The 144,179-nt window shown below is 41.5% G+C and overlaps 8 protein-coding genes and 1 pseudogene across 13 annotated transcripts; 5 read left to right on the top strand and 4 right to left on the bottom strand.

Annotated features, from left to right (window-relative positions):
• Nucleotides 1-15,263: 15,263 nt before the first annotated feature.
• Nucleotides 15,264-27,134, bottom strand: LOC103721718 (4-alpha-glucanotransferase DPE1, chloroplastic/amyloplastic). The gene is made up of 16 exons (XM_008812028.4): nucleotides 26,651-27,134; nucleotides 24,789-24,851; nucleotides 24,309-24,397; nucleotides 24,158-24,218; nucleotides 22,880-22,958; nucleotides 19,825-19,961; nucleotides 19,578-19,736; nucleotides 19,398-19,474; nucleotides 17,451-17,590; nucleotides 17,288-17,319; nucleotides 17,127-17,201; nucleotides 16,922-16,994; nucleotides 16,427-16,515; nucleotides 16,211-16,255; nucleotides 15,921-16,070; nucleotides 15,264-15,628 (listed from the first exon to the last, which is right to left on the bottom strand). Exons 1-16 carry the CDS (start codon nucleotides 27,032-27,034, stop codon nucleotides 15,524-15,526), a joined length of 1,758 nt encoding a protein of 585 aa, XP_008810250.2. The 5' UTR covers nucleotides 27,035-27,134; the 3' UTR covers nucleotides 15,264-15,523.
• A 2,323-nt stretch (nucleotides 27,135-29,457) lies between these two features.
• LOC103721719 (E3 ubiquitin-protein ligase RKP) lies at nucleotides 29,458-57,653 on the bottom strand. Of its 4 annotated transcripts, none has more exons than XM_008812029.3 (11): nucleotides 57,379-57,653; nucleotides 55,507-57,161; nucleotides 49,902-50,729; nucleotides 44,420-44,580; nucleotides 43,208-43,346; nucleotides 42,830-42,913; nucleotides 38,985-39,263; nucleotides 38,750-38,881; nucleotides 37,934-38,133; nucleotides 36,005-36,209; nucleotides 29,458-30,350 (listed from the first exon to the last, which is right to left on the bottom strand). In XM_008812029.3, exons 2-11 carry the CDS (start codon nucleotides 57,004-57,006, stop codon nucleotides 30,030-30,032), a joined length of 3,849 nt encoding a protein of 1,282 aa, XP_008810251.2. In that variant the 5' UTR covers nucleotides 57,007-57,161; nucleotides 57,379-57,653; the 3' UTR covers nucleotides 29,458-30,029. The 4 variants fall into 4 exon arrangements, with proteins under 4 accessions (XP_008810251.2, XP_026666065.2, XP_008810253.2 ...); XM_026810264.2 differs by having other exon boundaries at nucleotides 38,762-38,881; XM_008812031.4 differs by lacking the exon at nucleotides 57,379-57,653 and having other exon boundaries at nucleotides 55,507-56,326; nucleotides 56,434-56,925.
• A 10,019-nt stretch (nucleotides 57,654-67,672) lies between these two features.
• On the top strand, nucleotides 67,673-75,717 carry LOC103721729 (annotated as a pseudogene).
• A 2,375-nt stretch (nucleotides 75,718-78,092) lies between these two features.
• On the top strand, nucleotides 78,093-79,808 carry LOC103721721 (15-cis-phytoene desaturase, chloroplastic/chromoplastic). The gene has a single exon (XM_008812032.4). It carries the CDS (start codon nucleotides 78,331-78,333, stop codon nucleotides 79,741-79,743), a length of 1,413 nt encoding a protein of 470 aa, XP_008810254.1. The 5' UTR covers nucleotides 78,093-78,330; the 3' UTR covers nucleotides 79,744-79,808.
• Nucleotides 79,809-82,645: 2,837 nt separating this feature from the next.
• LOC103721722 (putative MYST-like histone acetyltransferase 1) lies at nucleotides 82,646-97,773 on the top strand. The gene is made up of 9 exons (XM_008812033.3): nucleotides 82,646-83,037; nucleotides 85,192-85,280; nucleotides 85,570-85,629; nucleotides 86,444-86,656; nucleotides 92,301-92,369; nucleotides 92,745-92,906; nucleotides 94,960-95,053; nucleotides 96,159-96,301; nucleotides 97,338-97,773. The coding sequence occupies exons 1-9, from the start codon at nucleotides 82,671-82,673 to the stop codon at nucleotides 97,539-97,541; spliced, it is 1,401 nt and encodes a 466-aa protein (XP_008810255.1). The 5' UTR covers nucleotides 82,646-82,670; the 3' UTR covers nucleotides 97,542-97,773.
• A 15,501-nt stretch (nucleotides 97,774-113,274) lies between these two features.
• LOC103721723 (uncharacterized oxidoreductase At4g09670-like) lies at nucleotides 113,275-115,307 on the top strand. Its single transcript, XM_008812035.4, has 2 exons — nucleotides 113,275-113,943; nucleotides 114,445-115,307. The coding sequence occupies exons 1-2, from the start codon at nucleotides 113,482-113,484 to the stop codon at nucleotides 115,057-115,059; spliced, it is 1,077 nt and encodes a 358-aa protein (XP_008810257.1). The 5' UTR covers nucleotides 113,275-113,481; the 3' UTR covers nucleotides 115,060-115,307.
• Nucleotides 115,308-116,949: 1,642 nt separating this feature from the next.
• LOC103721724 (uncharacterized oxidoreductase At4g09670-like) lies at nucleotides 116,950-120,411 on the bottom strand. The gene is made up of 2 exons (XM_008812036.4): nucleotides 119,882-120,411; nucleotides 116,950-117,703 (listed from the first exon to the last, which is right to left on the bottom strand). The coding sequence occupies exons 1-2, from the start codon at nucleotides 120,347-120,349 to the stop codon at nucleotides 117,083-117,085; spliced, it is 1,089 nt and encodes a 362-aa protein (XP_008810258.1). The 5' UTR covers nucleotides 120,350-120,411; the 3' UTR covers nucleotides 116,950-117,082.
• An 8,445-nt stretch (nucleotides 120,412-128,856) lies between these two features.
• On the top strand, nucleotides 128,857-133,084 carry LOC120111485 (glycine-rich cell wall structural protein 1.8-like). Its single transcript, XM_039128541.1, has 2 exons — nucleotides 128,857-129,249; nucleotides 133,004-133,084. The coding sequence occupies exons 1-2, from the start codon at nucleotides 128,857-128,859 to the stop codon at nucleotides 133,082-133,084; spliced, it is 474 nt and encodes a 157-aa protein (XP_038984469.1).
• LOC103721727 (shikimate kinase 2, chloroplastic-like) lies at nucleotides 132,947-137,882 on the bottom strand. 3 transcript variants are annotated; one of them, XM_008812039.3, is made up of 11 exons: nucleotides 137,720-137,882; nucleotides 137,246-137,568; nucleotides 135,453-135,511; nucleotides 135,248-135,302; nucleotides 135,058-135,130; nucleotides 134,868-134,955; nucleotides 134,584-134,666; nucleotides 134,363-134,492; nucleotides 133,819-133,897; nucleotides 133,353-133,417; nucleotides 132,947-133,273 (listed from the first exon to the last, which is right to left on the bottom strand). In XM_008812039.3, exons 2-11 carry the CDS (start codon nucleotides 137,460-137,462, stop codon nucleotides 133,202-133,204), a joined length of 921 nt encoding a protein of 306 aa, XP_008810261.2. In that variant the 5' UTR covers nucleotides 137,463-137,568; nucleotides 137,720-137,882; the 3' UTR covers nucleotides 132,947-133,201. The 3 variants fall into 3 exon arrangements, with proteins under 3 accessions (XP_008810261.2, XP_008810262.2, XP_026666064.2); XM_008812040.3 differs by having other exon boundaries at nucleotides 137,682-137,873; XM_026810263.2 differs by lacking the exon at nucleotides 137,720-137,882 and having other exon boundaries at nucleotides 135,453-136,294; nucleotides 137,246-137,378.
• Nucleotides 137,883-144,179: the final 6,297 nt, after the last annotated feature.

The raw sequence follows: 144,179 nt of genomic DNA, 5'->3' as shown, positions 1-144,179 counted from the left end.
CCTTTCTCTACTCTCTTCCTACCGGTTAAAAATATTTCTTCCAATTTTTTTTTTAAACGGGCTTGCTGCATATTGATTCTGGGTTCGAAGCTTTCTTTGATCTGTGCAAATCATCGAGGTTGAAGGAACGAGAGGCTGTTGTATCTCAGAAGTAGAACGCCATCCAAGCCTAGTGCACCTGTAAGGCGGCGAAATCTACTTCAAGGAAGTGACCAACATACCACGCCTCAGCATCTCGAGTTCCATTTTTCCTACTTTTACTTTTTAATTTTTTATTTTAGCCTATTACTGCCTATTATTATTGAAGTAGAATAGTTTAGTTTTATTTCTGTTTCAAATATTATATTTGAAACAATCTTGAAGTAGATTACCCTACGTATAATAGGCTAGTAATTAGAGTTACCCCAATGGCCAATGCTGTTGGGGTATGTGGAGACCATTGGTGATGAAGAGAATTGAAGGAGAATCAATTCTGCATAATTCTATCGGCGAACTGTCGGAGTCGACTCGAGCTACAGTCGAGTTGACTCGGGGAACAGTCGAGTCGACTCGGAAACAGTCGAGTCGACCCGGGAGGAGAAAAGACCAGAAGACCGAGAAAATCATGTTTCTGTCTGGACTGTTAGAGTCGACTCGAGCTACAGTCGAGTCGACTCGAAGGCATCGTCGAGTCGATTCGAGCTACAGTCGAGTCGACCCTAGATCGTTGCCAGTTTTGTCCAGACGTGCCAGAGTCGACTCGAACCACAGGCCGAGTCGACTCGGGCTCGCGGAAATCGTACGGACGATTTTCTTTTGGTATTTTGGTAGCGTTTCGACGGCTATGATCATCTGAAGGTCTTGAGACTATATATAGGACTCATGAGAGCCCTAGGAGTATAGAGAAATTCAAGGATATTTGAGAGAGACTCTTGTTTGTGCGGCTAGGGTTCTAGAGAAGAAGAGGATTGGGATCTACTTCTTGTGCAAGGGAATTCTGTGTGATCTCTTGCTAGATCGATCGCTTGTGATCGTCTTGGTGTGTGCTATCTCTGTAATCTGTTCATCCTAGTTGAGATTTGGAGCGGTGGAGGACGTAGGCTACTTGTAGCCCGAACCCTCGTTACATCTTTGTGTTTGCTTTTGCTATTTTCTTCCTTCTTCTTCCTTTGATCTTTGATAATCTGAGTTGCGGTGCTCAAGTGTTTTACCCTACTGATACCAGGGGTAATCTTTTGCCCTTCGCAGCGGAAGCGAAGCGGTGATCCCTTGAGTCCGGTGTCGAGGGAGCGAGAGAGTGCTTATCCGTTGTTCTCTCTTTGCTTGTCCGATGTTGGTGTGTACCGGTGTGAGTGGGTTCCGGTGGGGCGTCGCAACAAGTGGTATCAGAGCTATTGGTATTTTGCGATGGCGGAATGAAGGAAGTGCGAATTGAGAAGTTCAATGGCACGAACTTCTGGTTTTGGAAGATGCAAATAGAGGATTACCTTTACCAGAAGGATCTCTATTTATCTCTTGGAGTTAGAGCGAAGAAACCAGAGAAGATGTCCGATGAAGACTGGGAGGTCCTCGATCGGAAGACGCTCGGCACCATTAGATTGTCACTTGCATCCCAAGTGGCATTCAACATCAAAAACGAGAAGACGACAATGGAGTTGATGGCAACATTGTCGTAGATGTACGAGAACCCTCAGCATCAAACAAGGTATTTCTCATGAAGAGGTTGTTTAATCTTCGTATGAAAAAATGGCGGCAGCATAGCAGAATACCTCAACGAATTCAATGGGCTCACGGCCCAGTTGGAGTCAGTGGAGATTAGTTTTGACGATGAGATTCGGGTATTGCTATCCTCTCCGGATTGCCTGATAGCTGGGAGGGCCTGGTGATGACGGTGAGCAACTCTTCGGCGACGGAGAAGTTGATCTTTGATGACGTTGTGGGAGTGCTTCTGAGTGAGGAAGCAAGAAGGAATCTTCTGGAGCTATGGAGTCGTCTGGAAGTGTACTAAACACTCTGACCGGGGAAGACAAAAGAAGGACGGTCGATTTCGAAGCGACTCGAAGTCGAGATCCAGCAGGTCTCGAGCACCTCAGAATAAGGGAGTGAAGTGCTGGAACTGCGGGAAGACAGGGCACTTTAGGAGGGACTGCAAATCTCCTAAAGGGAAGCAAGGCGACCACACCGAAGGAGTCAGCAAGGATCTGGCAAATCTTGCTGAAGACGGTGACATGGATGCCCTCGTTCTATCTTTATCTACCGGTGACGAGTCTTGGGTGATAGACTCGGGCGCGTCTTTCCATGCTACATCCAACGGAAGCTTCTTGGAGGATATGAGAAGGAGACTTCAGCAATGTCTACCTAGGGGATGGAGAGCCTTGCACCATACAAGGAAGGGGAAGCGCGGAAGTGAAGTTGATTTCTGGATCTTCACTTAAGCTTGAGGACGTACGGCACGTGCCTCAACTGCAGAGGAATCTGATTTCTGTTGGACAGTTGGCGAGCCAGGGTACAAGACTACTTTCACAGCTGATCAGTGGAAGATATCCAAGGGTTCGTTGATGGTGGCTAGTGGCAAGAAGGTTAGGACACTTTATGTCGCCAACGGCACGGAGAACTCTATTGGAGTTACTGCAGCAGATGTGGACGCCAAGTTATGGCATTGCAGACTGGGCACATGAGTTATCAGGGACTGGAGGTGATGCACCAGTTGGGAAAGCTGCAGGGTCTCAGGAGTGTTGAGATGGACTTCTGTGGGATTGTGTTCTCGGAAAGCAGAAGCGTGTTTCATTCAACAAAGAAGGTAAACCTCGGAAGCAAGAAAAGCTAGATCTCGTGCACACGGACGTGTGGGGGCCTGCACCAGTTTCTTCCATTGGTGGATCTCAGTACTATGTTACTTTTACTGATGATGCTACCAGGAAGCTTTGGGGTGTTCTTCTTGAAGCACAAGTCAGAGGTATTTGGGGTCTTCAAGGATGGCAGGCGATGGTAGAACTCGAGACAGGAAGAGGTTGAAATGCCTGAGATCGGACAACGGTGTGAGTATTGTAGCAGGGAGTTTGAGGACTACTGTGCAGATGCTGGAATCGTCAGGCAGAGGACAGTTCCAGGGACACCACAACAAATGGAGTTGCTGAAAGGTGAACAGAACAATTAATGAGCGTGCCAGGAGTATGAGGATACATGCTGGATTGCCACAGCAGTTTTGGGCGGAAGCAGTTAACACTGCTGCCTACTTGATCAATAGAGGGCCATCAAAGAAACTTGAATTTGGGATTCCTGAGGAAACATGGACAGCGAAGAAGATTGGATTTGGCACACTTACGAGTATTCGGTTTGTACTAGCTATGTCCATGTTGATTCCAGTCAAAGAAGCAAACTAGACGCCAATCAAAGAAGTGCATTTTCGTTGGATACGGAGGTCAACTATTTGGGTACCGGCTTTTGGGATCCCGAACACAGGAAGATCATTCGTAGTAATGATGTGGTATTCAATGAGAAAATGGCAGCAGAGCTATGAATTAGAAACAAACCTGTTGAGCCGTGTTTTGTGGATCCTGAAGAGGAGTCTACAAATTCTGGTCATAAGACTCAGTCAGAGCAAGAACCTGAAGCATTGGCACCCCCTCCACAACTAAGAAGGTCACTCGTAGTATCATGGGAGCCTCCTCAAAGGTATGATGGGACTCTTAGTTATTTGCTGCTCACAGATAATGGCGAACCTGAATGCTTCACGGAGGCATTGGAGGTTGATACCAGGAAGGAGTGGGAGTTGGCCATGAATGTGAGATGAGTCATTGGAGCAGAATCAAACGTGGGATTTGGTGGATCTGCCCAAGGGAAGAAAGCACTGTCAAACAAATGGGTTTACAGGCTGAAGGAAGAGCAGAATGGGAAGAAACGGTACAAGGCCAGGCTGGTTGTAAAAGGATTTCAGCAGAGAGCAGGTATCGACTTCACGGAGATCTTTTTCTCCTGTAGTCAGATGATTCTATTCGGGCGGTGCTGAGCATGGTGGCATAGAGAATCTTCACTAGAGCAGCTTTGATGTGAAGACAGCTTTTCTTCACGGAGATCTCGATGAGGAGATATATATGCAGCAGCCGGAGGGATACGTTGCAGCTGGCACGGGTGACTTGGTTTGCAAATTGAAGAAAAGCCTCTATGGTTTGAAACAGGCGCCCAGGCAATGGTATCTCAAGTTCGATAGTTACATGCTTGAGATAGGATACAGAGATGTCAGGAGGATCATGTTGCTACTTCCGGGACTTCGGTAATCTTACATTATCTTGCTATTATATGTTGATGACATGTTAGTTGCAGGAGCTAGCATGTATGAGATTGCAAAATTGAAGCTGAAGCTGTCAAGAAAATTTGCATGAAGGATCTAGGAGCAGCGAAACAGATCCTTGGGTGCGGATCAGCAGAGATAGATCTAACATATCCTCAGACTATCTCAGCGGAGTACATCAGCCAAGTACTCAAAGAGATTCTGCGCATGGGAGGGTGCCAACCTGTTGGCACACCACTAGTTGCCCACTTAAAGCTTTCAAAAGGACAAAGTCCGAAGACGCGTGGTGGAGGAGCTCAATATGTCAAAAAATTCCCGTATGCATCGGCGGTGGGGGAGCTTGATGTACGCTATGGTCTGTACGAGACCTGACATTGCTCAAGCAGTGGGAGTTGTGAGTCGCTTTATGAGCTGCCCAGGCTTGGAGCATTGGCGTGCGGTCAAATGGATACTGAGGTATCTGAGAGGCACGGAGCACATGTCATTGTGCTATGGAGGTTCTGAGATCTGGTTACAGGGCTTTGTGGACTCAGACATGCAGGGGACTTGGAAGGCAGGAGGAGCACGACAGGGGTACTTGTTCACCTTGGGCAGTGGAGCCGTCAGTTGAATTTCCAGGTTGCAAACCAGTTGTTGCATTGTCGACTACGGAGGCGGAGTATGTGGCAGCACAGAGGCGTGCAAGGAACTAATATGCTTCAGGGCTTGATGAAGGAGCTTGGAAGGAGCAGAAGGATTGATGTTATATTCAGATAGTCAAAGTGCATTCATCTGGCAAAAGAATTCAGCTTTCCATTCAAGGACGAAGCCATATTGACATACGGTACCACTTCGTGAGGTCATTGCTCGAGCAGGGACTCGTCAAGTTGGAGAAGATTCATACAAGTCAGAATCCTGCAGATATGTGACGAAAGGTCGTCACGGTGGAGAAGTTGAGGAGTTGTTCAGCTTCTGCTGGTCTTCATGCTTGAAGACGTTGGAGGAGGCATCGTACCTATTCTCACTAGGATGATTCAGTTTCAGTGGGAGCACAGAGGAGAGCCAAGTAACAAGAGGATATACCCAAGGTCTCCAAGTGGAGATTGTTTGGGGTATGTGGAGACCATTGGTGATGAAGAGAATTGAAGAAGAATCAATTCTACATAATTCTGTCTGGCGGACTGTCGGAGTCGACTCGAGCTACAGTCGAGTCGACTCAGGAACAGTCGAGTCAACTCGGAAACAGTCGAGTCGACCCGGGAGGAGGAGAAAGACCAGAAGACCGAGAAAACTATGTTTCGTCTGAACTGTCAGGAGTCGACTCGAGCTACAGTCGAGTCGACTCGAGCTACAGTCGAGTCGACTCGAAGCACGTCGAGTCGACTCGAGCTTACAGTCGAGTCGACCCTAGATCGTGCCAGTTTTGTCCAGACGTGCCAGAGTCGACTCGAACCACAGCCGAGTCGACTCGGGCTTGCGGAAAATCGTACGGACGATTTTCTTTGGTGTTTTTTGGTAGCGTTTCGACGGCTATGATCATCTGAAGGTCTTGAGACTATATATAGGACTCATGAGAGCCCTAGGAGTATAGAGAAATTCAAGGATATTTTGAGAGAGACTCTTGTTTTGTGCGGCTAGGGTTCTAGAGAAGAAGAGGATTGGGATCCTACTTCTTGTGCAAAGGAAATTCTGTGTGAATCTCTTGTAGATCGATCGCTTGTGATCGTTCTGGTGTGTGCTATCTCTGTAATCTGTTCATCCTAGTTGAGATTTGGAGCGGTGGAGGACGTAGGCTACTTGTAGCCGAACCTCGTTACATCTTTGTGTTTGCTTTGCTATTTTCTTCCTTCTTCTTCCTTTGATCTTTGATAATCTGTTGCGGTGCTCAAGTGTTTTACCCTACTGATACCAGGGGTAATCTTTTTGCCCTTCGCAGCGGAAGCGAAGCGGTGATCCTTGAGTCCGGTGTCGAGGGAGCGAGAGAGTGCTTATCCGTTTGTTCTCTCTTTTGCTTGTCCGACGTTGGTGGTTGTACCGGTGTGAGTGGGTTCCGGTGCAGGGCGTCGCCAACAAATGCAAGTGATCCGGTTCCTCCTGAAAAGTTTAATGGAACTAATTTTAAGCGTTGGAGAGAGAAAATGGAAATCTTTTTAACCACTCTTGGATTATTTTCCATAATTTTTGACTCTCCTCCAAATGAGGATGAGAATGAATCGGCTAGGACTTGTAATTTAGAGAAATTTAAGAAGAAAGACTACCTGTGTAGGGGTAGGATTTTTGTCCTATCTTTCTGATCTCCTTTTTGATGTCTATTGCACTCTGAAACCTCTAAGGAGATTTGGGATGATCTTAATAAAAAATATGGTATCCAAGATGCCGGAATGGACAAGTATACTGCTAGTCAATTCCTGTCTTATAATTTGGTAGACACCAAGCCCATAATTGACCAAGCTCATGAGCTAACAGTGATTTATCATGAATTAGGCTTAAGGAGAATGGGTATAACTGAGAGCCTTCAAGTTGCTTGTACCATTGACAAGCTTCCACCTTCTTGAAAAGATTTTGGGTTGTCCCTAAAACATAAGACCGAGGAAATGAGCATGAAAACCCTACTATCTGCCATTAGGATCCAAGAGCAACATCTTGAGAAAGACAATGAGCAAATCATGAACCCTGAGTTTCTAACTAAGGTGAACTTTGTAGAAGGCCAGAATAAAACCTATAGGTTCAAAAACTCCAAATTTGAAAAGGGTGGACCTAAGAACAAAGAAAAATCCATGAAGCCAAAACACCAAATTAATAAGAATGATCGGAGGCCGATTTGCTACAATTGTGGAAAATCCGATCATATGGCAAGAGTATGCCGGATGAAGAAGAAGAAGTATCAGAATTATGAACATGCACCTTCTCAACCTGCCAATCCACAAACCAACATGGTGTTATCCAGTACTGGCCCTACTAGTACTGATGATCAGTACGTAACTTTAAGTTCAGAGTTAAATTTGGCAATTCATTCTACCGATTGGTTAGTGGATATAGGTGCGAATGTTCATATGTGTACTGATCGTACCCTTTTTACTGTTTATCAGATCCGGAGCGGCCCTAACAGTGACTATGGGAAATTCTACCTCGGCACGAGTACTTGAAACTGGAAAAGTACTTCTAAGGCTTACATCTGAAAATGTGCTTCCTCTATTTAATGTGTACTATATGCCCGAAGGAAGGTGGAATCTGATCAGTGGATCTCTTCTAATAAGAAGTGGCTATTCTTTGTTATTTCAATCTAAGAAAGTGATTATAATAAAGAATGGAACATTTGTAGGCAAAGGCTACGAGTGTGATGGCTTATATGTAATTAATAAAATGAATGATGTACCTTTGGATATTCCTTCTTATAGCAATAATAAAGTTATTCTTTCAATATGTTCTTCATTTCTTTGGCATGCTAGATTAGGACATGTGAATAATAATACTATTAAAGAATGATTAGTTCTGGTTTATTGCCAATGTTTCATTAGATGAAAAAGAAAAGTGTCTAATTTGTGTTCAGTCTAAGCAACCTAGAAAACCATTTAAAATGGTAAATAGAAATTCCACCTTATTAGAATTAATTCATTCAGATGTATGTGAACTAAATGGAACTTTGACTAAAGGGGGAAGAAGGTATTTCATAACCTTTATAGATGATTATTCTAAGTATTGTCAGTTTATTTGATGAAAACTAAAGATGAGTAATTGAGATATTTAAGTCTTATAAATCTTTAGTAGAAAATCAACTTGACAAAAGAATAAAGATTCTCAGGTCAGATAGAGTAGGAGAATACACTTCTAATGACTTGAATGAATTCTGTAGAATTAATGGAATTCTACATGAAGTAACACCTCCCTATTCACCTCAGTCTAATGGAGTGGCTGAAAAGAAAAATAGGACTTTGCAAGATATGGTAAGATCTTTGCTTGCCAACTCAGGTTTACCTGAGGTTTGGTGGGAGAAAGCAGTGCTTACTGCATGTTTCTTGCTTAATAGGGTTCCATTTAAAGGTTCTAATGAATCTCCTTATGAACTTTGGAAAGGAAGAAAACCTAACCTAAACTTCCTAAAAGTTTGGGGTTGTTTGGCTAAGGTTAATATTCCTTTAATTAAGAAAAGAAAATTAGGACCTAATACTTTTGATGCTATATTTCTTAGTTATTCTCTTAATAGTGTTACTTATAGATTCTTAGTCATTAGTTCTGACATTAATGGCATAGATAAGAATACTATAATTGAATCTAAAGATGCTTCTTTCTTTGAAGACATTTTTCCTTTTAAGGATAAAATAGAAAAGCATATAATAGATAGATCAAATAATGAATCATGTACTTCACCTTCTAATGAAAATGAAAATGAACTTATTGATGTTAATGAACTTGGTAGAAGCAAAAGAATTAGGAAAAAGAAAGATTTTGGATCTGATTTCTATACCTTCATGGTTGAAGATGATCCTAAAACATATAAAGATGCTATGAACTCATTAGATTCTATATTTTGGAAGGAAGCTATTAATAGTGAAATGAATTCACTTATGACTAATGAAACATGGTTTCTAACTGATTTACCACCTGGTAGTAAGGCTATAGGTTGTAAATGGATCTTTAAGAAGAAATTAAGACTTGATGGTTCAATTGAAAAATATAAAGCAAGATTAGTTGCTAAGGGCTTTACTCAGAAAGAGGGTATAGACTACTTTGATACGTATTCTCCTGTGACTAGGATAACCACTATCCATACTTTAATTGCACTGGCTTCAATCCATAATTTGATAATCCATCATATGGATGTCAAGACTGCCTTCCTCAATGGTAATTTAGAGGAAGAAATTTATATGGATCAGCCAGAGGGATATGTGGCTCAGGGACAGGAAAGAAAAGTTTGTAGGTTAGTCAAATCCCTTTATGGTTTAAAACAAGCTCCTAAGCAATGGCATAGAAAATTTGATGAAATAATTGTTTCTTATGGCTTTAAAGTAAATGAATCTGATAAATGCTTATATTCTAAGTTAGAAAATGATTCATGTGTTATTTTATGTTTATATGTTGATGATATCTTAATTTTTGGTACTGATATGAATATTATTACTGATATCAAGAATTTTTTATCTAATAATTTTGATATGAAAGATCTAGGTCAGGCAGAGGTAATGCTTGGTAATAAGATTACCAGAATACCTAATGGTATAATCTTTGATCAATCACAATATATTGAGAAAATTTTGAAGAAATTTGATAAGTACAACTGTAAACCAGTGAGTACACCTTATGAGCATGGTTTGAACTTGAAGTGCAACAAAGGTGATCCAGTGGCCCAAGAAAAATATGCTCAGATTATTGGGACACTGATGTATATTGCAAATACAAGTAGACCTGACATTTCCTATGCTATAGAAAAGCTCAGTAAGTTTAATAGTTGCCCTAGTCTTAGTCACTGGGAAGTACTGGACAGAGTACTTAGATACTTGAGAGGTACCATATCTTATGGTTTACATTACTCAAGATTTCCCGCTGTACTTGAAGGATACAGTGATGCTAGTTGGATCACTAATTCAATGAACCGAAAAGAAACTAGTGGATACATATTCATGTTGGGTGGTGCAGCTGTTGCTTGGAGATCATCCAAACAAACTGTGATCACCAGATCCACTATGGAGGCTGAGATTGTAGCCTTAGATTCTGCATCTCAAGAAGCAGAATGGTTTAAAAATCTTATGTCAGAAATTCCTATTATGAAAAAGCCTATGCCTGCTATCTCTTTGTTATGTGACAATGAAGCTGCAATTAATACTTGTAGAAACACTGAATATAACAAGAGAAACAGAAGACACATTAGTGTGAGACATAAGACAATTAGATACCTAATTAAAAATGGTATCGTGACTTTGGAATTTGTTAGATCTGAAGGTAACCTAGCAGATCCTTTGACTAAAGGACTAGCTAGAAGCAAAGTTATAGAAACATCAAGGGGGATGGGACTGAAACCCATAAGGAATCATTGACAATGGCAACCCAACCTATTTTGAGAGGAGATCCCAAGACGAAAGGTTCAACGGAAAAAACAAGTTGTTTAATGATTAGTTAGCACTATTATTAAAATGACTTTATATCATTTGGTCTCTTCCTATGATGTGAGTGCTAAACACAGCAGAGGTATACGGAAGAGTTAAAAACTCTGAATGAGTCCGAGTCTATGACAAGGTGCTGTGCTGCGAGCACCCTTGAAGGATTCACCTATGTGAGTGTGACTGTGTGGCCGCAATCTATGGGGATAAGGGTTTAACCCCTAGAACGCTCATGAAACTGAGATATTGGTGCATGAGGCCGAAAAGCACCACCTATGATGAACCCAGAATTTACATTTGTCATGGGTGAAGTATCTGGAAATCTGAACCAAAGGAATAGCTACCACTATTCCTTTCAGATGTAAGTATACTAAAGGTTCAAAGCCGCAAGCTACCTTTACTGAAGTCGTGACATGAAAAGCCCGGTACGACTATTTTTTATAAAATCTTAAAAAAATATTTTAATCAGGTGGGGGATTGTTGGATTTATAATGATTAAATGTTTTAATTTTTCACCATTCTTTGGTGGTACGGCTGGTTTGTATGTGGGTAGTTCTCACAAGGACTTGAGTTCGAGTCCTTCTTCCCATGGGTTTTTGTGTCACCCTTTTCATGCTTTTCCTCATGTTTTATGTCATGCTTTTACGTCCGTGCAAGAGGGGAGAGGGGATTCCTTGCACGAACGTAAAAGTAAGTGCTCTTACGGCTTCCTTGCACGAACGTAAAAGCAAGTGCTTTTACGTCCGTGCAAGAGGGACACGACCGTGGCTTCGCGGTATCGCGCCTCACGCGAAAGATCGCGCCCGCGACCGGTTTCGCCACGCGAAGAATCGCGCCTGCGATCGTGAAGAGACGCACACCGTGAAGAGACGCACCCGACAGGCCCTCTCGTAGAGGTATATAAATAGACGACCTCTACAGATTAGAAATATATAATTCTTTAGACAAAAAGCAAAAAATTCCAAATTCTTTTCCTTTCTCTACTCTCTTCCTACCAGTTAAAATATTTCTTCCAAAATTTTTTTTAAAACGGGCTTCCTGCATATTGATTCTGGGTTCGAAGCTTTCTTTGATCTGTGCAAATCATCGAGGTTGAAGGAACGAGAGGCTGTTGTATCTCAGGAGTAGAACGCCATCCAAGCCTAGTGCACTGTAAGGCGGCGAAATCTACTTCAAGAAAAGTGACCAACATACCACACCTCAGCATCTCGGATTCCATTTTTCCTACTTTTACTTTTAATTTTTTATTTTAGCCTATTACTGTCTATTATTTATTGAAGTAGAATAGTTTAGTTTTATTTCTGCTTCAAATATTATATTGAAACATTCCCAACCCTCCGGCAGTTCCAAAGGAGGATCTTCATAATTCACCTTGATTTTTGGCGCAGCCCTCTCCCTCAAGGCCGCCCCCAACAACTGCAACTCAATCCCCCCATAAGATGACTCCCCTGCATTAATCCCCATCCAAATCCCATCTGTTTCACTTGTCCCCTCCTCCACCACTCTGGAATTCTGCAGCACCTTCTGGAGTAACATCATCATCTCCCTGTGCCTCATTCCAATTGGGTCCAACGTCTCATGGTTTGCGCCCTGAGCCTACTTTCTTCCCCGACCAATGTAAGAGGCATTGTCGCCTCCCTCCTCCCAGGTGCAGATGCCTCACCAGCCATCAGGCACTTGCCCCATTTAGATCCAGGTAGCTTCTCCAGACCCCCCGCTCGGCCAAGGGGACTCCTTCCCCGCGTCTTCGCCCCACTCCCGGCCGCTTCATCATGCACCTGCTGCCGAGAAAGGGTGTCGCCGACCACCCGGGAATGGACACCCCCCTCCCATGATGCCCTCGTTTGGAGGAGGCAAGTCCGATCCGCCGAGGCGGCCAGAGGGAGGTTGCCACCCCATACATGGAGTCTGACTCCTCCCTGGGATGTAGTGCCCGTGCCCGGCACGGTTGGCACGGGTGACTGGCACGGCCCATGTCTTTCTTGGCGGGCCCCTATTTCTCTTCAGCAGGCCAGTCCCGGGAGATAGGCTCGCTGCGCCCGAGCCGGCCTTCACACCCTGGGCTGCGCCCAGTTCCTGCACGCCCTCACCCTAGCTCAACCCGCTGGGTTGACTCGGCCGCTCTCGCTCCAGTACTGCCTCGGGTTGGAGCCGAGTCTCTACAGTGGTTTGGCTCGCCGTCTTCTTGGGCTCCGGTGAGCCACCCCCCGTTGTCCTTTCCCCATAGAACCCCGCCGTGCCACGCTCCGTGGTTGTTGCCAACCGTCGAAGTCCGGCGACGAGTAGGGTGGCGCCGGCTCGCTCTGCAGAGGGCTCGACTAGGGAGGGCTAGGGTTCGGAGCCGACTTCGGTTGGATCTCGGTCTCCTTCCCCGCCTGACCCTCCGGTCCAGCGCCTCGGGTCAAGCAGACAGGACTCGTGGAAAGCCAAGGGCCGAAGAACTACCTGTTGATGCACCCAGTCACCGTCATCCCAGGCCCCTCCTGAGGAGATCCGGAATCCTCTTCCACCTGTGGCCCGGGGTGGCGACATGCGTCCTCCAAGTGCCCCAGCCGGCCACACACAAAACAAAACGTCGGAAGGTCTTCGTACACGAAGGCCTACCAAAACCTTCCCGATGCACCCTGGAGGAAGATGCCCGGCACGAGGGGGCGTTGGGCATCAATTTCTATCATCACCCTCGCATACCCCGCTCGCCGGAGTTGATAGGACACCTTATCGATATCCAAAGGCCAGCCAGCCTCTGCAGCAATATCAAGCAGCGAGTCCTTGTCCTAGAATTTTAGGGAGAGACTAGAGAGGCGAAGCCATACCACGGTCCGGCTCACCGTGTTGATGCCTGGCACGAAGTCGGGCCTCCATGCCTCCATCGCCATGAGTTGGCCAGCCACCCGCCATGACCCGCTGGCCAGCGCAGCATCACGATCTTCCCCGCTCTGAAATCAGAGAGTCATCAGACCCTTCGCCATCGGAACAAAATCCACATCGTATTCAGCTTGCCCCGGCGCCGTAGGTTGCATGCTACCCACTTCGCTGGCACGCGACAGCCCAAACTCCGGACGACCAACGCTGTAGACGCCCACGCCGTTCGTGCCCTGTCCACGCGGTCGGGAGGTAACTTCAGCACCTTGGGAAAGAGTCGATGGAGAATCGCCAACTCCTCCGCCGTAATCCAGTGTTGGGCCCACATCTATCGCTAGGGGCCCTGAGCTACCTCCGACCATGAGGAGGTGGTCGCATCCTCACGCCGGCCGTCCTGCACTCCCTTCACCTCCGCCGCATTGGGTGGCCGCACCGCCATCAGCACCACCTATCCAGTGTTCGGCAAAAGTTCCCACTCAACCGCACCATACAGCCCGCTCACACCCGCCTACCCAGTTTGCCCGCTTCTGTTTTCTCTGTGCTTTATTCATCGGTGAACGTCTACCCAAGAACTCATGTTTTATTTTCTCCTCTGCTGTCCCACTCAACTTACGTATTGCATCACCATATTTTATTTTCTCCTCTGCTGTCCCACTCAACTATCTTCAGGTTTCTATTCTTTTATGGACCCCAAAGGAAGACTTTAGCCTGACCGGACTTTGGTCGACCCTCCCTTGATTTAAGCCGATTGGGACTTTGTGCCTCAATTATTGGCATAAAGACACGAACTCGTTCAAACTAACAACGTTATAACCATCGTAACGAAAATTATATCGGTTTCAGCACCCAAAGGCCAAAGGTTGTTATATTATTATATAAATATCTAATCATTATTTCTACTTATATTTCTTCTAAATGAACTATTGTTTTTTTTTTCAAAATTTAAATTGTATTTTATCGAATTTCTTACTGAAGTCATTGTGTGATTCGAAAAAGTAAATGGTTTTTCATTAGTTTTTCACCCAAGACAAGTGAATGAAAAACAATATCATTCATCTCCTTGCTGTAGTGCCAATATCATCCTCTTCTAAGCCATCTGGTGCGACAAATCTAGTATGGGACCCGAGCCCATCCTGCTGATTTTGGTTACGTTCACATTACCGCACCAGGCTTTGAGTCTATTTTGGTGTTGAGATCACCGCCTTGCATATTTTTTGTCCGATTTTTTTTAATGAGTAAGTCCAACAAGTAAAATTTTTAATAATGAGATTAAAAAGTATGGAAACAGGATTTGAACTCAGAATCTCTGCTCTGATAGTATGTTGAAATCAGCATTTTTTCTGAAAACTTAAGTTGATAGAATGAGATAGATTTATTTATATATTTTATACATTTTGATCGTTAAGCAAAGCCTACAAAATCAATACTATAAATCATATGTGTGTGGTCAGTATGATATACACGATTGAACACTTTCTGTTTTTTTTTTTTTTTTTCTCAATCCAAAACTTTATAACGGTTCTGCCATCCAGCTCATATGCCTCGTATACCGAATTAAAAATTGATACCTTACTGGTAAAAATGTAGGATTAGTACAGAGAGCAGGTATGAGTCAATAGGCAGACTTTGTTGTCAATAATTGGAGATAATTAAGAACCTACTTATCTATGGCAAGGAGTTAGACCTGGATTGATGTGATGGCACAAAAAAGCTAATTAGGTACCCTATAATTCGTCTCGTTTGTTCATTTATTTGGTAACAAAAGCAGCAGCTAAAGCCCTCAACCCTGCAGCACGGCTGCAGTAAATCCAAACACCAGCATTTCATGTCGGCACATCCAAGGAATTTCCATTTTCTGAGATGCACTTCTTTTGTCCGTTTTCAAAGCCCCTGAAAGTCACTGTAGACAGGCATCTGATTTAAAGGAATCCTACTTGTAACCAATTTTTTCTTCTTCTTTTTTGCTCCATGTATCTAAATCTAATTACATGTCCATGTATCTAAACTAATTTGTCATCTAAAACGACTCAAACATGCTCAATGCTGGTTTAAGTGAATGGCAGCCATAGAGAATGCTGATTCATTTTGCTTTCTTATTCAGCCGAAAACTCTCTCACAATTCTTCCATGGCTGTTTGGCGGAAAGAAGCAGCACATGGCTGTCTATTTGTCCTGGAGGACAAATCTTATTTGATACTCTGAAATCTGACATATTGACGGACTTATGCATTCAAGTGGTACAAGATGGATAGAAAGCTATCAAAAGACTTAAAACTGGTGGACTACGTGCCCAAGGTTCAGCAGCTATGACCATAGCTTCATAACCTGTTGTACAATGCCAACTGGTTCCTCAATTTCTCTGCTTCAGGCTTCAGGCCATCGAAATTGACCGAGCTTGGTATCCTCCATCTCCAGTTGCCCAACTGTGAAGAGGAACGAATAACAAGGATCTCTCCTATATTAGCAGATGTATGATGATATCTTAATTGTTAATTTTAGGTGCAAGCCTCTTATATGTATCCAGAGCAATTAGCAAAGTGTTGCTAGTTTTTGTTGTTGATCCGTAGCTTATGATTGATGCCTGAATGACTCTAAAAGAACTAAAGTGTTTCCAGGTTTATGACAAGGATTAGAGGAGACTCATTGACTGGAAGAAATGTTTTGCATCAATCTACATTCTATTCCAACAAAGAGTTGAATGGTCGGGTGACTGACCTGTGTTGCTGGAATGTTCATCCGAGCTGAGCTTCCCAGACCAAGGATGTCTTGCATGGGTATGACAGCAGTACGGGCAACTGACGAGATTGCAGCACAAATCAATGCCCATGAGATGGGTTCGTTGGCGATCCAGAGGTATTTCTGGACCTGTGCGAAGAAATCATTTTATTGATGTGACAAATCTAACAATGGAGACTTCTTCATTAAAGTTTAAACTTCAAACTGCAACTGCAGAGCATTTGAGCCCTTCAATACTGATATTAAATAGAGGCACCAGAAATACTCACATTACACTTCTCTTCCTCCACCAAATTTTCCCACCAACCGAGAACCTGTAACATGCAACTGATTGAGCAATTACTTAATGGAGCCATAACAAATTGGCCAAATTTTTTCAATAAGGCATATGAAAGGCTATTTCAGAATCTGATTAATATTGGTGATCAAACCCAAAGTCTGTCCGTCCATAAATGGAAAGGTGAGTGCACATGATGGATGTTCACCGTGTCATTATCATGCGTTCCGGTGTATACGACTTGATCTTGCTCATGATTATGAGGCAAGTGAGGGTTGTCTGAGCCACTTCCGAAAGCTGGGCCACCAAAAGATGTGGGTCAAAAAAGAAAAAGGAAAATCAGATTCATGTCATTTCAGAAATATATTGAAAGCTTGGGGGCTGTTTGGTATTGTCGTTGTTTTTGTATTTATGTTTCCCTGAAAGTGAAATACCACGTCGAGATTGATGTTTGGAGATAGCATTTGCACCAAACTTCTACCGGCCCTTGCTTTTATTTTCACTTCTTCAGAAAATAATAAATTGTTTACTGCCAAAAGCTCTGATGGTTCTATAACAATTTAAAAAAACAAAAGGGTTTATATGCGTATCTGTTCAGTCTTGTTCAATTTTCATCTTAGATTTTTGAAAACAAAAACAGAAAACAAAAGCAATACCATATGGACCCCTCAGTATCATGCTATTCTGGTTAAAAAAATGTTACCAAACTGGAGAACTGCCATTCCAGGAGCCCCAATAGCTTTTCTTAGCTGAACAACATCCTCAGTAATCACTCCCTACAAAGATTAAGGAAGAAAAGTACTTGACGACAACTACTATAAAAAAATTAAGATTCAGAAGAAAAAAAATCAACAAGCAGAGAAAAACCCAACATTTACAGAAACATTTTGGAATACACTGGAGCATACCAAGTCTTCTGCTATTATATTGATTTTTCCAACAGCTCTAAAGATGGCATCAAAGAATGCTTTCCTTGGTCCAGCCTACAGCCAATTAAATAAAAAAAAACATGCATAATCAATTAATGTCCTATAAAGAAATACCTGTATCTTTTTCATGTAATGCTTACCTTCCAGCTTCCAAACATTGCTATCTTTGATTCTGCAATTTATGAATTCCAGTAGCAGTCATTACTTACTTGATTACGTGGATTAGCAAGTATGTACCATTTATGTTATGAAATATTTCATGTATCACCATAACCAAAATAAAGGTGTTAATTAATTGCCCACCAGAAGGAACAGCCCAAAAGCCGGAAAAACCTCTGAAATGGTCTATCCTAAATTCATCATATAAATCAAGTGCACGTTTAATTCTTTGTGTCCACCACCCAAAACCATCATCTTCCATAGCTTTCCAGTCATATAAAGGGCTGTTGAGTAGACAATGAAATGAAAGGCGATTAGCCTTCCACACTGTAGAAAATAATGGAACAATGAAATCAAGAAAGAAATGTAAATGGTTCATATATAATCTTTTATTAAAATTCCAATATGTGACAAAGTCCTCAATTCTTCTTAAGTAAAAAAAACTATATTTCATATCTATGAGGTAAGAGCTTTGATTTCTAAAACTCCCAAAAAAGGTCATAGGTGAGTGATATCGTGTGGATCTATCATAAGCCCAATACATCACTGAAGCACAAAGAACCAAACACATGACTAGAGAATCAATAAGATAACTAGTTATGTATACTGATGAAGAATTGACAGCATGAAATTTGTAAGAACTTTTTGTACATATTGAAAATAAAAAAGAATCAATATGAAAACATAAATAAATAAAAACTTCAAAAAACTTTTAGGTATATTATTTTTACCTTGTAATTATTGAAGAATAAGAATCATGGCACACTTTTTAATAAAGAGAGTTTCATATTGATATATTAGGAAGGTGAGTTCATGTGTGACATTTTTTAATGTGTATAAAAGAATAATCTTTTACAATTTCTTGTGAGCAAGTTAACAGATTAATTTTATTAGTCAATATCCACCAAATTTCACTATTTCAAAGGATTTCTTTCAGAAAAGAAATGCAGATTATCGAATGCTGCCCCAATCCATAAGAAGGTAATGCTGAGTATTGAAAACAACAGCCAGCTGCCGGAAAGGTAATGGTGCTGAACGAAGCCGAACCCTCATTGAAAGATAAAGTCATATTTTTGAAATCGATTTAGTTGATTTGGCCATGACGGTTTTGGCATGCTAAAATGGAACGACCAGAGAGTTTTCAAAGTTCCAGTCCTACTTAAAGTGAGTGAGTTTTTTTTTTATGAGATGAGTATGCGTGCTACTGGCTCGATGGACAAACTCAAGGAGCCTCAAACACTTCTCCAGCGGCTTCACTGGTCGCTGGTCTGCCATTCTCAGTGTCTAGAACTATAAACTTTTTCATTTTTCGAATCATTCAATCAACCGACCTTGCTTGCCGCCGTTGAGGGATAGAACTCTCCCAATGAAGTAAAGTAGGTGACACATCCGAACAAGAAGAATATAAGCAGACTAAGAAAGTGATTCGGATCTCACACTTTCCACCAACTCTATAGAAGGCAAGTTAAGATTTGACTTCAAATCCAAAAGGACGGAACTAGTTCTATATAAAAAAGAAAAGTTTATTGTAAAGCTGACTTTTGAAGCTTTTAAGATCATGCCATCAATTGCAAAGAGAGATCTATTGTATAGGATTAAGTAGCTTTGATGAACAAGTCTGCAATGTTAATCAGCTTCGTGGCCAAATATTATTAGAAAGTAATCCTGCAATAATGAATTATTGAAAATATGGAGAATAATGACTGCAAAACAAAGTGCAGATGATATGATAACAGCATGCAGAGAGCATGCATATTAGATGATTTGGCCATGGGTGCTGAGAGCAGGAGACAGATCCAGTAAAGAGGGAATTTTGGAGGAGGTAGAATAAAAGGGAGGACAAGAAGGACCTCAAAGGAAGTGGAGAAAATAGATCTCAAAGTGATCATTTATATTGTTGGGTAGGAGCAATTGTTGGACAACAAATGCAGACTGATAAAGATGACATGAGGTATTGTTTATAGCTGTGGCTTGACATGCTCCCAAGATAGAGTTTAATCCTATCAACAACGGAAGCTTTCCTATTTATTCGAGCTATTAGTCTGAGAAGATGAAAAATACTGAAGCAACTTTTGGCGTATGAGTTTCAACCTGTCCCATAGCTGACCAGTTTCACTGAAGGCATCAGGAGGAACACCACTAACAAGAATTGGAAAACCACTCCTATCCTGCAACACAGAGATAAAACAAGATGAAGTGATGTCATAATATTTTGAAAGCTCAAATCAAAAGGACGGTTGATAGTCTCCAAATTTCATGTGAAACACATACCAGCAAAAATAATTTTTTGTTTGCCCAAACATCAGCACTGTGATAGCCTACATAAATAGGCATGTCACCCATAATCTTAATTCCCAACTTCTGAGCATACCTGCGAACTCTTTGCCATTGCCTTTGAAATAAAAATTGTTGAGCAATAAATATGTCGATCTGCAAGATAGAAAGAGACATTTTGATGGTCATGAAATATTCCATTTAGCTATTTCGTGAGAGAGAGGTAGAATCAAGAGGTGCCTACAAAGTCCTTGTGGTTTTGATATATGTCTTCCAAGGCGCAAAGGTGGCGATTTTTTAAAGGTTCAGGCCAACCATACCAGGAGAATTGATCAACACTACGGTCAATTGCAGCAAAAAGAGCAGCATCTTCAAGCCAACCTAGGTAGGCAAAAAATAGTATGAGGACTAAGACCCATCCATGAAGGTACTTAGGAAAGAGAATGGAAATCTTAAAAATTTGAAAGCAACTCTGCTCATCTATGCTGAGCCCATATATACACAGACACGCACACACACACACATGTATAAATGGCGCAATATATACACACTCATGTACAAATGGCGCAAAGTCTGCATGCTTTATAGATTGATAATGTTGGATGATCAAAGATAAAATCAGAGAAATTTTTGGAGAAAACCATACATTAAAAGCTTTGACCGAAAAAAAAAAGAAGGAAAGACCACCACCAAATTCCCCCTTCTCTAAAAAGGTTCCTTAGTGAAAAAAAGGTAAAAGGGAATCTCTCTCTCTCACACACACACACACACACAAAAGTAAGGACAACTAATATGCTTGCATAGCACAGTCTTATACATGCAGCAAAAAGTGTTTAGTAGGTAAATATTAAATCTTAAAATTATAAGAAAAAAATGGCGCTGCATAGTTTCGGACCTACATTTAGAGTCTTTCCTTTTGAAAACAGAAGTTTAAGTACTGTTAAAAACAAGATGGTTCAAATGGGGATTATGGATTGACCTGTATTAAAAATTAACTGTTCTTGGGAAGCTAAAAACTCAAATACAAGAGACTTGCGTTACCAAACTGAGTAAGACACTGCATAATAATATCAAACATGCCAGCTAAATCTCCTAAGATGCATGACAACACGGTACAACATAGCCCCTATTTTTTCAAACAATGCTCCTGAACTTTATTTTCTTTTAGTAGCTCAAAGCAAACAGTTTCCTTCCAAACCACCCTAATCATCAACATACACAAGCCTTCGTTAAATAAAAATGGTTTGAGAAAAATTCAAATACAGGTTCTATTAGTGATTCAAACCAGCAAGAGCTTTAAAAATTCTTGTTTTATTTTATTGATTAAATATATTAAACACCCTTATTGTCACCCAAATCAGTCTAGAAACAATGGATCCATGAATTCCTAAACAGGTTTATAATCTACATGCTTAAACCAAAACAAAATTTATACTGATAACAAGACGACAAATCATCCTCCCACTGCAAGATATAAAGACCTATCTGAGACCTATCTCAAGAAGCCATGTACAGTGGGCTACATCTGTAAATAAGGGTATAACGTCTTAATTTGATTTGGACAGTTCTTTCTCTTCACCTTCTTTATGAGTTGAATTTTATTCTAATTTCTTTCTCCTATCTTGCTGCTACACCTACATGGGCAATCTTCTTTCTTTGCACAGAGATCGTTGAGCACAGTGCTTCCATTTTCCCCAAAAATATTTATAAGTTTTTAAGTAAAACTACTAAATATAATGAAAGTACTTCACTGCATCCAGACATTTAAGCAAGGCCAAAAAGTCTACATTAGCTCCTGCTAAATCATGCCTGTGCACCATCATGTTGTGAAACCTTTATGAAACAATCTCCTTCAGTAAATGAACCTCCTATTGATTCTCTCTTCCTAGATAATGTTAAGAAAGAGATGCAAACAAAGAAACACATCAACTGTGTTTTGGAGTTGTTTTTTTTATTAAGCACATGAATAAATAATTTATTTGCGAAGGAACCTAACCCCAAATATTTTACAGGTTGATGGGATCACAGAATTTCATTAAATACTCTTGAACCAGTCACGTGCAACAAAGGCATCAAATTTAAGTGACCTATACTGACTTACAATGCTTTAATATATTTTAAACTAAAAGATGCTTTATCAAAATAAATCATTTATATAATCATTTCCACAATATAATTACACAGAATATAAATCTTTACAGTAAAAAGTATATAATAGATTGTAGTATTTATATATGTTCATAATGTTTTACATACTAATACATCTGTTATGTCATTTAACCATTTAAGAATATTTCCAGAAAAAAATTGAAATGTTATTAAACACATTCTCCAACAATAACATATCTCAAAACTAAAACATACTAGAACCAACAGTGGATCAAATCGAAGAGTATTTTACATATATATTTATCCAGAGACCTACATGATTCTCTCACTCCACAATTCTTCCCATGTCACATTCTTCTGGTTCCTTTTCATTATTATCTTAAGCCTATTTGTCAATTTCTATGCTTCTTGCAGTTCGTAAATAAATTAACATCTTTAATGTGCATTCGGTATGTTTTTCTCATTTTCTTAGCATTAATGAGAGATATAATAGGCCACGATATCTCCAGTCTTCATTTATCATGAAAAGATGAAAGTCCTTACAATGTTGACTTGAGTAACCAATCTTAAAAATATGTGAACAAAAAACAAAGGCATCACATTCATATGCACATCCATAATGCTACTAGAAACTTTCATTGCCTTGCTGGTAACCATAGAAGAGGATACTTCTTTATAGAGTGAATATAAAACCTTTCATTGCTGAAAAACTGGTATAAGCATTTGATAATAACTGGAATTGAGCATATGGAGCCTTGTTTTTGTGTGAATAGTTAAAAATAGAAATTATTTGGGACTTCTCTTTTGGTAGGTTTATGTTAAAGCGTTAATAAATGAATTCTCTTTTTTATTAGATTGACATCCTTTATGATTATCACTCTTTGAACAATGTCATACGCGCGCACACACACACACAGAGAGAGAGAGAGATGAGGGGTACAATCCATGTGCTGGCCTTAGAAATATAAACTGCTCAAGTACAGTGTTGTGCCTCAACAATTCCAACTATCAGTCGATGACAACTGCTTTATAAAGTATAACTATTAGTTGATCACAATTGCTTTATAAAGTATAGTCCCAAGTCCCAACAGACTCAACTCTGTCCTTCAACAAATACTAGAAACTACTTAGAATGCATACAGACAGCAGTACCAGTGCAGCAACCTATTGTTCAGAAATGAATATAATACCTGAAATGCCAGGATCTTTACGAAAGTCATCAAGATGTTTCTTAAGCTCCCCTCGACTTTGAAGAAGCCTCTCTGCTGCCTAACATGGATCAAAATTTAGCCAGCATCATCATCCAAATAACACTCCCTTAAAATTAATGCAACCACATAGTTAAAACAGTTTGTACTCACCCCATGGTCTTTTAATGCAAAAATTAGCATACACAACATTAGCTGGCCAATCTTAATCATGCAGTCATTCAAAATGTCAATGTATGACCTTATGCCATGGTGCATGCAAAGTGATGCTTAGAATGATTATTGTAATGCAGGCTGCTTAAAAAGCTGTTAGGTGATAGTAATACCATGATTATATATTTACACATACTGCAACCTGTCTCAAAAAGATCCATTGAAGTGGACCCCCTTGACAATCATCTTGAAAAACTGAGATTTTAGATTGATCAACAAAAACATGTTATCAGCCTGTTAGACATAAACTAGTTGCAATGTGTCTCGTAAAGCAAATACATATACAACTACAAAGAAAACTAAGCCTTATGAGCAAGACACCCATTCAGTTGGACATATAAGACCATTTACATTTTCTACAACCTACAAACTCATACAAGGAGAAAAAAGGGAATACAACCATGTAATTGTCATAATGCAAATATCGTAGGATAGCTTATATTATACTGGCATTCTAGAACCTGCATGCCTTAACAAATTACAACTATATGTGGTTCACATAACACCATTAGAAGACAGGTTAATAGAACAATACTAAATGGATCTACTAAATAGGAAGAAAAGAATAGAACGAGCACAAATTAAGTCCTACAGTAGTCCAAATACATCATGGATGGTCTCACACATAGATGAAATATAATCATCTTCTGGTATGAGATTTACATTTTCTAATTTATCATATCTTTTTATTGGTATTTTCCCACCAGAAGTTCATATCTTTGTACCCTTATCTTCTTTTAGTTAACAGAATTTCATATGTTTGTTAACATGTGCACCAAGAGCAAGGTTCAGCTAAATCACTGGGTTTAATCCAAAAAGTTGCATCTCGATCACAACAGGTAAGTTCAATGTCATAAAGACTTAAACAGTAATGATGGGGTCATCATGATGAATGTAACATGAGTGTGGAAACCACACATGAGGGATAGTCAAACAGAACCAATGATCCCTGATAAGTCAGTCGACAAGTTCCAAATTGATGATTCACTCTATCAAAAAATAAGCAAAAGAAATGACAACACCTGCAGTTCAGCATTATCTACTAACCTTTGCTATTAAAGGATCTTTTACATCTGCCACAGTTGCAAATTCAACATGCTCAATTTCCCTGGCATTGACAGCAGAGAATTGTTAGATCCTATAAAGAAATCATTTTTTAAAGTCATATGCTGACATATCAAGCAGTTCAGAAGCTCACATCTGCTCTGGAAGTTCATCCTTCATCAGTAAACCATCTTTAACTAGCTCCTCAAGAGAAATCAGAAGGGTGTTACCACAATTTGCATCCTGCAAATAATTATCAAAAAATATTCTAATAATCTGAGCAAGAGCAAGAATATAATGTATTTTGGCCTCAGTCTTCATTACAGTGGAACCCATTTTGGACCCTATAGATATTTGAATTAGGGATGGTTACCTGCCAGTGTATTATTATAATCTCCTTCAACAATGAACTATTTTCACATTCATTCTGCTGGTGTATGATTTGCTTTTGGTTTATATACAACATGAAGTTTTATGAGATAAAAAGCTGCTCATGGAACAAACAGCTGTGAATCAAATAATATCTATTGAAATGTTGCAGTAATGTCACCGATAGATGTAGTATATACAAAAAGTAATGTATTGCAGTAAAATTTAAATTTCTTTCTTTTTTCCTTGAGACATGTAAGATCACCTGGCCTGCATAGGGCGATCCATCTTCCCTTGACTTCCTCCCCGGAGGTACAAGTGGAAGAACCTGCATAAAAGAAATCATAGATAACATTTCAGAAACGTCATTATATCAAAGATACTCACCAAATCTGACGAAACCAATTAAGGATTAAAACCACATGCACAGACACAGGCAAAGGTCAGGTCAGTTTGGTTGCATGCAAGTAGATCTGCAATTAACAAAAGTCATCCAACCAATCCATCTCCAAAGTTTGCATATGTAATTCATGTAACTAAGGTCATTCACATACTCATCTCTCACCTTCCAGAAGTAACTTCACTTAAAGAAGTTCAGAAGTCACTTCAACAACATGAACATGATCATATTTAGAACTTCCACTATGCTTTGATCATTGTTCATCATGATTAATAACATCCACATATGCCTCATGACCCCTGCGCATAATAAACCATCTCAAAATCTCTCACTTTAATAAACTTAAGCAAATCATCTAACTATAGGAAAATATAAAATATATAAATAAATCTACCTCATCCTATTAACTTAAGTTTTTGGAACAACTGGTGATTTCAATAAGGTATCAGAGCAGAGGTCCTAAGTTCAAACCCTGTCTCCACACTCTTTAACACCATTATTAAAAAATTTCACATATTGAGCTCACCCATGAAAGGAAAGTTCGACCCACATGTGAGAAAAAGTGTAAGAAAATATAAAATATATAAATAAATCTACCTCATCCTATCAACTTAAGCTTTTGGACAAGTGTTGATTTTAACATGGTATCAGAGCAGAGGTTCAAAGTTTGAACCCTATCTCGGCACTCTTTAACCCCATTATTAAAAAATTTCACATGTTGGGCTCACCCATTAAAGAGAAGTCCGGCCTACATGTGAGAAAGAGTGTAAAAAAATATAAAATATATAAATAAATCTACCTCATCCTATCGACTTAAGCTTTTGGGACAAATGGTGATTTCAACAAACAACGATAAGTTGCATATTTGTCTTCCATTTTCAGAAAGCAACTTCAGTTAAAAGAAAGCTTTCAAGCCAGTTCTTCAACATGAAAGTGACTGTAGTTGAACTGTTATTCTTATATCTGACCATAGTATGATGGTGCAATTCCTTCTATAGTAAATGTTAAAATCACGCTTGACCAAATCATTTTCGCCACTTCTTTTGATTTACGTCCATTCCGTCAAATATTTGAAAACAGATCTCGCTTTGCAGGAACTCACTTCCCATGAACTCACCAGCACTACTCCACACATTTATATTAATAATACTACCAAACTAGCTCATTTCCTCCGGTAAACAATTCTAAATTCTCGAAATCCTAATCATTAATTCATTATCAGCGAAAAGGTCCAGAAATACAATGATCCTTAACCTTCCAAATGGGGAAGTTGTGACAAAATAACAGGCTCAAATTGCATCACCAACTACTAAACTCGATCCTCGAGCTAATTTCACGGTAACTCGCCAGAACTAGAGCGCCATTTTCGCTAATTGAAAAAGAAATATGGTGCGAGTGGATCGGGCAGACCACGAGCCGATCCCTTCAGTCGACTCGATTTGGTTCATGGGCCCCACAAACTAGGTCCCGTGATCTCAGAACAAAGCCGGGTCGGTCGGACCAAATAAATTTAGTCTAAATCAAGAAAGGGTCCAATGAAAAATTTCTTGGCCCGTCCAACTAATAATTTCTCTTAACACTCAGACCCGACCGATCCACTTTCCGGCCCAAACCTTTAAATCGGATCCAGATATATTTTAGTCTCGACCCAATCCGATTCACTCGCAAACCTCAAGCTTAAAAACAAACAGGAACCGACCCTTCGAGAGGGTGGTAGGGTTTCAGACCTGCCAGACGGAGCAACCGGCGGAGTGGAGCCAGTCCAGGAAGCGGAACGCCTCGTCGCCGAGATCCCCGATCCCGTACGGCCCCGGCAGCGAGGTCGGATGGAGCAGCACCCCCGCCCGCCGCTGCCGGCTCGGATCCCCCGCCGGAAACCGCGACGCGTAGTCCTCCGGCAAGTCCTCCCCGGGGCGGACGGCCAGATCTTCCGCCAGAGCCGCGGCGGCCGCCATGGGCCATCGACGGCTCCTCCTCCGCGACCAAGATCTCACCCCTAAGGTTCGAGGGGTGGTGGCGGGAAAGGAGCGGGTGGTTCGGACGGTGGAGGAAGTGAAGAAGAAGGTGATGAGATCGGAGGAGAGGAGGAATAATGATTGAGAGAGCGCCATTAGAGACACACAGCACTGAGAGAGGGGTGATGGGATCCAAAGCGGAGTGAGCCATAGGAGGCACGTGATAAGAAGGGGACATTGGATCGTGGGCGGAGCCAGATGCGATACTCGCATAGAATGAAGTTTCTATGCGGATTTTTTTTTTTTTTTTTTGGTGATAATACCTCAGAGTTTGGAGAGATCTCCTCAGCTGGAGACGTGGTATTCGTGAACTCATCCGGGCTGGCCACATTTTTTTCATCGTTTAGTGGCATTTTGATCGCGATCCGACTGCATAGGGATGGAAAGGGGTGGCACGTGGGTTTAAATCTAAGTAAAATACGAATCCCAACCCAATAACATGATCAAGTTTGGATTTGATTTTGAATTAGATTCATTTTGGATTTGGATCAATAGATAAATATCCAATGACTCTATATTTTAAATATTTATTTTTTTATATTTTCTATATTTGTTGTTTTTTAAAAAAATTTGTGGCTAAACAACCATCTAATAATGCAACTTCAATCGAGCATCGGAAGAAACAAGAAAGAGGAAGAACAGTTGCAGAAACAGCTACGTCGGGAAATATTAAAGTATCATTAATTTCTCTCCCATAAAGACTTTTTTTTTGGATAATTCATGAGTAAATCATTAAATTTGTAAATTGTTCCTGAATAACATAATAAATATAAAAATCAATAATTTGAAGAAAAGAAAAAAAAGAGAGAGAGAGAGTTCTACCAGGCTTAACTCCTACCCTGCTTGTAAGGAGTATTCAAAGAAAAGTTTAGTTTCTTAGCTGTTAGATTCGTCCTTTAAGCGCTCGACTTTTAGATCATGTTTATTTAATGTTTTATTCAGTTCTCCATTTATCACTTGTTATTGATTGATAAGATCCCCAGGAACGGATAGCAGCATATCAAACATACATAGATATAGACGTAAATAAAATTTTTAAAAAAAGGACCCAAAATCTGTGTAACAGGACTTGGATCGCACTCCTGCGATGTTCAAATATACGAATCTAAAACATTAAAATACGCTGGGTACCAGTATGAAGGCAGTACTGATCTTCAGGAAAGACACCTATTGAGTCAAACTTGACATGGATGCACGTAACAAATAAAAGAATAATAATGTTAATAAAAATATAATTTAATGAGAAGTGAATCTCTGAAAATAATATCTTATATAATGATAACCCATATATATTGCTTCTCTATATTAAAGATACATATATAATTATCTTAAAGCAAAGCGTCTTAAAATATTTCTACAATATCTAATTTATGGCAAGGACCTTGCAAAAAGTCTATTACCGTGTGAAAAAGGACCAACTGTGATATGACTAGGTGGCGATTGAATGGCTTGAAATCAAAAGACTTAGGATTCACCCAGGCTATAAGAGTAACAGACATAGCAGAGAATGATGTAGCTTTCTATTATTTTATGTTTTTGATTTTGGTTTTCTAGAGCGTGAAGTTTGAACCATTTGGTGGACTAGTTGAGTGGTAACCTGAGGATTCATGGTGGATAGAAAATAATTGGATGGTTGTGATGGAAGATAGAAATTGTAGGATATTAGAAATTAAGATTGACATATTTATGATTCTCTAGAATTTTTGATGAATTTTCAGATTTTTTATTTGTGCTTTGCACGATACGTATGAGGAATGACAAAATAATTACAACAGCAAAAGTATCAATTTAGCATAACCAAATCCAGTGAAGAGAGTTTTTTTCTGTGAAATTAAAACCAATATGTATACATGTAAAAAATAAAAGAAATGCTAATAAAAATATAAATGAATGACAAGCAAATCTGTGAAGGATAATTCTTTTATTGACATAAATTTATACCGACAAGGGAGACTTCTAGTATGAAACAAATGGGCTACGTACGAGTTCCTATGCATGTAGAAGGAACAGTTAAGTGGAACATGGAATGATGTAAGCAAAATTGTTTTGAATAGCAGATGAGCAACGCTAGGGGGCACCCCTGCACCCCCCCAAATGAACCTAGGAGATTGATGTTACTCATTGGGGTAAGTTAGCCGGCCACGGAGGCAATGAAGAGACCAGAACCTTTCGGTCACCTCAAGAATAGCAAATCTTTCTTTCCGACAACAATATCTCAACTCCATCTGCGCTATTCTTATCCATCTATTTCCATGTCCTTCTCTTCCTCTGTTTAATACTTGCAGAGCCAACTAGCCTAGCAGTTTTCATGCAGTGGAGCGCTAGCTATTCAATCACACAAGGTTTGTCGGACCCGCTTGAAACCAACTGGCAATTTATGATTCACTCAACCCTGTGCGACGCCGCCAAAAGGTGGAAACGATAAAAAAAGAGCAGTTTGCGCAGATGGTAACAGACGCTCGGATTTGTCTGATTCTCAGATGAAAAAGATTACTGAGTCAAACATCATAACCAATTGATAATCGAACATCATTCTCCATTTGAAAATATAGCTTTTCTAATACAAGAGCAGGAAAAAAAAAAGTTTAAATAGCGAAATTGTTGCCATTAGCAAAAGTCTGTAGACATCATGCCCCCTCAGCAAATTTTCTCGAGTACAGGATAAAACTAAAAATTGTACAACAAAATTCCTTGCCGGCCTAAATATTGTAACCCGCGACCCAGTCTAGCTTTTTTGGAGTGAGAAGAAAGATTTATCTCCGATTTACATCTCCTATATACAAACTAAAATGCCTTGATACTACAAAATTCACCTGCAGCATCCTACAGCCATTTCTTCTCTCAATCCTCCTATAAAACGCCATAACTTCCGGGCCTATATCTTATGTTATATTTTTATCTTTATACAAGTACCATCCCTGCAATCCAATCCTTTCTGACAGCCACCGTCCAGTGATGTTGGTAGGTCTCTTCCAAAAAAAAATTGGCAACCTCGCCTGCTTCTTTACGGACCACATTTCACCAATAATTTCAGGGCGGTCAGGTAGCAGGAATGGATGAGATGAGCGAGCGCCTTTTATGCGCCTGTGTTTCAGCCCAATTTCGCCAACTTGCAGCCCTTCAGGTCCACTCTCATTACTGCGGTGACCTTTGCATTACAAAAGAAGCACCTCTGGCTGTTCAAGAGGTGCCTGGTAATGCAGCCAAGGCAAGACCTGTGGTGACAGGGCCCAAAAAAAGCATCACAATCAGAGGCATAGCAGATGCAGCACTGGTTCTCCCCTTCATCATCTGTGCTAATCCCTAATTCTCCTATCCCATCTAGTGCCTCCGTTCTGCTTCTCAGGTAGTTCAGGAACTCCTCAAGCTGCGCTAGTTTTGCAAGAGAAGCATCCCCTTGTAGGATATTGCTCTGCATAATTGCAACAATCAAAAACAATATAATGCAACGCATCAGTGTGTGACATAAGAAAAAATTATAGAATTTTAGTACATGAAGATATTTGTTATGCACATGCTTATAGGGCAACAATAGAATGGAGTATTATGCTGTCCACTTTATAGAAGATGTTGCACATCGCTACATTTCATGGTCTACTGCAGTCAGTGGCTTCTACCAAACATGATGCAGGGACAAGACAATCACATCTGAGTTCCAAGCAAATGCAAACTGGGAAGAAGATTCTAGCTTCAGAACGAAGTCTGACAATATTGCTTCAGTAATGTCAGCTTGCCAATAATGAATTATGGCTAAGATAGGAATACTAATGGCTCCTGATATGCAGCAACATGGTAATGTATTTTCTAATAATAAAAGCAAGCAATTTTGGATGAACGATCAAGATGCTCATCAAGGTTTGACTGAACCCTTGAGTTTCAGTTTCAGCAATTTCCGTCTAAGTTCTAGAGTTTCAGTCAAAAAAGCTTTCAAAAAAAATATATAGAAAAATAAATGGAAGATAAAACAAGCCAAGAAAATCTATTACCACAAAATTTTGGCGAATTCATAATGTTTGGATTCACCAGATGAATGCATGTTTCAAGCTGAAAGTCCAATAATGCAATAGCATAAAAATTATATCAGCTAACAATTAGAATGTTAGGAAATCATGTTATACATCAATTTAGTGTTTGATAGTATCATTCTGTTTTCTGCTAAAAATCTAATCATCAAGACATAGATATGTAAATATCTAAAGCAAAATATACAAAACTATAAGATAAAATGCCACACCTATACAAATTTGATATGACAATTACTCTCACACCAAGCTCCAAGAACTTGAGATTTCTATCCTTCCATGCCATCAAGTCCCTCAGCCTTTTCAATCGAAATTCTCTTGATGACATCTTGGCTTCTTGTAATGATCATGGACCACATCACACATGTTAGCCAAAAGGTATTACTTAGGTTCCTTAGCCCTATATAAATACCCAAGATTTTCTTGATGCAACACCAATGTGGTACTAAACACTTATGTTAGACACTCACATCTAGCACCCAGAATCCGTGTTGGATAATATCCAAGTCGGATACGCATTGTACACTTCGATAGTTATCAATATTTATCAATTGCAGTTTTTAGAGATTGATCAAGAGTTGACTCCATTAATGAGTTAGAATCACTATAATATTTTTAAAATGAGGTTTTCTTCTTTTCAGAGATTGGTTAAGAATGTAAATATTAAAATGATTTCATAGATTGTCATTTTCCTAAAATCTGAAGCTACCTAGGAAATTTGGATGAGGAACATGTATGTTAAAAGACCATAACAAATAATATCTTTTCATGCTTCCTTTCATACAACACCTAAAATATAAAGTTTTGTCAATATTAATTCTTTTCGACATATCCCGTATCTTCTTTTTATCCTCTTAACAAGTCCTGAATCCAATTCTCATGTTCATGGCCATGTAGATGTAACACAACTAAAAAACATGCCCATAGGGGTCCTCACATAATCCCCTTGTTTAAACCCTAGCATGAGTGGCATTCACGAAGGATCCCAATCTAACAAAATCCAACCACAAACACCACAATAGACACATGGTCAGCCTTAAAAGGGTTTGTGGTGTACTCCACATGAACCATAGTTGGGTTTGCTCTGATCCTATTTGCATCAACTTAAAACCTCATCCGAAAAGGCTAGCCAAAAGATTTTATTTGAATCTCTTGACTCTGTATAAGTACCTAAGATTTCCTCAATACACAACTAATGTGGGACTATATACATGCCCACACAGATCCTCTCATAAGGGAGGAGACTTAATTAACATGTTCTTTCATTTTTCTAGAAAGAGCAGAATTCGAAAATTCTTTCTCTAACTTAAACTAAACCATTATAAGCCAAATTTAGAAGAAAGAAGCTCTCACAATGTTAATAAGTTGAGTATTGCAGGTGGACATGGATAAAATTGGTTTGACTTGGCTAGCCTGAAAAAGGATGGGACTAGGTATGGGTTTCCAGCCTACAGGGTCAAATCTGGCCTAGAATCCATGACTTAAATATTTTTCTAACCAAACTCAAGCAAACTGGAAGTTCCATGGCCCAACATAAAACATTAAGAAACATTTTCTTCTATTATATATAAATTCTAATCTAATCCCAACACTTTTCTTGTGCTCAGCCCTTGCCTCTCTCCTTCCCCCATCCTCTCTAACCCATCGATCCTCTCCCCCCTCACGGCCACCAACTTGCACCAGAGCTGCATGGACACGGATATGAGAATCAGTTTCAGACATATTTCCAACTATGTGACTCAACAAGAGTGAGAATGGGAGATATAGGGATACGGGAGATAAAATAAAAGATATTTTATATATTTATTTCTTTGAACATTGTTATATATTAAAATATTGAAAAGTTATTGTTTGTTAAGATCTTTTAACATAAATGCTTTGAATCAATTAATATATATATATATTTATGCCAATTAACTTAAGGATATAAGAAAAATTATATTTTACAAACTTGTTTCAATATTAACATCCTTGAACCATCTCTAAAAAGAACAAATACTCCTAATATTAATAAAGGGAATCAAACTCGTCGTTGAAAAAGTTCAACGCTTTTCCAATCTCTAAGAGTGACTACCAAGGAACTTCATGAGTATGAAAGTGTCCAGTGCGTATCGAGTCAGATACGTATCAGATATCAATTTTGGAGCTGGACAGGAGTGTCTAGGTAACACACGCATGCACCACTAGGATGATCTCTTAAGTGAACCATCCCCCCTTAATTCTCTCTTGTTGCTGCTAGTTCCCTGGTTCCTCTCTTGACCTCCTTCCTTGCCACTAGTGATTTCAAGTGCTCTAGCTCTCCTTGCCCTAACCACAACAAAATCCAACACAACTTCCTTCTTCTTTCTCCTCCATTGGTGTCAATTCCCATGCTTCTCCCTCCCTCATCCGTGCTATGGTTGCAACTAAGGCCCTGTTTGGCAGAGCTGTTCAGTAGAGCTTTTGGAAGTAAAGCTTTTTGAAGCGGAGCTTTTATAAAAAGTTACTTGCTGTTTAGTAACTACATTTCTAAAGTACTGACACTTTAACATGTGTTTGGTAAACAAACTGAGAAGTACTTTTGGTATGACAAAATAACCATAAAGGACATTGTATAATATTATACAATAGAGCATAATAAAATATAATATATATTAATACATAAATATATGATATAATATAATATTACTGTAATGTAATATAATATTATTATAATATAGTAATATAATATTGTATACTATAGCATAATAATTTAATATAATATTAAATTATTTAACATAGCAAATCAATGTATTATGATATAATGTAATATAGTATTATATTTATAGTATAATATAATATTTTCTTCTCATCTTGGGTTGATGGACCAGCAAGGGTATGTTAGCTCTTCTTAGAAATTTGTTCTTCTTACAATACAACAACAAAGACATGAAACATTTTGTCAATCATAAGTCATGATTTCATCCATAATCATAAAGCACCTTGTAAAGCATATCTAAATATGTACAATTTACATACATATAGATTACGTACATATATAACTTACTTAGATATTAATTTCTTGTACATAAATAAAATTACTCATGCATTCAAAAATATAATTAATACGTAAACTTATTGCATAGATTCCATAAGGCCACTAAAAGTAACAATTTACTACAGAATTCTAAAGATGTCGATTGAATTAATATTATATACATGAATTATCAATTAAATTAATATTCTAAAGATCCTCTCTAATATTCTAACAATTTACTATCAATTAATATTCTCTGCTCTGTAATATAGAGAGAGATCCTCTCTCTGCTCTGTAACAGAGAGAGAACTCTCCTAGTAATAGAGAGATCCTCTCTCTGTAACACGATGGATCTCGCAGTCCACCGTGGTCAATCGTGGGAGTGGGTGGACCGCGACATCACGGTCCACGCTGAGAGGTGGACCACAATGCCGCAGTCCACGCTCAAAGGAGGACCGCGATGTCGCGGTCCACGCTGAGAGGTGGACCACGATGCCGCAGTCCTCTATCGCCCTCTCTTCGTTTAAGCCTGGACCGCGATGCCGCGGTCCATATCCTCTCTGGTGCATGGACCACGAAGAACCGTGATGTCACAGTCCATGCTTAGAGGTGGATCGCAATGTTGCAGTCCTCTATCATAGAAGATGAAAAAGAGAGATCGATGGAAGACAGATTGTTTAGGAAGAAATGGAGAATTATAAAATTTTTTTCCTAAAACAGGATTCAAAACGATGCATACAAAAATAGAAAAAAAGAATACCTTCTTCATGGGAGAGAATCTGTTCGGCGACTAGGGTTTCTTGTTGGGACTCCTACAGATTTTCAGGATTATAAAGAGACATTTAGTGTAATTGTTATATTTTATCATAGGTATTTTGGCCAAAAAAACAGCTTTCTGATGGAAACTAAAAATGCTTTTCCAGAGAAGCTCCAAAATGGAGTTTCTTCTAAAAATCTATTTTTAGCTTTCTGAAAAAGCTAAAGTAGCTTCCCAAAATTTTTACCAAACACCCCTATTTCATCTAAAAGTGCTTTTGGAGGGCCAAAAAGTGCTTTTTGGCCCTCCAAAAACTCTACCAAATAGGGCCTAAGAATGGAGATAAATCAACCCATGCCTTAAGTAATTGGCCAGGCCGGGTTAGTTCGAGCTTGGAGTCTAGCTTTTGAGCAGGACACCACGATGCAACATAGGATGCAGCAAACAAGTACTATAACCAACTGGACCATGCCAGGCTCAAAACTGAGAATTGGTTTTGGCCAAAGGCCCAAATTTAAAACCTTAATGCTCAATGAACAAGGACAATATTAAGTGCCCTCCAATGTTATGCAAAGAGCAAGTGAATTGTCAACATACAAGCTAGACAAAAGAATAGATTATAAATTGCATGCAATGAAATATGTCAAAGTCCATGACACAAGAATTTAGAATTTTTTATTAAAAAAAGTGATAAATCGCAGTTGGCATATGAAACATAGTCTATTATAATTCTCCAACATGGTAATCAGAGATTATCGGAGTGCCAAATGCCTCCGGAATGTTTGCTTCAATTCCCACACTCACGCTCTATGCTACCACCAACCTCCTAAGACTAAGCATCTTAAATTACAGTTGTATTCTATCAAAACCAACTATAGTTCAATTGAACTACTCCATTAGAAGTTCTAACATCTCAAGGTCAACCTATCATGTGTTTGCTAAAATGCAACGCTAAGGAGAGTGCCAACTCCTAAATTTTTCAAGAGATTTACTTCACTACTTCTGGACTAGAATCCACTCACACACTCTTTTGGTTTAAACTGCTATTTTCTAGAGCATTATTACACCATTCTAGTTTCAATGATAATTTATTGTTATATGATAATTAGCTATTTGAGTTTTACACCATTCTAGCTTCAATCATAATTTATTGTTATATGATAATTAGCTATTTGAATTTTTCTTTTTTCTTTTTATTTTTTCGAGAGAAATTCTGTGGTGCTTTAGCAAGTCCATAATTCAAAATCAAACAGAAATAGAAGATCAAGCACATGAGATTCAAGAAATCTAACCCAATCATAACTCAAGAGGTATTGAAATCCAAAACGAACTGTAGCAGGACAATCCATGTTTGCAAACACCGCTACAACATCATTCAGTTCCTGATTTCCAGAATCTGCACTTGCATCCATGAGGTTAAGGATGATGCCGACAAGAGGTGCAAGGATCATAGTCCTACTTGATTTCTCTTGATGTTGGCTAGGTCGCCTAAGTAACCTACAAAAGGAGCATAAAAAATAAATTTAAAAAATAGTAATCGGAGAGATGAAAAAAATTTGAAGGCAATGCACTGACTTGACCTTTAAAAATTGATAAATAAAATATTTTTAAAACAGCAAATGCAGCCAAAAAAAAGACTCAAGTCAAGAATTTAATGTATCATAAATCAATTAAATAAATTTTTGCAAGTCAACTAACACTTAGGCCCCATTTGGGATTGATATTGATAGTAAAGCTTTTAAAAGTAGATCTTTTAGCAAAAAGTTGTTTATTGTTTAGTAACTATATTTCTAATGTGCTATGAAACATATACATCTGCTTGGTAACTAAACTAATAAAGTGATTTTAGTATGTCAAAAAAATAATAAAAGACAATGCATAGTATTATATAGTATAGTATAACATAATGTAATATTATATTATATTTTATCATACAGTATAATATAATAATATAACATGATATGATAGGATATGATAAAATATAATAATAAATTATTACATAGTAAAATATTATTACATAGTACAATATTATTATATTATATTATATTATTGTAATATAATGTGATGTAATAATATAATATAATTATAATATAATGTGATATAATATTATATTGTATAGTATAATAATATGATATGATATAGTAATGTATTATTACATATTAAAAAATTATTGCATAGTATAATTTTATTATAATGAATATAATGTAATACAATATTGTAATATAATTATATTGTATTATATTGTGGTATAATATTATATTGTATGGAATACTAATCTAATATTGTTATAACAAAATATAATAGTATATTATTAGAATAATATAATATAATAATGTAATGATATAATATAATATAATATATCTATGATAATAAGTAATGCAAATACATGATTGGTTCCTAGGCATTTTGGTCAGTATGAAATTTTCTACATCATAAGCAGCCTCCTGACATCAACCAAGTAGATCTTTTAAAGAAAAGCTCCAAAATGGAGCTTCTCTTAAATGAATGTTTATCAGCTTTGTCGGGGAATCATAAAGTACTCATTTTTTACCAAACACCGCCATATATCCTAAAAGAGCTTTTTCCGCTCCATAAAGCATTTTCTATGCCTCCAAAAGTGTTCCCAAACAAGGCCTTTGTAGTTAGTGCTACAGTAAAAATTCTAGTTCTTCAAAAGACAACAGATCAAAATTACTTCCATAACACCAACAAGTTCTTTACTTTCAAGGAGAGTGGGTTAAGTGAATTCTAGTTCAAAAATCAGCAATAAATTTGTAGTTTCAGCTCAATATCCATCACTTTTGAAGAAAGCTGTAAACAACAAGTTTAATATTGTCTATATGGGATGCTTTTACAAAAAACTTACTTCACCACTACTCCAATTAAGGTACTACCAAATGTCAACATAAGCCTGTCCGGATCTTGATTTAGTTAGATTAACTTGAGGCCTCTTTCTTCTGGAGAATTGCATGCAAGTACAGGTCCTGCCTCCATATTGGAATGTCAGATTTTCTTATACATGGCCACACAATCTCATTAAATTTTCCACTCATTATACTCGAATCCTGCAACTCCAACAATTCTTTTAGGTAATTATTCTAAGTTTATCCTTTCTTCTCTAATCATGCATCTGGTTTGATGTTTCTCACATCTTATTGGTCTTATTGCCAAACATTCTGATAAGAAAAATGCATAAGTACAAAACAAGATTTTTAACTTACAAGTCAAAAAGCTCAGCATCCACACCCAAAATTATGTGGTTCAAAATAAAGATGACCAATTCTGTTAGCCTCCGAAGATTCATGTCAGGCCCCAAAATGAATGCTTGAGGGATCTCACGTGTACAGAATTCCAGTATCCTTGCAAGACTGCATGAAAGATCAAAAACAACACCACATTTTCTTTGCTGCAAGTCACCAATCTGCAAAAGAGAGTTTCCTCTCAGGATTCAACAAATCATTACAGAAGGAAAAAAGAAACAATAGCATCGAATCAGTAGTATTCAAGTTTGCAGTCAGCCAATCATAAGAAAATATCATCAATGATCATGTATTTGTGGAACTTAAATATTACAAAGTATAGCGCATAGAGTAGAAATCTTCAGCGCCAACAACGATTAAGCATATTCTGAGAGCAACCATGAAATTCTATTCAGCAAATCAATGGAAAAACACTGTTTCAAACTGAAAATACACATCTGATGACTACTCTACAATTAGAGGTATCCATTGATGAATTTTTAACTTTTTCCAATAATTTTTCAATATTTTTTTTAACTAAATGGAACTGCAAGGGCCTCATTATGAAATATCGATTTTATTATTATCCCAATGGTGCCTGCAGAAGTTTCTAAAGACCTACCATGAGAAACTGAAGATTTTCAGAAAATGAACTACTCAATACAACAAATTAAGCACTAAAAAAAGAATGCAAGTGATTTGCAACCGCAGACTGCCCTAATTTCTGTCACTCAGCAAATCAGATTTGCAATGAATCAGCTTACTAATCCATACACCAGAAAATAACAAAAAGTAAACCTGATAACTCTCCTGCATCTCTCGAATGGACACAGAGAACTCAGTCATGCTCCAGCTAAGAGTGTTGAAAAGCCGATTAAGGAATGAAGAGAATAGCACTTCATCATGGACGCATGCCTCTCTTAATAAGACCTTCATGATGCAAAAGGACCAAAACAACACATTACACAAAATAAAAAGGAAAGATACAATACAGACATAGCAAAAATGACGAGGTATCATATTGTTGTCTAACCTGGAAAAGTGCAGATGACGAAGTTTCCGCATGCTTTGAGGAACCAAATCCTGAACCTTTACATAGCTTTACTAGTATGTTCGTGACTGGAATCCAGGATCTGTTATCAAATGCCAACAGTAATGCCCTTGGCATTCTCCTAACAGCTTCCTTGTTATTCTCGAAAGCAATCAAATAATCCTTGTATTGTACTAAGACTGATATCGATTGGAGAAGAAGATCTTTTATGTCTGCACTTGATATTCGTGGATCATTGAAGTGCTTCACAACAAAGGTTATCTGATAACAAAACATGGAAAATTCAAACTATGAGTTTCCTAGCCAAGTATCTCAAACTGATACAAGATACACCAGGGAAACTGCATACTCAATCCTTATGAGGTTCTTCTAATTTAGACAGCTGCTCATGACATTAATTACCAATCACTTCCAGTTTAGGTTGGTTGTCTGTTGTGATCACAGTCATTAATGTATCTGCAAGGATCTCTGATTTTCTTACTATATGATTATACAATTGTTCAACTTGAAATCTTTTTAGCAGCCTTTTATCTGATCAACAAAGCCTCGTTGGTATGATCAAAGTGTTCGAATTAATATATGAGACAATATCAGGGCAATATTGCTCATATGTCAAACTTAACTATCTAAAAAATCATCAATCAAAAAATATGGTTTATTTATTTACAAACTCAAGCATATTTAACTTACCCAGTTTGGTTAAATTTACAATGTTTAATTTGCCCACACCATTTGTCGATCATCTCCTCCTATCATGATCGGTTCTAAGTTATACTTAAGTTATCCAAAACATGTCTTTGTTTTAAACATTTAAACCATTCATTATGAATTACAATGCCAGATTTATTAGCTCAAAATTGCGATCTATCTTCGTGACACAGCTCTATATGTCATTTTATTAGACCCATTTTGTATTATTGCTGTGAACAGTAAGAATGTAGCATACTGCATGCTCATAAATTCAATTTTAACTAATACATAAGAAGCTAGTTAACAATCTGGAAATGATTAAGCAAAATGAATAGAGAAATATAGTCATACTTTATGTAACACCCTCAATTTTCCTAGCTATAATAACAGCAAGCTAATTGACCAGTAAGACTAATGAGACCAAATAGTAAAGTAGCACTCTTGTTAAACTAGAAGATTTCATGGAAGCAAAGAGCAGATCTACTGGTTTTGAAATCTAGCAGGATGCAATATCTATGACTATCACCATTATCTTAGTCATCAAGCTTATCCAACTACTTGGACACTGCACGGTTACAGCATAGAATTTGAAGCTATAGCCCCCCTAGAGAGCAGATCCACCATCAGAATGAGAACAGTCGATCCAGAAAAACAACCCTAGGTCAATACATAAATAGTTGGCATGCACATTTGCCTGGTAAAGTCTAGAAATTTGGGATTTCATGCATTAACCATCAAACTTTCATTCATAATCGCAACATCATGTCCCTAGGTTTCCAAATTCTAGAAGTCAAAAAAAAAAAGGTATTTCTACATAAAACAGCCAATCACACAATCAACACAGCTAGCTAAAACAAGTTGTCAGTATCCACACCTCAAGGGCACTTTTCGTCAGGTTTTCATGAAGCCCATAGCTCGCTCAAACAACTATATTTAAAATAGAGAAAAGAAAACAAGTATTGCAATACCCTGACCATATTTCTCATGTAAATATTCATTTATATGCTAGGTTGAGTCACCATGTCCAAAACTTCCCTAGCCAGGAAAACCATCTAAAAAAAATCTCAAATAGTTTGAAGAATGACATGGGAATACCTCAAACACCAAGGTGAATAAAAAGCAAAGTAATATACCTTTTCATGAACCCTGGCTAATAAACTCCTAATCTGAACCATTTAAAAATGGAAATGAAGGTAGAAGAAATGTGAACATATTGAACCCCTTTCATCCTGCCTCAGAAACAACTTGTTCATTGAAAACAATATGGATAATAGTACACATGACAATATGCCTTCTCCAAGTCAAACCTACAAACTTTGAGCCTTCTAAAAGCAAGTCACCCAGTGCAATGATAAATGCAAACAACATTGGCATGCACTTGGAGGCACATTGTCAAAGATATCAGTGCACCTGATACTTCTCATAGTCATTGGGCAACGGCACCAGCCATGGTTTTGAAAGATTGTTCAATAAGTGGTCGACACAATAATGTTACCCACTCCTTTTTTAGGATGTAAGAAGACAGATGTTGCATACAGAAACATCACAAGACCATTGATTCTAGAAAAATACATTGGCACTTCAAACAAATTAACCATACCGATCTCCAAGAAGTTGTCTAAGTTTTTTTCCCTCCTTCCAGAAACAATCTCTGAAGGTCCCTGTCCAATTCTGAAAATAATTCATGATCATGCTATGCATATCCATAAAGCCATTTATCTCCGACCAACAACTTTGATTCTTATACACAATTAGCTGAAGTGTCTCCCATATGCCAACTATAGGCAAAATATGATACCATGTCACCTCTTCTCATCAAATGGCATAACATTTTTTATCTCTGAGAAATTTCCTTCCTTTTTAACTAAAAATTAAATTCATCAAAACCAAGTTTTGACACTCATTCATTTAGAGATTCCCGCCGAGTATATCATAATAAACTCATCAAAGATCTTATCTAGAAAATTCTACGAATGTTCTTTCCATTGCACCTTCATATTTACCTTCACATGCTCTGTGTTGCACTTCCCACCCCGTCTGCCTACAATTTAGAGAGACTCGAATCCAAGGATTCTGTAGCGATGTACCCATGTGGATCAAAAAATAAGGACTACAGCCATATTTTCTGTTCAAATGAGAAAGATATGATTCAAGGTTGGCCTACGAATGACAACTAGAATAACCAGTGGAATTGCCCCTCCCATTAATCATGCAGAAAAAAGCCAACCAATCATGGAGACTTCACTCTAGAATTACTGAACCTACTCCTTATGGTTGGACCTATTTCAAGTGCCTGCAAGATTACTCAAAGTCCTTCCCATTCAACCTCCTCCTCATGAAAGAGAACCAAGTGATAATACACATATACACCTGAGGCTGAGTCCTTCCAATGCCAACAAGCCCTCTTCAATCCTCCCCAAAAATTCAAATAACTTCCAAGATCCCCAGGCTCCTTCTAACTCCTGACCTCCATTGATGCATTAGGTTTCTCTTAGGAAATAATGCCATCATCGTACATTATAGAATTTTAACCTAAAGATTTAGAACAATATTGCAAACAAAAGAAAAGTTAAACAAAGAACTCTTAAAACTAAAATATTTTACATGTACAGATGTATTTTTAGCATGCTCTGCCGTACCACCCCGTACTGCCTGATACGTGGCATACCATAGTGTACTGAGAGAAAACTGGTATGAAACTTAACTTCAAGTCGGTATAAGCCCCATACCGCCTGTACCGACCTGTACCGAGGCAATCTATATCGACCTGTATCGAGACGTACCAGTATAAAAATTGAGAAAAAAAATATTAGAGAGCTACTTCAGTACAGGGTGCTATCGTACCGTACAGAATCAATAAGGCACCGATACGGTACCTGGTACCGAGAATACCGATCTTGATTTTTAGTTTTCTATAATTTTATACATACTACTAGTATGAACGGTTACGTTGGTTTTCTTGTTGCAGCTATTAAACACTGACTCGAATCTGCAATGTTATACACATCTATAGAACTGCATCTTGCATCCTACTAGTAATGTTTACTACAGCAAGAGAAGGATAAAAAAATATATTAAAAAGCAATGGCATTTAAATGCTTCTCAAAGGGAGGAAAGGCTTCACAGCTGACACATACAAATGGAGCAAGCCCTTGTTTGATAAAAATTGCAGAAGAAACAAAAGGAGGATCACTCCTGCGCAATGCATGGAAACAGTCAACCTGCAAAAAGTTATAAAAGAGCTTTCAATTTAATTCGCCATCATCAAAAAAATTACTTAGAAATACGAAATCTACTGCCTCGTGCACACAAAGCCTGGTCACACTGCCTATCAGTAACTGATGCCAGAGAATGTGGGTCCTGACCACTTCAACACTTTGGCATTAAACCTGGGCACACAGCATAACCAGGCTGCAACTGCACATCTTTATGCACATAAGCATGTGCATTAAGCATTACTCATGACAATATTATATTAGATGTAGCCAGATGGGAGAAACCAAATATTCATGTACCACGGATTCGACATAATATTCTGGAACATAAAGGAAAATAGAATCAGTATTGCTCAGAACCAAGAGCAGTTCCACAATCCACATGCATGTTGCATACATTCCTCTTTGCTTCCACCGAGAAAAAAGAGAAATGCGGTACCTGCAGCACATAAAAAAACAGACAACAGCATTCAGATTGGAACAGCCACAATAGTAAAGGAACTGACAAAGACATCACAAAAATACATGTCACCACACCTTATCACAAGAACACATCAGCAAAAGAGCCCCAAATCAATCTTCAAACAGTCAAAACTTAGTTTAAAAAATATTTTTTATTTTTTAAAATGAATTACACATAGTCCTTTCAAACTATCACAACAGCGTTGACAAAGCAGAAAAACCTATTATATGGAAAGCAAGCATTTGTTACTCATTTTGTTTATAAAGCATCTTTTTCTTTCTTTTCCCTTGACTAACTAATATCAGATAGAATATGATACCTTAGAAGGATCAAAATTTTCAATATAACATGGCAGCATTTACAATTCCAAAGCCAAGCCACCATCAATGACAGAGAACTGAAGAAACGCAAGTCTAGAAAACCGAGAATGTTCAGCTATTTTAAGTATTATATATTTTATACAAAACAGTAATACCACACTAACAACTGCAAAACCAAACTTATGTCAGTAATACACAATCAAAAGATGGCAGGTCTTAGAAAAGCAAGAAGGTTTCAGGAGAAAAAAGTATCAGACATCTTTATAAATCATCATTATGTTTCAATACTTGGCATAAAAAGATAAACCAAAAACAATGCTAGCTTGGTATATACAGATACAGCATCCACCCCAGATGTGCAATCCATATGTCACATATTTCTAACATTAATGCAAATAATAAAAATGGTGATTTAGGCACAATATATAAAACCATATTACTTCTCAACTCAAACTTGTTGAAATAATTCATATGACATAAAAATAAACCTTCAGAAGAAGTAATTCAATGAAACAGAAAAGACTGCAGCATTTTTATCTTTGTAGAAAGACCATGAATAAAAAGGGAAGGTCACGATGCTCATCCTCATGGCATCACAAACAAGTATGAACAAGCTGGATGATAACTTGTATGAGAAACTTAAAAAAAGCATATAAAGAACTGTAAAATGCCAAACTGAAGAGATAAATGGCAAGTAGCAGAAATGAAACTGTGCACTGGTATTCTTACCATGCACATTGTCTGACACAATCAACTAATTCTTCACGATAAACATTACGAGCTTCCTTTAAACGCTTTACTTGCTCAATGCAAGATCTTTCTCTTATTTGTTTATCAGTGTCATCTAATAGAGAGATTGATTGTGACTGATGTGTCATGTAGTAGAATGCCTGCATTTCATGAATCTGTGTCAACTTCTGTTGATGGCATACAAATGCAAAAATAGAATTTTAAATTCTATTTAGTGCAAAACCAATAGAAGATCAATTACAATGATAAAAAAGAAAAAGTTCAGAAAAAGTTCATAGTTGGTGTAGGCAAATAATACAAGTATACAAATTTTGAACTGGAGAACAAATTAAATGCATCTCAAGGTACAGTCAGATAGTATACACAACATGAAGCAGCTCAGATAAGTTCGGTTAGTATACAAATTGACATCTGAAAGCTGGATACTCGATGAAACTCTCATATCGTGACAAAATAGCGAGAATCAAACTTTAACAGTCACGACACACAAGAGATCAACTTTGACCGCTATTTTGCATGGCTGCCATCAGTTAAGCTAGATGAGTTCATCCTGAATCTAATAGACTCCAAATATTGCTCCATATATTGCAAAGAAAGCTACCGTCCATAACTTGCGCTCAAAGAAAACACAAACTTAAAAAAAAAAACACACAAAATAGGCAATAGGAATAGAGTAAATTTAAGATTAAACTGATAGTATAAGGATTAAAGAGTCCCTCAGATCATATATATTGCTAATAACTACTTGGCCTTTGCTAAGAACAATGTAAATGAGAGGGAGGAAAAAGGAGTTCAGATCCCTTCATGTGCATTTATGTTGTTGGTGATCCAAGGTTAATTCTTTTACACCCCATGTGTAGTTCTCTCAAGATATACATCCGTTGCATTTTCTTGTGTGCGTCTGTGTCTCCGACCCAAGAGGGGAATTCTATGGCAGTCCAATTATGAACTGTTTCCCTCTCCAACCGCTAACAATTTTCTTTAGAATTCTCCTTAGGTTAAGGAGATTGACTGGCAATGGGACCACCCAGCAAGTCCACGCTTTTTATGAGAGTGCTCTTAACAGTTGGTTTTCTTGCACAGAAATTTCTATCATGAAGATGGAAAAATTTGATAGAAGTTCTTTCAGCAAACCCAGATTTTTTTAAAATTTTAGCAACACCAAAGCATTATAATGGACCAAATCTCAGATAAGCTTCCACCTTTCTTAACGAACCAAACAAATTCTCTCTCTCTCTCTCTCTCTCTCTCTCTCTCTCTCTCTCTCTCATGCATGCGCATGCTTTATGTTTTGCTGTTTTAATTAAAACATTGAATGAAACCTAAGCATGAGCACAGTCTCTCCCTGCCTTTTAGTGGCATGAGAACTAAGAAAAGAGACTGACATATCAGTTTTAGTTTTTATATATTGGAGGGTGGTTTCTTTCTTGCTTTCGGCAAATGTTTTGAAATCTCTTCTCCTCTCTCATGGCATTAAAAGAGTCAAGATCTTGAAGATAAAGGCGCTTGGCATATTTAATATTAATTTTGATATCATGCTTATAATACTCTTTCATATTGTATACTCAACCCAGTTATAGTACAAGAATGGTCTTCAATTATGAGTTTTCATCTTTAAAAAAAATACATTTCATACGTGCAATGTCAGAAATTTATAATGGCAGCCTGATAAAACACATTAATTATAATAAAAATACATTGATCATTCTGTTAAAAGTTAAAACAGTGATTCAGTAAAATTCATTTATAAATTGTTTATTAAAGTCATTTTCTTACTATGCAGAATATGGTAATGCTCAATAGGTAAAACTTGCAGGCGGAAGAGGGTTGACAAAGATGAATCCTAGCTCCACCTGTCTAGTTGTACTCAAACCTAAGGTTAAGTAGCAAAGTGAGTGCTCTATTTACCGCTGAACTACCAAATATTCGTATACTCGGGGAGTAAGATATCATGTACCAGACTACAGGGGCCTGCCAGCCTCGCACAAGTACTCTGTCATGTCCTGGTACTGCTAGGCAACTTGGCATGCACTAGCATTGCTGTACAGTCAAGCACAAGATCACAACATCTACTATGCTACATTAATCATGTTGACTACGGGTATGCTTGCACACATATTCTAAGCTGCATCACAGTTCACCATTAATTTTTTTCACTTTTACAGCTCATTCACCAAAGTCATTTGCATGCACATATCAGATTCAACGCATATTAATGTCCCTCTCCCAAGAAATATTTTATTTTGCTTCTTCCTGGGTTTTTTTCCCTAAAAAATCAAGGTAAAAAAATACAAGGACGCCCAAAACATTATCTGGCAAAAATTATGGAGTCAGAGACCTGCATATCTTCAAAAATAATATCCTAGACATAGTCTTTGAAGGCAAGTTGTAAACAGCATCGACTAGAGGACTATGGAAGGATGGTATTATTTCTTGAGATTGTATTGGTCTACATAAGTGCTTCACTGGAGAGGTGTAAGTTTTTCAATATTATTTATTATGCTTTCTTCCTTTTCCTCTTCAAGTTCTCATCCTTTGATTTCTTAATATGCAGGTGCATGCCTTTGTCTTCTTGCTCTAACTTTTATGACTTCTTACAGCTTCTTTGAAAATAAGAAACTTGTCAAAGTTCGCCAAGATAGATCTTCAAATTCCGAACTTAAGTCCACATTAGAATTGTTCTAAATTTTCTCGTTTTTTGCAAGTCATAATATAAATAATTCCACTACCAGCATCTACACAATAATCAGTAAATCATTCCTTTGGCATTACCAAACAGTATTTTTTTCTATATATATGAAAGTAATTAAGTCAGATCAACATGGCATCAAAAATTAATTCGGGCTTCCCATAAAAGGTTGGCAGCTGCTAGACTAAATCATAAATACATAATAACATAATGTACATTTCTATAACAAGGTCAATGGCGATTGTTAAAGGCACATCAGAAATGTGCTTTAATCCTATTTAGAACACTATAAAAAAAAAAGAAAGGAATATGCACCATCCGATCTTTTATGCCTGTCAGTTAATAATTCAATCATTTGAGCAATGAAAAACAAGCTGCCCCCTAGCTTTAGTTAAAACCTTGGATCACCAAGGACGTATTTTCGTAGCCATAGCATTTCATCATATTACTTTTAGTACTTTTAATTCTTAACATCATCGAGAAGTCCTTTCAAGGGTTCAAGATTTTTTTTTTGGGGGTTCCTTGGTTATAATTGCATGGCATACTAAAAGTTCATAATTTAACAGTCATAGTGCGTCGTCTGTTACTTCAAGTATGAGCAATTCAAATTCATAATCCTTCAAGTCTGCATAAACAGGTTTCTGGAAGTATAATATTCAAGTTATTTGAAGGTCCATTTGACAAGAATTCTCCCAAGATGTAACAATGTAGTCCCCCTGTTCAATAGATAGGTGTGTTTAGCACTACCAGGATGATCAAAAAGTAGCACACTTTACATGAGGATCGCATAGAATGAACTGTGAACTATTTCAGATCAATTATAGCCAAGGTCCGCCGTACCGGTACCGATACCGGTCGGCGTACCGGTGGCGGCCCGGACCGGTCCCGTACCGGTCACGTACCGGTCACATACCGGTTCTCCAACAATAAACCATCGGTACCGGATTCCACGCTGATTTAGTACCGGTCCCAAATCGGACCGGTACGTACCGGCCGGTACGGACCAGTACGGCAGACCATGATTATAGCTACTCAAAAACAAGACACCTATACATATTATACACACATATATACATATTGACATATATATACATATTATATATACTTATATATCTACATATATGAGATGGACTTTGCTCCTCTGAAGGGAAGAGGTTAACGTATTTTTTTCGACTCCATAATCAATAATGGAACTTCCAAATAGAAGATCCGTACGGTCATCATGATCTATACCACTAAAGTGCCTAGAAATCAAAAATCATGTATTTTGATGGTTTCAAACCAATGCATCATGGAGACACAAAATGGATAGTTTCCATTATGCTAGTGTGGTAAAATACATAATAAATCATTTAAACTAAGCATCCACCTTATTGATCCTGGTCTACACACATTAAGACATATATAGATTGAAAATCAATAGATTTTAATGCTTAGATCATAACAAAACATGATCTTATATTATTTTAATTGTTCATTTTTGTCCATATGATACATAGGTTAAAGGCTACTAAAACACATAATTCATGGTTTTTAGGCACTTTTAGTGGTATAGATCATGATCGACCATGTGGATCTTCGATTTCGTTGCCCCATTATTGATTTTGAAGTCAAGAAGAGTAAGAGAAGCAAAGTCCATTCCGATACATATCCTCACCTTAGTACTTTCGCCTTCTTCAGTTATTATAATACATGCTTTTCCTTCTTTGTCCACATCAGGAAAACTATTGACCTTTTTTTGCTTATTCATTCCTAGATGTAGTAAAAAGAGAGAGAGAAGAAAATTTTTGTCCTAGATAGACACAAATGCCATGGTTTGATACATGAAAGATGGAAGGAAATAGGTGCAATGATATTGATCATTCTGTTCTTTATGTTTGAGTTGATTTTTATCAATTCATCACACGGTACTACACGCATGAAACTAAATGCATATCTAGGAATATAAAGGTTTATTCTCGGTGTTCCAAAACTATGAACATTGATACCAGCATCCGATTTATCAAGTTCTAAAAGCCCAAAACATCAAAAATTCAACCTTTTAACATCATAGGTGCAATCACATTTCCAAAAATGTACATATAATGGATTATTTTAAAAATCACAATCCATCATTCTAACGTACATAGTAACCATTAAATCTAAGATTTAATATGAAATGATTGAATTATACCCTAGCAAATTTTAAGAGTATTGATGCTAGAAAATAAATATAGCAGGATATGCAAAGAGACGAACAACAATGGATGATACAAGAATTTATTTAAATTAGAATGCCTGTTTTGCTCACATTTTGCAAAGCAAGACATTTAAGTAAAAAATAACAATGATAATGTTTATCCTCCTTTGTGATATTCCACTTTATTGACCATCAATAGGCCACCATCATTATGTTGCAGACTGGTTAGAAAGTGTTAGAAACCTAGTGTTGCAAGGAAAAGGCAGTGGGTTGTCAACAACGGAAGTGACATTATAAATTTCCCAATTTTTTGCCAAGTTTTCAAGATGCACATTGTTCGTGTATGAAATAGAAAAAGATTACAAAAGAAATTCAGTTTTTTATCGGATTTGACCCAAGTTCTTGATGCTTGAACTATACAAGAGATGCACACTCTAATCTCAGCAAGAAATCATCATCACCAACAGTAAGCAAATTCAAGGCATGGTATATCACTTCATACAGAAGAAATACAAAACAATATATGCAATTGGCATATGCATAGTTTTATGACCTATGGAAGAAAAGATAATATACGAGTTCAATTTACTTGCCTGCCTGAAGTTTGGAGCAACAGCTAAATGATACAACAATAGCATAATATCAAGCAACTCCTCTTCTCTTAATGTGCCTGAAGATAATTGATTGGTCATCGGTACACTCTCCAAATGCTGCAAGGATTGATATCCAAAGTCAGTTTCCGACTGATCACTTGAACTTGGTTTATCTGCAATCTCATCACTCAAACTCCTCACACTGCACTCTGCTGCAACATGAGCTGATCTCTCTGGAATAGGACTGCAAGTCCCCTTTGAACTTTTAGTTGCATATCTGATATTATCTTTTGAAGTTTGGACAACATCAACATCAGATATTGAACAGCAGCAAGGCTTTTGCCTTGTAGAATGTGTTATTCTTGTATCTTCATCATCCATGCAGCCTTCATCCCAAAATACCTTTTCAGTTTCTAAACCATTGACTTGGTAAGACTTTAATACATGATTCACTGAGCCTCCAATTCTAGGAGTCCTAATGCAATTTGGATCAGCTTTGAGAAACAAATCCACAGGAAAGCTTCTCTTTCCGCCCCTATGAAGAAATCCACCATCTGTTCCAGCATTCATTCTAGAGCCCTTCATCGAACCAGGGAAATCTTCCATGGAAAACCCTTCAGATAGGAAATGGAGGATTACTGTATACAAAGAGACAAGTATAGAATTGCTTGAAACACCTGAAGGAGGATTCTTATGATCTGCACCTCTGACCTTTAATATGAGATTCTGTAAAAATGTCCTAAACACAGACCCAGGTAACTGAGGGGGAGATACTGGAGGTATGAAATGTATGACCAGACTACAGACTTCCTGTTGCATTTCTTCAATCTGCATATTATGCAAGCCTAATATTAATCTTGATACATGTTTAGGATAAATATGTCACTTCATGATTCCTAAACTTATTTTCTAATGCACTATTTTAACAAAATAGCAGTGGAGTTGTTGTCCCTAAATTGTGGACTTAGGAGCTGATCGGCATGGCACTGTACAGATTGTGTCAATGCCTTACTGAAAATGTAGCACTGACAAGCACCAACTGCATGCCAGTACTTTGCCTGCTAACATGATGGATGTAAAAGCATGCCAATCACTTGCACAAACAGCACAGCATGATCCATATGGTGCAAGTGCCAGCACTCAGTACTTGAATCCTTTTCCTAAATGCACCAAGGGGAAGCAATAGTTATAACAGGCATACTAGCAAGGCATGAATCATAACAAACATTATTCCATGCATAAATAACCCACACAAACTAATAGACATGTAACAACACAAAACATAATTGAAAAAAAAAATATATGTATGTATATTATGTGGAAACTTGTTTAGTGTCATTTTAGAAGAGACGCTTTAGAGACCAAGATATAAGAATTCTCTTACCAGACTTTTGGATTTAACTATATCTGGGTATAAAATAATTTATAAGCTTTTAACATTTGAGAAATACCTCGATATTTAACAGTTGAAATCATGGTATGCCGTACCAGCCCGGACCGGTTCGTACTGGCCCGTACTGGCCAGTACGAATCGGTCCGGGCTGGGACCGATACCGGATCAGCATAGGATTCGGTACCGGAAGCTTTTCATTGAGAAACTGGCCGGTGCGACTTCCATACCAGTACGGAACCGGTACAAGACCGGTATGTACTGGTACGTACCGATCCGAGCCGCCACCGGTACGCCGACCGGTACCGGTACAACGGACCTTGGTTGAAATTTTGACCTAAAGCCAAAAATCTAAAATTGAACTAAATAGCAATTCTCTTACCAGACTTTTGGATTTGACTATATCTAGGTATAAAGAAAATCATAAGCTTTGAGAAATACCTCAATATTTAACAGTTGAAATTTTGACCTACGGCCAAAAATCTGAAAATGAACTAAAGCAGAAAATTCAACTTTTTATCCTACTGGATTTTGAATTTTTGAGTATTTCTTTTGAATTCAACTAGGGGGTTGTTCTTTACTTGCATGTAATACCTTCAACAAACATTTATCTAAATGGTATTCATATAAACAAACCTATCTATCTCTTTATTTTGTAGTCTGGATGCCAACTCGTAGGCTCAACTTACTTGAACTGGCAATGAACCCATCAAAACGACCAACTTAGTCAACCACCTTAGGGTAACCAACCTTCTTGATAAACAAACTTAGTGGGCCCTACTTCCCAAACTGCCCTTCCAAGTCTACAAATAGAAGCTAATAGTGTGGTTAAGGAGAGAAGAGGAAGAGAAGACTGGGCTTTTAGGAGAGTGAAGAAGGGAAGCTTGCACCAGGAATTATGAAGTTCATTGGTTTTATATAATAAGTGACTTTTCCATACTGTTAAAATTTAATATTAAAAAAAGTTGTATGCCATTTTTCAGTCTCTTGGTCGCTTTTAAGTATCAATAAGAATCCCATTTCCTATGGTCCTTTCAAAAGTTTATGGATCCTTTGCAAGTATTTCTTCCATATGTTTCGAAAAATGTCTTTTTGGTGTTCTTAGACGTATTCTATAGCAAGTTCACATGTCATTTTGAATTTCTAAAACCTTGCAATCATTTCCAAAGTTTATGATCTTTGAAATTTCATCTCTACAGTTGGCATCATTACAAAGTTATAATGAAACCATCATTTAATTGTCAATGATTATTTGGAAATCAGGACTTAGTTTAAAAACAGCTTCCATTTCTATTTTTAAAAAAAATGAAACTATGCAATACTATTTCTAAAATCGTTTTTAACTTGTCTATGTCTTCTGACTTGTAATCATATCTTTATCAGACTCTTTTTTACATTTGGTCATGAAATAAAGTGCCTGATTACCACTAGGGCTTTCTAATTAAGTATTTCATAATGTCAGTGAATTTTTATCTAGTGTAAAAAAAAATATCATACTTAACATACATGAATGGACCATTAGCTAGCTGGCATATGAGTGGCTTCATTTGACTTATCAATAAAAAGCCTCTAGGTAGGCAGTACTGATGACCTCATTCCAATTATAGATGATGGTACATATGGACCCCTAGCCAAATAATATATGAGTGGCCTCACTTGAATTGTCAAAAAGGAACTTCTAGATCGATGACATACATCGGCCCTTGGTCAAGTGGAATAAGTTGACCTCAAAGATAGGAGTAGCCCTAGCTATATTAGTGAACAGGATAACATAAGTAGCCTCATCCGAATTATCTATGACACCTCAATTGCATTAGCAATGAGGATATGAGTGGTTTTGTTCTTCTTGGCATCTATTATTTTGGTGCAACTTTTTTGGTTCTTAAAAAGAAATAGTTGAAAATGTTCAGTTGTATGAAATGAATTTCTAGGTCAAATTTAAAACAAAAGCTTTTTTAGGGTTTTTTGCAAGTCCCCTTGCAAATACAGCTTATTGCATATTTACCCTTTGAAAATCATTATTTGTAATATATACCGTTCAAATCATCTTGTTTTCACATGAACTCTCCTCCCATTAGATTTTTAGTTAATGATGTTAATAAAAAACTATTTTGAGTATCATTTGACATTATTAACCTTTTTATGTTAATACTCATGAAAAATTTAAATTCAAATCGTATTGAAAAGAGCTAGAATTCTATATAATTTTTTCAAGGATATTGATACAAAAGGGTAATATAGTTATTTTATACTTAAAATGGTTATTTATCATATACAATATATCAATTTTCTGTTTACTTTTGAAGATGCATGTACAATTGACTATAGAGAATTTTTATCTAAAAGTTATTGGTTATCATATATTGTATAGTTAGTTGCATGATGTTTGATCATATGACTTCTTTGATGATAATTAAATTTTAAGCTGAGCTCCATCAAGTATGATGATCACACCTTAAAATTTGTGTAAAGTCAAGCCTCAAGTCATGACAAGAAATGTAACATACTTGGTAACAAGGAAAAGAAAAAAAATTTGTGTTGCTACGCAAAGAGAAAGGAGGGATTTCAAAAGAAAAATATATAAATTCGAATGGTCAAGTTTATCATCATTCAATGAAGGGAGAGAAAAACAACTGAATAAATTATGGATATATGTAAGAAGCCTGAGGGTGGCAGTTCTTGTCCAAAATTTTAATTTGGATTTAATTCTACTATAGATTTTCAACAGTGTAACTTGAGTTTCGAACAACTATAGTAGTATATGATTTCGGAGTGCCTAGATAAGATGCATCTTCAAATATGGTAGACACACCAAATGGGCCTGTTTTGACAAGCCATCTGGCCTGAAAGGGCTAAGACAAATTATAAACATAAGTAGTTGCAGCATTTGAGTCAACGGTGGAGTTATGACTACGTACTTGGGAGACCAAGTACAAAGAGGGGGGAAATGAATGGACCAATAAAATTATACTACAATTGTTATTCGTCTCCAATAACCATGACTTAGTTTACTATAAGGCACTACGATCTCGATATTTTCCATTATTAGGATACAAGGGCTCAAAGAAATTTAATTTTGTTTTAAATTATATTATTCACATGTTACTCTACCAAATAGTGAAGCGACTATTCTAGCAAGAATAAGTAATACAGACCTTGTGGACCACCATATAATAATTTAATTATATTGCAAAAAGAAGGAATATATGTGGTGAAATGACTTTTACCAAGTCGAAAAGTGGAAGGAAAATCATCTATACTAAAGAAGTGAAGCCAAGACAACATGGAACTTTGAGGAGCTAGAAGAGAGACAAATGGTGAGAAACAGAGCCCAGATCACTGGGCTTGGTTTTTTTATTTAAAAAAATACAGAAAGATATGGCTCTCTAACATAGCCTTCAGATTTATATTTTCATGAGCAGTCTAGCTTCATTCTTAATGTCATTTCAACAGATGAAGGGGTCAACATAGGCTTCTATATGACTAATAATACCTGTCTGAACATATGATATTACATGGGCGATCCATTTTAAACAACTTCATTTTTTTTCATAATTAATCTGAGCCAATTGCTATGGTAGTGTGGCTACAGAGGCAAAAAGGATTGTCAGGCTGCGCCTCTAACTTGAGCACAGAATAGTGAAAAAATGACAGATGCACTGCTGCTGATGAGTGATAATTGCATGATTACGTCGAATTCAGAATAAGAGGAGCTTTTAAGTTGTCATCAGCAGGTTTCAAAACCTCAAAATATACTACCAGCACTGCCAAAAGATAAAAGAGCATGAATAAACTTCAATCACTCAGCAAGAAAATTGATTATGATAATGGAATGTCGTGTAGATGAATAAAAATACAACCCTTTTCTAAACACAATAGCTTTTCAGTTTAGATCAATATATGGTGAATGTTGATTAAATTCTATCGCATTAAGTACAGAACTTTTCAAAATCTTTGACGGCTGTCCAAGTCTCCGCAGACCAACTTGAAACTCTGATTGATGGCATAACATATGTCACCCAAAAGATAACCACTGATCATGCCATATTTATATTAATGATATCTCATAGATGAAAAGTTGTTTTCCTTTGCTATACAAGCTACTTATAGAGAGAGCAAAATACATTTTAATCTTGAACCCCAATGTAAAACCAAGATAGTTCCTACTTTAAATAATGAAAAGCATAAATACCAATCAAAAACAGCATATAATACCTTATTTACAGCTGCAGACAATGCTGTCATTGTCATCATCATGCTACTTTCAGAACCAATGTCTTCAGATGAACCAGGCCACCAAACTGATGGAATAAGGCTGTGCAAATCCTGCTTGTTCGGGCTCTTTCTGGACAGGAACCCCTCCAGTGAGAATCCAAAATCAGGTGACTTCCACAACAAGACCATCATGTCTTCACGCCTAAGAATATGGCAGGCCAGTGCTAGATAAGGATATGATCCAGAATAAGGGCATTCCATCAGTACAATTGGTGCCACTTTGCAACTACAAGAAAGTGCCACAATTACATGCTGGAACAAAGAACTTGATCCTGAAAACTCTAAAAAAAGGTCAATAATTTGATCCAAAGATGCATAATCATGTGGTTCCTGTGCTCCAAATACTTCTAATAAGAATGATACAAAGGCATCCCATGCCATATATTCAGCACACTCCTCACTTTCCTTGATTAAGTTAAAGAACTCCTCGCAAATCCCACGAGATATGGAAGAGAATAGTTCCTTGAGCGGTGCAAACCTTTTCAACCTCCTAAATTTCTCAAAGTATGCTGACTCAGATTTATCCAAGCACTGTACCTCAAATAGCCTGCACAAACACTGGAGCAAATAAGTAGCAAAGTATCTGGAACTAGGTGGAGCCTGGATAGGAAGAAACCCATCGATCGGGTACTTGAATGGCCGGGCCCCAAAATTCAAATCACAGCACTCTCCTTTAGAAAGAGAAATTGCAGGATAGTACCCAAGCCCACGCTCCATCTTACGAACACCATCGAATGCCACACCAAGAGATTCCCCGTTCCTATAAAAGGAAATCATGTCAGCATCCAAATCGATGCAACATCCAATTACATCACCAACAACCCATGACTGACCATAGGACTTGGGTTCCTTGTTCCATTTGCTTACCCTCTTCCCATCAAAAGCATATGAATCCTCTGCATCTCCAACACCTTTGCGATCAGTGAAGGGACATAAAATGGTGGCCCATCCAAGCTGCTGAACCCCTGAAGTTTCTAAAGTCACTTCATACATCCACTTCCCCTTCCACACACAGGAATTAGCTCGGGCACTACTGAACTCAGCAAGGCTTTCTATAAGCAGTGGCTTCCTTATAATCTTGATATCTCCACAAATGCTTGCATCATCTATAACGACAACATCCGGGCCTGACCCATGTTTCGCAATAGACATGCCATCTCTGTTACGGCTATCTACTGCTGGATCAAGCTGAAACCTTGGCAGTTGGTTCCTCAAAATGGAACGGATGAATTCAACATCAATTGAAGTACCAGACGGACAAATTGACTTGTAAGGCAAATCAAATATATGCTCCAGAGTGCGTTCCACTGACTGATTACCAATGTCATCGCAGTATGAAATCAAGTGAGAATTTTGAGAAACTCCTCTCGGATCATCATCCGACAATAAAACAGCCAGGCCCGACAAGAATCCATTATGCCTTAGACTATCTTCAGCCATGAAATTTCACGGCTAACAAACTATACTTTTTCCGCTTCCTCAACACTATCAGCCTATTCGACAATAAATTACTATTAATTTCTTGCAAGCCGCTTCTTCTTCAACCCATTAAAATTCAAAGAGGTACACAATCTGTTATCAAATAACATAAAAAGCTGCAAAACAAACAAATTCAAAGAGAAGTGAGGAAAAATCCACATTTGATCAGTCTTCATCAAATTCAAAGAGAAAAATCCTAAAGAAAAGGATAAATCAACCCAAAAGGCACTAAATTCGAGAATTCTCGACATTTTCATCGAGAGACACAAAGAATCAAGATTTCGATCAAAGTAAAGCAACAGTTGATAGAGATATCGAGCAGAGGAGACGGACCTAGGGGCGCCAGGGCTCCGGAAGCCGAATTCTTAGCGAAGCAGAACTAGGATTTCACATAGACCATGAATAGGGCCGCGCGGAGGGAGCATTAGGGTTCGCGGACGCCATGGACGAACAAGAAGAGAAGGAACAAATAAAACGGGAAGAGAAGAGACGGGAGAAATGGGTTCAATTCTTTCAACGAATATGGAAGGCCACGCGGGCGCCCGCACGCTGACCCTCGGAGGCGGTGCGAGGAGTCAATCAAAACGGGTCGACGGGTCGTGTGGCGAGCTAAGGGAGATGACGTGGCGACCGCACCTTCCTCCGAGTTCCAGCGCCGGCCCTAGGAGAGAGAATTCGCACGTGCGACGGGGTTATTCTACTCGCGATTTTCTCGGCGCGATATTTCGAGGGCTGGCTCGATGGGATCGCAGCACCGGTGGTGAGCCGGAACAGGTGCCGTACTGGCTTTTTCTCCCATTTGGTTGGAGGAGTTCGCTGGTTTCTGCTTTAGCTTTTGTTTGCTTTGGCTCAGCGAAGCGGAAAGCTCTGCCCCGCCATTAAAAGCCTTCTCGGATTGTGACCGCATAGTGATGTGACTTTAAAGCGATGCATGTAGATGTTGCAATATCAATTTAGGCTAGGTTGGAGGAGTTCGAGGCTAAATTGAAATGGGAGTTGTGGTGACTTATGGAGGCAGCACAATGTTGAGGAGGCGGTGGGACGTGGATCAAGCTAGGCCAATGAATAGGATCATTGATGCATACACCATTTTGAGAGATGCCCAAATTGGCTATTGGATCCATTTATATCAATTTACTTGATCTTAGTGTATATTATGTGCCAAGGTGCCTAGCCCTTCCCGCATCTACTTTGTTGGGGTGGATTCAAGTTTGTCATTTGAATTAGATATTAGGTTGGATGAAATTATTTTATTCTCTTTCTTAAAAAATTCGATCGGCTCGTTAAGTTTTAATAAATTTTATTTTTTATATTTTTTCCCGATCTACCTTAAGCGACCCAACAAGAAAAAACTATACTTTTTTTATTTAACCGGACAATAACACGATGCTTATTTCATAAGAATGTACTTATTGCTGCTAAATTTTTGAACCGAGGTCGGGACACTGCTCAACTCACTTTGAGGTCGGTTAGAACCGAGCTGAGTGAGGTCGGATGAAATCGAGGTGAGGAAGAACTTGTTGCCTTCAAAGCTAACTTGCAAAAAATTCACTTGACACAAAACCCTCCAATACTTAAGTTAGAATAATAGAGCAACAGTGTGGATGAGAAAAAATTTGTAGAAAAGTGTTCTCCAAAAATAAGTTTTTTTAGGATTTCCGAGCTATCCTTTTATATAGAATAGTATACTAATTCGTTATTTGATTTGGCGCAACGTGTCTTAATTGTATGGTAACAGTCGGCTGCACATTAACGACATAGTAACCATCCCACGTGAGCACGTGGCGGCAAGTACGCCGATCATGCATTAACTACGGTATTGTTATAACTGTTGATCTTTATTAATATGAGCAGAGTGGCATCTCGATATTCACCGAAGTAGTTTATCTATGTTAATATCGAGGTCAATGAGATCTGTCTAAGTTGAGATCAAAATATTCAATATTTTTTCTACAATACTAAAAAAGAAAACTTTTTGGCGATCAGATGTATCGAGTTGAATGAGTTGACAAATCGCTCATCCTATATTTCTTTTCGGTGCATGACAATATATTTCTTTGATAGAAATATTGGATGGAGACGCACGCAATGTCCGCGAGCCTCCATCAATTCCCATGCATACAATGTACGGGAGCTCGTTTTTGCGGGTACGCTACGCGTTTCCGCCTGCCAATCATGGCAAATTTTTGAAAAATCACCTAGTCATCGTCTACAAAACACGACACGCTGCTTTCTAGAATGCCCGAGTTAACGTGCCTCATTGAAAATTGAAAAAGGTGATCATCCATCCTTGCATAGCGCACGTCACCAAAGAAGCCCAACTACACTGATCATGAAACTGGACCCGAGAGTGGCCGCAGACCGAAAAAGAGGAGTCCGGTAGGAGTTGCGATAGCGGACAGCTTTTTTCGGAGAACTTATAAAAAGCCGATCGTCGGAAATTTCGGCGCCGGCCCTTCGATGCTTAAGTCAAAAAAAAATTTTTTGGTAAAGCAAATAGAAAGATTACGTAAAAGAAAAAATCCCCTTTTAGAAGAAGGAAGTCCCCTTTTTATAAGAGGGGTGTAGGGGTTACCTGTGACTGGATGTGACTGTGCGAATTAATGAGTTACCGTAGTGATTAGACGTGATCGTGTGAATTAATGCATTATCGTAGACGGCCTGAGATTTTGGGCTGGCTGGCGGTCCGTTGATATCGTGCGCATTTAATCGTTGACAGTCGTTGAAGCGGAGATCGCGGGATTGGACCCCGGATGAGGAGGAGGGGACTTGATTTCCGGTGGAGTAGGAGGGTCTGCTTCTTTCTTTGACTGGATTTTCTTTGGCCTTAAAGTCGATCGGGCTCAACTTAGCTGAGATCAAGGCTGCAAGCTGTGGGGCCAGGCGCCTTGAGAGTTGCTATCATCGCGCTCGCCATCAAGTGCCGGCGATTTATCCACGTATTTTGAGCAATTCATTTTTCCTCCAACAATACCAATCAAATGTTGCATGGGACATTGAAATATGTGTGATGCATGTCAAAATATTTTAGTTAAATGCAATTGCATCACAACTTCTTGGCTAGAAAGTAAATAAGCTTCATCATGGTTTATAAAAATAATACCCCACCATTTACCTGCCGAAAGCTATAAATCGTATGTTACATTATGTTGTACAAACTAGCCATTGTTGTCCCTGGAATAAATATACCGTGGCCACACTTACGCTTCCCTTCTTCCCTAAAACGAGCTTTTAACGTGCATGGTCCATAAGGTTGCACGATTTTGATTAGAAGTACACTTACTAGTCGTATTTGTTTTTTCTGATCAATCCATGCAGGTGTGGTTGGAAAAATAAAGAGAGCACAAATTTTTGCATTGGCGGTGGAGAAAGAAGTATGACCGGAAGAGAGCATTTTGATCCTCTCCGCCCTTTGAACACATAATATCATGCACTTAGAGATAAAAGTGAATCAGATAATATCCATCTGGATCTACTTTTATATCCGAATTTTTTTTGGATATAGATAAAACTTTGATTATCTAACTTATATCTGTATCTGTATCCATACCTGTCAAAAAAAATAGAGAGACAACTATGCGATCCGTATTCGAATATCCGATTTTATTTATAACTTTATTTAATTTTATATAGCGCTCATAAACTTCTAAAGAAAATAAATGACCATATTAATATATTATTAACTTAATTTGTCATCCACTTGGTAATATTTTTGATTTTATGGTCATAAAGTTTAATTATTCGATTTATATTCGTATTTATATTCATACTTTCGGTATTCAATATCTGTACCCGTTTAAAACAAACATGGACATAAATTTTTGCATCCAGCCAACATCTGTATCCATATCTGTATTCGTCAAAAAAAAAATATGGATATGAATATATGTTAATATTCGATCCGTATCCAATCTGATTTTAATCATATATACAATACTAAGAATATATGAATATGTAGATGGATAAGCATACACACACCATGGCTTGGCATGACATATGATTAGAACCAATCTAGAAGTACTCTGGACATATATTAAGTGACTTAAGATTTTGTATGCTAGAATTTTCATGAGCGTTACCAGTGATGGTTCTCGCACATTCTTTTTTTATGCTTGATTGTCACGCTTGTTTAGAATTCCATGATGCATCATAATAATTTAGTCATGCATGAAATGCACAATTTTTTTAAAATAAGTTGTGAGATCTTTATGAGCCAAAAAAAAAAAAGAACAGGATTTACATGTACTCTCCTATCTTTGTCCTGGTCCTTGCTAATATGGTCTAATAGTATCATCGTGCATTCCGATATTTCTTCTTATTTTGACTTAAATTGCAAATGCTGCTATCTTGTGTTTCAGATATGGGACCTCTCCGTAGACGATGCATCTGCCGATCGAAAGACTAAGTTCCATAATCTTTTCATGAGGGCCAATCATGACTACAAATCCTGGATGATGACGCCGAAACCCTAACTCAAATAGTTAAGATTGGATGTCATTGATGCCAAATTCCAATATGACGTTACATAATCAAAATGAGTCTATTCAAACTCAAATATCCAGCCATCATCTTTCTATGTTGAGAAATCTACTTCAGTGATATGAAGTATTTTGACCCGAGCCCAGCACGTGACACCCATATAACTTAGTAAAAAAAGATGATAGCCCTCACATAGTCAACATAGGAATGCCATTTGTTGGGGGGAAAAATGAATCGCCCCGAAACACGTGAGCGTCCGATCTGGAGGCGTCCGACTTCAAAACGCCCAACCAAAGGCCCGACCTAAGGCTTCCGACCTGGCGCCCGGCCAGGCGCTTGACTCCGAGACGCCCGACCCGGGCACCCGACCTCAGCATCCTTGACCTCGGAAGCCCGACCTCATTATCCATCCGCTGCGGTCACATCCTTCTGCAGCTCGATCAGGGACCATGCCCTGCAACAATTAAGGCGCAGGGCCTCCGTAGATCTCCGGCTCACTCAACAATTAAGGCGCATGGCCTCCGCAAATCTCCAGCTCACTCAACAATTAATGTGCATGGCCTCCGCTGATCTACGTCTCACTCAACAATCAATGCGCATGCTATCTACGGATCTCAAGCCCTCCACGGCAAGCAGTTGGCCCACTCAGCCACGTTCGATCAGCCACGACGACTTATTGCTCCGGCCTAATCTCCCACGGCAATGCAATAATTCACACGATCGTGCATTAATTCACACGATCATGCTTAATCATGACGGTAACCCGTTCGCCCCATCACACGCAGGTAATTCTGTACCCCTCTATAAAAGGGAAACCTCTTCCTCTTAGAGCAGGCCCGGACTCTAAATCTCCAAAAAAATACTTTTTCACTCTCTACACATTAATCCCCTCTGACTTAAGCATCGGAGGGCCGGCGCCGGAAACCCCGGCCACCGGCTTTTTGCAGGTCCCCTGGAGGACGCCACCCACCATCTCACGCTGGAGCTCCACCTTCTCATCCACTGGTCGCCCCCGGGTCCAATTTCCAGCAACACCATTCATGCCATAAAATGTAACCATTCAACTCTTAAGTTGCAATGTTGAGAAATCAACCTCTGTGGTATAGAATGAAATGAAAATTTAACTGTGACATGCAAGTTGGTAAAATAAAATAAATTTTTTATATATTTCTGACTTCATAAGAATTTTAGGTACCGCGGCGTATTCCAGCCCAAGCCTTGTGCGAGGTTGCTCTGGTGGTCATGGATGGACTTTATTCACGCGATTCCAGAGGAAACATGGCACTGGAGCCTTCAGGACACACCCCGAGACATGACGACCGGCCATCGTTGCTTAGCGGAGGAACCACGCCAAACAAAATGATTTTTGAAAGCAACGATGCCAGGGAATTCACGAGGGTCATTAAAAGAGACCGAGAAGAATCGTGGCCTCTTGTCAATGTGGTTCACAAGAAAGAGCGTTTAGGTACTTAAATTTTGATTGAAATGGGCCCAACCACATACAATTTTTCTTTTCTTTTTTTTTTTTAAAGGTGGGGGGAAGAAAAAAAAATAGAGACAAGATCACGTAAAATAACTCATATATAATTGGTGACAATTTAGGGGTGCAAATGGGTCGGATTAATCCATGACCTGATCCGACCTATTTTACAGGACCCGTGGGGCAGATTGGGTTCTAAAATTGAATCTATTTCAGTTTCGAAGCTGCATTTAGATTTTCTGAATCTGGCTCGATCCGACCTGATTTATCTATTTAAAATTTGAGTAATTTTAGATTTCCAAATCTACTGACTCGTTCCGATCTGCATCGATCTGATCCAAATTTGTAAAACTATTTAGGCTCGCGAGCCGTAGAAGTGCAAACCAAACACGTCAGCCGGAGTTGGGCCGTTCAAGAGCTCTGTGTCTGTTAACTCTTAAAGGTCTAACGTGTCTTCTACCGCGATTTTTTAGCTTCCAACCACTCCCTCTTTGGATCTGAACCCCCTTTGAATTATTTGTTTACCTTGCACCACCCTAACCCCACGATGGAAAAATTAGAAAGAAAATAGAGGAGAACACTACCCCAATAGCCTCCTCCTCTGCCTTCCCCTGCTCTCCTCCTCCCATGGAGAACCCCCATCCCACTCTAAGCCCCGAACCCCATCCTCTACTGCACGGCCTTCCTTCCTCCTCAAGACCCCCCTCGCCCTCTCTCCGCGTCCTCCTCCTCTCGCACGATCATCCCCAGCCGCACCAAATCCAACTTCGCTCTCTTCGACCTCTCCTCCCCACCATCGGCGCCCAACTGATGGAGGACAACTTCAGGGAGAAAAGGGAAGAAGGAGGGAGAAAAGAGGAGGAGGAGAAAGAGATTGTAGAGACGCAGGAAGAAGAGGCTTTGGAGACGCAGGAAGAAAGAAGGGAAGAAGGGCTCACGCCCAGCGTGAGGAAGAGAAGAAAGTCGGCCAAGCCAAGAAGTTTTTTTATTTCTTTGATCAATGCCCTAATTTATAAGGGGTGTGGCCTTTATATAGGCCTTACATCAAGTCCATCAATTGATGACATTCCAAACTTGGGCCCTTACATCAATTCAATCAATTGACTAAGTTAATTAATTGGTTACATACCAAACTTGGACCCTACATCAATTAATCACTTACCAACATTGATCTAATCAATTGATCTAATTACTTGACCCAACAACTAACCAAATTGACTCGACTAATAACAAAAGCAACTAACCAAATTGACCCGACCAATAGTAAAAGCAACTAACCAAATTGACTCGGCCAATAACAAAAGCAACTAATAATGTAATAAAGTAGAAATGACACAGACTCGAGTAGATCCAATCTCGGGGGTCTAACTCAAACTGATGTCAATCTCTGGTGTGACGTGAGCTAGTAGCTCTAATGGTTCCATCATCTAAATAAAGGGTTCTGATGTTTCCATCACCAATCCTAGCCCCTTGCCTTTGGAAGGTCCCAAGATGCTGAGGAAGGTCCCAAGATCTCCGTACGCTGAGGAAGGCCATCTTGTGTGCTGCCTCTAATTTTGTTTCATCTTTTTCTGTTACGAGACTATGTCTTTGTTATGTTAATATAAATAAAAACAAGGTCTATAAGGATAGATTACTTGCATAGTTGCATGCCCCCCTCTACATATGTGGATTTTTTGCAATACAAATACAATGATTCATATGCAACCCAAATCCTATTTTTCTACAAATGCAATGTTGTATGAGTGTCTGGCCTTCTGAATACATAGAGAGAGTCACATTGTTGATGAGTTTTTCTTTTCTTTTTTTTTTTTTTTTTGGTAGAAGCGGGCTACTCATTTCATATAAATTCTTTTCTTTTTCTTTTATAGTCTTTTGATGAACCGGACCGAACAAACAAATGCAACCCGGCCCGAATCGGACCCAAATTTTTTTGGGTTGGGACCGGGTTATACATGAACCCAACCCGGCCTGAATGATCCGTTGGGTCAAAAATTATAGCTGTGGACCTGATCTGACACGATCTGATTTTTTAGTAGGTTGGGTTTGGATCTAAAATTAGAACCTGAATAAAGAACCAAATTGGGTTAGGATCGTTCATAATCCGGTCTGACCCGACCCTTTTGCATCCCTAGGTGACATAAACTTATCTTCCTATAAATATAACTCTCATTAAAAGAGTAAAAAAAGAACAACATCTGCCAACAATCTTGAATGGTATTAGAGCGATCCAGCCCATAGCCTATGTGGACTAGAAGATACTGCAGTATAGATCCATTAGGGCTGACCACGAGCCAATCGTGGTGTTTGTGATTAGATTTGAATGTATTTGAACTCTTAGCCTAACGAGGACGTTGGGGCTTGAACGGAGGAGTATGTGGGGATCCGTGCGGGCGTGTGTTTAGTCCCACATCGGTTATTCGCTGGATAGATCTTGGGTACTTATATAGGATCAAAAAACCTAAATAACAACTTCCGACTAGCCATTTTGGGTGAGGTCATGGGTTGTTACACTTCTTCAATTTGTGAATGAAAAATTCCCACAAACAATTTTAACAGACCAAGATCTTGCACTCAGAGAGGATATATCAATAGAGTTGCCAAGTACAAAGCATGCATTTTGCATTTGGCACATAGTAGCAAAGCTGCCAACTTGGTTCTCTTTTATTTTAGGTGGGCGATATAATGATTTCAAGACTGAGTTCTATATGCTGTATCATTTGAAGAGTATTGAGTATTTTGAAAAGCAATGGGATAACTGGACGTTTAATTTATAGTTCTCTTTTATTGTATATTTCAGCTCCCATTTCAATTGTTGCATAATGATTAGACAAAATCATCTCGTTTTGTAGCAATTCAAAAGCATAAGGGATGAAAATATTGGAGGCATGTTCTTCCATTGGCATGGATGTTTTTATGCTGGGATTGAGATATGTTTGACGCATGGCCACTTCTTCCCCGGCTTGGTTTCTTATACTCACAGCAATACCCATCTAGAAAATTGTAATGAGAATTCATTAGACAAATATTAGAATTTTAACTCAAATATTAAATTTATATGTTCACTAAAAAAAAAATAAAGCGTAGCCTAATTTACCTGCTCAACAAAATCCTTCAAACATATCTCAATCCCAGCATAAAAACATCCATGCCAATGGAAGAACATGCCTCCAATATTTTCATCCCTTATGCTTTTGAATTGCTACAAAACGAGATGATTTTGTCTAATCATTATGCAACAATTGAAATGGGAGCTGAAATATACACAGTAGGACATTGTATGAAGAATGATGGGGGGTGTTTCGTGATTTGGGATCAAATAAATGAGGAAATTCATTGCAGCTGCAAAGAATTTGAGTTCTCAGGTATTTTGTGCAGACATGCTATAAGAGTTACTCTCCATAAAAAACTACTTTCATCTCTCAGAGAAGTATCATCCAATACGATGGAGACGTAAAAGCTCAGTAATATTGAAATTCAGTCATATCATAAGAAAGAGAGATGACAACTTGGAGCAAGCATTTCAATCTCATGTTGCAACTTTGCATTTAGAGTCTTCCAAGTCCAAAGGGCGTGCACGATGTACTAATAAAGAGTTGCAAAAACTTATAAACCTTGTTAGAGGCATGCCAATAGGCGATGATTTAATATTGGAATTTGAAAGTTGCCCAGTAGAGTCATTAAATCATGATGATTGTCAGTCCATTCGAAATCTAGAGCCATCCAAAACTAAGGCATGTCCGAACGGGAAAAGACTAGTTGGAGGAGTTGAACTTGCTAAGAAACCAAGGAGATGTCATGTACCGAATTGTGGTGGAACAAACAATGATTCAAGGAATTGCCCAAACAAAAAAAGGCCTATTGAAGAATCCATTGTCAATTCTCCCATCAAGTAAGTATTTTTAGTCTTTTTTATAAACTTATAATTACTTGATGCACATCCATATTAAAAAAAAAAATTGTCTTCTTATTCTTGTATGTTAATAATGCTTTTAGGACACAGATGGGCCAGAAACGAGAAAATGAACTATCTCAAAAATAATTGTTGCAACTTTTGTTTTGATATTTGAGAGATTGCGTGGTAGATATATGTGGTTCTTGGAACAGACGATCTCAGGGACAGAACTCGTGTTTGCATATTCAAGCGTCAATCATGTTTGCATATTCTTTGTGCGGAATTATTCCATTTGATGCCGATGGTTAGAAAGGTTGTATAAATGTATTTCTAGAATCTTTAAACAATTTATGGTATCAAAGGTTTTATTGAAAGTATTCTTGTATATTGATGCCTTACTACTTTATCGCCGGAGACAGAGAGTATTAATTGGGGATTGATAGGATGAATTAATATGAGATTATAAAAAAATATAAAATATTCTTAAAAATTATAAAAAAATAAAAATATTTTTTGTTTAATGAAAAATAGATTAATTGATAACGTACCAGAGTAGCAATAATTTCTTGAGTGAGAGACAGAGATCGATCGGTGTGGGATCTGAAAGCAGAGAGCGGCCAAAAAAAAAAAATCTAAAAAGAAGAAGAAGGCCGGGGATATGGAAGCAGAGAGCGACCAAAAAAAAAAAAAATCTAAAAAGAAGAAGAAGGCCGGGGATATGGAAGCAGAGAACGACCAAAAAAAAAAAATCTAAAAAGAAGGCCCGGGATATGAAAGCAGAGAGCGACCCAAAAAAAAAAAAAAAAAAAATCTAAAAAGAAGGCCCGTTCCAGAACCAGCTAAAACAATTATTTTGCCCCTGCCTTCTATGAACCAGTCCCCATTTCCGAGGATGCCTTGCGTCCGTATCCTTGACGTGTCCCGCGTCCCGCTCCCTCCAGGTCCTTATCCTCCTCCGGGGGACACCGTGCCGCTCTCCGTCTTTGATACCTACTGGATCTCCTACCCCCCGATCCAACGGTTCTTCCTTTACCTCGACGCCGCCCTCCCCTTCGCCTCCATCGTCGACTCCCTTAAGTTCTCTCTCTCCCGAACCCTCCCCCTCTTCCACCCCTTCGGCGGTAACCTCACCTACCTCCCCGCCTCCGGCGACGCCGTCATCGACTGCTCCGCCTCCGCCGCCGACGGCGTCGCCTTCCTCGTGGCCGAGTCGGACCTCGACCTCCGCCGCCTCGCCGAGGACGAGACCCACGACCTTGAGTCTTTCTGTTGAGAAAAATGTGCCTCGAAACTCGAAACGACTGCAAATTGAATTCGGCTCAAGTTTGCTTGAAAAAGTCTGTGCCAACTGAATGGAGTCGACTCCTGCAGATCTGGAGTCGACTCCTATGAAGCTTGAGTCGACCCCAGGGATGAGAGGGTCGACTCGCATCTGCCACAGTGAAGAAACAGAGAGCAGTTTTCTGGGTTGCTTGCAGGAGTCGACTCCAGTCCTGCAGGAGTCGACTCCAGCCCTGCAGGAGTCGACTCTCTCAGAAAGACAGAACGTGCCAGTTTCGGTGCTGATACTTGGAGTCGACCCGAGGATGTCCGAGTCGACTCGAACTTATCAGGAGTCGACCCCTGAAAGTGAGGAGTCGACTCCTGATCACGGGATTGATTGAAACGATGGCAAGATGGGTTTTTTGACTTAGGGTTTTTCGTAGGGAAGTTTTCTTATGTGTTGAAAACCTATAAATAGGGTTTTTTGGTGAACCCTAGGTGAGATGAGAGCGGCCGTAGTGAGTTTCTTTTGGAGTCCTATCTCTCTTGTAAGCCCTAGATGTGCAATCTCCAACAGGAAGAGAGATCATTGTAACCCTTGCTGAATATATTGAAATCTGTGTGTGTGGCCTCCGTGGACGTAACCCGTATTGGGTGAACCACGTAAAATTATTGTCTTTGTGATTGTTTGATTTTATTCTCTACTACTTCTTCTTCTCGATTTGTCTTTCCGCAGTTTGGATCCAGAAAGGGAATAGTACGATCGAAGGGTGAGTGCTTTCAAGCATCGCGCAACAACTGGTATCAGAGCAACGTTCCCTGTGTTCCAATGGCTGACGAAGGAAGATTGAGGATAGAGAAATTCAACGGACAGAACTTTGGTGTGTGGAAGATGCAGATGGAAGATTACTTGCTCTCAAAGGATCTGGATCTACCACTGGGCGGAGAAGAAGCGAAGCCGACAGACATGCCGTCGGAGAAGTGGGAGCGTCTTGATAAGAAGGCGCTCGCCGCTATCCGTTTGTCCTTGGCATCGGAGATCCTCGCCAATATATCCAAAGTAAAGACTGCAAAAGATTTGATGGACACACTGGCTTCCATGTATGATGAGCCAACAGGAGCGAACAAGGTATTCCTGATTCGACGATTATTCACTTTGAAGATGAGAGACAGTGGGAGTGTTCATTCACATTTGAGTGAATTCAATACCCTATGTGCCCAATTGGAATCTGTGAAGATCACGTTCACTGATGAGGTGAAGGCGTGGGCTCTTCTAGGTCAGATGCCTGAAAGTTGGGAAGGCTTTATCACGGCTGTTAGTAATTCTTCGGAAAAGACTACAGCGAGGTTTGATGAAGTGGTAGCTCTTATTCTGAGTGAAGAGGCTCGAAGGAAAACCCTGGATCCATCAGCAAGTTCATCTGGGAACGCGCTGGCTTTTGAAGAACGTGGAAGGACTTCAAAGAAGGGAGACAGAAATAGGGGTGGACGATCCAAGTCTAGAAACAAGTCTAGACCTCTTGGAAAGTGCTGGAATTGTGGGCAGAAGGGTCACTTGAGAAAAGACTGCAAAGTGTCGAAGAACAATGGTGGTTCTGACACTAAAGCAAGTGCTAATTTAGCCGAAACTGCAAGTGAAGATGATGCCCTGATACTTTCCTGTGATATTCATCCGGAGTCGTGGATAGTCGACTCAGGTGCCTCGTTCCATGCTACTGGAAACAAGGCAATCATCTCAAACTATGTTGCAGGTGATCACGGCAAGGTGTATCTTGGTGATGGAAACAGTTGCAACATCGTAGGGAAGGGAGATGCTCAGATAAAGACATCAAGTGGGATGACTTTAACTCTGAAAGATGTGCGACATGTACCCAAACTGGCTCGAAATCTGATTTCGGTAAGTCAGTTGTCGGATTTGGGGTTTGTGACCACCTTCAATGATGATGCTTGGAAGATCACTAAGGGAGCCTTGGTGATTGCTCGAGGTGCAAGGTCAGGAACACTATACATGACAGCTGATACTGATTCCACCGTCAGTACTGCAAATCCGACTGTTGATGCAAGGACATGGCACATGAGACTTGGCCACATGAGTCAGAAAGGGATGAAGGTGATGATGACTAAAGGAAAACTGGGAGATCTGAAATCTGTGGATTTGAAATTCTGTGAAGATTGTGTACTATCAAAGCAGAAGAAGGTCAGTTTTTCAAAAGGAGGTAGTACCAAGAAAAATTCTAAGTTGGAACTCGTACATACTGACGTGTGGGGACCAACTCAAGTGGCTTCTCATGCAGGAGCAAGGTACTATGTCACGTTCATCGATGATGCTACCCGAAAGCTATGGGTCTACTTCTTGAAGCACAAATTCGATGTATTTGAGAAGTTCAAGAGGTGGAAGGCTTTAGTGGAGAATGAGACAGGTCAGAGATTGAAGTGTCTCAAGTCTGACAATGGGGGCGAATACTGCAGTGATGAGTTTGAGGTTTTTTGTGCCTCAGCTGGAATTCGAAGACTGAAGACGGTTCCAGGAACGCCACAGCAAAATGGCGTTGCAGAACGCATGAACCGCACCATCAACGAGCGGGCACGATGCATGAGGCTTCATGCGGGGTTGCCGAAGATTTTTTGGGCGGAAGCGGTCAGTACAGCAGTGTATCTGATCAACAAAGGGCCTTCAGTTGCATTGGAGCTTGGACTGCCGGAGGAAGCATGGACTGGGAAAGAGGTGAAACTATCTCACTTGCGTACCTTTGGTTGCATCTCTTACGTGCTCGATACTGCAGACAATCGAACCAAGCTGGATGCAAAGTCAAAGAAGTGCACATTCATTGGGTACGGTGGTGATGATTTTGGATACCGACTCTGGGATGCGACAGATCGGAAAGTCATCAGGAGCAGAAATATTGTATTCAATGAAGAGGTTCTGTACAAGGACCTGCAGCAATAGACGGGCCAAGGCGACAAAGCTGTAAAATCGGAATATGCAGAGCTGGATGATGAAACAATGTCTCGAGACGATGAAGAAGTTGCTGAGCCAGTGGGAGAAGCACAGCAAGAAGAAGAACTGCCAGCTGATATCCCGATTGCTTTGCGCAAGGGTAAAAGAAACAGAAAAACTCCGTCTAGGTATGCTGACTCCCTACAATACTTGTTGCTTACGGATGGTGGTGAGCCAGAAAGCTATAAGGAGGCTTTACAGGTCGAAGCCAGTGACAAGTGGAAGCTTGCCATGGATGATGAAATGGATTTCCTATCATCCAACAGGACGTGGGACTTGGTTCCACTTCCGAAGGGGAAGAGAGCTTTGCACAACAAGTGGGTATACAGACTAAAGCTTGAACCAGATGGTTCTGAGAGGTTCAAAGCGAGACTTGTTGTCAAGGGTTTTCAGCAGAAGGAGGGCATTGATTTTGACGAGATCTTTTCTCCAGTTGTGAAGATGTCTACTATCCGGATGGTGTTGAGCATAGTGGCAGCCAAAGACTTACATCTTGAGCAGCTTGACATCAAGACTGCATTTTTACATGGCGACCTTGAAGAGGAAATCTACATGAAGCAGCCAGAAGGATATGTAGTGAAGGGGAAGAAAGATTGGGTGTGCCGACTTCAGAAAAGTTTGTACGGGTTGAAACAAGCGCCTCGTCAGTGGTACTTAAAGTTTGATCAGTTTATGCTGAAGAATGAGTTTCAGAGGTGTAATGGTGATCATTGCTGCTACTTTAAGGGATTGAAAAGCTCATATATCATTCTACTTCTGTATGTAGATGATATGTTGGTGGCAAGTGCCAACATGGGAGAGATTGTGAAACTGAAGAAACAATTATCCCAGGAGTTTTCAATGAAGGACTTGGGTGAAGCCAAGAAAGTCCTTGGGATGCGTATCAGCAGGGACAGGAAGCTTAAAACGTTGAAGTTGTCTCAAGCAGAGTACATTGATAAGGTGCTGAAGCGGTTCAATATGGACGGGGCTAAAGCTGTGAGTACTCCGCTGGGCGCACACTTCAAGTTATCCAAGCAGGAGTGTCCGACTACGCAGGATGATCGAGATGAGATGAAGTATGTACCCTACTCATCAGCGGTCGGAAGCCTTATGTATGCCATGGTTTGCACGAGACCGGATATTGCCCATGCAGTGGGAGTGGTGAGCAGATACATGAGCGATCCAGGCCAGGAGCATTGGAGAGCTGTGAAGTGGATATTGCGGTATCTGAAAGAAACCAGAGACTTAGGACTATGCTATGGTGGTCCTGATGTTTGCCTATATGGTTTCGTGGATTCTGACATGGCTGGAGACATTGATGGCAGAAAGAGTACTACTGGGTATGTGTTCACGCTGGGAAGTGCTGCAGTTTCATGGGTTTCGAAACCACAGAAGATTGTAGCATTGTCTACGACCGAAGCCGAATACGTTGCTCTTACTGAAGCGAGCAAGGAGATGGTTTGGTTACAAGGTTTGATGAAAGAGCTTGGCATGGAGCAAGGCGATGCGAAGTTGTATAGCGACAGCCAGAGTGCTATACATTTGGCAAAGAATGCTGCTTTTCACTCAAGGACCAAACACATTGATATCAGATATCACTTTATTCGGTCACTCCTCGAAGAAGATTTTTTCCGGCTAGAGAAGATACATACAATGGACAACCCAGCAGATATGTTGACAAAGGTAGTTACTCTTGAGAAGTTGCACATATGTGCATCTTCTGTTGGTCTTCACAGCTAGAAGTGAAGACAGAGGTTCACACACATGGAGGATGATTGGAGATCATGTTGCTGATGGGGTTACGGTTGCTTCAGGCTTGTTTCTCGGCAAGTGGGAGATTGTTGAGAAAAATGTGCCTCGAAACTCGAAACGACTGCAAATTGAATTCGGCTCAAGTTTGCTTGAAAAAGTCTGTGCCAACTGAATGGAGTCGACTCCTGCAGAGCTGGAGTCGACTCCTATGAAGCTTGAGTCGACCCCAGGGATGAGAGGGTCGACTCGCATCTGCCACAGTGAAGAAACAGAGAGCAGTTTTCTGGGTTGCTTGCAGGAGTCGACTCCAGTCCTGCAGGAGTCGACTCCAGCCCTGCAGGAGTCGACTCCAGCCCTGCAGGAGTCGACTCTCTCAGAAAGACAGAACGTGCCAGTTTCGGTGCTGATACTTGGAGTCGACCCGAGGATGTCCGAGTCGACTCGAACTTATCAGGAGTCGACCCCTGAAAGTGAGGAGTCGACTCCTGATCACGGGATTGATTGAAACGATGGCAAGATGGGTTTTTTGACTTAGGGTTTTTCGTAGGAAAGTTTCCTTATGTGTTGAAAACCTATAAATAGGGTTTTTTGGTGAACCCTAGGTGAGATGAGAGCGGCCGTAGTGAGTTTCTTTTGGAGTCCTATCTCTCTTGTAAGCCCTAGGTGTGCAATCTCCAACAGGAAGAGAGATCATTGTAACCCTTGCTGAATATATTGAAATCTGTGTGTGTGGCCTCCGTGGACGTAACCCGTATTGGGTGAACCACGTAAAATTATTGTCTTTGTGATTGTTTGATTTTATTCTCTACTACTTCTTCTTCTCGATTTGTCTTTCCGCAGTTTGGATCCAGAAAGGGAATAGTACGATCGAAGAGTGAGTGCTTTCAAGCATCGCGCAACACTTTCCTCCAGCTCGTACCGGACCTCGGCGGCGTCCGGGAGCTGCCGGCGCCGGTGCTCTCCGTCCAGGTGACGGAGTTCGCCGGCGGAGGGGTGGCGGTGGGGCTGGCCGCTCACCATGCGGTGACGAACGGGAAGGGGATCTGGCGGTTCGTGGAATCGTGGGCAGCGGCGTGCAGAGGGCGCGGGGATCCGCCGGGCCCCACGCCGCGGCATGATCGGGCCGCTATTAGACACCCGACCGGCGACGAGGTCGCCGGGCTGTTCTTGAGACGGATGGCGCCCGCGCTACCCAAGGTGAGTCAGAAAAATAGATGATAACTGGAAATTTCCACAAACACTTGTCACAAAGTATCCATCATCACGAGGAGCTCACAAAGTTGGAGAGTGCGCGGATTTGGAGCAACCCGATTTTAGAACTGAACTAATTCTTTCAAATCGGTTTTTCTTTTTTTTTTTTGTTGGGGGGGGGGGGGGTGAGCCCGCCCCTCCCGGCCTCCGCCAGCCCCCCACGAGCGGCAGAGGTCTCTACCCCTAAATTTTTTATCTATATTTTTGTTGTGCCAATCCAACACGAGTTCTTAGTTGATTTATTTAAATTTATTTTTTTAACATTAAATTCATATTGACAATGGTACATACCGTAGATAAATAAATCCGTTTATCTTTAACTCGTATTGATTTCTTCTTTCCTTCACTTCTGTTAAGTGATCGATTTGTCCTGCCAGGTTTACTGGTATATAAAATGTGTTTTCTTAAAAAAAAAAAGATGAATAAAATGGTGGTTTTTATATATAATCTAAATCTATCCATGCCAATTTTGAATTTGCTTATCATGGTTTGATTACAAGTTGGCTAATTAAAATATGTAGTGGGACCATGAGTGTGGCATTAAAATGACTCCTCCGTCGCCCGCTCCCTCTTCTTTTTCTTCCCCTCATCCCCGCAGGCAAGGGTTTGCTGCCCTCGAGTCTCAATATTTTCGATTTTATAACGATTATTTTTGGCATGACTGACGTGAATAATTATTCTGGCATGACATGAGAAGATTGCGAGCCCAACTGCTCCTTCCATCCAAGACCGCCTCCGTCTCAGGCGAAGGACCTTCACTCTCGCCCCCGCTTACATCCAATCCCTGAAGCAACGAGCCGTCCGTCAAAGCACAGACATCAGCCACTCCCCCATCCCGACCCCATCCACGTGCGTGGCCATCTCCGCCCACGTCTGGCTCTGCATCGCCCACGCCAAAGCCCTCGCCGGCGACGCGGCCACCACCCTCCTCTTGGCTGCCGACTGCCGCGCGCGCTTCGACCCGCCCCTCGACGAGGCCTACGCCGGGAACTGCATCCGCGCGTGCTCCGCGGAGGCCGCGGCGTCGGAGCTCTTGCCGCCCGGCGGGCTCGCTTGGGCGTGCGAGAGGATCGGGCGGGCTATCCTGGCGGCCGTTTGGGAGCCGCTGAGGGAGTGCGAGGGGGGTTCGACCAGTATGTGGGTTTGCCGCAGGGGAGGTCGGTGATCGTAGTGGGCTCGCCGAGGTTCCGGGTCTACGAGACGGACTTCGGGTGGGGAAGGCTGGCGAGGGTGGAGCTGGTGTCGATGAACCACGACGGGGAGGTGGTGCTGGTCGCCGGCAGGGAGGAGGGGGAGGTGCAGGCATCGGTGGCGCTCCCGGCGCGACATATGGAGGCGTTTGCCGAGCTGTTTGTGGGTGGTTTGGATGGATAGGCTTGGTGGCGAGGGAAATGGAACTGCAACTTCGCAAGCGAAATAAGCCATCAGATGTGGATTGTGGAAACGGTATTTGATCCATGGCCGCGACCACTCTCTAAATTATTTTTACATTAACTTTTAATATTTTTTTTCTCTACAACAAAAGCTTCGATCTACTTGAGATAGGGATGATAAGATATGTGAGCACCCGGTAAAGTGGTTGAATCCCTCGCGTCCATTTAATTGTCGGCAGGGTTGCAACTTGGATTGGCACAACCCTAACTTGCCCAACTGGCTTATTAGATTGGGCGGTATTATAAACTTGGGATGGGCCTGGGCTGAAAAACCCTAACACAATCTCCAATAGGGTTATGATAAATAAAAAAAGAAGAAAGTTTTAGGATTAACTTAGGGTTGGCTTAGACAACCCAACCCAACCCAACATAATTTGACTTAACCTAACCCAAACTAATATATGAAGAAATAAAAATTTTCTTATCTATATTGCATAGAGATTACTTTTATGTTTGTATAAGTTGTCTTTAATCTTATTAGAACATTTTTAAGTGTATACTTCAAATTTATAGATGATTCAGGCCTTAATTCAATAAATATTAATTTAATAAAAATATTTCATAACTTTTCCATCTTAAAGTTTCTATATAGCACGAGTTAGTTTAATTAACAAGACATATGCCAACGCAACTCAGCTAACCTAACCTATGTTTAGTTTATAAATTACAATGGGGGTGGGTTGGGTTGGGTTGGGTTAGTGAAATTCCAGCCTGAGACTAGGTTGGTGTTTTCTTATCCTGCGAGGGTCAGGCCCCATGACTCCTATGGCGGTGCTCTCGACGACATTTAAACGGTGAATTGTCCCACACCTACTACGCCAAGGTGATGGGGTTGGAGATCAGTGTGAGTTCAAGAGGTTACCACTAGGGAGGGTAGCATACCTGTCCGCATTGTTGAGGTTCTAATTCTACAAGAGGACTTTAGATGGGGGGGATGCTGGGAAGAGTGGTGCTAGCGTCGATAAACTACAATGAGGAGATTGATCTGGTCAAAGAGAAGAAAGATTTTTTTTAATTTGCTCAAGTCGAATTTCTTAAAAAAATTAGAAAAAGATAAAAAAAAATAAAGTAGTGTTTAAGTCTCCTTTTCTTTCATCGATGATAATAAAATCAGGGTATATTGCTCTATTTATAATGGTGAGGTCCGCACTTACACAATTTGGATAAAATTTCTTTTCTAAGTCTAATAAACTCACCTCTGTAAAGTAAACATGACTAGTAGAAATAAACTTAAAAAAGTAAAAATTATATAGAAGATAAATCTCAACTTCTACGCTAACTTTATTTTCTATCATTCCAATTTTTCTCGAACTAGGAAATATGCCTGGTCAAAGTTTTTTCTAAAAAAAATAATTGGTTTGATCGGTCTATTTCAGAGCTCAAATGATGAAATTTGGATCTGATCGCTATAGACATAGCCTCTCTTAAGGGGTGGAGCCATATTGTAGATTGCAAAAAGTTATATGACTCCAAAAGAAGATCATCTCAATCGAACATCGTATGATCAAGTTATAACCTCTAAAAATTTGGTTTGCGGCTCGGCTTCCTAATATAAATATGGTGGATCTCGCTTCTGAATCTTATTCAATCCTATCTATAGTGGCCAAAGTAGTTCATATTGAGTCTAATGATTCTATCCGATCAGAGGCGTGCTGGATATGCAGGTCGTCGTAACGGAGGAGGGAGAGGGGGTGCACCTTTTGTACCACAATATATTGCGTCATGCTAGATTGCTGTCACACTATCCATTTTGGAGACAGACGGCTGCCACTCGTTGTGGAAATCCAAGTGGCCATATCTGTTGCCATACATGGCACATGCTATGGACAAGCGACAACCATTCATCTTAAAAATGGATGATGTAATAGCTATCTATGGTAAGAGATAAAAGGTGCATCATGGTGGATTTTGAGTTTTGATGTAGCATAGGAACATCAGGCTGGCAGCATTGTTAGTCCTATAAATTGCAGGCAGTTGCATTTACAGTGGCTTCAATTATGAATGTAGGTCTGCTAAAATTTATGTTCTCGACTATGTCACTAGTCTTCGCTTTGGCTTGAAATAGAAAGAACTTTCCAAAAGTTTTACTATGTAAATTTTCCTAAGATATCTAATGTACTTCAACTGAGGCACCCAGAAGGTCCAACCATGACAACCAATGACGCTAGAAAGCAGGAACTATTTTATAGTTGTGTTATCCTCGCTCCCAACTTATTCATATCAATAATAATAATGATTTAAACAAGATTTTTTAAAAAAATAAAATTTTGTTTAAATTATCGAATGGTAAAAAATGTCAAATAATAACTATTCAACTCCTTCTGCAATGAGATTATACTTAAATAACAATTAATATCTAAACAATTATTATATATGTCTTAGTTTGTTTTATGCTTACGTAATGCACAGTCTCAGTAACCGTCTTGACACAGCTGACATTTTATATTGCATTTTTATACGCAACTAGATCTATTTTTATATAATTATATATGTTTTCCAAACATTTAAACATGAATATATTATATATAAGTAAAATGGGGGATTAAACATAGAACTATCAAGATCAAGCCTCTCTTCTTTCTTTTTTTTCTTTTGAACTTATGAAAAGGGAGGGGGCATGAAGTCAAACAATAAGGGGTGGCTTTTGGATTTGGTTTCCGATTGTGGATAACAGGATAAGGAACAAACCTCCCAAAGATCCACTCTCACACTTCGCAATGCGCTGCTACGCTCGTCCTCTGGCGGAGACCCCATGACTCTCCTCTTCCCGCCGCTCTCTCACTCCACCTTTACTCCGCCCAAACCCCATGTCTCCTCCTCTTTGCCCCCTCGCGCAATCCCTTCCGCCTCCCCCTCCACCGTGAGTACCCAGCCAGGCGCCATCATCGTCGGCGCCGGCCTCGCCGGCCTCGCGGCCGCAACTCACCTCGCCGCTTCCTCCGTCCCCTTCCTCCTCCTCGAGGCCTCCGACGCCGTCGGCGGTCGCGTCCACACCGACTCCCTCGACGGCTTCCTCCTCGACCGCGGCTTCCAGATCTTCCTCACCGCCTACCCAGAGGCCCGCCGCCTCCTCGACTACCCCTCCCTTCACCTCCGCCCCTTCTACCCCGGCGCCCTAGTCTACCACGCCCGCCGCTTCCATCGCGTCGCCGATCCCTTCCGCCGCCCCCTCCACGCCCTCGCCTCCCTCCCCAACCCCATCGGTTCCCTCCCCGACAAGCTCCTCGTCGGCCTCGCCCGCCTCCGAGCCGCCTCCCTCCCCGACTCCGTCATCCTCTCCGCCCCCGAGTCCCCTATCTCCGACCGCCTCCGCGCCGCTGGCTTTTCCTCAGCCATCGTGGACCGCTTCTTTCGGCCCTTCCTCGCCGGCATCTTCTTCGACCCCAACCTCGCCACCACCTCCCGCCTATTCGACTTCGTCTTCAAGTGCCTCGCCCTCGGCGACAACGCCCTCCCTGCCGCTGGCATCTCCGCCATCCCTGCCCAGCTCGCCGCCCGCCTTCCCCCGGGTTCCCTCCGCCTCCGCTCCCGCGTCGTCGCCGTCGACGCAGGCGGCGGCGCCGCCCGCCAGCCGTCCGTCACCCTCGAGGAAGGCGACGCGATCGCCGCCGATCTTGGGGTAATTGTCGCCGTCGAGCAACCGGAGGCCGAGAAGCTTCTCCCCCAAGCCTTCCCCGGAGAAGAGAAGAAACCGAAGCCGGTTCGAAGCACGGTCTGCCTTTACTTCTCCGCCGACCGGGCTCCGGTCCAGGAGCCGATACTCATCCTGAACGGTTCGGGCGAGGGGATCGTGAACAACATGTTCTTCGCCACCAATGTGACGCCGTCCTACGCGCCCGTGGGGAAGGTTCTGGCATCCGTGTCGCTGATCGGGGCGTTTCCGGAGCGGTCGGATGAGGATCTGACGGCGGAGGTGGTCCGGGAGCTGACCGGGTGGTTCGGGTCGGAGGTCGGGTCGTGGAGGCACCTGAGGACGTACCGGATCGAGTTCGCCCAGCCGGACCAGACCCCGCCCACGAATTTGGTTGGCAAGGAGCCGCGGGTTGGGGAAGGGGTTTACGTTTGCGGGGACCACCGAACCTCGGCGACTTTCGATGGGGCGCTGGTGTCTGGGAGGAGGGCGGCGGAAGCCTTGATCAGAGATAGGGGGTTGTCCAAGATGTAATTTTGGCCGTCTGATGACTGATCAGTCTATTTTTCAGTTTTTTAAGCATAACACGGTATTTGAAATCCCTGTCTTTGTTTTTTTTGGGTACAACAGCTGCTCATCGTATTCTAGTGTATGACCGGCCAACAGAATCAAAGACTAGAACCCCCCTCAGACGCGAGAGAGGGGTCCCTCGGTGTGGCCAAAGTACCTCTCCAGTATGCTGCGCAGCGTAGAATGCAAACCAATCCGCGGTTCTGTTCGCCTTCCGGTATACATACGCTATTTGGAAGGCGCTGCAATTTCTCAGCATCAGCCTGATATCACAAAGCAGAGGATTGCCTTCCTCTTCCATCCCTCCTTTCGTATCTAATCGATCATTGTGGCTGAGTCTCTCTCTAAAATGATGTGCTCGGCCCCCAACCTCCGTCTAGCATAGAAAACTCCCTCCCAAGCTGCTCTGAGCTCCCCTTCGATAGCTGAAACCCTATCTTTGTTCAAGTATGCCATTCATGATCTCTTGACGTATACCCGTAGCTTGAAATGGGGAAGGGATGTTGGGAAGGAGGTTTACGAGCTCATAGCTTGGAAAGCAGTCTCATGAGGCTACCAACATCCCAACTTTGCCTAACCGACCCTGATGCAAATCACACCCAACTTTACCTCCAAAATAAACAGATAGGTGCTGATGCGGCCAAAATCAAGTTTGCTTAGCACAAGTTAACTTAACATATATGGCATAGTAAAAATCTATTTCAGTTATACTTATATTCTTAGGCGGATTCAAATTAAAAAAATCAAGAAATAGTTTTACATTCTATTAGATAAGAACTTACTATCTATAAAAAGAAACAGTGCTATTTTTTTTTTTTCCCTATAGTTACCTAAAATTCTAGATCTTTCGATCAGATCACCTTCAACAACCTCCTTTACTCTTCTTTCTTTATGAGTCATTGTTTCCTTATGTGTCATCCGTGGGAAATGAAAATTTATATCACCGCCCACGACAGTCTTCCTCTTTTGCTGGAGCTTCAGCAACGGACTCACCGTTGGCACTTCTGCGAGTTCCTGTATGGTCGACTTCTTTTCTGCGGCCGTATCTCTGAGCACCACCTTCTCTCCACATGGGACGCATGTCCTGAAAGACCGTGATGTGTCTCTAGCTCAAGGATTGCCCTTTCATACTGCCTATGATGTGATAGCATGCGCACGAGACGCGTGACGATCTTTGGACCCTTCGTCTCCACAGCCACTGCAGTGTCCACTACCATTGTTGCCACATTGTCCCCGGCCAGCACCTCACTGACGACCAAAAGGGTCGCGCCTTCATGATCGCTGCAGCCGAGAAGCAAGAGCTCGTGCCGACAGTAGCCAAGTTAATTAAAGCCCGTTTCCATCCCCAAGGCCAAGCACGATGGCCACCGCCGAAAGGTTATCACTGTTGTCGTCCCCACCACACTCGACCCTTTCGTGACAGGTGTGGCAAGCACTCCAGCCGCAATAGGAAATCTCAGCTCTGCGACCGTGAGCGGTAGAAGAAGCTCAAGGCCTTCCATCTAAGAACCACTGCCTCTAAGAAGAGGAGCATTGAGTTAAGCGAGACGAAGCGCTGCTTATAATCCTTCGATTGTGAGGACTCTAATGACACCTCTGATATTGTCGACGCTTGCCACAAAGTGGAGGTGCCAATCCTCTTCAACTGAGGCCTCCTTACCGACATTGACCGCTGGGACCAGAAGAAGCACTGTGGTTCGGTTGAGCAAGAGAAAATGAAGGAGGAAGAGGAAAAGGGGCAAAACCCCTAGCTACCTTAGGTGGTAGCTCCCTCGGCCAAGCAGGAAGCAAGAGGAGGTGAGGACTCACCGGGGTGTGGCGGAGGTAGGGGATCTCGTGACGACAACAGCTTCCGATGAGAAGAGGTGGATCTCGAGACAGGGGCAGTGGGACAACCAAAAATCTAGAGAGAGAAGAGAATTCGGGGGCGGTGGAGCTCGATTGTAGTGGCACGTCAGTCGCAGAGGTGAGGAAGAAGAAGGGAGGGGCTCGGTGGTGAACCATCGCCAGAGATGAGGGAAATTTAAATGAACGTTTTTAGAAAGGATAAGCTCGATGTACTACGAATCTAGTGGCAGTTAGGAGCGGTCCAAACGGTCGAGCAGTTGCTCCTTGCCAGACTCCTAGAGTCCCCATCGACCATAATTATGGTGGCCTTATCGACTCAACCGGAAGGGGAGAACAGAGGACCACGATCACATCCTTTGTTTCAACACCATAAATATGTTGGGCCTATCGACTTCAGTCCAATATGGACTTAATTAGGCCTAGTTTTACAACTACAACCAAGATGTGGTGAAGGTGGTGATGCTAGCAATAGTGACGACAATAATTATGATGAAAGTGCTAGCCCTATGGTGAAAGTGTCGACAATAGCATCAACTATGGCAACAATTGGTTGTGGTGCTAATATAGTAGTGGTAATGATAAAAAATATAATTTTTTATTTTAAACATAATAAAGTATTTTTAAAATAATAAAATAAGTTTAAAAAATAGAGAATTAAAATAGTAGCAGCAAATTTTTTTTTTTCGACTTTTATAATTTACTAAAAAATAAAAAAAATAAAAGCGATATCAAACATGGAGTTTCACGATCTATGCGTTGTCCAAGAATCAAAGCCATTTGGCGGCGTTCGTCGGGCACACAACAGGTACTCATCCCACGTGGCGGTGACCCGGGACATGAAACTTTCTAGATTCCCTATATATACTAGAAATCCTCACTTGCCCCATGAGGCGTGCATTATTTTTGTGCGAGTCACCGGCTCCTCGTAAGCTCGTTAGTGAAACCGTCAATTCGTCACGTGCACCTTGGTTGCGGTGGGCAATTCCCCTTCTACCGTCCGGCAAACCGGGCCAAGACCCTCCGAACCAACCGGTAAGAGCGTCATGGCTCGTGCCCCACGGACCGCGGCTATTAGGACTAGAACCGACACCCAACCCCTGCGCTTCTCCCCCGCGGTGCAGATGGGCTCGATAGAGGGAGCGAAGGCGGAGAACGGCGTGGCCGCACCCGCCTGCAACGGTGGCGACCAGCGGAACGGAGGAGGTGGAGGGGCCTTGCCGGACGGCGAGGCGGAGGCTGGGAGGAGGGGAAAGGTCGGGGCGGCGGCGGCGGTGCTCCCGCTGGAGGTGGGCACAAGGGTGATGTGCCGGTGGAGGGACCAGAAGCTCCACCCCGTCAAGGTCATCGAGCGGCGGAAGATTCCCAACGCCGGCCCCAACGACTACGAGTACTACGTCCACTACACCGAATGTGAGTTTATCCATCTTCTTTCTCTCCTTTCAATTAGGGCTTGGGCTAGGGTTAGGGTTAGGGTTTGTAATTCACGTGGATATTGGGTTAGAAAAAGTAACGTATTGGAAATTTAGGGTTTTGGATAGCACCATCAAGAATTTTTTCTTTGGAAAAAGGTTGAGAAACTGTGAGTGCTGCCATGGCGTTTGGTGGAGGACAATTACTTCGATTCAGGTTGTCTTACTTGAAGTCCATGAAAACATTAACAATTAATTATCTATGAATTTTTAGAGGCGTGGCTTAGGAGATCTTTCTGGTATTTGTTGTTAATAATTGAGCAACACAATAAGTGATTTTTAATATAATATATGGTGTCATTATGGCCTTATTCTTTTTGGGTTGTAAAATTTGATGTCAAAGTTCGCACGGGTTTGTATGAAAAATTAAAGACGTTCATATATATCTTCTGATGATGTGAAATAATGCTAAAAGGAAAGTCTTGATTTTGTAATATAGGACTAAACTATGATTGATGTAATCATATAGATGGACTAGAATAGGCCTAAAAGAAAATTTGATATAAAGAAACTATATTGAATGAGATTAATAATTTAATCCATGCTTGTCCTCAAGTAGCACTTGAAATCATTATTTCTTGATCAGATGGACTGATGATAAAGCATTTGATTTTAATACCTGACTCTAGGAATGCCTTTTTTCGGTTGGCCTCTCCCAAGTTATTGCTTTCAATTGGGTTCAACAAATCAGAGCTTGACATACGGGGTCCTGGACTTGGTGTTTTAGTTGAAAATCAGAGGGGAAAGTAAAAAAAAAAAGAAGAAAACTTGTGGGATGCTATTTGAGAGTGCCTTTATCAACATTACCTAGACACTTGGTTTTGTACCAATAAATAGAAGTTTAAACTCCCACTCTTTTAGTTGTCTACCATATCTTTCCACTGCTGTATCCATGCCTTGCTTGCATAGTCTTCTAGTCTTTAGCAGCACTGATGATATGTACTAGGAAATTACTATATGATACAACAATATGAGTTCCCTTTAGAAATAATCCTCTGTATTCTTGATATTAATTGAGCTTATTATTCAGGTAAACCTTCATTTGTTGTTACACTTGCAACAGTGAGGAAATTTATAGTAAAGAGTATAGCATCTCAACCCACTATGTAGCTCAGGTGGTGTCTGTATAAGGGCAATATCTTATACTTCGCTTAAAACCCTTCAATGTATAGATTGCTTAGAAATACATGTCCGACAAGAGGAGCTTACAATGAAGGTTTTTATTGAGGGGAAGAGTGCTCGGTTGTGCAGTCTACTTCATTGTGAGATGCAGGATGTTAATTAGAGCTTAGTGAGAAGGGTTCTGAGATTGTTATGAGATAAGCAACCATGTGTTTCTGAACTAGTGATGTTGGTTTGGGGGTGCTGCTGAGCCTATCAGGCTGAGGAAGGTCATTCTTCCACTCGCTCGTCTGGAGTCCTCCCTAAAAAGAGGGCTGTATTGGGGTCTTGCTGATAACCTCTTTGATCCAAAGAACAGTGTTGGATTTTATGGGGAAATTCAGAACAATAACTAGACATGTATCGGGGTGTTAGGTAGTTCACTACTTTTTTATTGGATATTGGTTTTAATCACCTCATTTGAAATGGTTTAATGTGGTTTTGAGAAGAGATGGATCATCTTTAGGAAATTAGGCTATCTTCTGCTTGCTGTTCTATTAGTGTAGAGTCTTAAATTGATACGATTTGAGTTGGAAGCATGGTATGCTGTACCGATCGGTACCGGATGTACCGTATCCATACCGATGGGTACCGGTATCGGTACGCCAATGTCGGTACGCCTGATGTACCGCATCCCGTACCATACCGACACTTGGTACGCCTGTACTAGTGCGGCACCGGTACGGGGTTCGGTACCGGTACGGCGAACCTTGGTTGGAAGTGTTCGTGGCCTTCCACATTTTGGATGAAAATTCCTTAAGATTCTGGTATTGTCCCATGGAGTCCTGTATAAGAACTACTACTGTCAGCATCAGGTGCACTACATAATTGCATGGCATTCAGATGTTTGTTGTATGCTAGAATTAATTTTTAGCATCAATATTTATATTTGCTATGTTGCAATGGTTATGCATAACATAATTCTGTTTTACAGTCAACAGGAGGCTTGATGAGTGGGTTAAACTCGAACAACTTGATCTTGATACAGTGGAGGCTGACATTGATGAAAAGGTGGAAGATAAGGTATTGCAGTACATGAGTTCTGCTTTTACTAAATTTCAGGATTGTTGCATTAAGGGGCCAAAATGATGACTGTGATAAAATAGACAATTCTGTCTGTTGGTGCTGTTTGATACAATTCGGATCAGTTTTTTAGAATGCTTTCTTTTTCTAGTACATCATGTTTTGTGTTTGTCCCTAACATAGTGTTACTTGAATTATGAATCCCTCCGCTAACTATTTATTAATGCTGTAGTTTTTCCCTGAAAAAATAGTCTGAGACTTACCTATGATCCTTTGTGATCTTTATCAGGCAACGAGCTTGAAAATGACCCGTCATCAGAAACGGAAGATTGATGAGACACATGTGGAGGTATTTTATAAGTTGAATTGTGATTAAAGTTACTTTATGCAATCATACAATCATCTCTCTCTCTCTCCCTCTCTGTGTAATTCATATATATGGCTGGTCTTCACTCTTTCCTAGTACCAGTACATTAATCTTGATTATTAGTGTCTTGTGAACTTGTATCTCTGTAACTCGGTATCCCTTTCTCAATATCGCAATAGAGTTTTGCTAAAGTGTAACAGTTGTAGATTCTACTAGATGTTGACAATGCTTGTTCTAATCTCATATTGAACTTTCCAAGTCTCTCAGTTAAAAACATCTTGCAATTATGGCTACAACAAAGTTGATATTATGATTATTGAACATCAGCTGATCACAATATTGCAAAGATTGAGCACTATAGCATTTGAATATAAAAGCCAGCAATATTATTGACATGGTGCAATAATCACTTGCTGCTCATCATTTACCTATTTTCTTTCTCGTGTGAGAAATTGCTAATATCATGGGCAGGTGTCTATCAGATAGGAAAAAATAATTTAGTTATGTGTTACAGAAGAGGGAAAGATGATGATGTTGTTTTCAAAGGCTGAGTTATTAAATGAAAAACATGATAATCTTCCTTTTTTTGCTTACCCAAAAAAGAGGCTAATCTTCCTTTTTGTTGTTAAATCTTATATTGAATGTGTCTGCATATATGAAACACATGAGTTGCTTGGATATATGAAATACATGGAGATAATCACGTAACCTTCTACTTCTGCATTTTGTGATCATGTTATTGCAATTGAACTCACTACTAACACCTCTTCCATCTTCCAATTTTTCCTTTCTTCAGAAGGGTCATGAGGAGCTTGATGCTGCTAGTTTGCGGGAACATGAGGAGTTCACGAAAGTGAAAAACATAGCAAAAATAGAACTTGGTAGATATGAGATTGATACATGGTATTTCTCCCCTTTTCCGCCAGAATACAATGACTCTTCAAAGCTGTACTTTTGTGAATTTTGCCTCAATTTTATGAAGCGCAAAGAACAGCTTCAGAGGCATATGGTGAGCTGCATCTGAATTCTTCTAGCCGGACTCTGTTAACAAATTGAGTGGTCATGGAATGTGTCCTAGTATCTGAAGTTCATTGTTATCTGCTCAGTCATATATTTCCCCCCTTCTTGAAACTATTTCTGCTGTTAATCTCATTGCATATAAACTCATCTTGGTCAATATATGTTCTACCAGTTGTATACTTGCATATGGCATGTACCTCTCTTAGGACCAGTATGATCATAGTATAAAAGTTCTTCACTTTGCATCTGCAAAAAGTTTTTTATTTTAATTTAAGTACTATATTTTAGGTGATATACTCCTTTTCTTCCCCTCCTCTTTCCCTCTCCCTAGCAGGTTAAACTATGGTAGTATTTTACATGCCTGTGAATATACGTAGAGTCCGCAGAGTTTAATATACATGTAAAAGGATTGAGAATGATTGATGGAGATTTTCATAATTATAATATTAACTTTGAGATCATAAATTTAGTGTGTGAAATAGGAGTTTGCTCCACTATTTATTGTCCAAACATCTTAATCAGCATTTATGTGTTTTATGATAAGCTACAAAATGAATTCAAGCATGTGTTCTACAATGCTAAAGGTGATGATCAAATATCTGCCTCTCTAATTAATAGTGGTTACAACACTCACCTAATTGTTGAAATGAGCCAGAATACTTGGTATTGCACTTAAATTTAGTCCTTGACATATTGGTTGCTTATATTCTTGTTGGTAATTGCATGATTGCATAATTGACTTTGTAAAATTAGGCTGTTAATGAGGTCAAAGGGCCAACTATTAGAGATACTGGAGAGTGTGTTTCCACAATAATGTTGGATTGTCGTGCAAATCCAGTTCTCATTTACCAATATCAGATAAGGATGAAGGTAGAATTTTTAATTTATTGGGTTCTTTATGGCAAGTTATGCTTGCTTTGCCATTTCGTGTTTTGTCATTTGATAAAGCTTATGTTTTATATAACCTGGTTTGGGAGAAAATGGTGAAATCTTAAACCAAGTTCAAACTGAAGACCAAAGGAGTACATGGAGTACAAAGACATAACATTATGAATGGAATGCTTCTTGACTTTGCTATGGTAGTATGATATATGATGTCGTAGCAAAGACATACATTAATAAATTTGATAAATAATGACATTACAGAATGCAAAACTTACTGTAAATTATTTACTTTGTGGAAGAGCAAAAGGCATGTATGGATTGCAAGGTAATCTTAGAACAAATTTGACCATGAAGCTAAAAGCATTGAGGGAATGATTAGACATCTTATTATGAATGGTAATTCAACGATTACTAAAGAAGGGGGAGTGAGATCAGGAGCAATAATACTCAACAAATTACTAAAGAAGGGGGAGTGACATCAGGAGCAACAATAGATGTGATTAGAAGTGCAAATGGGCCAAGTGGCCCAAGCAGAACCAAGTGTTAGGCTGCTCAGTCTCGGCTGTTTATATGAAAGGGCCAATCAAGCTTGACCTGAGCTAGAGCAGTGCTTAGTAGGCCTTCATGCTTGGCTTGTTGGGGGTCTGAGGTGAGCTTGAAGGAGCTTCTTTCTTTCTAAGCCAGGCTCCTCCTTTCTTTTTTTGGTGCAAGCCTTGAGTTTTCAGGCTTGGCTTGTTTTGAGCTTGGCTTGTTTCGTAGCTGAGCTGAGCCCACATGAGCATCTAACAAAGACTATTCGGAGCTGTTCATGAACAGCTTGCTTCATTTGCATCCCTAGGGATGATGTAGTTATGAATGGCTGAAATAGGATGGTCGCGTAGTTCATGTTTTTACAAGTTGAAGATGTAAGCACTTGGAATTATGCATGGAACTAAGGAGGAATACGAAAAAATGATTATGTATGGCAAAATATTAGATTTGATGCTATAGGATCTAGTAAAGCATAATGCGCTTAAAAAAATTCTCAGCTAGCTAAGCCTTAGGGCTAGCATAGAAAAAATCTTGGACTTTGCAAGATGAGGAAAAGGAAATACAGGAGATTAAATTAGATGGGATTATTGGAGTATTTGTAACAGATGATTAGATAATGCATATATGTAGAGTAAGCACAGAGTTAGGGGAAATCATAGAGTTGTTCTACTCATTGTTCAAAATAAGCTTATCGAAGGCTTGCCTTGCCGGGCTTTAATGGATGCATTTGAAGCATAACATGGGAGGCATTATAACAGAAAGCCATATCACATGAGTAGACACATGTAGGTGCATATGTTGTACCTTATATCAAATATGAAAGTCATAGATGTGGTCTTATGTTACTTCAAAAATAAGTGATGGAGTTTATTTAGAAAATATACATGAGCCATTTCATGTAAATGCTACTGTACACGGCACATTTAAGATTTCTGCACATTTGGCATGTGGAAGTGTGACCCTTGCCAAACAATAATTGAGTCTAAGTATATACAGGGGCGGCCCAATACATTTGGAGGCCTAAGGCGGATTCAGTGAATGAGGCCTTTTTTTTTAAATAATAATTTTTTTTAATAAGTATAAAATACTTAAAAAAAATATGAAAATAGATAGCTGTCAAGTACATTATTTCAACAAAGATACATGAATGCAACAAAGACAGACAAAAAACCTCTTCAGTTTAATATATTTTTTGAATGGAAGCGTGGAAAAGTAATTACGCTTAAGAAAGGGCCTACGAAACTCATTAAATAACTGAGATAATGCTTGGCAGTACTGTTTACCATGTCAAGCAAGAGCAGAATAGGAAAAGGTTATCCCATGGCACTTCATGGTCAAGGTAAAGGAAAGAATTTGTCCAGAAAGGGACCTCTCTATAAGAGAAAGTAGGGGCATTATGGGAAATTCACTCCATCTAATTAATAAAAGTCCCATCCCACCATCTCCCCTTCAAGTGACTACCCAAGCAGCAACTGCAACATCACAGCACAGCAGCCATTCAATCCCCCCTCCCTCCTTTTTTCTCTCTACCAACCAAGAGGGGAGAAGAAACCGAGAGGAGAAAATTAAAAGAATCTCCACCCTCCAAGAAGTCCATCTCCAATCCCCCTATCTTTCTTCCTGATGGCCCAGCTGGATCAGGAGTTATGTGAGGGAAGGAAAACCAAGACCAAAACCAAACAAGAGAAGGGATGAAAAATAAGAGTGGCTTCAGACATGTGTATCAAGCCAACCAAATCTCTCCTCTCTCTTTCTCTCCACCCAAAACAAAACTACTGTCCCCAACTTCCCAAATTGCCCCTCTGCAGGCCAGGAAACTCTCCACCTCCCTTCCCTTCTGTTTCTGTGTCTATTCCATCAAGGGGGAAGACTTGTCGCCAGCTCCTGTTCCCGTTTTATATGGGGCCTTTGCTTCCTTTTGGTCATGGCCAGACACAAAAAACAGGGCAAGGAACCTCCCTCTCCCCCCCCCTCTCTCTCAATCTCTTTCTCTCCTCTCCTCTCTTTATTTCATCGTAAGTCGGTGCCTTTTTGCCTTCTTCCTTCGTTCTGTGGTTATCTTCCCTTTGCCTCCCGGAGGCCTTCCATTGGCCCTCGGTTACCTAAGGCTCAGGCCAGCCCTGAGTATATAAGGTCCATCTGTTGTCTGAATTTACATATTATATTAGATTCCTAATCATTAAGAAAATCCATGAGGCTTAAGCAGTACACTTTTAGGTCTATCCCTTGCTTCATCCAGTGTCTAAAGACCTTGCTTCGTGTCTCTTGTCATTTTAGGTTTCACCATCTTAGACTTTTCAGTTTCCATGCTTGGTTCGAGATCTAATTGTGATCTTATCCATTCCACCCTCCTCCACCTCTGTCCCCCTTTTCCTCATTTGACCATTCAGCAAATAAGCCCCCACTTCTGATCTCCTTCACTTTGATCCTTCCCTTAATCTCCGTCCCTTCTTCCCATGATCTACCACTGTCTTTTATTTCCTCTTGTTCACGTTCCTTCCTCCTCTTCTATCAGTCTGTCTTCAGTGCTCAAATAATCCCCTCCCTCCAAAAAAAAGTAGAGCCCGAGCAAGAGTAAGATAGTGAAAAGGCAAATATGAAGATCTCGTTCCAGTTGTAATTTAGGAAGTCTTTTTCAACACTAGAGTACATATGTGTCTGACACTGGTATGGCAATCACTATGAAACTCTAGACAACTTAGCTAGTAAATCTCCAGTCAACAACATCAATAAAATACTCAGTATTATATAAAACACTAGTGGTAGTTCTTCAATATTCTTAAAGAATTTCGCTATTCCTGCTCTATTTCATTTATGGTATTTCCTTGCGTCAAGATTGATGATATCGGAGACTGTTATTACCGTTCCCTCCACTAATGCTATTTTGTAAAATTCGTATAAATTGTTGTGGAAGCTAAAAACTAAACATTAAAAACTAAAGAAATGGCATATAATGTGGATATGAAACAGATTTAGGGGTTGATTAGTGGGATTTATAACTGTGAAATGGAAGACTTGTTCCCATGAAGTTAAATTACTGAACATTTTTTATGAAGGTGATTTTTTCTATTAAAAATTCAATAAAAAGTTACCGGTCCATCATCTTAAGATTCCTTGTGCACGGGAGGAAAATTTGAGTAAAACTTGCAACTTAAGTTTATTGTCATTTTATAGCACCACCACATTTGTGCTTCCTCTCCTGCAAATTTTATCCTTCTATTTGTATTTACTTGAATGTACAATGAACCATATGTATTGCAAAAGGCCGTTGAAGGTTATTCAATATTTTAATGTTAATCTTCCATATCAGTTGCCCCATCTAATCTTATTTCTCTGCTTGCTTATTACTTAATATAGTGCAAATTTGGTAGTGGAAATGATGATTGGTAATTTTATTATTTTGGTAGATGCCAGGTTGTAGTTCATTCATTTCTAGGACATCTATTACTATTCCTGACACTTCCAGTTGACATGAGTAGGTGAGTTCATTCCTTTTGGGGTTCCAAGGGTATCTATGGTGTTACAAGATTCAGACAGTTTTGGTCATTTCAGAAGGCCTAAATTTGCTCCTTTTGCATCTTAAGCTCCATGATAAAGTAGCGTTTCATGAAACATGGATTTGTGTTCAGCTAGTGATTGACTTTGAGCACTTTATCCTTTGTTCTTTCTCTCTGGCTGACCTGACATATCACGAGTTTTCCTCGTTCCTAGTGCTTGGCCATGTTCTGTATTTTTTTTGCTAAATTTTTGACCATGATTCATTCCTGTTCACAAAGACAAAGGTCAATTTAGCTAGTATGTGAGGCACTGTCCTGTGTAATTTACGGCTACGGCTTACCAATAAAATTTTAAAATATTCATAACTTGTCAGCTAGCATATAATTATTTGCTAACCTTAGTCGTTTTTTTGTCAAATAATGTCAAAGCCAAACAATGTGCAATATCAAGACAATGCATGGCATCTGGTTTTTTTTGTTTCTACACACACTTAAGGAACTGGTCATGCTCATACTGTTCTGTGAATTGTGAGTTAATTATTGCCTGGAAGTTAGATGAATTTTATGCATTTTACATTTCGTATTCTGCATTCAGGATATCAGGAAACTGAAATTTCCAATGATATAGGACCTTTTGTTATTCAAGCTAGATTATTTTGTCTTTTTTTTCTTAATAAGAACCTCATTAATTGTTTATGCGTTCTCCTTTTTGTTATGTAGAGGAAATGTGACCTTAAGCATCCACCAGGTGATGAGATCTACCGAAGTGGCACCCTGTCTATGTTTGAGGCAAGCTTGATATCTCTGCTTGTCTTTTTTTCTGTTCATAGATTCATATTTCTTGTTCCGTTATTTTCAAGTATTAAGAGTAGTGCTGGTTAAATGTGAATATCTTTCTCGACCGCTTAAACCATCATTTTAAATCTTAGCCGGCATGACATTTTTTTTAGTTTCTTTGAGCTTAAAGTAACCTAATAGGCTTCTCAGATTATGCACTTAAGAGTTGATGCCACTTTTACTTGCAAGTTAGGCACAACTCACTTGGGTTGTATCTTACTTTCCCCCTCTTGTATGCCTTTATTCTGTTAGTGTCAGTACTCTCCACTGCAATTATACTACGAGATCATAGTTTATCTATCTTCTCTAACAGAAAATGTGTAACAGGTCGATGGCAAGAAGAACAAGGTTTATGGGCAAAATCTCTGCTATTTGGCGAAATTGTTTCTTGATCACAAGACTCTTTATTATGATGTCGACTTATTTTTGTTTTATGTCCTTTGCGAATGTGATGATCGAGGTTGCCACATGGTTGGGTATTTTTCTAAGGTAATGGTTACATTGTTTATTCCTTGAGAAATCTCTTTATAGGAAAGATGCTTTACTATAATAATTGGAAAATCTTGCCATATATACTCATTACAGTTGCTACTTGGTTAGCACATTTTGATTTTTTCCCCTGAATTTTTCTGCTATATGAATGCTCAAATCTTTTCTTGCTTTGAAGTTTGATTCTTTTGCTGCAAGATGTATCCAATTTTTATTGGCTTGTGGATTACTGACTGTGGAATTGAACACAACAAGTTCTTATCAATATTATGAATCATGCTCAAAATGGCAAATTCTTGTTGCTTTGCGACTATTCTTGCTTTTTTTTTTGTCATTTTTGTTTAATGATGTTGCTTGTAGTTATTATCTTTTTTGGATGTTTGGTAGTCCTAAGTTATGTCATCGTGCACTTTGATGTACCTTTAGCACTAGCTTGTTATTTTGATGATCAATCCAATGGTCTTGTTTTGTCACTTTTGCCAAATTATTTTGGTACAAGTCACCTTTTTCATTGGTCCCACAATCACATAAAGTTTTCCTACCTTAGTAGGATAAGTTCAGGATGTTTATTCTTGCTGCAAGATTCATTCAACTGGAGTTATGCTCAAATCTTTGGTTGGCTGAGTTATCCTACTGTTTTTTCTAATTACTATATCAATGATCCTGCCATCAAGATCCTGCTAACACTAGAATATGTTGGCCATTTCACAATCATAATCATAATCATCAAGCCTTTTCTGAACTATTTAGGGTCGGCTTTATGGGTCCTCATTCAACAAGTAATCCTATCTAAGTCCATCTCCAATATTATTTCAAGTTTTACCAGATATCTTTCTTAACACACTGGTTTCTACCACATTCACTTTGTTTTCACATACTTTCTTTATTGCCTAACACTTTGAGCCTTACAACATTACAGACTTTATTGTTGTTCTATAAGATTTTGTATTAGGTCTCCAAGCCTATTAATATAATATTCCATATGCATCTCTCTACTTCATTCAGCTAGCTGTAATGCTATTACATGCCTTCATCTATCTCCCTATTATTTTGTATAATAGATCTTAAATAATGAAATCAATCACTCTGCAGTATTTCTTGTCCATTAATCTTAATTGATATTCCTTCTTCATTTTCAGTTTCATTAAATTTACATTCCATGTACTATCTTTGTTCTACTAATTTTTAAGCCTTTATCTTCTAAAGTATTCCTTAATAAGTCCAATGTTAGTATTTAATCTGGTTTTCTTTTTATCAACCAATACTATATCGTCCACAAATAACACACACCATGGTACATCTTCCTGAACATTAGCTGCACATTCATCCTTAATTAATACAAAAGGATATGCAAATAACATGCACCGAAACATGTTGACCACCATCCTAATTTATCAAGATCCAGCTTGCTTTATCCTCCTTTGAAGCACTTGTAAGGAGCATGTTGGAGTTAAATTGATATTGCAAATAAATTGACCACCATTCCTAATTGAATTTCAGCAGAAGGATCAAAGTTTTATGATATCAGTGTGGATTGAAGAATTTCTTATTATCAGGTTTCATTCACACTAGTCATACACCATGAATTGGGGACACCTATCAATAAATTAAATGTAATTGAATTAAAAGTTATGTTATATGAGAAGGAGCTTTTGATGGGCAAGGCAGATCAACATTTAATATTTTGTGCTGTATTGTTTATATATAAGATTCATTTTTCCATTTACATGCTTGGAAAATAGGTGTTTGGTGTTTTATATGGACTTGTCATCAGAAGTCCTATAGTTTCTTTGGCAAAGTAGATTTCATATAAATGTAGGAAGTATGGTGGATAATAGAAGTGGAATGAGTTGGACTCGGGATATGCATATCATCAGGGGAGCTACAGAGAGAATTGTCATTATGTGAGCAAGGCTTATATTTATAAGGGGAATATGCCCTTGTATCCAGTCTTCCTTATTTAATTTTAGTTGCCCCTTTTGTTAATCATGATACCTTGTTTTTTTTAGTCTTGCGACTTATGATATCTTATTTGCTTTGTCTTATAATGCAGGAAAAGCATTCAGAGGAGTCGTATAATTTGGCATGCATTCTCACTCTGCCTCCATATCAGAGAAAAGGATATGGGAAATTTCTTATTGCATTCTGTAAGCTTCTTGCTTCCCCTTTGATGTTTACCTTTTTCTTCTTTGATATTTCTGTTGACAAAAGATCAAATTGTTGTTGGTGTTTAAACACATGCACAAACCCTTGCTAAAGGAAGCTGGTTCATTCAAGGCCATGTTCTTGGACTGGTATTCCCCAAGAAAAGCAGCCCTGCTGTTGTTTTTCTTTTTTAATATAAATCTTTTAGATCTGGTCTCAGAATACTATCAGAGTCCTATGGTTTCAGCTTGATTCATAAAGTTGACGTCATGTACATGGGAGAGCACTTGCTAGTTTAGTTCTGGGTCAAAGTGCTGAATGTTATCATTTGGCATCAAGTTAGTAGACTAGTAGCATGTGTCAGGATTACATTGTTGGTGGTTATCATGATGATGATGATCATGCTTATGATGAATATAATGGTAGATATGTGGTGGTATTGGTAATCATTGTTGTTCACATTGCTGGCAGAGTGAAGGTGGTGATTGTAGGGTAATTCAAATATTAGCAAGCAAAAGGTTGTGAAGCCGCAAAAATATTCAACAGTGTTGATGATGGTGGGTGTTATGGTGATGGCATCGCACATATGGTAGTGCTAGTGCAATGATAGTGCTGAAAGAGAGAATGGTGGTAAAGATGGATTTTTGGTGGCAACATTGGTGAGTAGATGATAGGGGTGGTGTGGTTGTGGCAGTAGTGTTATGATGATGGGGTAATCATGATCTCCAGTTGTCGGTGGCATATAGTGAGATAACTTTTGGGTTGTTATAAAATGGTGAATGGAGGTGTTGTTGGTTGGAGTAGCAACATGAGCTTAGTTGTTTCTAGAAGGATAATGGAAAATAATGTTAGATGGAAGTTGTTAGGATAGTTTTTTAAGTAACATGACATCTTGGCCAGGTCACAAGTGCCCATATTTTTGTGCTACTTTATGATGAATTTCCACTTCTGGTATCTTTATTAGATGTACTATCCTGAATGTGTGGAGAATGACATTTTCTAAGCAAACATGGTGTTATATGTTACTATACTACACAAACGCAGTCTAAATCTATGTTAAGTCTTCTATTAGTCAATATTGTTTAATTCCATGCTCATTTTAAGCAGCCTATGAACTTTCAAAGAAGGAGGGTAAAGTGGGGACACCAGAGCGACCACTTTCTGACCTTGGGCTGTTAAGCTACCGAGGTTATTGGACAAGGGTTCTTCTAGACATTCTGAAAAAGCACAAAAGCAACATTTCTATTAAGGTAAGCATACTTAATCCACAAGGTTTCTTGTCCTTTTAACTTTATCATGGTATCACACTTTATTGCTATTTTGGTTGGTATTAACCTTTCTAGGTGGTTCCATTCTGGTTGCTCTGTCTTGTATGTGTCCTTGCTGTGTACTTGTGTCTCTATATGAGAAGTTGGTGTGTTATCCATGGAACTCTGAAAGTGTAAGATTAGCTCATCATTTCGTCGAATAAGTGTATAACCTTTTTTAGATAGTGCAGTCACATCTGGTTGTTTAGCAATATCCTTTTGTCATTTGTCACTTTGACAGGTAGTATCTCTCCCTCTTGCCTTTCTCTCTCAAGCTTTTAATGCACCTCTGCAAGCTATTTGTTTTGAATACCATTTCTGCGATAAATCCCTTCTAACCCGAGGAAAATAGTAGTTTGGTAGATTCATTTCTTTTAATGCTCAACAAGCAGTGTTGGATAAATATTCTAAGTGTACTTGTTTGTTTCTTATACAAGCTTGTCCTTCTATTCATGAATGAGGACCTGATGCGACCATAACTTTTAGATCTAAAGAGAAAAATGATGGATAGGTTAGTAGCAGCAGCATTTGGATGCAGATAATTGTATATAGTTCACAGTTCAAAAATAAATTTCAGCAAGTGAATTAACATTGTAGTTTTTCCAATACAATATTAAATATTCACCAAGCTCCATGTTGCATTAGGCCTATAGTAATAACTCCAGTGTTTTGTCTCAGCATTACAAACATTTACATGTAAACTGGATGGTAGTTAGTTGTGACCCTAGAATCTGATCACTATGAGTCATATGGTTTGGACTACCTACTTATGATCTAAAGGAGAAGTGAGTAATATCTTTTTCCTTGCTTCGCAGAGAGAATTGTGAAATTTGAGAAGTTTCTTGTGATCAAACATCAAGTGTTGAAATATTGTTTATGCTAGGATCTTATCCAGATACCTGCTTGCTTGTAGTCCATTGAAAAGAACCTGTCATTCCCATGTTTCATATTATTGATGTAGATCTTTATTTTTCCGCAGGAGCTTAGTGATATGACAGCAATAAAAGCCGATGACATATTAAGCACTCTACAAAGTCTGGACCTGATACAATACAGGAAGGGGCAGCATGTGATATGTGCAGATCCAAAGGTGCTTGATCGCCACCTAAAGGCTGCAGGCCGTGGAGGTTTGGAGGTTGATGTCAGCAAACTTATTTGGACTCCTTACAAAGAACAAGGTTAATGACATGTTTCATATGCTGCGTCAAAGAAGTGTTTCTGTTCCCTGTCTGGTTAACTTGGTCGCTGTAAAAAGCGTAGTGTTGGATGAGTTATGGAATTTATATTGTCAAAGTTAGAGACTCATGGACATGAACTTATTAGTGCCACAAGAGTTGGAAGTGAATATAAGATGGAAATAACATCGATGTAATGCAACTGCCGTGGTTTATTCTTTTTGTAAATCGGTTCCTACACTCCTCCCTCTGAGTTTTGGTCTAGGTTTCATCGAGGATTTTCTTTGAAGGATAACTGTAAATGGTCCAGTGCAAATAAGGGGGGCTCAGGGAGTTGATGCTGGAGATGGTTGTTAGGGGTCGCACAGATTTTGGTTGTGAGCTGGGGATTGGCGCAGCGCGTTATGAAGAGGATTTGAGCTGACTGCAGTAAGCATGGGGCCTTGGGATCTGTTGGGAAAAATCGGAGGGAGACCAAGCTAACATGGACGAGTGGCGAAGGTTGTATCTGGAAAGGCTGAACGTTAGGGATGTGGCCTATTGGGTGATACAGTGTCGTCAGCAGACCTGTTTCGATGGAGCACCCTAGGAAAGTGCTCGGGTTGGTTTTTGCCAGATTTCATGCTCTCTTTTGTGTTATGCTCCATTCTTAGTTCGCACTGAGGTCATCGTATCTCATCTGCTAGTCTTAAAGATCTGATCTGCGAACTTGACCTCCAGCCAACTTGTATTAAGCAGGCTCGAGTTTTTGGGGCATAAAGAGATCGAGATCATAGACAGGTCATCTCGTCTGAATTCATTTATAAGAGTGTTGGGTTTAAGTTTAGATCTTTGATTCATTTAACTTAGGTCCGGTGGCCTGGCAAGGTGCCGCTTAGCTATACAAAACTACATTTTTCAGGCTAAAAAAAACAAAAAAGACGTTTTTGAGAGACCTGCATATAGCAAAAAAGTGCTACGGGCTGTTCTTTTAAGTTTTCAATCCCTCGTTATCCGTTAGCGTGTACGATTTTATGGACCCGTTTGTTTAGCTGGCGTAAGGGATTTTTTCTTATCGAAATATTTTTTTTGAGAAGCTGATTTCTAAAAATATGATGTTTGGTAAAATAGTTCTGACATATTTGATTGGTCATGGAAAATTAGGCATCTATTTTTTTGAAAAAGTTGTATGAAATATCTTTTATACTTTTAATTAAAAAAAATCTATACATTTTGATGGGAAAGTGGCTTTTTTATCTCTCATGTATCTTTCTTTTTCATAAAATATAAATATCTTATTCTCATGAGAATACTCTTTTGAGTTTTTTGCATACATATCCTTCTAAATATTGAAATCTACATAAATATTCTTTTAAAATTGATATTTGCATATATGTCCTTATAAAATGCTTGTTTTGCGTGTATATTCTTTATTTTTTTCTTGCATGTGTGCCCATACCATCTAACGCTATCAAAAAATTAGTGGTTTAAAATTAAAAATGACTGAAATATTCTTAATGGGTAGATATGCAAAAGAAAACATTTATAAGGGTACATATACAAATAAGATATTGCGAGGGTCTTCATGCAATTTCACATATTTAAGAGAGTTTACATGCAAAAAATTCTTATTTTTTTCTATTTTAGCATGTTTTAACACTCGAATTTATTTAGTGCCCGTTCCTCAATGTTTTCAATAAAAATATAGCTTAAAAAAAGATTAATTCGACAATTAGATAACAAAAAGAGTTCTAAAAGCTCTTTTACTAATTATGAAATTATTCTACTTTATTTTTCTTCATTTATAACAAATTGTATATCTTATTTCATCAAAACATAGCTTATAATATTTATTATTATAAATGCATATATGAGGGCATACACTAGAATATAGAAAATGATTAGAATCTCTTAAAGGCAAATGATAGATTGCAATGATTAAGCTTCCTTACTACTACTATGCTCATGGATGGAAGAACAACATCAATCATTCCGAAGAAAAATCATTGAAAGATTTCGAACTCTTCAGATTTATTAACAATCTCCACGGCCATGTAGTAGAAGACCACCCTAGACAAATCCAAGTAATAAAGCAGACTGAAATAGAAAAAATTAAAATTAAAATTTCTTGCATATAAACTCACCTAAATATGTGAAACTACATGAATATTTTCGCAAAATATTATTTGTATATATACCCTTATAAATGTTTCCTTTTGCATATATGCTCATTAAGGATATTTCAGTCATTTTTAATTTTAAACCACTAAGTTTTGGACGGCGTTAGATGGTATAGGGATATATGCAAGAAACAAATAAAGAATATACATGCAAAACAAGCATTTTATAAGGGCATACATACAAATATCAATTTTAAAAGGGTATTTATATAGATTTCAATATTTAGAAGGATATATATGCAAGAAAAAAGAAAATTAAAGGGTATACATGCAAAACAAGTATTTTATAAGGATATACATGAAAATATTAATTTTAGTAGAGTATTCACTCAAATTTTAATATTTAAAAGAATATGTATGCAAAATATTCTACTATTTTTATTGTTACGGGGGAACTTAGCCACCATGCCCCACGTGACCGGCACGCGCGCCCAGGAAGACTACGGCTGCCCCTTGATCCAGCAATCCGACCTCGAATCGGATATCTTCAGCTCCGCAGCCCGACCCCGAGTCGGCTGCCCCTTGATCCAGCAATCCGACCTCGGGTCGGATATCTTCAGCTCCGCAGCCCGACCCCGAGTCGGCTGCCCCTTGATCCAGCAATCCGACCTCGGGTCGGATATCTTCGGCTCCGCAGCCCGACCCCGAGTCGGCTGCCCCTTGATCCAGCAATCCGACCTCGGGTCGGATATCTTCAGCTCCGCAGCCCGACCCCGAGTCGGCTGCCCCTTGATCCAGCAATCCGACCTCGGGTCGGATATCTTCGGCTCCGCAGCCCGACCCCGAGTCGGCTGCCCCTTGATCCAGCAATCCGACCCCGAGTCGGCAATCTCTCGACAACAACAGACGGTTCCTCTGAGGCACGCCGCGGCCCCCTGCTCCACTACTCCCTGCAACGGCCGTATCCGGCGCTGCCCCACGATCCCCTGTAACAGCCGTACAAAGCGGAGCTCCACTATGCCCTGCCATGGCTGTACCCATGCCCCACGACGCCCTGTAACGGCCATGTCAGTGGCAGCCCCATCGTGCCACACGATGACGAATCCCCGGAAAAACCCCCCAGCCTGATATATATGAGGCTGGGAGGGAAGGGGGAGGGTAAGATATATCTTCCAGAGTATCATCTCACCTGCTACCTTCTCCTTCTCCTTCTCCTTTAATCTCCTCTGACTTGATCGTCGGAGGGCCCCCACTACCCCGGTGGTGGTGCGAGGCTTGCTTGCAGGTTTCACGGCGGAGGGTGGAGCGCAACCAAAGCAACTCAAAGGGAACCCCGTTCACACCGCTGTGCCAATCGTTCTCGGTTTGGACCACCAGCAACAGTTGGCGCTAGAGGAAGGGTCGGATCTCAGAGCGATCGTAATGGCACGGCGAGGTGGTCGTGGAGCTTCCAATGCTTCCGGTCGCGGGGCCTCTCGCGCCACTGGCCGGGAGGCCGCTGCATCTCCAACACGCTCTCAGCAACACTCCACCGCCCCACCGCCCATTCAGATGGTCGAAGCCGCCCAGTTCGACCAGCTAACCCAGCAGGTTCGCACCCTCGCGGAGGCGGTGCAGAATCTGCAGGGCGCGATGTCCCGGGCGCCACAGCGGGCTCAGGAGCCACTGCTCCCTGAGCGCTCGCCTGTCCTCCTCAACCCGCGCTCCTTCCTCTCCCATGGGGAGGAGCGCCGGCGCGAGGAGGATTCTCGAGCACGGTCTATTCTGCCGGGACCTTCCCATCGGAGCTGCGCGGGGTACGAGAGGCGGGCCCGGGCGCGTTCCCAGACCCCCCAGTCCTCGAGGAACCCGCGCTCCAGTCGGTCCCCCACTCGCCGCTCCTTGTCTCCCACCCACCGGTCGCGCTCCCTGGACCGGCGGGTGGACGATCTCCACCGACAACTCCAGGTCCTGAAGGGCCATTCCAAAGATCCCTTCGCCGATTTAGAGATCTCCTCCCAGCCGGCACTTGCCTCGAGGATCCTGCGAACTCCGAATCCCCCGGGGTTCAAAATGCCGGCGATTGAGCCCTATGACGGCGCGGCAGACCCGCGGGATCACGTCGAGAGTTTCAGGACCCTTATGCTCCTCCACGGAGCATCAGATCCCCTTCTCTGCAAGGCCTTCCCGGCAACCCTCCGTGGCCCGGCGAGGGCGTGGTTCGCCGGGCTGGAGGCTGACTCAATCCGGTCTTTCGACCAGTTCACTCGCCTCTTCATCACTCATTTCGCCGTCAGTAGCCGGCGGCGACTGGTCTCCGACTCCCTCTTTGACGTCCGGCAAAACGAGGGAGAAAGCCTGCGGGATTATCTTACCCGCTTCAACAGGGCTACGCTGGAGGTCCGGAACCTGAGTCAGGAGGTAGCTCTTTCAGCCCTGAAGTGTGGCTTCCGGAAGGGCAGGCTCACCTTCTCCCTGGACAAACGCCTGCCGCGGAGCTTCCCAGAGCTGTTGTCCCGGGCGAACCAGTATGCGGACGCCGAGGAGGCGGCCGCCCACCGGAGCAAGGAGGCTGCCGAGATCCCTCCAAAGCTTGGGAAGAAAAGGCGGAAAGAGGCACGCCGAGGAGGAGCCCGACGCCCCAGCGTCGGCGCAGAAGCCCGACGCCGGCGAAGAACCACGGCGCCCCACGCCCTCGTTCTCCGCCCCGACGTTTCAACCGGTACACCCCTCTCCTGACTCCCCGGGCCCAGATCCTTATGGAGATCAAGGGGCGGGAGGACCTCCCGGCCCCGGGACAAATACGAAGGATCCCTGGAAAGAGGCCCTCCCGGGCGTACTGTGAGTACCACCGAGACCACGGCCACGACACAGAGGACTGCTTCCAGCTTCGGGACGAGATCGAGGCCCTTATCCGTCGGGGGCGTCTCGGTCGATATGTGAGCGACCGACGTCCCCTCGCAGACCCGCGTCCGGCCGACCCGGCTCCTCCGGAGCCTCGGGAGCAGAATCGACCCGTTGCGGGCGTGATCCACACTATCACTGGGGGCTGCTCTCGGCCCGTGAGGAACGCAGGGGGCTCGACGGAAGCGTCAGGGACGGCCGTCGTAAAGAGGCAGAGGGTCGGCAATGTAATCACCTTTTCTGATGAGGATGTAAAGGGGGTTCAGACTCCCCACGATGACGCCATGGTGATCTCCCTCACTATGGCAAACTATGATGTAAGGCGTGTTCTTGTGGATAGTGGAAGCTCAGCTGATATTTTGTTTTACGAGGCCTTCCAAAAGATGAGCTTGTCCAGACAGTTGTTGCACAAAATGTCCACCCCCCTCGTAGGATTCACCGGCGACGCTGTCCCGGCGGAAGGTGTCGTTGAGCTGCCTGTGACTGCGGGCGTCGCACCCGCAGAAGCCACGGTGCGACTCAGGTTCTTGGTCGTCCGTGTTCCCTCGGCCTACAACGCTATCCTCGGGCGACCCGGGCTGAACGCCCTTCGCGCGGTGGTCTCCACGTACCACATGCTCATGCGGTTTCCCACGGCGGTCGGGATCGGAGAGGTCCGAGGTGACCAACCGACCGCACGGCAATGTTTTCTAGCAACCCTCAAAGGGAAGAAGCCCGTGGAAGCCCTAAGCGTCGAGTCCCTTGATGCCAGAGACGAGGTGGCCTTGCGGCAGGGGGAGCCGGCCGAGGGTGTGGTCGAAGTCCCCCTCGAGGAAGGCCGCCCCGACCGGGCGGTCCGGGTCGGCGCCAATCTCGATCCGGGAGCTCGGGCCCGGTTGGTGGAATTCCTCCGAGCCAATACCGATGTATTTGCCTGGTCGGCGGCCGATGTACCTGGGATCGACCCGGAGGTCATTTCTCACGCCCTCAACGTCGACCCGACACACCGATCAATAAAGCAGAAGAAGAGACACTGTGCCCCGGATCGGATCCGGGTGGTCGACCAGGAGGTAGACAAGCTCTTGGAGGCAGGATTCATAAGGGAGGTAAGCTACCCCGAGTGGCTGGCAAATGTTGTACTTGTCCGGAAGGCGAGCGGAAAGTGGAGGATGTGCGTCGACTATACCGACCTGAACAAGGCGTGCCCTAAGGATAGCTTTCCGCTTCCGCGAATAGACCAACTGGTCGACGCGACTTCCGGATATCAGCTGCTGTCTTTCATGGACGCCTTCTCCGGTTACAACCAGATAATGATGGCCCCACAGGACGAGGAGAAAACTGCCTTTATAACAGACCGGGGGCTGTACTGCTACAAGGTAATGCCCTTCGGTCTGAAGAATGCTGGCGCCACTTACCAGCGCCTCGTCAACAAAATCTTCAAAGAGCAAATCGGCCGGAACATGGAGGTGTACGTGGACGATATGCTGGTGAAGAGTCGCCATGCAGACCAGCACATCGCGGATTTGGAGGAGACTTTCACCACCTTGCGGAAGTTTCGCATGAAGCTGAACCCAGCGAAGTGCGCCTTCGGCGCTTCGGCCGGGAGGTTCCTCGGTTTCATTGTCAACCAGCGGGGCATCGAAGCCAACCCGGACAAAATCAAGGCCATCCAAGGTATGTCCCCTCCGACCAAAGTAAAGGAGGTTCAGGAGCTCGCGGGAAGGGTCGCCGCGCTTGGACGATTTGTGGCAAAATCGGCCGAACGCTGCCAACCATTCTTCAAGGTGTTAAAACGCCCGAAAGACTTCCTCTGGACGGCCGAATGTCAAGCAGCATTCGACCAGCTCAAGAAATACCTGGCGTCTCCTCCCCTACTGTCCAAGCCGCAAGAAGGGGAGATGCTCTACCTCTATCTGGCGGTCTCCCCAACCGCGGTCAGTGCGGTGCTGGTTCGGGAAGAGGCAAAGCTCCAGAAGCCCGTGTACTACATCAGCCGGGTCCTACGGGATGCCGAGACGCGGTATACGAAGGCTGAGAAGATCGCCTTCGCGCTGCTGACCGCGACCAGGAGACTTCGCCCCTATTTCCAGGCCTATTCTGTCACCCTCTTAACTGATCAACCACTACGACAGATCCTCAGCAACCCCGGGAATGCGGGACGGCTGGTGAAGTGGGCAATAGAACTCGGTGAGTTCGACATCCACTACCAGCCTCGACCCGCCATCAAGGCCCAGGTGCTCGCGGATTTCCTCGCTGAGTGCACGGTGCAGGAGGCGGAACCTAGACCGCCGGAAACGCCCAGCCTCGACCTCCCGACCTGGACGCTTCACATCGATGGGTCGTCGAACCCCGAGGGTGGAGGAGCCGGGCTGGTCCTTACCAGTCCTGATGGAGTGATAGCCGAGTATGCCTTGAGATTTGGATTTCCAGTGACCAACAACGAGGCGGAGTACGAGCCCCTAGTCACGGGACTCAAACTCACCAGGGAGCTCGGCATCCGGCGTTTGAAGGTCTTCACCGACTCCCAGCTGGTGGTCGGGCAGGTCCGTGGGGAGTTCGAGGCCCGGAGCCCGACCATGCAGAACTACGTCCGGAAGGTGCAAACACTCATTCCCGATCTCGGCAGTGTCGACATCCAGCAGGTCCCCAGAAGCGAAAATGCTAGGGCCGACAGGTTGTCCCGCTTGGTGAGCGCAGAGGCGCACAACTTGTCGAGGGCAATCTACCTGAAGACCCTGGAGGCCCCGAGCATCGGCGAGGCTGGAGCGGTGATGGCGATTGATCCGGAGCCGTCTTGGATGGACCCGCTCGTCGCCTACCTCGCCGAAGGGATCCTCCCTGAAGACGAAGATCAAGCTCGGCGACTTGTCAAGAAGTCCGCCCACTACGTACTCTATGAAGGGAGGCTGTATCGGACCTCGTTTACCGCCCCCCTCTTAAGGTGCCTCCGCCCCTCGGAGGCGGCCTACGTCCTCGGCGAAGTTCACGAGGGCGTTTGCGGATCGCACTTGGGGGCTAGGTCCTTGGCGCACAAGATCATGAGGCAAGGCTATTATTGGCCTACCTTGTTGGAGGACTCAAAGGATCATGTACGGAAATGCGACGCCTGCCAGCGCCACGCCAATGTCCAGAGAGTCCCTTCTGTCCCCTTGGCACCAATCACCGCACCCTGGCCCTTCGCACAGTGGGGAATGGATATCCTCGGACCATTCCCCGTCGCTTCAGCCCAGCGGAAATTCTTGATTGTTGCAATCGACTACTTCACCAAGTGGGTGGAGGCAGAGCCGCTGGCCACTATCACGGAGGCGCAAGTCCGGAAGTTCGTGAAGAAAAACATCATTGTCCGATTTGGGGTACCCCGAGTCCTCATCTCGGATAATGGTCGACAGTTCGACAACAAGCATTTCCGTGATTTCTGCGAGGAGTTCGGGATCGAGCATCGGTTCACATCTGTGTCGCATCCCCAAACCAACGGTGAGGCCGAGGTCACAAATCGGACAATCCTCCAAGGAATTAAGGCGCGAATCGGTCGGACGGGGCAAGCTTGGGTCGAAGAACTCGAGAATGTCCTTTGGGCGTATCGGACCACGCATCGGACCCCTACCGGGGAGACACCTTTCAGCCTAACCTATGGCACGGAAGCGGTTGTTCCCGTGGAGCTCGGACTCCCCTCGCCCCGGGTGGCCGCGCACCGACCCGAGGCCAATTCGGAGCAACTCCGAGGGAACCTGGACCTCTTGGAAGAAGCAAGAGAAATGGCGCAGGTTCGGATGGCGATGTATCAGCGGAGGGTGGCCCGATATTATAACTCCAAGGTCCGACCGAAACTTTTCAGAATCGGAGATCTGGTGCTAAGGCGAGCCAAAGCATCTCAACCCGCGGAAGGTGGGAAGCTGGCGCCAAATTGGGAAGGCCCGTATAGGGTTCGCTGGGTAAACCGACCTGGCTCCTACCAGTTGGAGGCCCTAGACGGTCGAGAAATTCCGAGGAGCTGGAATTCCGCTAACCTGCGGGCGTATTACCAGTAGAACGACAAAGCCAGGAAGACAGTTCGAAAAATGTACAATTCTTTTCATTTCAATAATTCCTGGTTACAATGGCGTGTTCGTGTGATTACAAAGAATTCCCAGAGGGGGATTGGGGAGTAAAGAAAATAAGGAAGAGGTGGGGACTCCGTAGAGTTGAAGATCCGGGATCCCGAACCCTCCACCCGAAGCAGCTGCAACCCCGCCGGGCGTGGGTGCTTCTCCCCGGAGGCGCCGTCGACGCCTCACGCAAAAGACGAAGAGCCGGCACGGACGAAGAAGAAGTGGACGAAGGAGGAGTTCACGCTGCCTCTAGAGGAACGCCACCTCCAAGGGATATTCCGGTCCTCCCCAGAAGAAGGGGAGGGAAGGAATACAAGGGAGAAGAGCGCGAGGAAGCGTGATCCCGGATGAAACGCCTAGAGCGGAGTTCCGCCGGGGAGAACCTCCTTGTTGATCCCAGATGAAACGGCTAGTTGGCGGAAGTCGCGAGGGGCGCGCCTCCCGTTCCTCCGGCAGGGGTTTCCCAGCCACACGCCGGAGAGGAGGTCCACGATCCATGGCAACCAGAATAGCTCCGGCTTGGGAGGCTCCACCGCACCTGCACTTATATTTATAGCCAAACTGTGGCCCCCCGGTCGTTCCGATGCGGGTGGCTCCAATAAAGGCGGGCGCACCGAATCCGGAGCCGTTCCAGCTCTCGAGGCGTATCCTCCCATGATCTCCTAAGCGTCGTTCTCCTTATTTACATTCTTCATGCAGGACACTCCGGGCGGTGTGTATCCCACGGCCCACGTATCTCCGCTCGCGCCCAGGCCGCATCCGCCTCGAAGAGCGCGCGTATCGCGGCCGCTTAACTGACACTCCTTGCAAGCAGCAACTGGCGATCCGATTTCCCAGGTAACGCCTCAATTAGCATTTAATACCCTTCTGGTGTTCCCCAGGCGACGCTTGGAGAATAGGAGAAACACGATCGTAGCTGGCCACAGAGAAATCCCGTCGAGCGGCAAGCGACAGGCGCGTGGCCAACGAGCGGAATTTCCCGAGGCTCGGCCCTCGGATGCCAGGCTAACCCGATGATCATCCCGGGAGCAGACTAGCCTGAAGCCCCGACCGGTCGCCTCGGCTTGCGCCAGCCTTGGCCGACCAACGAGCGAAATTCCCCGAGGCTCGGTACTCGGATGCCAGGCTAACCCGATGATCATCCCGGGAGCAGACTAGCCTGAAGCCCCGACCGGTCGCCTCGGCTTGCGCCAGCCTTGGCCGACCAACGAGCGGAATTTTCCGAGGCTCGGCCCTCGGATGCCAGGCTAACCCGATGATCATCCCGGGAGCAGACTAGCCTGAAGCCCCGACCGGTCGCCTCGGCTTGCGCCAGCCTTGGCCGACCAACGAGCGGAATTCCCCGAGGCTCGGCCCTCGGATGCCAGGCTAACCCGATGATCATCCCGGGAGCAGACTAGCCTGAAGCCCCGACCGGTCGCCTCGGCTTGCGCCAGCCTTGGCCGACCAACGAGCGGAATTCCCCGAGGCTCGGTCCTCGGATGCCAGGCTAACCCGATGATCATCCCGGGAGCAGACTAGCCTGAAGCCCCGACCGGTCGCCTCGGCTTGCGCCAGCCTTGGCCGACCAACGAGCGGAATTTTTCGAGGCTCGGCCCTCGGATGCCAGGCTAACCCGATGATCATCCTGGGAGCAGACTAGCCTGAAGCCCCGACCGGTCGCCTCGGCTTGCGCCAGCCTTGGCCGACCAACGAGCGGAATTCCCCGAGGCTCGGTCCTCGGATGCCAGGCTAACCCGATGATCATCCCGGGAGCAGACTAGCCTGAAGCCCCGACCGGTCGCCTCGGCTTGCGCCAGCCTTGGCCGACCAACGAGCGGAATTCCCTGAGGCTCGGCCCTCGGATGCCAGGCTAACCCGATGATCATCCCGGGAGCAGACTAGCCTGAAGCCCCGACCGGTCGCCTCGGCTTGCGCCAGCCTTGGCCGACCAACGAGCGGAATTCCCCGAGGCTCGGCCCTCGGATGCCAGGCTAACCCGATGATCATCCCGGGAGCAGACTAGCCTGAAGCCCCGACCGGTCGCCTCGGCTTGCGCCAGCCTTGGCCGACCAATGAGCGGAATTTCCTGAGGCCTAACCCTCGGATGCCTGGCCTAGCGCCGGAAGAATTTACTGAGGCCTAACCCTCGGATGCCTGGCCTAGCGCCGGAAGAATTTCTGAGGCCTAACCCTCGGATGCCTGGCCTAGCGCCGGAAGAATTTCCTGAGGCCTAACCCTCGGATGCCTGGCCTAGCGCCGGAAGAATTTCCTGAGGCCTAACCCTCGGATGCCTGGCCTAGCGCCGGAAGAATTTCCTGAGGCCTAACCCTCGGATGCCTGGCCTAGCGCCGGAAGGATTTCTTGAGGCCTAACCCTCGGATGCCTGGCCTAGCGCCGGAAGAATTTCCTGAGGCCTAACCCTCGGATGCCTGGCCTAGCGTCGGAAGAATTTCCTGAGGCCTAACCCTCGGATGCCTGGCCTAGCGCCGGAAGGATTTCCTGAGGCCTAACCCTCGGATGCCTGGCCTAGTGCCGGAGAAACTTCAAGAGTCAGGAGTCGGCGAGACGCTACCAAGAGTTAAAAAGAGGAAGGACAAAACTGAAATGAGGAAACACTTTGTTTGCATTAACTTTCGTTGCATCAGGGCCGAGACCCATACAACATGACAAAACGCCAACATACAAAGAAAAGAACAAAGAAAAATACAGAGGGTCAGCTTGGAGGAACCCCTGGGTCGGGAACGGGGAGCACACCCGCAAGGGGTAGGGAGACAGTTGGAGAATCAGCAGGCAATGGCATCGAAGGGGAGTCGAGGAGGGAGACCCCACTCAGGTCAATTCCGGGGTATTTAGTGGACACCCTTGCCAGGCCTTCATCGAAGCCTAAGGCAAAGGAGTCGGACCCCGCATCCGACATGTCACGGATGAACTCGGCGGACTGACGATAGGCCTGTACCGCCTGACGCCCGATTTCCGCGCTCTTCTCGGCCAGCGCCGCCTCCGCTCGCTCCGTAATCTGAGCTTTCGCCTCCATGACCTTCGCCACAATCCGGTCGTCCGCCTCGGAGGAGATCCTCAGCAGATCGGCCCGAGCCTCCATGTGCTTCGCCTCGGCAGCAACGCGAGCAGCCTCAGCCTCCTCCAGGCGCGAATGAAGCTCCTGGTTGCTCGCGCGGGACTCCTCCAAGGCCGATTCCAATTCGGCCAGCTTGGCTTCAAGAGATCGGGCTCGGTTGCGGGCGTTGTCGGCTGACTGCTGGGCCTTCTCCCACCTCTCCCGGAAGTCGGCAGCCTTCCGGGACTGCTCTTCGGCCCGCTCCTCCGCCTTCCTGATCTCGCCTTCGAGACCCGAGGCAACCTTGAGTTGCTCCTGAGTCTCCAACAGTTGCCTCTCGAGGGCGGCGAAGCCGAGTACCCGCTCTTCGGCCACCTGGAGCCTCGTCTCGAGGTCCCTGGTCGTCCTCCCCGCCGCAGCCTGGCCTCCCTCCTCTACAGCTTTCAGTCGGCTCTCGGCCCTCGCCAGAAGCCTCGCCTGTTCCTCGTGGCTCTCCTCCAGACGGATCATGTACTGGGCGAGCTAAGAGATAGGAAAAATGAGGGCGTCAGGCGGGGATCAATAGAGCCTATAAATGACGAAAGCGGCCAGAAGAACACTCACCGACATGAGACAGACGTAGCTGGCAGCCCCGACGTCAGGGATCCCCATCTGCCGGACCCGCCTACGGTCACTCTCCAGCAGCACCGTCTCGATGAGGTTTCGGGCGCCGGCGAAAGTGAAGGCTGACCCCGACTTCGCCCCGGAGCCGGACGGTGGTTCTGCGGCCTTACCCTTACCCATTGCTTGGGGGAGAGTCGTGCTGACCGTGCTCGGGGCGGGGGCCGCTCCAGAAATCGACAGGGTCCCGCTCGGCCGGGGCCTCGGCGCGCTCCTTCTCGTATCATCCGAAGCCGACCGAGTCGAAGGCCGGGCTGGGGACCGATCGCGTCCGGCCCGGCCGTCTCGGGCGCGCCCGGGTGACGCCTCCGGAAAAGCGGTAGTCTCATCACCGGAGGGCTGATACGGCGTCAACTGTCGGTCCAAGCCCGCGGCGTCCCCCTGACCGGTGGGTCCGGACCCGTCTGTCGGCGTCGGAGTCGCCTGCTGGCGGGACTTCTTCGCCGGTGGGACCCCGCTCGGAGGAGTCCGTTTCTTCCTCCGGACCGCTTCCAGTAGGGACGCCCTACTGACAGCCGTCGCCTTGTCCGACCGCATGACGTCGTCGATTTCTGCAAAAAGGACGAGATGGTCGGAGACTGAGAAACTGATGGAAAGAAGAAACGAAAGAGGAGAAAAGAGCTAAAAAAGAAGTGGTGGCGGGCTCACGGTCGGCGGGGACCAAGCTCAGACCGACGTTCACCAAGGCATCCTCGGAAATAAGGCGGGCCACCGGGGGAAGCCGGCCCTCGGCAACCAGCCCCCTCAAGACGGCAACGCCATCGGACTCCTCCCTCGACAACCTCGATAAGCCGATCGGGGACTTCATCGGCGTCTCCCAGGTTGCCCCGATTCCCCAAGAGGGATCTACGTCAATGAAAAAGAAACGCTCCTTCCAGCCGTGAATGGAGGAAGGAGCATCCTTGACGAGGCCGCACCCTCGCCGCGCCGCAAAGCACCACCACCCTCTGTCCCGGGGGTGGCCGCTCAGGCCGTAGCATTCCCAAAAGACGTTCAGGGTGGCGGGAACCTCGTGCATGCGGCAGAGAACCTGGAAGGCCTTCAGGGTACGCCATGAGTTCGGCACCAGTTGCGTCGGCGCCATTCTTAAACCCCGAAGCACCTGCACGACTAAGTCCGAGGAGGGAAAGCGGAACCCAGCCCGAAGGATGTCCTCATTGATGGCGACCTTCCCTGGAGGAGGATGGGACATCCTCTCCTCAGGCCCCGGGAGCGTAATGTTGCAGGCTTCGGGAAGGTGGTACCGGGCCACGAACCTATCTAGGTCTTCAGGGACCAGCTCCGACCGAAGGCGGTCCGCCCTTACTTCGTCCATCCCTAATGGCCAGTGAACCTACGGTCAGGACGGGGTCAAGAGGGGGGAAGGCACCGGAACGGCTGGAGTACACTAACACGAAAAGAGAAAGTACGGAGAGCCCTAAATTGAAGAGTGGGGCAACTCACCGGAAAGGGAGGAAGAACGGCTCCGAGAGCGTCAAAGGAGGAGCGAACGAACAGTTCGGCGGCAACGGCAGCGGCACAAGGGAGAAACTTGAAGATGTCTGTGAAGAGAAAGGCGGACGGGGGAGGGCCCCCGGTTAAATAGGCGGAAAGGCGGGTGACGCCTCGGTGACGCCAGAGGACGCCTGGCTGCCGAAAGTTTGTTCGCGCCCCAAAGGCGAATCGACGCCATTAAGGAAGGATGTCCGCCGAAATCCGCAGACCGCCAGATCAGCGACAACTGCCATACGCCATAAAGAAGGCGGAAAGCTCGGAGCGCGCGCGCTTTTCCGAGGGATGGCGGCAATCTCGAAGCATCACTCCCTTCACCCGTTCCCCTCCTGGTTCCAGGCTCGGGAGTGGGGGGCTACTGTTACGGGGGAACTTAGCCACCATGCCCCACGTGACCGGCACGCGCGCCCAGGAAGACTACGGCTGCCCCTTGATCCAGCAATCCGACCTCGAGTCGGATATCTTCAGCTCCGCAGCCCGACCCCGAGTCGGCTGCCCCTTGATCCAGCAATCCGACCTCGAGTCGGATATCTTCAGCTCCGCAGCCCGACCCCGAGTCGGCTGCCCCTTGATCCAGCAATCCGACCTCGGGTCGGATATCTTCAGCTCCGCAGCCCGGCCCCGAGTCGGCTGCCCCTTGATCCAGCAATCCGACCTCGGGTCGGATATCTTCGGCTCCGCAGCCCGACCCCGAGTCGGCTGCCCCTTGATCCAGCAATCCGACCCCGAGTCGGCAATCTCTCGACAACAACAGACGGTTCCTCTGAGGCACGCCGCGGCCCCCTGCTCCACTACTCCCTGCAACGGCCGTATCCGGCGCTGCCCCACGATCCCCTGTAACAGCCGTACAAAGCGGAGCTCCACTATGCCCTGCCATGGCTGTACCCAGCGCTGCCCCACGACGCCCTGTAACGGCCATGTCAGTGGCAGCCCCATCGTGCCACACGATGACGAATCCCCGGAAAAACCCCCCAGCCTGATATATATGAGGCTGGGAGGGAAGGGGGAGGGTAAGATATATCTTCCAGAGTATCATCTCACCTGCTACCTTCTCCTTCTCCTTCTCCTTTAATCTCCTCTGACTTGATCGTCGGAGGGCCCCCACTACCCCGGTGGTGGTGCGAGGCTTGCTTGTAGGTTTCACGGCGGAGGGTGGAGCGCAACCAAAGCAACTCAAAGGGAACCCCGTTCACACCGCTGTGCCAATCGTTCTCGATTTGGACCACCAGCAACATTTATATTTTTATATTTTTATATTTTTTGGTTTTTTTTTTTCCTTTTCGCGAACCAAATGAGTCCTAAGTTTAAAAGTCCTAAAGGATCGAGAATTAAAAAAAAAAAGCGCAAGGTGAACTGGGTGTTAAAAAAGTTCAAAAAAAAAAAAAGAGTTAAAGAGCCTGCCGATCTTGATGCCCCCTTTTCGGCCCTTTCTCCTACTATCACCACCGTCGCAGCCTCCAGTCTGCCGCTCGCCACCATAGCACGCTCCCTTCACCCGTCCATGCGTGCCCGTCGAGAGGAGAGGAGGAGGATAACCTGGAGATATTATTGTGAGACTGGGGCCAGCCTATGGCCCACTCTCATGGGATGGCTCGGCCCGGTAGGCTGAGGTGGCCCAGTCCCCTTAAAGCCCCGAATATTGGTAAAGCGAGCATGCCAAACCAAACGAGACTAGAAAGTGCGGAACTTCTGAACTCTTCCGGCAAAAGCAATGGCGGAGCACCCTATCCGGTTCGGCATCCTGGGGTGCGCGAACATCGCCCGCAAGCTCTCCCGGGCCATCTCTCTCTCCCCCAACGCCACCGTCGTCGCCGTCGGCAGCCGCTCCCTCGACAAGGCCCAGCGCTTCATCGCCGACAACGGCCTCCCGCCGGCCACCCGCGCCCACGGCTCCTACGAGGCCGTGCTCGACGACCCGGCCGTCGACGCCGTCTACGTGCCGCTCCCCACCAGCCTCCATGAGCGCTGGGCGGTGGCCGCGGCGGAGCGCGGGAAGCACGTGCTCCTCGAGAAGCCCACGGCGCTGTCCGTCGCCGAGCTGGACCGGATCCTGGAGGCCTGCGCATCCACCGGCGTGCAGTTCATGGACGGCACCATGTGGCTCCACCACCCGCGGACGGCCAGGATGAAGGAGCTCTTGTCCGATGCCGGCCGCTTCGGACCCCCCAAAGTGGTAACTGCCACCCGCTTTCCCACACCACCTTATCCAGTGTTTCAGTGTCCCTCCTATACACCATGGACATACACCACACCATAGGTACCCCATCCATCACTGCATGAAATTTTACTCTTAACGAGGACAACAGGTACGTAACATTTGATTCAGCCAAGATGCATGGTTTAACGGATCCAGGACGGTGCTGCTCTAGTACAATGTTTTGCTTGTTACCATGATTTGGTATGCTGGACTATAGAAAAGACCAACCATATTGTAATGGTTGCTGCAATGTACGCGGCTATCAAGGGCAAACGACTGAGATAAATGGTATTAGCATGTCATTTTTTTCCTTTGGTCATAGAAATTTCCATTGAGATTGTTTGTCGCCATTAGTTGGCCTAAATGAATCGTGTGAGCTTGCTGAGCAACTCGCCCTCTTCTTGCTCGCTATCATCACCTCTGCTACACTTTTGCTGCTTGCTTTATCATTTTTATTTTTATTTTTTCCATGGTCAGGTCCACAGCTCGTTCTCCTTCCTAGCTTCCTCAGAATTTCTGAATAAAGACATAAGAACGAAGCCTGACTTGGACTCTTTGGGAGCACTTGGAGACCTGGGCTGGTACTGCATTGGAGCCATCCTGTGGGCAGTTGGCTACGAGCTCCCTGCCTTTGTTACAGCTCTCCCAGCCCTCCATCTCAACCAAGCAGGGGTCATCCTCTCTTGCGCCTCTTCTTTCCACTGGGATGACGGCAAGGTGGCCACCTTCCACTGCTCCTTCCTCTCCCAAGTAACAATGGACCTCTCCGTTCACGGGACCATGGGCTCCCTCCAGGTGGAGGATCTCGCCATCCCATACCAGGAGGACTCAGCTTCCTTTGAGTTCAATTCTGGCGCACATTTTGCTGAGCTCCACATTGGTTGGTCCCCGAAGCCCGACAAGGTCACGGTGGCAGCTGATCTTCCCCAAGAAGCTCTTATGGTTTCGGAATTTGCTAGGCTAGTTCAGATGATTCGGAGTTCTCATCGCCGCCCAGACCCTAAATGGCCGGACATTAGCCGGAGAACACAGCTGCTCGTGGATGCTGTCAAGCAATCAATTGAGAACAATTTCAAGCCAGTGAACCTGTGATTGTAGTGAAATGGTTAACCCAAAAATTGTGCGAAAGCTATGTAGTCGAGAAGATGAGCAAGGTCCGTACTTTGCTTCAATTAGATGTATGATGTTGGGTATTGCCTTTCAAATGCTCCATGAAGAACTCACAAACTCTTCTGTTTTTGTAATAATAATAAAAAACTCAGCTTCATGTACCTTGCTTAGGTTCAATGAATCTTATTACAATCATGCTGAATTGCTCAATAAAGCTTATTCCAATCTAATGATACTGTGCAATGACCCTGCAACAAGTCTTGGGTAAGTATCAGGTTCATGGTACATGATCTGTCACCTTACATGACTGCTTGATCACCAATTCGGAACATCCGCAATTGCTACATATTCTGACAGTAGTTGCTGCTCAATCACATTCAGTAGAGCACTGATCTCAAGTGATAGAAAACCTAATTAAGTGTCCCCATGAATCATATATATTTTTATTCTCTTCAGGTTCAGTTAACACAAGTGTCTTCCCTTCACATACAAGGAACAAAATCTATTCCTTATATACCATTAAACTCAAGTTTATGAACGCTCACAAACATCCATCTTCACTGTTAAAACCATAACATCTTCTATATTAATATATCCTACTTAGTTTAATTGTTACTTTGAGGGAAATCTATAAAAGAAGTTTACATTTCAATATTGAATGTCATTTACTACATTATATAAACAATGACTCCAGTTTGAAAGAGCATGACTAGCAGTTTCTCTTATTAATGTGACAACTTCTCACATGTATTGCATTTGTCTTGCTCTATTTTCAAAATGTGAGAAGCTTAGTTCCTTTTCATCATCGTTGTTGCTTTTATGTTTTTATTTCCCTACAAACTAGTGAAATAGCAATGGGGATTATTTCTGCAGACAGCTTTTCTACAATATTTCTATTATTTCTTGCTTTTATTTTCACTTTTTTTTTAACTTAATAAATCTTTGTTACCAAAAGCTCTAAAGATTTTACAAGAATTTCAAGAACAAAAGGCTTTCATCAATGTTGTTCGGTCTTGTTTGTTATCTTTCTTGGATTTCTGAAAACAACTTAAAACAGCAGCAGCACCAAATCGGTCCTGATTTACTTGCACCAATATCTTGCTCTTCACTTACTAGTTTCCGGCGTCTGCAGTAGATGTGCACCATTCAAAAGCATTTCAACAGTCCATGATCAGTTTTTACTTAAATCTCTTTGAGTCTATTTAGTTTTAACAATCATTACCGTTGCTGGTTTTCAAATTCTTGTCAAGTCATAACCTTTCTAAAGACCTCTTCTTTTTTTTTTTTTGGTTGGGGGGAGGGGGGACAAAAAATAGTGCTTTATTTGGGAATCCCATTCCCAGCTAGAATAGCATCTAGCTCAATGAGATTCATAAATGACTCAACAGATGCTCTCAGATTTTACCAAAAAGGAAGGTTCTAAATTTTTATCTCGGGATCTTTTTTTCTTTCCTGAAATTCAGTGAGAATTAGTTTGATTGTTACTACCAGAAACTTTTTTGTCAGACAGATCAGGTGGCCTTAACTCTCATATCACAGTCAGACAGATTCCGTGGTCTTTAACTCTCATATTACAGGCAGTTCTCCAGAACATGACCTGATCAATTCTGGCAGCCGTCGGGTGCTGTAGAGGACTCTGCGGTGCAAACTGTGCACCTCAGAGGATCCACGCTCCAGCTTTTAACGATATCGAAAGCTTCATAGATACTGTCATTTGTATCTTTTAGTTTGATCGTATTAATCCTGCTAGCATGCTGAATTGCATACCATCTGACTAATGCAATCAGACAGAATTGTCTAAATGACACCATTCAACAACTCTTAGCAGTGAAACCTGTTCAGTTAAAGCAAAATCGACCTATCACACCAAACAAGCAAACAGCTTTATCAGCATGATCTTTCATTTATTCAGCAAAGACCACAACAAAAGTTATCAGCATTTCAAACATCGTGGAGTACTTGTCAACACAATGAGATCATAGGGCATAACTGAGGGGAATATCCACTAACCAGTAATGCTAACAGGTTCAAACCCCTTCTCAATCGATTCTTTTACTGCATCAAGCACCAGTTGTGTCTTTCTGGTGATGGTAGGCCATTTTTCATCTGGCTTGCAACCAGAATCTCTTATGCTTCCTGCCAACCTTGAGAACTCCAGGATCATGAGGGCTTCCTGCGGAAGGTCAGTTGAGATGACATGCTCACTAGGCAGTGGTAGCCATCCAGTGACGAGCTCCTTAAAGCCTGAATCTGTAGCAAACCTGAATTTAGCAGTGGTTTCCTCGAAAGGAATCACAAAGTCACTTAAATGAAGGGTTCCTCTTGTTCCCACAACAGAGACTTCCATTGTCAGATGAGAGAGGAAAGAGCAGTGGAAGGTCGCGACTTTGCCATCATCCCATACAAGAGTAGCCCCACATGACAAGATTACACCAGCTCGATTCTTCACAGAGCCATGGTGCGCAATTGCAGTTTTGGGCAGTTCGTAGTCGGCAGCCCATAGGACTGAGCGGATGCAGTACCACCCAACATCACCAAGAGCCCCAAGGGCATCAAGATCAGGCTTCACACGGATGTCATTCTGAAGGAAATCAGGGTCTCCACAAAAGGTGAAGATGGTGTGAATCTGCCAGCCCCATAAAATAATTAAATATCATTTCACATACACTTGAGATATCATTCGTTACTTTTAATGTGAAAGATCTGGCATATAGAACATTAAAGAAATTCACAGTTGAGGGCTACTAAAGAATCAACAAATGAGTGACGCACCATAACCTGTATCCCTGAGGTGCCAATAAGATCCCAAGATAATGTTTATGAGAGCATAGAAACAATGGATGGGATCAAAATGGAAAATGCAAAACTCAAGATACAGCTGATTAAAGTGTGTGCTCTGACGAGCAAAAGACCATCTGCAACAGCGGTGCAGTATATGACGACAAAAATTTCCCAACTTTTACCTGCAAAGGCAGACAAAGAAACTATACACTCAATATATTGATTTTGTTATGATTCTTCTGCAGATACCTTCATTTAGACCCGCTGAAGGAAAAGCACAACTTAAAAGGGGCCTCACTTAGCAGAAAATTGAGAACAGTCGGGTATAATTTAGGCCTTGTAGGTGGAGGGATGACAGACATAAGGAAGAGCACACATTTCTCTTCTCTCCCTCTTTGTGAAGACCTACATGTGTGCTAATAATTGGAAAAATGGCTCCATCTCCAAGTTTGCAGACCATTAAAAGCAATCCTACACAATCTAGGGTAAGAGCATATCAGACAAGTTTCCCCTATGACATGGAAATAACACAAAAAGCTAATTGCTGAGCCATTCCCAACCCAATAAAAGCTCCTTTATGAAAACTGTGGCACCAAAAATAGACTCACAAGGACAAACTGAAAACTAAAACCAGTTACGAGATGAATTCATGCAAAAATGGTACATATGTTTGCTCAGAAAAGTAGGGAATAATCTACAAGCAGATCATGGTTAGTGTAATATCACCATCGAACCCTTTTTAGGCTATGATACCTAAATGCTCATGGAAAGTGCCCTAAGATATGCATTACCAACTTTCATGATCTTCTATAATAGAGTTCAATGTCTTTGGCAAAAATCTTTGATAAATATAATTGTATGGGAACGAAAGGGAAAGTTCTCAGTTCTCATCTAAAAAGCCTTTGATTTAAAAGAAGTCTTGAAGGACTTGGAGGCCTGGATGTACTGCAAGAATACTTGCTCAAAGACCACTTTGGATAGAGAGAACATGAAAGACAAAAAGACAGAGAAAATGGAGAATATAACGACAAATTTAAGTGAGGGTTTATTGAAAAGAAGATAACTCAAGCATCCAAAGAGTTCAATAGAGCTCCCATTCAATTTAAAATCTAGTCCAGACACCACATCTGCTCCAGATCACTTATGCAGCCACCTGCTAATCTACCAAAAACATCAGTCTAACCTCTTTACATAATGAGTACTGCTTTGTGTACCCCAGCATGCACCCACTACGAGCGCAAACTGAGTTTTGTACACCATGCAGGGGGGGTAGGCGGTTTACTTAGGGCTTTAATGCCTTTTTAAACCCCGGTGACCCGCAAAAAGCCTCAATGGGCAACATACTTTAGGGGTAATTCTTAAGCCCTTAAGACAGCAAATTTCAAGCACAAACTCAGAAATTTAAGCAACAAACTCGATGTTATTGAAGATATGCCGCCTACTAATCAAAAAAGAAAAGCAAATTATCTGAAGCCAGAAAAGGGTAAGAGTAACAGTATGTGAAACACAGACACTGCACTATGTAAATTTAAATCAGTTAATCAACAAGAAAATGGCAAGGAGGTAAAATATTCCCAACCAAGAAATGGGAACAAAAGAACGCTGAATGGACACCTCAGCCTCTTCTAAAGTGGGGAACCCGCTGCTGCTCGTGAAGAGAAATGAGATGGCAGGAGGAGGTGGGGATGTTCCCAACCAGTGAAGCCTCCATAAGAGGCCCGACCAAACCTGTATCAACTGGTTCAGTGAGTAAAGTCTCTTACACGGATGCAGGAGACTCTCAGCCGGGCTTCCGGCTTCCGGCCACCCTACCCCAGATTCTCGGCCGGGCTTCCGGCTGTCCGAGTTACAAATACAATTCTCATATTATGTTCACTGTCTAAAGTGCAAACTATCTATAACAATCAACTCCATTAAAAAGGTAAAAAAAGAGAGGAGAGAAACAAATAAGAACAGAGATGTGAACAGAATCCCAAAAAACAATTCTTTCAGGAAAAAAAGGGAAAGAAACAACACGAATTACCGTTTTCAGCTGGCCGAAGCGGTTGGGATCCGACAAGAGCTCCTTCATCCGGGCCGTCCGGGGATGGTGCATCCACATGGTGGAGTCCATGAACTGCACCCCGCGGGACCGGCAGGCCTCCAGGATCCGGTCCAGATCCGCAGCGCACAGCGCCGTGGGCTTCTCGAGGAGCACGTGCTTCCCGCGCTCCGCCGCGGCCACCGCCCAGCGCTCGTGGAGGCTGGTGGGGAGCGGCAGGTAGACGACATCGACGGCCGGGTCGTCGAGCACGGCCTCGTAGGAGCCGTAGGCGCGGGTGGCGGGCGGGAGGCCGTTGTCGGCGATGAAGCGCTGGGCCTTGTCGAGGGAGCGGCTGCCGACGGCGACGACGGTGGCGTTGGGGGCGAGGGTGATGGCCCGGCAAAGCTTGCGGGCGATCTCGGCGCACCCGAGGATGCCGAACCGGATAGGATTCGCTGCGTCTACCATTTTTTTTTCCTTTATTTTCTCTCCAGATGCTGGGACCGGTGAGAATGGAGGATTTCCTCTAAGAGGCGTGATATTTATAGAGCGCGGGGTTGTCCGGGGGCAGCTGGGTGGTGGTATCTGCGGTTGGCTTTTAACCTCGTTGTTGGAACAAAATTACAGATAAATTGTTTTTTTATATTGCCAGAGACGGCAGCGCTGGCGGATGGAGGGCAAATCGAACTTGGAAAGCCCTTTTTTTTTTTTTCTTTCCCCTTTCTACAAGAACTTGGAAAGCCTTACCAGCAACATGAGTAACTAAAATTTTGTTAAAAATCCAAATTATATTATCATTTTTTAAAAAAAAACTAATTCTATCAAGTTAAAATATTAGCTAACCATCTTTATCTCTCATTTACTTTTAATATAATTATTATTATATCAAAATTATATACAAATATATATATATATATATATATATATATATTTGGCAGAGTTCTCTGTTCGCCGCTTGTATTTATTCTATTCCTCGATATGTCCAAACACATTAGCTAGAAAAGATTTTTCGTGCGGGGTAAATAGAGAAGGCCATTAAAGGCCTCGACAATCAACTTCTTCTTGAACTTTCTACCCATTTTTTCCCTTAAACTCTTGCTTAGATCTGATATCTGTTGAGACCTGGGCATTATTCGGTTTAGGATTTGGAGTGGGTTCTTTTAAAAGGTTAGAGTTTTGTGATCAATCCCGATTCCTGTACATCTAACGCGATAATGGCATCTTCATTTCCAAGTCATGTCAATGTCGTTCATATAATCAAATGGAATGTTTTTTTATTATTTTTGGATTTTTAATGTTTAGATGAGGATTTATTTTGTAGAGTAATTGTCATGCTCCGAATTCAATACTTGGGTCCGAACACGTAACACACACTTACTTGGGTGGAACTCTAAAAAAATATGCTAGGCCTGAAAAATTTATCCTAATCTCAATATTCATGAACAATAATGATTTCAATTTATAACAAATAATAAAACTAATTTAATTACAAAATTTAATCATCCAACTAGTATTAGTGATGCTTTATCTATTCATCCATTCCACATGTAGTCTTAACTATACCCAGTAACTATGCAATTTGCAACTCAGAAAAAAAATAAAGAGGAAGATGATTGTGAGTTTTACAACCTAGTAAGAATCCTGAACTGCTATACCATAAGTCGTAAGAAAATAATCAATTAGAAATATAAAATAAATATGGTATCAATATTCGGAAAGCTCATACAAATAACATGCACATAAGTTTTTATTATCTTTTTAAGGAAATGCGCGCGCGCGCGCGCGCACACATATATATAATATAAATAATTGTTCAACAATAATTTCTTATGTCATTTCATCCCTTTTTTTATTAATTTGATTTCAATATTTCTCATTAATTAACTTCCGACTTCCCAAAATCATGACTCCGTCCAAGATTGACAAAAATTCCACGCATTAACCTCGTGGACGCTATTCTACGCATAAGCTCGTGGAGGCTATCCCCATGCGTCAAACCCATGGGTGCTGTCCCCTGCATAAGTATATGGAGGCTATCCCCATCGTCAAGCCTGTGGGTGCTATCTCACGCGTAAGCCCATGGAGGTTATCCCTATGCGTCAAGCCTATAGGCACTATCCCACATGTAAGCACGTTGAGACTATTCTACATATAAGCTCGTGGAGGCTATCTCATGCATAAGCCCATAAACGTTATCCTACACATAAGCTCGTGAAAGCTATCTCATAATGAGTTTAGTCCAAACCATAACGAGTTTGACAGGATGACTCATAGCCATCGAGATGGCAGCTTTATCCGGGTGGAGTCGAAAGAGATAGTCATATGTATTGATAATCGATTTGTATAACGATTTGTAGTTTTATTTTTTTCAAATATTAATATGTGACTTTTTTTCTTAAATATAGGAGAGGATTGGATCCCTTACTGCAGAGCATGTCGAGGTCTCATCATCATATGAAAAAATCAGTTGCATCGAAGCTCAGGTGTTCACTGAATTCACGAGATCGAAGGGTTATGGTCGAGTGAGGGATTATGGCGTTAGAGTTACACCCACTCAATTTTCTTTAGTGAGCAGATATACCCAGGATAATAAACATAACAGCAGCACTGCAAAGGTTCGTAGGCTGAAAGTAGAGATGGAGGAGATGAGGTAGAGCCATCAAATAGAGATACAATCTTTGAGGGTTTAGCTTGATTAGATTTCATCCTTGTTGCATAGATTTGTCCCTCCTTAAATAAATAACTACATCTATTTTAATATTTTACATAATTATCATGTATATTTTTGTATAAGCTTAATGATTTATAATACTCTGTGATTTTTGTATTCTCAAATTCTGAATTTTCTATCTTTTTCTTTTAGGTTTTTGATACTTTCAAAAGTCGTAGGGAGGATGATGATGCTGCCATGGACCTCCGATAACCCTTAGACTATTTTTTTAGGAGTTTTATGTGTATATTTTTATATTTTCCAAAGCACATTGAGTTGTAATGGACCTTCAACCATATTTAACAATGTAAATATAATCATATTTGACAATACAAATATTTGCTATTTTTATACATAATACATGTGTTATTATATGATTTCTGTTATGTATCTGTTTGGTGTATATATTTGTATACAGAGATTTTAAATTTTTAAATAATTTTTTTAAGAGAAAATAATTTTAAAGCTAACGATGCTTTAAAGCACCATTAAAATATTAACAAACAACACAAATAAGCATCACTTGTTGAATATTAGCGATGCTAATTTGCGCCGTTCATACTTTAAAGCATCGTTAAAATATAAACAAACGCTGCAAATAAGCATCATCGGTTGAATATTAATGATGCTAATTTGTATTATTCATTAGCGACACAAATAAGTATCGCTAATATAAGATACTTTAGTGACGACGCTTTTTATAAGCATCGGCGATTAGCGACGCTTATAAGCGTCATTCGTTATAACTCACGATGCAAACCAAAAGCATCGTAAAATTGTTTTCACATGAGTGCATTGCTGATGCTTTTACGACGCTTTAGAAAGCATTTAAAAACTGCTACTGGTGCTTTTTCGCATCGGCAAATGCATTAAAAAACATCGGCAATGTGCAATGTCCCATAACGTAAACTATACATCCACTCTTTCGTTCCTCTTTTAGGTGGTATTTGTTTTACTAGATATTTGGAAATCTTTGTATTCATTTTATATATCATCTGGAACATTCATGAACTCCAAGTGCATACATGTTCACCAACCTCTGAATGTCGGTAGTGCCTATTATCTTATTTGTTTAAACTTTACAGGTGTTTGTGTCATTCTATACTGCTTTGCTATTCAGATAATTCGACTTTGTGCTCCAATTTAGAATGCCCGATTCCAATTATGTTTTATTATCTTATTTAAATAATGTTTCTAATAGTTTTATATTATGTGAACTAAATAGCCTTCTGTGTCATGCTATATTTTGATTCATAAGTTTTCTGACATTGGACACATATCAGCTTAAACAATCTTCTTCCAAGATATGCAATATAGTTGACAAAAAGTATTTGATTCAAAATGATTTGTATCTAACGAAATTAGGAAGTAAATTTTCATGGTCATATCTATATGAGGAAAGCGTACTAAAAATAAAAGAAAAAACTATATGCCATGCGATTATGTACCAATTTACGTATATTTTTATGTACTCTGGTTTACTGTCCGCTCAACAGGTCCAGGGCATACGTCAGAAAGTTTTGGGCCACCATGCTTGGTCTAGTCCCAGGCAGAGTATAATTGGGCTATTAGATGATCATGCTAGGCCTAACCATGGAAAGGCCAACTTGTTAACTTAATGATATGTCACCTCATATATTTGGATTCCAGAAAACGAAAAAGGTAACTAACATAAATATAGTCTACAGATCTCCCTCCATCTCAGCATATCTCGGAATTAAAACTCTGTGAGATTATTTTCCATATGTGATTTTTTTTTTCAATTTCTCATAAACTATACATCCACTCTTTCCTTCCTCTTTTAGAAGGTAATTGTTTCAGTAGATCTTTGAGAATCTTTGAATTCCTTTTATATATCATGTAGAACATTCACGAGCTCTAAGTGCATGCACGTTCGCCAACCTCTCAATGTTGGTATTGCCTATAAATTCCATCCTCATCCTCTATCCTGTACCACCAATCCTCTTATCTTTCACCAAGTTTGTGCACGAATGATGTGAAATCTTTTTTTTGGGTGGGATAGAGAATATGCGTTTTAAGGGAGTAACATAGAAAATATCTTGAGGCTGAGGTCCAATTAAGGTTGTAAATAGGTCGAGTTGACTCATGACCTATGCCCGGCCCTGTCCAATTAATTATCATGTCACACCTACTCAACAAATATTAAAGATGGCCGGTCACACTCTATTCAAATCGATCTAGCATTCAAATTGAGTTTGTTGTTTCTTAATTTACAACACATATAACAATCCAAATGAGGTCAATTCTGACCAAATGACCAAGGGCCTAGAACTCACAATTTGACTCATTGAATGTGATTTACTATCTGCAAATTGTCCATTGTCACAAAATTATATGATTTATAAATCTCTAGCCTATGCATCTAGTTCTAAAAAAGTATGTGCTCTTCGTGTTATTTAAACCATATATTTTTGATCATTGATGAGTATGTGATACATAAGCTAGAAATCTCCAAATTATAATTTTTTTTTGACTGTAAGCAATTTAGAGATAATAGGTTACATCCAATGATAAGAATCATTGATGTCTTGTATTGATGATTTGGGCTGCTAGATATGTTCTATTACTTCTAAACTGCTTATATATTAAAAGTCATGTAACTTGGAGACTTCTAGTCTATGCATCGGTGGTCAAAAATTGGACAATTTAAATAATATGAAATAATACATGTTTTTTTTTTACCACTTTATGTATAGGCTAAGGGTTTCCAAATGCATGATTTTTTGTATGTAAATGGTTTAGAGATAGTAGATTGCATCCAACATCTCTAATCATCAATGTGAACCTCCATTGTCCAATTCAAATAACACGCACACACATGGTTTAAAGATAGGAGACTATATCTGACATCTCCAATCATCAATGTGAACTGTTGTGGGAAGGGCCTGAATATAGTCCCACATCGGCTAGTAGCGGAAAGGTTCTGTGCCTTAATTGGAGGGCAAAGTCCTTTCCTCTCGAGGCGCCTTTTGAAGGGCAAAACCGTGAGAAGGGCTCCGGGTACGCTCGACCCCCAAAGCGGACAATACATCGGAAGGAATGCGGTCCTCTTTCTCTGCTAGCTTAATGTGGGCTATGCTGTTGCGCGAGGCTCCGGCCAAAGCGCCGTCCCCGCAACAGATGGCGCTAGAGGAAGGGACTCCTACACATAGAAACTCTCCTTGGGCCTGGGGGGCTGTCACGGGTAAAACTGGCACAGGACCTTCCCGCTGGGGGGCTATGTTGTGGGAAGGGCCTGAATATAGTCCCACATCGGCTAGTAGCGAAAAAGTTCTGTGCCTTAATTGGGGGGCAAAGCCCTTTCCTCTCGAGGCGCCTTTTGAAGGGCAAAACCGTGAGGAGGGCTCCGGGTACGCTCGACCCCCAAAGTAGATAATACCTCGGGAGGAACGCGGTCCTCTTTCTCTACTAGCTTAATGTGGGCTATGCTGTTGCGCGAGGCTCCGCCCAAAGCGCTATCCCCGCAACATGAACCTTTATGATGTAGCACAAGTGCAGAAAAAAAGAGGAGAAGGAGGAAGAACAAGGGAGGGAGAAGGAGGAAGAGGTTATAGAGATGCGGGAAGAAAAGAATGGGAGGAGGAAGAAGAAAAAGAACAAGAAGGAGGCTAGGATTTTTTTTATTCAATTATCAATTGCCTCATACATGAGAGGGGTGGTCTTTATATAGACCTTACATATTGACCTAATTACATAAATCCAATTGACTAGTCTAATAACAAAACAACTGATCAAATTGACTTGACTAAAACAAAAGCAAATAATGTAATAAAAAAATGACTCGGACTCAAATGGACCCAATCCGGATCTGACTCAATCTGGGAGCCCAGGATCACCTGGATGAAAGGCTCTGATGTCCCCATCAACTCCTTCCAGGTGGAAAAAAAACTCGACCCCGTCGAGTACAGGTCTGGGCAGTTGTCGTACTGCTCCAGGAGATCGGGGTCAAGGCGCTGCAATTGGGCTCTAGAAATCCACGTCACATCGGGCTTTGGTTGAACTTTCCACCGAACAAGGTAACATTGGTAACCATCGTTCCTAGTTGACAGAACCTGCTCATCCAATATATGTTCTATTTGTTCTCTGCATGCATGAAATTTAGGAGGTGGTGGCTCAACAGCAGGTAATAGGTCAGGATATTTAACATGGGCAGGTATATCAATAAAGGGGTTAGAAGGCATGAATGTTGTCTTTTGTATGGGACTAAATCTTCAATATTAAATGTCGCACTAATCCCATAGTTATCAGGAAGATCCACAACATATGCATTCGAACTGATTTTCTTTAAGACTTTGAACGATTCCGCACTACAAGCTTGCAATTTTTTAAACATTTTCGAAGAAAATCGTTCAAGCCTAATTCTTATCATGACGTAATCTCTTTTACTTAACTTTTTATAACGTCTATGTAAATCAGCAAGGAATTTATATTTTAAGTTATTAAAACGAATACAATTGCTGATTTCTTGATGCAATGAATATGGATGTGATGTAAATGATTGTGCAAATTCAAAGACTCTATACTGATGAGACATGAAAAATAGATCTATGGGTTGCTTAGGTTTGTAATCATGCACCACTTCGAATGGACTCATGCCTATGAACTTGTTAACCGAACTATTATATGTAAACTCAACTGTCGGTAAAGTTAAATCCCAGATCCTAGCATATGCACTTGGGTTGAGCTTATGTTGTGGAAGGTTGGGCAGAGATACTACAGAAACTAGATCAATTGCGTGTTGGATATCATGCATCGGAGGAAGTACATCCGGAAGATCATCAGGGACTACATAATGAAACTTCTCTAGAAGGGAAACTACTACAGGAAAATGCTTAAGGTTGGACTCCGCATTGGTATCTTTAGCTACAAGTGCCAACTCAGGTGACTGGCTCTCAATATCTTTTATTACCTCTTCCATAGTAGCGATGTGAAGTGGCTTGGTTGTACTTAGATTAATAGTCTTCTTTTGGGAATCATTTTGGACAAAGTCTAATCCTGTGGGTTCGTCTTCAAAGTCTTCTACATAGTCTTCTATATTTGGTTCATAGACTTCTCTGATATATTTGGTCTCTTGGGTCCTAACTTCTGGTTCAGTAATCAGGTTAGTCTTGGCAGGGCATTGGTGCGCGATGTGGCCGGACTTTTGGCACCAGAAGCAGCATTGGGTTTGGCTTCGAGAAGGAGGGTTGGAACCTAATATTTCTTTTTCCTTATTAGTTGAAGGGTTCGGGACAAGCATCGGGAAGGTCCTAGTCGATGCTTGAGTTGGGCCAGGCTGATTAGGAGGATTGAAAAGCGGTCTAGGTTGTGGGAGATAATTTTAGTTAGGTCGGGCTGCAACAGGGGTTGGCGGTTTAGGGGTCCTAGCATTTCGCATGAGCTCACGAATCTCTTGTTTGAATTCCTCATGTCCAGCCCGCATGGCATCGAGCTGTTCTATGAGAGACCTCAAAATGTCGGAATTCATGGTAGCTACAGGGGTTTTAGGTTGATTGAAATAGGACTCCCTATCACTACGGGTTGACATGCAATGATGACACTAGGTGATGATGTATTAAACCCTAATAGATATGATGTAGGACCAAATTTGATGCAGGATAACTTATTAATGCAATCTATTATGATTTCAGAGGTCAGTAAGTTTTCACAAAATTAACTTAAAGTTTAAATGTTGTTGATTTTTTACTTCGGTTATTCAGAATTAAGGATTAAGATTATTCAATTTAAGAAATTAGATTACAATCAAGTAGTACAGTTGTTCTGATCCTAAAGTAATCTGATCGAATAATATTGAGAAACGTCATGTTACTAGGGTGTGCTAATTTAATATCAAGATTTAATGGGTAATAGGACAGGATCGGAAGTGAAAGGTTTAATGTTCTGAATTTTGACAACAATAAAAGTTTCAAAATGTGGCTATCATGCAAGAGAATTAGAACATAATTAAATGAGCAGGCCCAAGAAAAGTGGAAACCTTATTACCTGTCGTGAAGTAGACGATCAGAGTCGTTTGCTCGTGGCTTCTCAAGCAATGGAGACGTCGTCAGACGCAGTGCAGAAACTCAGTGGTGTTGATTGCTAAACTCAGACTGTTGCATGATTGAAGTGGACGCCAAGAAGAGATGAACAGCTGGAGGTTGAAGCTGTGGAGAGGGGATGCTGCTGGCGCACGGGTTGATGAAGAGCCTGCTGGGGTTGATGTGGGGACTGGTTGGCCTTGGGCCTCTGGATGGGCTCTGAAGTGATGGTCCCGAGGGCCTTTGTCGGTGGGTCAGAAAGAAGGGGAAGGAGGGGTTCCGATGGGGTGAACAAGGATTTGGGTTTTGGGGAGGGCCGATGGCCGGTGAGGAAGATGGAGGAGGGCGTTGCAGCGGCGACGGTGGTGGGTGGCGTAGTGGCGGCGAAGCGAGGGCGGAGCGCGAGGGCGGAAGCTTCGGTGGCATTGACGGCGAAGGCCGAGGGTGGTGGCCGCAGTCGGGGAAGCGCTGCGGTCGGCCAAAGCGGCGGTGGAGATGGTGCTGGCGGAGATGGGAGCGGCGGCGGGTGGACGGCGCACGGCGGACGGCGGAGTGGCGAAGGTGGCGGAGACTATGGGGGTGACAGCGACGTGGAGCGAACGACAGGAGAAGGTGAACAGGTACTTCTCTCTCTCTCTTTGTTTATTATTATTATTATTATTATTTCTTTTTTTCCCTCTTTTTTCTTCTTTTTTTTCCTTTTTTTTTTTGCGGATCCGATTGGATTCGGGTTATCAGGCTCGACCCGCTCCGATAACCCTCTGCGGGCACTCACATGATTTTTTTTTTTTCTGGTGGGAACGGATCCACGCTAGCGGTAGTGGGTTGATGGGTTAGGAACTTTACCCGTTAAGGTTGGTTGGCTTCAACCTCCCGATGGATGAGGTTGGCCGGGCCGGTTCTTGCGGCGGTGGTTGCGGGGCGGGGTGGAGGTCGCGGCGGCGGTGGCGGAGCTTGCGGCGACAGGAGGTGGCCGACCATAGCAGCCACGGGCGGCGTCGATAGGCACGGGAACCCGGGCGGCGACGTTTCCGTGGGGATATGGCTCCTCCGATGGCGGACTCGGGCCTTCATTGGGCGGTGGCAGCGGCGAGGACGTCCGACGGTGGCTCGGCGCTGCTGGCAACGGCGGTGGGCATGGGTGTGACGACGGGTGGGGTGGACTTAGCGAAGGTGTTTTCCCCTGTTCCTTGTGTGAGAACCGGGAGAAGGAAGAAAGGATTTCTTTTTTTTCTTCCTCCGGAAGGCTTGATGGAGGAGGTGTGTGATGTATGCCAGATGAGGGAAGAAGAGATCAGGAGAGATTCTGTTTGGAGACTTCGGCGTGGAAGAAGAAGCAGGGAAAGGCAGAGGCCGGCAGTGGTGGCGGGAGGAAGACAGCACGCTGTTTAAGGACCTGGGGCTTTGGCATAGAGACAAAGTCGAGGCTCTGATACCAAGCTGATGTAGCACAAGTGCAGGAAAAGAGGAGAAGGAGGAAGAACAAGGAAGGGAGAAGGAAGAAGAGGTTATAGAGATGCAGGAAGAAAAGAATAGGAGGAAGAAGAAAAAGAACAAGAAGGAGGTTAGGATTTTTTTATTCAATTATCAATTGCCTCATACATAAGAGGGGTGGTCTTTATATAGACCTTGCATATTGACCCAATTACATAAACCCAATTGACTAGTCTAATAACAAAACAACTGACCAAATTGACTTGACTAAAACAAAAGCAAATAATGTAATAAAAGAAAATAACTCGGACTCAAATAGACCCAATCCGGATCTGACTCAATCCGGAGGCTTAGGATCATCTGGATGAAAGGCTCTAATGTCCCCATCACTTCATCGTCAAATTCTAATAACACACCCACCCCACCCACCCACGCATATATAGGGGATGGACTATTCTCCTCTCAACTCTAAGTTGATAATGTAGCATTCAAGTCCAAGCTCCAAACTATGGATCATGATCTATAATGTTAAAAATATTAAAAAACTAAAAATCCCATATTTTATTGGTCTTTAATCTATGCATCATGTGGATTAAATAGAGTGGTTTTCATTATGTTAGTGTAGTAAAATACATGACAAATTATTTAAATTAAGAATCTACCTTATTAATTATAACCCAGACATGTCAAATATATATAAATTAAAAGTCAATAGATTTTAATGCTTGAATTATAGCAAAACATGGCAATTATTTTAATATTCAATTTTTTGTCTATATGATACTTAAGTTATGGACTAGCAAAAACATGTGACCATTTATTTCTAGGCACTTTTAGTAATATAAATCATGATCAACAATGTAAGTCATCAACTTAAATATACCATTATTGATTTTGAACTCAAATGAAATAGATACCCTCGCTTTGAGAGAAGCAGTGTCCATATCCCTACATATACATCAAGTTAAGCATGCATAGTGAGGATGTTTGGGTGTGTCTAAGGACACGCACTTTTATGTTCATACAAGTTTACGTACGTGGGAGCTGTTAGTAAAACCGTATTGCCAAGATCAGTTGTGATAATCTATATGATAATAAAATAACAATTTAGAGCATACCTGTTGATGTCGATTCCTTCGGCAAGTTAACAAAGCAAGCGAGAGGTGAAAAATGATTGAATAGTGATATAAGAAAGCTAGAACGTTGTTACCATCCATAAGCCACTAGTTCTTTAGTATCCAGATCAAGATAAATAAAAAGTGGAATCCAAACAATTAACTACTTTTCCTTCTTGGACTTAGTTGCTCATTATTCGAAAACAAAGAGAGTCGGGCCCTTCTGTTCTTTCCAACCACAAAGTTGATGAGAGTATCTTTAAGATTTTGTAGCTATGAGAAGAGGGAAACCAGAACCCAACTCCTCTTTACAAGTGCTAGGCTTAAATTCCCACGAGGACCAACTAGACTTGTAGGCCTTAATAATGATCATCTTTCCCAACAGGCCTAGTTTAATTAGCTATACCTCATGATTCAGCCATTCAATCCCGGTTTTATAAACTAAGAGCTATTGCTAGAGTGCAAAAAGTCTAACAAGAGCCTGTTCAATATTGATTTTAAATTAGTTTCAAGCCCAAAAGGTTACTGTCAATCTTGGCTCATTTTTTCAATCATTTTGGCTGATTAGCTAAAGTGAAATGCATTTTTTTTTTGGTAACTAGCTAAGGTGAAATTTATTAACCTCGATTATTACATCAACGGACTTATGTTAGTCATCAGTCCAGGAGACATAATTCGGGCCATATGTTTTGCATTTCAGTTCCTCAATTTATGAAAAACAAATGTAAATAAGCTGTAGGTTCTTTATTTGCAAGGTTAGGGAACTGTCCATAGACCACAGATTTAAGATGCTAACATCGAGGCAACAACCTCTGGAGCAATTCATTGTGTAGTCGGAAATCAGGTGGTTGTAGTGGGTTATGTCATTAGAGATTCCTTTGTCTTCTTTCTCCATCCCTCAGACCGAGCTCTGAGCTGCATGCTTGGGAAGGGATCCAGGCTGCTTATGTTGAGCTTCTGACAAGATACGGGCATATGGCTTGAAGGTGATTCCTTTTTCTCCTGCCCTCTCCTTCCTGATATTTGGAACATGGGGAGGCAGGCCTCTCCATTTTTTCCCAAGCTTCCAATATCATCAGAGAAGGCAACCAACCAGCTGATCAGGTGGCTGGATATCACTTTAAACCAAAAAGAAAAAACCAAAAAAAAACAAAAAACAAAAAACAGAGAAAGGGGGAGAGAGAGAGAGAGAGAGAGAGAGAGAGAGAGAGAGAGAGAGAGGAAGAAGAAGAAGGGAGAAAAACACCTCCAAATAACACAGCTAAATCTATGGCGGCATATGCATCAATTAAACTCACCAGATTGCCTCCCAACTATCTCTTAGTCATAAGGTTCCCTTATCTGTTAAAATTGTGTAGAAAAAAGTTAATGGTGGCCAATCTGAAAAACCTGAGAGAATATAATGTTACCACCATTGATGAACCTTCCAAATGACCACCCGAACTGTCACGTACGGATGATCACAAGCCTCATTTATCACCCACTTCTCTCTTATGTAAAATTTTTACCACCCACTCCCTGCCAAGAGATCACAAAAGTTCATCAGAGCTCCTGGAACATTAAGACGAATTCCTTGAATTGATCAATCCATAGATAAAGCATGAGTATTAGATTTACAAGCTCACCACCAAACAAATGAGTTGTAGCTGGGAATTGAGACCCAATAGCGGAAGAAGCATGGTATGATGCACCAAGCATGCCAAATAGTAACCCAGCTTTTAGCCAAGTTGCCAGTGAACATCACACCAGCCCAGACTACCAACAATTGGCAACGGCTAGAAATTGCATACATTCTTTTGTACCTAAGAATTTTGTCAATTTGCAGACAATTGCAACAGATATAGGCCACTTCACCTCACAGCCATTAAAAATAAACTATTTTGATTGTCTACAGCCACAATCATGAAAGAAGATTTGGGGAATACATATAAATTAAAACTCCTCCACTCATAAGTTTGATCATTTACATAAACTATGTTAAAAAGTACTAGCACAACACATGATCTGGGGTTGCCTCAATTCTTCAACCCTGAAGATATGACAATCGTCCAACAGATGCTTTCCCAGTAAGAAAGCTCTCGATCCTTATAAGTGCCTGATGGAACAGAAATGCGACGTCATGAAATGCCAATTTTGAATAATTCAGGGGAATGAAAACTTAACCACGATAATACCTCAACCGCAATAGCAGTGGGTGTGAGCGAAGAAACATCATCATGACCTTGTTTTGCCGCAATAGCTGCATGATAATGTACCATAAAATTTGAGTTATTTGGTAATGAGCATGACTGTGATCACAGCCAACAAACTCCAACTACTTATGATAAGCATCATGCAGTGTGGCGACATCATTTACAGGAACACAGAAAACTATGAGAAACCGAGATGCTGATTAATAATCTTCTAAAGGATGTCCAAGATGCACGTACTCTGAAAATAGACAAGACATGAAGCAAAAAACAATCCTAAAGAGGGTAGCTATGAATTGAAAAATCTATTGGGCATCGTAGATGGCAAAGATGCACAGAGAATGCCATATCAGCATCCATCTAATTGGACTTCAATAAACAATTCAATTATGGTCCGAGTCCAGAAACAAAAAAGCAAATAATTAGCGACCAATGCATTGCATGTATATACTTTGAAGGCAAACTCTTGCATCAGCATTGGCATAGGCTTCCCCCCTTTCTTCAGAGAGTGTGGAGAGCCGCACAAAAGCCTGCAATTAAATCGTAATTGAAGTCAAGACATCCAGTCATCTACTGCATGTAAGAATATATCTTAAGCTATGTTCTGTCTCACAGCTAAACCGAAACTTTTTGTAGATATAGTCCACTAAGAACTAGAAGTGTTGCAAGTATGTTTCTGTCTTTCCATTATATTAGCCTTCAAACCCATAATGTTCAGCTAGAAAAGAACTCAAATGAATCTTCAAATCCAAGCTTCCATGCATCAGGGTTATACAGTCAAATCATAGAAAGTAAAAAAATGTAAAGCAATGCTCAAAAGTATGAATGGAGTTAGCAAACTAGCAGACCGTACCACGGCCAGAGTTTAAAACGCATGCTACATTTAGTCCCTTCTAAGACCCAAAACATTAAATATATTCCACCTGGAAACCACTTTCAGACAAAGAAAATTAAGACTTTGGTATGTCATTTTAATTAAGTGGCAAGCTTGCTACCTTTGTATAAGGATCACCAGGCTCTTGATGCAAAAGAGGCCGAGAGGCAGTTCCTACAGCAGCAATCCGCCTTGCAAGAGCTTCCAGTGGCACATCCAACCAGACAGTTATCCCCTGTTGCATGTATTTCCTGAAAACTCAAAATCATAAAGACTGCTTGTTCCCATCGAGAAGAAAGCATATCATGAGCTCACAAAATTAAAAGTGTGATAATCCATTACCAGTTAACTGGTCGAATAACAGCACCACCTCCAGTTGCAACTACTAACCGATGCATTTTTGACAAGTCCCTTAGCACTTCACTCTGATAGAAGAAGAAAAAATGGCAAAACATTATGAAAAATAAAATACGTACTCATGACTAACATCTATGGACACGTTGTCCCATGCAAGAAAGAAAAGGAGGAAAAAAAAAATGAAGAGCATAATATTTGCTGATAAAACAATTAAAGAAAAATTCCCCTTCAAATTATATATATCCTAAACAATATGGTAAAGACTTTACTCCATTGTCTCTAAAGAATGCCTCACTGTACTCCTTAAATATCTGGGCAACAGAAGGTACACCAACAGCTTGCTCCACCAGCTTGTCACTGCAACAACAAGATAAATTGATTTACATCTCCCAGTTTACACACATCCTGAAGTTAAAGGCTACTCTGAAAGCAATGCCCTACAATGACCACCACACAAACCTGTCAAAAAAGGAATATCCTAATACTTCTGATAGAATCTTCCCCACTGTAGTCTTACCAGAACCCATCATTCCTGTATAAAAGCAAATGTCACCAGCTAATAGGATGGCATCTATGGGATTAATTATACCAACACAATGTATTCATTATCAGAAGTAGGTTTCATATGAGAAAAGACTAGAAAACCGACCAACTAGATATATACAACGCCCGTTTAAGGAGGAGGTAATATCTTCCGCTTTCCTCTGCAGAACATTAGCCTCAGATCAGATAGGATATGTAAAAAAGTCAACTTGAACCATATATTTCACTTGACAGAGCTTTAATATGACATGTTAATATTAGCAAAATAGAACATTTTTAAAAATCCTTAATTTGAGACATCACTTTCATACCTTTAAGATGAGGGCTTCATCAACTGAGGCATTAAAGTTTTGTGACTCTGCGGATGAAGCTACATGACACAACATTATAGACAACAATTAATAAATGGATAGTATCGAAAAAGGAAAAGTCTTATTATTGAAATTTTATCCCTAGTGTATAGCAGTACCAAGAGTCATCTCAGATCTACTGGGAACTCAAATTCAAATAATAGCATAAGAAGTCAAATGAAAAGTCCAGCTATCAGGAGAAAAGAAAAATTCAACGAACCCATGAAGTTGCAACTTGAAAAATTCACTCCAAGCAAATACATGAGATGCAGCAAAATTTGATTGAAAAAAATTAAGTAACAAGGTGAGTCAATTTAACATATGAAGTTGTGAATTAAAAAAATGAAACAAATCATCATATGAACACTGGTTTTTCTTCCAAATATATTCCAAGCACTGGTTAAAAATTTATAATAGTGAAATAAGCTATATCAACCTCACCTCTAACATACAATTTTTTTTGAGGAAACAATTAGTCAAAGGAGCCTAATCACTTGCATTACTCTACCATACGAATTTATAACTGTGTATGTACTTGCATCATTTGATATTGATGGGCTCCGTGTAAACATTAATGCAAGTCCATACCTTTTTCTCTTTGAAAAGTAAGCTACATGTGCAGCTTCGGATCCCAACAGAGAATGATGCAAATTAAGATTTTCAAGTGCATGAGTAAATGAAATGTTCAAATAAAAGAGAGACTTCAAAGCATACTCTATGGTCGACTTCATGGGCATGTTGTATCACCATCACGACTGTCGAACGGGCAGCGTGAATGGTCCAGCAGTCCCAAAGGTTAAGCACTGTCAAATGGTGAAAATACCAAAATCCTGTTCTGAATTCAATTCAACATGTGGGTGCATAACAGAATCTTTAAAATTTTCTACAGTGCATGGTGTGTTTTTAGTGACAATAACTGCCAGGAAATGTGTTTCCTATATAAAAAAAGTCATTTCCTGGAAACCAACCGAAATGGTTTTAAATTAACTAACAGAAAATGAAGAAAAAGAAATGTGAGGAAGGACTTGGGAAACTACTGAAATGTGAGAACTTCTGGGAAATACCGTGATATTTATATGAGAAAAAAAAGGAACCCATCAGTAACCATTCCCAGTGGGTCCTATGATTTCCTCATAGTTCTCATGTGCTTCCCAAGTCCCACTCAAGCACCCCACAAGTGTTTCCCAGCAGGGGCATTGTGAACTGCCAATTTACAGCTCCCTACCTTCCACTTAACAGATCAATCTGTTGATCTGATTCTTGGAAATGCCAACGACAAGTGAAATACTTATAGCAATTGTGTTAGTAGTATATATAGGAAAATAAAACATAAGTAGCTCAGGTACTCAAGTTCTTGATTTTCTTTTTTTGAGAAAGATGGAGAGCAGGCTTGGAGACCTACACCATTGATTAATAAGAAGGAAAGAATACCAGCAAACTTTGCTCGTATTATCTGAGTGAGGCTAATTATTTCTTTAATATAATTTGCTAAAAGTTGACTCCACAAAAATTTCAGGAAGGAACACAACCATCAAAATTTTCGTAGAAGGCTATTGAAAAAATCGGGGAAACACTAGATTTTGAGTCTTAGAGTGAGATTTCAGACGTAGTTTAATGTTTAGAATTAGGTTTTTCTCCCCTTCTTTGATAGTACTTTTTTATACTATATATATTATGTCAACAAAAAGATCTAATTTTTTTAAGCTACGAAAGAAACTTCAAGCATTACAAGCATTGTTCTTCAATAAATCTACCTCCAGATTTTTTATAACAGCAAGAAACCTTCGACTCAGGATGCCGAGATCGAACCAACGCAACCCTTGGCCTCGAATCCCGGAGGCCAAGCGTCTGAAACCTCTTGTCCTCCCCACATCCCCTCGAGAACAGCAAGAACCCTCGATATTTCTTCCCAGCCTCCTCGCATCCGATCCAGGAACAGGATTGCAAACTCAAAGCCGCTCCCGCTTCCATCTTTCCCTACTTAAACAAAACCCCACCAAAATCCAAACTTTGTTGCTTTCAGTGGAACAATCCAAAGATTCTTCCGCTGCCCCGAAGATGGAGATCCGACATGATCCTGCGAACCAGAGATTCGCTCAAAAAAATCGAAAAAAAAACCCCACTGATTTCGATCATATGGGCGAAAAAACTGCCCAGAAAAATCGAGAAGAAAACCGATAAATAGAGGACATGAATCGAGATCTGAGATCGAGGGAAGCGAATTCGACCAGAAATGTCCTGAAAGTCGAAGACCGCGGAGTATCTAATGGCGGATCCTCGCGAAGCCTTAGGGATTTCGAAGAGCTCCCGCGGGGAGCTCAGGGTTAGGCGCGGGTTGCAAGGAGGAGGGGGCCGAGAAATTTAACTACTACTACTCCGCCCACCGGCTTCTCGACGGGATCGAGTCGTTGCATTCCTACAGAATATTCCTAAATTACCAAAATATCCTCTATGGACTCTTTTGACCTACGACATTTACGAAATGTCCTTTGGTTTTACGCACTTTTAGCAAAGGTACAGATGGGATTATCGATAAGTATGAGAGGTTTATCGTCATAAAAGATTTTGCGGGTTTGGTGGGTTGTGGCGTTCAGGAGGAGTCGGCATCTTCCTCGCGGACCCAACTACCATGGAGGCACCACGCTATGTGCTGACAAATGCATAGAAGTCGTTTGCGGGAAACTAATCTGCCGTCCGTTCGATCGGTTTAAAAGTCGAACCATGCGTTCATGCACGTCGTCAAGGGACGTTGAATGTGACGGGTATTTCTCCGGCGGACAGGTTGTGACTTTTGGTAAATCTGAAGGCAAATAGGATAGTACCGCATAGAACGTTTTATGCGTGGTAAGTGAAGCCGTTGCCCGTCTAAGTTGGGTTGGAAAGGAACGTACGGCTCGATTTCTCCCAGTAATCACCAATCTCGGGTGCCTACGTGTCAGTATTCAATTGGTGAAGGAGGTGGGAGAAAGACGAACAAAAATCATATGGGGCGCGTACCATACTAGATCGCATGGTACGCGCTCCTATTTCGACCACGTTCAAGAGATGGGGTCGGTGACGGAAACAAAAATCATATGGGGCACGTACCATACTATATCGTATGCGCTCCTATTTCGGCCACATCCAAGAAATGGGGTTGGTGGCGGGGTTCATCGACCGGAGCCTTCTTTTAACTCGCATTCGGTTTCTTTCGCTTCGTTTTTTTTTTTTGATGCAACGTTCGGGGCTGTTGCCGAGCTAGCTGTCATTTTTTATTCCTAACGGGAGTCCGTCAATATCTAACGTTGGTGCTCGCCAATCGAAGTGTTAGTATTAAAACTATAAAATAAATTTAGGTTTTAACTTACATTTATACTAACAATTATTATTTTCATGTTCAAGTATAATTTTTGGAAAAAATATCTATCGAAGTTACTTGGCAAGTCGGAGATAAAGAAGTGGCGATTGGAATTTATATCGAATTGTCCATTACAGGCACCAAGGTAATGCTTAGCATAATTAGTACTCTTATTACATTTGATAATTTGTGTTTCATTGCTTAGTCATTAATTATCATATTATTGCAGTTCCTATGATTGCGGAATTTTTGTTCTCAAATATATAGAACGAATATTGGATAGAGCATTACTCTCAATTAAAAAAGGTTTCTACCCTCTTCTTAAATTTATTTATCTTTATATAATATTGTTCTAATGCTTAGGTGTATTTTTTTTCTAGTGGGAGATCGGACAAAGCCGTGCAAAATTTGTGGTTCAGATATTGCAATATCCAAATTTACTGTCTGCAAAGAAAAAGTTGGTTGATTGATGCACAAGAATTATCATTATAGTTGTGATTGTGCGGCGTCGTCTATTTTACAAGATGTAAAGTTTTGATAGTTTAGATATGAACATTGATCTATATATATAATGGTTAACACTCTTTTTAGGTTTTTACTGAATTTGTTATCTATTTCAAGGAATGTAAAAGTTTTGCATCTCTTTTGAAGTAATACATTATCTGGCGAAATGATACACACTAGGAAAATGGCCATCTAAGTTTCAATACACACCTTTAAGTATATCGGTACACAGTTTCGACAACTTGGTGTTCACCAGTACACACCATATGGCAAGTGATACACACTCATCGGCTTCTTGATACACACTTTAAGCTTTGCTAATACATACTAAGCATCGATCCAATACATATCTTTAGGTATATCGATGCATACTTTCCAGATCATGGTGCTCAGCAGTGCATACTGCATGGCCAAATGATACACACTAGAAAAATGGCCATCCAAGTTTTAATATATACCTTTAATTATATCGATACACAGTTTCGACAACTTAGTGTTCACCAGAACATACCCAATGGCTAAGTGATACACACTCGTCGGCTTCTTGATACACACTTTAAGCTTTACTAATACATACTAAGCATCGATCTAATACATACCTTTAGGTATATCGATGCATACTTTTCAGATCATAGTGTTCAGCAGTACACACTGCATTGCCAAATGATACACACCAAGCAGAATGGCCATCCAAGTTTCAATACATACATTTAAATATATCGATATATCGTTCCGACAACTTGGTGTTCACCAGTACATACCACATGACTAAGTGATACACACTCATTGGCTTCTTGATACATACTTTAAGCTATTGCAATACACATTAGCAGCTAAGCATCAATCCAATACATATTTTTAGGTATATCGATACATACTTTTCAGATCATGGTGTTCAGCAGTACACACTGCATGGCCAAATGATACACACCTAGCAGAATGGCCATCCATGTTTCAATACATACCTTTAAGTATATCGATACATAGTTCCGATAACTTGGTGTTCACCAGTACACACCATATGGCTAAGTGATACATGCTCATCGGCTTCTGGATACACACTTTAAGCTATTGCGATACATATTAGCAGCAACCTAAGACATACCTTCAGGTATATTGATACATAGTTTTCAGAATATGATATTTAAAACATGGTATTCGCTAATACATACTATATGATTTTTTGATACATTATCTATAGTCAGAATATGTCAACTCTCTAAATTTTTAATGATTGAATGGTACATTCGTCTCACATTAATGCATATAAAAGTGCCACAAATGGAGAGATGTTTACAACTAAAAGTTTCTAATGAACAAAAAAAGGGTACGCATAATCCAAGCGGCAACCTCTTTCTAATCAATTACCTGCAATGCAATAAAAACTTGATGAGCTCCAGTAGATATGTTCACTAGATCTTTTAAAACTTTAAAATGAAATATGAATAGTAATATTAAGTAAAGACTTCTAGTTAAATACCCATATATTTTTTCAAAGTTTAGCTTGCGAGGCTTCAACTGTTGTTGACTTGGAACCACGTAATACTGCAAAATATAAATACATCATATGCAGGTTGAGATGATAAGGTACCGAAGAATTTGGATATGGATATGGGCTTGTTTGAGGAGTCCAATTAACTAAATGATTCATATTTCCTTGCATTATTGAATCTCGAACATTGATGGAGCATCCATGATAAGGTGTTATGTGCTCTTGTGAAAGAATAGATAATTCTTGAGAAGGAACAACATCATCATATCCTCCTAGCATATAGATGTTAATAAGAAATTGTCACACACAACAAGTTATAATATTCAATTGACATATTAAGTATTATAATTCATAGATTATCAATTAGCATCACTTACTTGTATCTCCTTTCGATATAGCTTCTCTATTCTTTTTCCTTCTTTTCTCAGGTGCACTCTTCATCCTTTTAGTGGTTGGACCTTTCTTAATAGGTGGCGGCTTGATTGTTATATGATTGCTAGGTATCTCCATATTACATATTTCTGATATAATATTCTTTTCTTTTTCATTGTCAACATTATTTATATTCCTTTGATGTAGCATCCCTTCGATCTCCATAGTCAATTTATCAAGCCCATTTTCTATGATATTTAAAATATCACTTGAAGTAGCACCTTTGACTGCAACAGCGATTGCCTTTTGACATACTCTGGTATAATAAGAAGCCAATGTTTTCTTGCCATCTAAATGGACCCCTAGTTGATGACTATTTGAGAATGCTCCATCTTTTGCATTCTTAGTCCATCGTTTTAGTATATATTTAGATGGGAAATGAAGAATATTATTATAATGAAGAACCTTTAGTGCATGCAAACATAAAATACTCATACTCTCAAATTTTAAACAGCTACATTTAACTGAGATATCAAGCGAATTAAATTCAACAAAACTAGAATAACAACCATCTGATGGAGTAATCTTATAAGTGTATTTGCCACCCTCACATCTTATACATTCACAAAAATATGCAAGTTAGCTCTTGAATTCCTCTTCAAAATCACTATAAACATGTCTTGTATATTTTACAGCTGCTTCAATTAACATAGGCAGTCCGCGAACATAAACAACTGGTTTTGTTTGTCCTGATTTAAAATCTTCATACAGTTCCTTCTTTCGAAATAAACCTACTACTTTCTGATACCTTTCTATAAATATTGAAAGAGATAATTTTTTGCAAAAGAATTTGAAGTGATCCTTCATACTCTCACTTCGTTGTGTCGTTGTCATATCAGTACAAAAGGACTCTCGACGATATACTGAAGCTCATTTCTTACGTAATTCATACAATTCATTCATCCATCAATTTTCCTCGAGTTTATATTTTTTAACTAAGCTTTTCTATTATGATTGAAAATACTCCACAGTGCGGCATTCATATATGCAAGCTTTGAACTCAACTTGAAATCCAGGATGACTAGAATATATATGAGAAAGATTTTTTGCAGCATTTTGAAATATATGCTATAAACATAGATGGTGGCATGTATTGGGTAGGTCTATTTCGATCGCCCTAGACATGGTGGCACATTGATCTGTGAAGACTATTTTAGGTTGTTTCCCTGATATGGCAGCTAAAAACGTTCTAAACAACCAAACAAATGAATCAATTGTTTCATCAAATAACAAAGCTACCCCAAACATAATCGTTTGCTTATGATGATTAATACCAAGAAGTGCAGCAAAGGGCATTTCATATTTATTTGTTTTAAAAGTAGTATCAAATGAAACCACATCCCCAAAATATGCATAGTCCATAATTGATCTCCCATTTGCCCAAAAGAAACTAGCCAATTGCCCTATTTCATTGACCTGTATAGCATAATAACATGAAGGATCTTCTAACTGTCGACTCTTCAAATAATCTAAGAGAATTTGTGCATCTCCAATGTTAAGTAGTCTCGTTCTCTTTGTACGCAAATAGTTAGAGTAATCAACTCTTGTAAAGCCGACATGTTCAACACCTTGGGATCCTTCGGCAAAAAAAATGTAAGCTTGTGAAGGATTCACTCCAGCTTTTTCCATCTGATCAATAACTATCATATGAACAAGAAGTAGTTTGCGATGCGACCTTAACATATATGCCTTCTCAGGACTTGTTAGAGGATGATTATGATCAGTTACCCCTCGATCAAAAAATATTTACGAAACTAACAGTTAAGACTGGTAAATTTCAGATTCATCTTGTGATAGTGGAATACTAAACTCCTTAATCTCAAGCAGGTTTTCAAAAGAAAGCTTCCATCAGGGTACAAGAACTGTGCTTTCACATTTCCGACTTTGATTTTATTTGCAAAAGGAAATGCTTTAAAAAGATATTTGCCTCAGTTTTTCTGAGGAAAGAAAAAAAGACAGGCCTTTCTCTAGAGTGCTTAATCGGTTATACGAATGATTGTCTGTTAATGAAATATGCGATTCCCTTCCTTTCCGGAGTGAGGCAATGAATATTGTATGCTTTCCTTTTCATTGTCAGAGCCTTCTCGTCGTATTAGCTATCGCAATCGGGAAAGCACTAGTCTGGTTACTGCTATCCCCTCTTGTCCGCTCTAGTCTATTAGCTCTTCTGCTCTGTTCTCTCGTCCCGCTTCGGTCACTAGTAGGAAAGCCAGTAAAGTAAGCCTGTAGTCCGAAAGAGAGAAGGCAGGGTCACGTCACGCAATGATAATTTTACTCACAACCCATAAATTTTTACGATCAATTTTGAATTCAACACGAGCCATGCAATTAGTTCTCTCGATCGCTCGTGGTTTCTTAGTTATATGTGTAGGATAAGAACCACGAGTACCTTCTTTATTGCACAAAAATGTTCTACTATGTATGCTTCCATCCTTTCTGATCCTATGGTGACCCTTGTGAACACTAAAACCAACTCTCTTCGCATATGAGTTATAAAATTCATATGCTTCTTCTTTTGAAGTAAACAACATACCAACTTTTAGGTTTGAATCTGAACCAACAACTATTTTTTGCAATGAACTTTCATCTTGAATAGATATCTATCAACATCAAATAATATAGAAAAAATAACATGCCATGTTCTTCAAGATAAAAAATAACTATGGTAATGCATTCAAAAGTAGTACATCAATAAATATAGCATTGCAAATAAGAGATGAAATATAGAAATTAATTTTAACTAATACCATAGCTTTTGGTGAGGAGAGCTCGGTATCCTGAATGGGACTTGTACTAGAACTTGAAATCTCATTTCTTGAGTACTCTTCCAACTTTTTCCTAGCATAATTTATGCAAAGAAGAGAAGAAAAAAATTAACAAAATGATAAAAAAAACTTTTTACTTTTTTCTAACATAAAAAATT

Source organism: Phoenix dactylifera, chromosome 8, assembly GCF_009389715.1.
Source record: "Phoenix dactylifera cultivar Barhee BC4 chromosome 8, palm_55x_up_171113_PBpolish2nd_filt_p, whole genome shotgun sequence".
Lineage (NCBI taxonomy): Eukaryota > Viridiplantae > Streptophyta > Magnoliopsida > Arecales > Arecaceae > Phoenix > Phoenix dactylifera.
Note: the sequence above shows the minus strand (reverse complement) of the source record. Positions and strands in the feature narration are given on the sequence as shown.

Bases quoted from the DNA above. Each gene is read 5' to 3' on its own strand.
- LOC103721718 (XM_008812028.4), bottom strand. From the start codon at position 27,034: ATGGCGCTCTCTCAATCATTATTCCTCCTCTCCTCCGATCTCATCACC. The intron at 24,219-24,308 runs GTGAGCTTCTGA...TGTCAATGCCAG, and splicing joins GATGAACTTCCAGAGCAGAT to GGAAATTGAGCATGTTGAAT. The intron at 17,202-17,287 runs GTAAGCATTACA...AATTGGCTGTAG, and splicing joins CAATGTTTGGAAGCTGGAAG to GCTGGACCAAGGAAAGCATT.
- LOC103721719 (XM_008812029.3), bottom strand. From the start codon at position 57,006: ATGGCTGAAGATAGTCTAAGGCATAATGGATTCTTGTCGGGCCTGGCT. The intron at 44,581-49,901 runs GCAAGTAAATTG...CATGAAATGCAG, and splicing joins TTGCTCCAAACTTCAGGCAG to GCATTCTACTACATGACACA. The intron at 43,347-44,419 runs GTAAGAATACCA...TATGTGCTGCAG, and splicing joins TGTGTCAGACAATGTGCATG to GTACCGCATTTCTCTTTTTT.
- LOC103721721 (XM_008812032.4), top strand. From the start codon at position 78,331: ATGACTCTCCTCTTCCCGCCGCTCTCTCACTCCACCTTTACTCCGCCC.
- LOC103721722 (XM_008812033.3), top strand. From the start codon at position 82,671: ATGGCTCGTGCCCCACGGACCGCGGCTATTAGGACTAGAACCGACACC. The intron at 85,630-86,443 runs GTATTTTATAAG...TCCTTTCTTCAG, and splicing joins TTGATGAGACACATGTGGAG to AAGGGTCATGAGGAGCTTGA. The intron at 92,370-92,744 runs GCAAGCTTGATA...AATGTGTAACAG, and splicing joins GCACCCTGTCTATGTTTGAG to GTCGATGGCAAGAAGAACAA.
- LOC103721723 (XM_008812035.4), top strand. From the start codon at position 113,482: ATGGCGGAGCACCCTATCCGGTTCGGCATCCTGGGGTGCGCGAACATC. The intron at 113,944-114,444 runs GTAACTGCCACC...TTCCATGGTCAG, and splicing joins GCTTCGGACCCCCCAAAGTG to GTCCACAGCTCGTTCTCCTT.
- LOC103721724 (XM_008812036.4), bottom strand. From the start codon at position 120,349: ATGGTAGACGCAGCGAATCCTATCCGGTTCGGCATCCTCGGGTGCGCC. The intron at 117,704-119,881 runs GTAATTCGTGTT...TGGGGCTGGCAG, and splicing joins GCTTCGGCCAGCTGAAAACG to ATTCACACCATCTTCACCTT.
- LOC120111485 (XM_039128541.1), top strand. From the start codon at position 128,857: ATGGTCCCGAGGGCCTTTGTCGGTGGGTCAGAAAGAAGGGGAAGGAGG. The intron at 129,250-133,003 runs GTACTTCTCTCT...GTCAATTTGCAG, and splicing joins CGACAGGAGAAGGTGAACAG to ACAATTGCAACAGATATAGG.
- LOC103721727 (XM_008812039.3), bottom strand. From the start codon at position 137,462: ATGGAAGCGGGAGCGGCTTTGAGTTTGCAATCCTGTTCCTGGATCGGA. The intron at 135,512-137,245 runs GTAGATTTATTG...TGTGTCATGTAG, and splicing joins CTGTTATAAAAAATCTGGAG to CTTCATCCGCAGAGTCACAA. The intron at 134,956-135,057 runs GTTTGTGTGGTG...TTGTTGTTGCAG, and splicing joins GGATATTCCTTTTTTGACAG to TGACAAGCTGGTGGAGCAAG.